Genomic DNA, 140535 nt, shown 5'->3' on the forward strand with positions numbered 1-140535 from the left:
AGAGTCAAGGATGAGATCCATAATCTGGCAGGCTAATTCTAGTCCTGGTCATGTGGGCTTGTGGAGTGACTCTGACGGCAACCAAGGGGACTTAAACCTCAGATCAAACCAGGAGTTAGCCCTTGGAGAAATGGTATGGCCTCCATTATGCCCCTACTCCCAATTCATATGTTGAAAACCCTTAGGACCTCAAAGGGCATTGTGCTGTGTATTTAAGGTGGTAACTAATGTAAAATGAAGCCATTAAGGTAGGCCCTATTCCAATCTAACAGCTGTCCTTTAAAAAGAAATCAGAGTATACTAAGAGACACAGCCAGAGGGCATCTGATAGTTGACAGAAGGAACCAAACCTTTTCACAGCTTGATCCTGTGTTCCTGGACTTGTAGCCTCCAGAACTTAGAAACAAATTTCTGTTGTTGGGATTTCTTGTTTGGATGGTCTTTTGAAAGGGTTTCTCTGTGTAGCCCTGGCTGTCCTAGAACTCCCTCTGTAGATCAGGCTAGCCTGGAACTTGGGGATCCACCTGCCTTTGCCTCCCAAGTGCTGGGATTAAAGGTGCGCGGCACCACAGCCCAGCATATTTCTGTTGTTTGATCCATGTACTCTGTAGTTAGGTTTAGGCAACACTAGCAAACTATGAGAAGAGGCAGTGGTGGACATTATCGCAGGACAGACTGCAGGGTTAGAAGAAAAGACTGGTGAGAGAATAAAAACTCATTCCTAGAGGAATAAAGGGCACAAGCAGAAAGCCAGAGCATGCCTGTTTTAATCACGGTTTTCCAGAGGAACAGAGCCAATAAGGCGAATATGTATTATACATGGTCATTTTGTAGACTGCCTTACACAGTAAGGGCTGGCTAGTCCAACAGAGCCCAGAGCACTGTGGCTGCTCAATCCATAAACCTGGGTGTCTCAGCCGTCTTAATCTGAAGCTGAAGGCCCGGAGGACTCCTTGGAGAGCCCATAGTTTCAGTCCACTTTGGAAGGCTGAATAAGCTGGGTTCCAATGGCGGTGGCAGCAGCAGCAACAACAATGGTATACATGCATTCGCCAGCAAGAAACCAGGGCAGAGGTGCCGGGCGTGGTGGCGCATACCTTTAATCCCAGCACTCGGGAGGCAGAGGCAGGCAGATTTCTGAGTTCGAGGCCAGCCTGGTCTACAAAGTGAGTTCCAGGACAGCCAGGACTATAAAGAGAAACCCTGTCTCGAAAAATCAAAAAAAAAAAAAAAAAAAAAAAAAGAAAGAAACCAGGGCAGGCAAATGAAGCAGTACGGCTTGCCTCCTCCTATGTATATCCTGGGCCACTACAGGGGAAGACGCTATCCACTCTGAGGGTCTCTTCTCTTTGTTTAATCCTTCCTGTAAATGACCTCACGAACCATCCCAGAGGCATGTCTCTTAGTTGGTTCCAGAGGCAATTAAGTCGACAATCCAGATTAAGCTGTCAGGATATATAATATATAGCAAGTTGTAAACTGCTTTGTGTTTTGGTTTCTATGTCTTTTAAGACGTAGGGAATAACAGATCTCTGGACAGTATTTAACAAAAATAGGATTCTAGCTCTATAAAACCAGTAGACGGCAACTTTACTAAGGCCTGAACATAATAAATCACTTATTTAAGACAGTAATTCTTTTTTTTTTTTTTTTTTTTGGTTTTTTGAGACAGGGTTTCTCTGTAGCCCTGGCTGTCCTGGAACTCACTTTGTAGACCAGGCTGGCCTGGAACTCAGAAATCCGCCTGCCTCTGCCTCCTGAGTGCTGGGATTAAAGGCGTGTGCCACCACGCCCAGCTAAGACAGTAATTCTTTTAAAGATTTATTTATTATATGTAAGTGCACTGTAGCTGTCTTTTTTTTTTTTTTTTTTTACAAAAACAGAATTTTCTTCTTTTTTTTAAAGATTTATTTTTATTTATATGAGTACACGGTAGCTGTCTTCAGACACACACCAGAAGTGTGCATTGGACCCCATTACAGATGGTTGTGAGCCACCATGTGGTTGCTGGGATTTGAACTCAGGACCTCTGGAAGAGCAGACAGTGCTCTTAACCACTGAGCCATCTCTCCAGCCCTTAAGACAGTAATTTTGAACCATTTTAGAGTCCTATCAAAAAGAGTACACATTTTAAACAATCATACCATATAACCTCTCTCAATTCCCATCTTAGTCACCATAGTAGTGAGAATTACATTACTGAAGTGTGTCACATGCCTAAAACATCCTCAGAAAAGGGCTCAGGTTAAACATTTCACTTATACCAGATTCTACTAGAAGTTTTTTATTTATTTTTTAATTTTTTTTTTAGAAGTTTTTTAGAAAGTAGAAGACATAAGTTCCTCTCTCTAAACAACCTTTTTTCTTTTTTTTTTCAGTGCAGCTAGTTCCAAAATACACTTAGGTGGTAAACAGGAGACCTCTGTTCTCACATCCTCTGATTACCTAAAGCTAAGACTACTCCCCAAAGCATTAACTCTAGAATGCTTCGCATAGACACTTATCAGATTCCTGTTGGTGAGTGTGCTGAAGTTTGAGTGTCCAGAGTGCTGGAGATGGGGCTCACACCTGCGACACACCTCTGGCTTGCTTCTCTTCAACTCGCAGAATTTCAACTGATTCTGCCTCTTTTCATAGTTCTGATGCACATGGTATACTGGCTGGTTTTGTGTGTCAACCTGACACAAGCTGGAGTTTTCACAGGGAAAGGAGCCTCCTTTGAGGAAACGGCTTCACGAGATCCAGCTGTAAGGCATTTTCTCAATTATTGATCAAAGGGGGAGGGCTGTTGGGTGGTTTGGGTTCTACAAGAAGAAAAGCTGAGCAAGCCAGGGAAAGCAATCCAGTAAGCAGCACCCCACTATGGCCTCTGCATCAGCTCCTGCCTCCAGATTCCTGCCCTGTGTGAGGTCCAGTCCTGACTTCCTTTGGTGAAGAACAGCAATGTGAAAGTGTAAGCTGAATAAACCCTTTCCTCCCCAACTTGCTTCTTGGTCATGGTGTTTTGTTCAGGCATACAAACTCTGACTGAGATACATCCTCCCTTTGCCCCACCTAGAGGATCATCTTTTCAAGGCTTATTAATTCTAAAATGAAAATTTACCTAAACTGTTTCCTATATACAATCAAAGAAAACACTTGTTGACAAGACTCAACATAAACTTATATTTATTTTCAATGACAAAAACAACACAGCAAAGTAGACCAAGACCACTCAATTTTAAGTCTAGCATAATTTTCAGCAGAAAACTTATGTTCCACATAATTTTAAAATTGACATATCACAATTAACAGTATCCAACCAACAGTGTCCGAGGCTATCCACAAGGGCGAAACACTGAATCACAGACCTCTAGAACAGAGTTTTAAGATTGTGTGTGTGTAACTTGATTTTTCCCTTTGATTCTTTTTTTTTTTAATTTATTTTATTATATGTAAGTACACTGTAGCTGTCTTCAGACACTCCAGAAGAGGGCGTCAGATCTTGTTACAGATGGTTGTGAGCCACCATGTGGTTGCTGGGATTTGAACTTGGGACCTTAGGAAGAACAGTCAGTGCTCTTAACCACTGAGCCATCTCACCAGCCCCTCCTTTGATTCTTGACTGTGAAGTTCGTACATGACATCTTTTATAATGTACAAAGGATGGAAGCTCCTTCAAGCCTAGGGCTTCATGTACACAAAACTGAGTGGTAAGTAAGCAAGTTTGTTCTATAGAGACTTGACTCAGAGTCAAAAAGCAACAGCCAAGGAAGGAGAAGAGATTTCAAAGACTTATAGCAAGATGACTATGGGGTTTTTCAACACAGTCAACACAGAATCCAGAGCTCCCTGGGGGATGGGATAGTTTGGGACAGTCCAGGTACAAGCTCTGCAACTAAATCTTTTTTCTAGACTCTTGGTTTGGGACCCTCCAGCTAAAGCAACTTCTATCAAAAGACAAGAGTTATTCCCTCACCAAGTCAAATGCCCTTTCATTTCCAACCTTGACTTTGTCACTTGGCTCCTGTCACCTGTACAACGGGGGACACAGTCCATCCCAGGATGACCAATATACAGACCAACCTCGCTGGCTTAGATTTGCCTATCATAAACAGGGGATACTTGCCATGGATGGCTCTGATTCCAGTTTCTTTTTTTTTTTTTTTTTGGTTTTTCGAGACAGGGTTTCTCTGTGTAGCCCTGGCTGTCCTGGCACTCACTTTGTAGACCAGGCTGGCCTCGAACTCAGAAATCCGCCTGCCTCTGCCTCCCGAGTGCTGGGATTAAAGGCGTGCGCCACCACGCCCGGCTTGATTCCAGTTTCTTTTGTTTTATCCTGCTACTTACACTGCTTGGCTACAGCAGCACCGGCGGGGTCACTGGTCACTGGTGCTGACATGATCGCCTGCTGGTCGGTGTCAATGATCACAGGTGCTTACATCATCACCTATCTTTTCCATCCTCTTGTCCGTTTATTTCTTTCGGAATTCAATCCTCCGAGCAACATTCTGAGCTCCAAACTTTTTGACCAGTGCATTTTTCCTGTCGTCATCGTCCTTCTGCAAATCTAAGTCATCTTGTCTACACCAAATCGGATAACCGTCGGGTCTCCGTCCTGACTCTAAGAAGGAGGATGTGGCCTCTAGCTCACCACTGTTCTTCAGCAAGGCCTGTGTAACTGTTGACAGATCCAAGTTAAACTTCTCCATTAGCTGCCGGATCACCTTAATGGCAGCTCCCACTTCTTGTGTAGAAACTTTCGGTTCTTCTTCCTCCTCGTCTGGCTGTGTTTCTGAGTCTTCCTCGGGTGTGGGTGGATCACCATCACACATCGTTATATGTATTTCAAAGTCAGGGCTCTCATCCACCTGGAAAGAACAAGGAGAGAAACCAGTTCCTATCTGTTAAGCCTTGAGCTCTTGGAACACACATCTATCTCCCCGACTATTGCTCCCTGGCTCTTCACAAAGCCATCGCCATCGCCATCACCATCACCCCAGGCTCCCTTCAGTCCCTCTCCTTTGTATTTATCCATGCTGACATGTGTACAGACATGCATGTGGAAAATATGTGGAAGGGCAGCATGTCGTGCACATCTACACATATATATATATTTAACTGGTTAAAATACGGAATGTGGGCTGCAGAGATGGCTCAGTGGTTAAGAGGACTGACTGCTCTTCCAGAGGTCCTGAGTTCAATTCCCAGCAACCACATGCTGGCTCACAGCCATCCATAATAGGATCTGATGCCCTATTCTGGGGTGTCTTCAGACAGCTACGGTGCACTCATATATATATAATATAGTAAATAATTCTTGCCGGGCGTGGTGGCGCACGCCTTTAATCCCAGCACTCGGGAGGCAGAGGCAGGCGGATTTCTGAGTTCGAGGCCAGCCTGGTCTATAAAGTGAGTTCCAGGACAGCCAGGGCTATACAGAAAAACCCTGTCTCAAAAAACCAAAAAAAAAAAAAAAAAAAAAAAAAAATTCTTAAAAAATAAAATACAGAATGCATGGTATGTGTGTGAGAGAAAGAACATGTGTAACCTGTATGCCATTAGATCACTTATTAAATGCACTTGCAGATGTGAAGTTCTATAAAAACAGGAACCAGGCATGCTGTGTTCATCAATGAAGCCTGGAACTAAGTCCTCAATATTGCTGTATGAGTCTACTAGGGTTTCCAAGCTATAGGACATTTAGGCACATCACAAAGCATGTTATATGAGAGCTGTGTCTAAGAACTACTGAGTTTGACAGTTGATGGGAAATGAACAAATCATCAAATAACAAAACAACATGCAAACTACAAAACGCAGAAATTCTTTAGTTCTGGCCATCAGTAATAGTCACTTACCATTTATACAAACTTAATTTTCTTTTATACTAAATACTAGATGGGTGTGGTGATACATCCCCATAATTCCAGCATTCCCATAAACTCAGGGCCGTTCTGGCTGTACAGGGAGACGATGTTTCAGGTAGCCCAGCTGGCCTTGAATTTGCTTTGTAGCAAAGAATGATCCCCTTTTTGAATTAATTTAAACATTTTTTTAGAATTATTATTTTATGTGTTTGAGTATTTTGCCTGGTTGTATGTGTACAAGTGCATGCCTGATACCCACAAAAGTCAGAAGAGGGAGATAGGTCCCTGAATCTGGAGACAGACAGTTGGTTATAAGTGGCCTTATGGGTGCTGGGAATCAAATCTGGGCCCTCTGTAGGAGCAACAAGTGCTCTAACCCTCTAAGGCCCCTTTCCAGCCCTCACCTTTAACTTCTGAGTCCCTCCTCAGTTAACTCCCAAGTGCTGTAATTATAGGCATGAACCACTACACTCACTGGAGTAGGTTTTTTGTTTTGTTTTCTTAATTTTAGACAAAGTAGCTCAGGATAGCTTCAGAGATAATACAGCCACGGATGACCCTAAACTCCTGTTCCTCCTGTCTTCATCTCTGAAGTGCTGGGGTCACAGACAAATACCACTGTGACAGGCTGGCCAGTAACTTTAAGAGGAAAGGACAGAATGAGGCTTGGAGTATCGTTCACTCGCAGAGCATTTGCCTACCATGTGTACAGCTCTGGATTCAGGCAGGCCTCAGTTCTAGGGGAAAATGCATTTAAGCAGGGCAGGAAGGCCAGCCTGGAAGGGAAGTAAGGAAGGCAGGAGGGAACAGAAAACTGAATCATAACCTCTCTCTTTTCTTTTCTTTTCTTTTCTTTTCTTTTCTTTTCTTTTCTCTTCTCTTCTCTTCTCTTCTCTTCTCTTCTCTTCTCTTCTCTTCTCTTCTCTTCTCTTTCTTTCTTTTTTTCCAAAACAGGATCTTACTATGTATCTCTGGCTGTCCTGGAACTCATGTAGACCAGGCTAGCCTGGAACTCAGAGATCCACCTGCCTCTCCCACACACTAGGATAAAAGCACATGGCACTATGGCTCCATAACCACGTTCTCTTGTGTTAATTCAGGGCCAGCAAGATGGCTGCGCAGGTAAAAGCAGCTGCCACCCGGCCTGACACTTGAGCTTATTCTCCGGACTCTACATGGTAGACAAAGAGGATGGACTTATTATCCAATAAATAAAATTGTAATAAAAATCTTAAATGTTTTTTTTTTTTTTTTTTAAATTCACAAGATCTGGGCTGGAGAGATGGCTCAGTGGTTAAGAGTACTAACTGTTCTTCCGAAGGTCCTGAGTTCAAATCCCAACCATCCATAATGAGATCTGACGTCCTCTTCTGGTGCATCTGAAGACAGCTACAGTGTACTTAGATATAATAATAAATAAATCTTTAAAAATAGGATTCACAAGATCTTTAGTCTTGGAGAAGATACATAAATATAATTTGGATTAAAAAAGTCAGCAGCGGGGCTGGTGAGATGGCTCAGTGGGTAAGAGCACCCAACTGCTCTTCCGAAGGTCCAGAGTTCAAATCCCAGCAACCACATGGTGGCTCACAACCACCCGAAATGAGATCTGATGCCCTCTTCTGGTGTGTCTGAAGACAGCTACAGTGTACTTACATATAGTAAATAAATAAATCTTAAAAAAAAAAAAAAAAAAGTCAGCAGCATCATTTGCATGGCGGCTTTTCTCAAAGGCTAACACTGTGGGTTCCAGCAGCACCTTCACAGGAGGACAGCCTGAATATAAGAGATCAAGAATATTTTCTAGCCGGCCGGTGGTGGCTCATGCCTTTGATCCCAGCACTTGAGAGGCAGGGGCAGGTGGTTTCTGAGTTCGAGGCCAGCCTGGTCTACAGAGTGAGTTCCAGGACAGCCAAGGCTACACAGAAAAACCCTGACTCGAAAAACCAAAAAAAATTAAAAAATTAAAAAAATATATTTCCTAAGTCCTAAGCACACAGAAACTTTAAAAATTAGATTTATGCTTCTGAGAAGCATAAGCATATTCTAAAAAAAAAACAAATATAAACAGTTCTTTGAAAGCACGCATGTGTTCAAAGCAGGATACTTTAAACTGTTAAAATACAACTGTCCCATGCCACACATCTTTAATCTCAGCACTCTCAGAAAGCTGAGGCAGGCAGACCTGTCAGTTCGAGGTCAGCCTAAACTACATATCAAATTCCAACCCACCCATGGCTACAGGGCCACACAGTGAGACTTGTCTCAGGGCAAAAACTAAAATAAAATTGTCCCTATTCGGTGTGATGATTTTTCTCCCTCAGCCACTTATCCTATCCTGCCAAATACTAAAGGCTTTGTAAAGCCTAAAGCCAGGTCACATCTATTTCTCTCCTCTTCTGTCTTGTACGTTCCTGGCCTCGGGTGGATGGAAAGCCCAGGTTAATAAGCAAATGAGAACGAGGCAGGGGAAGGAAATAAGTAAACTAAGTTCAGATACCACGGCTTCTCCAAACTCCGGAGTGGCTTCCTCAAACTGCTTGTTGCCTGCCTCTCCATTCTCCTTGGTCTCTCCCTTCACACACTCCTCCTCAGGCAAGTCTGGCGTTCTCTTGTTCTGTGGCTCTATTAAAGAAAAGAACATGGGGCTGAGAGATGGCTCAGTGGTTAAGAGCACCGACTGCTCTTCCAAAGGTCCTGAGTTCAAATCCCAGCAACCACATGGTGGCTCACAACCATCCGTAATGAGATCTGGTGCATCTGAAGACAGCTACAGTGTACTTAGATATAATAATAAATAAATCTTTAAAAAAGAAAAGAAAAGAACAGCAGAGCAACAAAGCTCATCCACATAGACCATCCGCATCAGTTCTGTGCACGCAGATGTTTTCCTTTTAGAAAATTCCTGTTTATTATTCAGAAAAGTACAAAGAGCGTAAGAGATGCATACTCAATAATTCTCACACTTGTTTCCAAAAATAACCACTACTCCCAGGACCCGGGAGCATGACGAAAGGAAGGTTTTGAGTTAAGAGGCTAGTCTGGGGCTCTAAGTGAGTTCTAGGCCTAGAACTCCTAAATGAGGACACGAGGATTTTAAGTATGGTGGAGGTTTATTGTAGATATGAGGGAGAGTGTAGCCAGAGGCATCTGGAAGGGTCCAGACTAAACTGGGCCATGAGAGGAGAGAGGGAGGGAAGGAGGGAGAAGAAAAGAGGGAGGAGGGAAGGGGGTATAAGCAAAGAGAATACCTGGGAACCTGGAGAGCAAGAGACTGGCAGAGGCGAAACAGCACACTGTAGCTGTCTTCAGACACACCAGGAGAGGGCATCGGCTCCCACTAAGGATGGCTGTGAGCTAGGAAGTGAACTCAGACCTCTGGAAGACAGTGCTCTTTAAGCATGCTGAACTAGAGAAATAGATTTTACCTTCCCAGACACACACACACACACACACTAAATGGAGAAAGGATGCCTTAAAATCAAAAATGTCTGCCATTTAAGTTGTCAATACTGGTTACAGAAAAGGCAGATATGTTAGCCAGGCATGGTGGCTCAACTGTGTGATTCCAGCACTCTAGAGACTGAGGTAAGAGGATTGCCTAGACTTGGGAGGCTAGCCTGGCTGTCTCAAAAAACAAACTTACAACACGACCTAAATAAAAAAAGCGACACCTTTGTACTATACACTAATCACGGCCAGATTGTAACCTCAAGTGCTTAGAAATTCACCTCACCTAAGGAAGCCCACAAAGCAACCTTCCTCCCTATATAGAAGTACATTCAGTTAAGCCAAAATACGGAAAATAAACTGACCTGCCATGCCATTCACATAGTTTATATTGAGTAAGACCAGAATATAGGCAACATCTTAAAATGAACAGCCCCCTAGGGGCCCTTTCTCAAATAAAAAAGATGGAGGAGGAGAAGAAGAGGAGGAGGCACAAGAAGAGGTTGAGGAAAAGGAGAAAAGGAGAGGAGGAAGGAAGGAAGGAAAAGGGGGGGGGAGGGAAAATATCTTTGAAATTTCTGAAGACAGAAACAGGTTACCCTGTTACCTCCTGGAGAAAAACTGGGTATGGTGGGTAGGAAGGGTGGAAGATTTCCATATATACTGGACTGTGTTCCTTTTGAACACAGAGCCGTTTTTGAAAACTAGTTACTGTTCCGTAGTCTCAGTCACTCCGAAGGCTGAGCCAGGAGAACATTTCAGGCATAGAGTTTGGGGACAGCCTGGGCGACACAGCGGAAGAGACTCAAGTTCCCCGCCCTCCCAAACCCAAATCCATCAACGAACAAACATCCAGTCAACGGGAAGGAAAAGTTAAATGAAAAGACAAATTAAAACCAGAGAACAAGGGATAAGAGGAAACGGTGCACTTTCGCTTCGGACCTCAACAGAGAAGAGGGGCTGAGCTATGCCACCCACGGCGCCCCGAAAAGACGCTCGCTGACGGGCAGGCAGCCCCGCCCCCCGGAGCCCCGAAGGTGCCAGCCTCACCTCCGCTATCCGCCGCCTCGGGGTCCTGCTCCGCCTTCCGTTTGAGCTTCTGGGAGGACGGGCTGACCGGGGCGTTCCCGAGCAGGTACTTGTGCTCCTGGCCCCGTAGGTGCTTGAGGTAGCGGTCCTTGAGCGACTGCCAGGAGTGCTGCGTGAGCGAGCTTTTCTCCATCGCTTTCCACAAGGCATTGCCTGTGACCGAGCTGGGCGAACGGGCGTTCTCCTTCACGTAGGTCAGGATGGCCACATCTTCCGCGTCGGTGTAGGCGATGCGCCCGGTCAGGGGCTGCGGCTCCGGTTCCGTGGAGCCATCGGTGGAAGCCCCGGGCTTCGGATCGGACGCCTGCTCCGTCAGGCCCAGCCGATAGGCCTCCAGGTCCAGCTTCTCGTTGCGATCCACGCAGTCTAGGATGTACTGCGTGGAGATGAAGTCTCCCGAAGCCTCGGCCAGCGCCTCCCCGGGCTGGGCGAGAAGCACGGCTCCGGGTTCCTGCACCCGACACACGGTGCCGCCGCCGTGCAGGATGAGCGTCGACAGCCGGCGCTTGGCCGAGCTGGGCCGCACGTAAAACGACATGGCGCTGCCGTCGTCTCTCACGAACAGAGTGGAGGAGTGAGTGGGCCCATTGGGGTCTTTACCCAGATCCATCGCCTCCGCCATACCTGTCGCCCCGCTGTACAAGTAAAGCGCAGAAATGACACCACGGAGACTAACTCTCCGCCCGAGGAGCCCAGCACTGCGCCTGCGCAGCGAGAGTCCGGCCGAGGGCCCGCCCTCTTTCCCGGAAGAGGCAGGACTTAGAGCCACGACCTGGAAGTTCTAGTTCTACGCTAGTCACAATTTTTTTTTCTGGGTCGGGCCAGTGGGGAAGATGGCCACGCTGCAGGAGAGTGAAGTCAGAGTGGATGGCGAGCAGAAACTAAGCAAGAAGTAAGTGTGGTTGAAGATCTCTAAGTGTCTCTTGTTGCAGTGTTCGGATGGGAAGTGCCTGGAGTTTTCCCGCCAAGGCGACTGTGCCTGGGGTCCTTCTTGTCTTTTCCGGTGGGTGAGCACATGCTGGGACAGAGATGCAGTGCCGTAGAACCTACAGCCTCCCGGATGACCCAGGAGGATCAACTGCGTGGCTGATGGGTTCTCTGGTCCTAGCCGTAGGGACAAGCATACCTAGGGAAAGCCAGCACAGAAACCGGGAATGGTAGCAAAGAAAAGTGAAACTAACTTTCCCCTACCTTCTAAGAAATGCTCTTTTAATTGAGCCACTCCCCCCAACGGATAGACTGGAAAATGGTTAAATATCTTTGTTCTTCAAAGAAGAACCTTTACATTATCCTTGGCCTATCCAAGGTTATTCTGCACCTTGGGTGTTAAAAGGGGGTACGTTCGGAAACTACAGTGCAACTACCCATATGCGTCACCCAAAGGATCTGTGACACGGGAGCAAATGGCCTTATTTAGCGGGATACACCAGGCTCCCTTTGCACTGCTGGGGGTATCTTTGTAAAACACTCCAAATCTGAGAATTGAGTAGGCAGATAAGATTACCCTCCCTTTAACTGCTTGCTTTAACTAATTTGCTTTTAGGACTTACACTCTAGTCCAGGGTTTACCCCAATTGACCCACAGAACACTAGCAATGACTTGAATGTCTTCCTAGTGCCTGGAACTACATAGTACCCTCCAAAGCTGTAGGAAATAACTAATTTAAGCTGTCACATACCATGGCTGCTTTCCTTTGTACCCTAGCAATAAATAAATCCCCTTATTGATCCCCCAGGGAAATACCAGAAACCTTCTAGATAAGAACTGGGTTTCCTTTTTATGGCTGTGTTTCTGCTTTGTGTGTTTTAGAAGGATTTTAAAGAAAATGTTTAAATGTATGGGTTGCAAGCTCCATGGTTGGTTGTCCTTTGTGCAAGCAGTTTAGTGGATTCCTAACTTCTAGTGAGTTTATTAAACCAGTAGTTGGAATTTTGAGTCACAAGCAAAAGTACCTCAGTTTTCAGGTAAATTAAGGAAGCCTTACTGCTGCTTTCAAGTCACTTTTCTTTTTCTTTTGGTTTTTCAAGACAGGGTTTCTCTGTATAGCCATGGCTGTCCTGGAACTCACTTTGTAGACCAGGCTGGCCTCCAACTCAGAAATCCGCCTGCCTCTGCCTCCCGAGTGCTGGGATTAAAGGCGTGCACCACCACGCCCGGCCCTCAAGTCACATTTCTTAAATATACCTTTGACTTTAAAAAAAAAAAGGAACATTTACCCCTTAAACACCATGCTGGCACTATGCAAACTTTGTCTAATCTCAGTAGTAATCTTGCAAAAGAAATGTTAATGTCCACATTTCCAAGTCAGAAACTACAGCCCTAGGTTTATGAGAAAATGGGAGCAGTTGTGAGTGTGGCTTAGTGGCTGCTTCCATGCACAAGGCTCTTGATTTCCGGGGTACTACTAATGAAAATATATGTTCCTCGTGTGCTTCCTAGCACTGCTCTGAAGCACTGGAACAGACATCTGAAGGGAAGTCTATACCTAATCTGTGATCCTCAGTTGCCTAATGAAATCAGGTAGTTTTGTTTGTTTTTTGTTTTGTTTTGTTTTTTTGTTTTTGTTTTTTTTTAATTAATTTATTTATTTATTATATGTAAGTACACTGTAGCTGACTTTAGACACTCCAGAAGAGGGCGTCAGATCTCATTACGGATGGTTGTGAGCCACCATGTGGTTGCTGGGATTTGAACTCTGGACCTTCGGAAGAGCAGTCGGGTGCTCTTACCCACTGAGCCATCTCATCAGCCCCCTGTTTTTTGTTTTTATAAGACAGGGTTTCCCTGTGTAGAACTCACAGGCTGCCCTAGACCAGGCTAGCCTCAAACTAAGAGATCTAGATCTACTTGCCTCCAAAGTGTTTGTACCACCACGAGCTGGCTTTAAAATGAACCAGTTTTGACGTACGTTCCTGGCTAAAGTAATTTTTTGTGCATGTGAATAATAGATATTCCCTTCTTTTGCCTAATTGTCCTTGGCATTCCTTGAAGTTTTTTCTGAGGACCATTTTATTCCAGAAAGTCCCCCAAAGTTAAAAAACGATGGTCTGTCTTCCCAAATCACTTATTCTCAAATGAAAGATTCCTCAAATTACTGAAACACAGTAGCGTGTGATCCTGGTAGCTCTGAGGCCATCGTGTTGATAACAAGCAAACATGGTGTCCGAGGACCTGTCCTTCCCTCAGTGCTGGTCCTTTCTTTGACTCAGAGAGTCTTTCCTGTAGCTGGCTTCTGTGTGCTTTATTTATTTATTTTCTGAGACGGGGTCTCAGTGTCCCTCAGGCTGTTCCCAAACTCCTAGGCTCACATGATCCTTCCCAAGCTCCCGAGTAGCTGGGACTGTCTAAAATCTGCATTTGGTATTTTCATTATCATCCTGTTGCCAGGATTCCATCCTCATGGAAGAGACCACACTTGAGAGCCCCACATGTTGAAGTCCATACTGTAGGAAGTTGTGAGCATTTCTGCAGATAGGCTATTGACTTGCATTTGGGGTTTTTTGTTTTTTGTTTTTGTTTTTGTTTTTTTTTTTTTTGGTTTTTTAAAAGATTTATTTATTATATGTGAGTACACTGTAGCTGTCATCAGACACCCCATAAGAGGGCCTCAAATCTCATTACAGATGGTTGTGAGCCACCATGTGATTGCTGGGATTTGAACTTAGAACCTTCAGAAGAGCAGTCAGTGCTCTTAACCACCGAGCCATCTCTCCAGCCCGGATTTGGGTTTCGAATCCCAGATATGAAACGTTTTGTTTCTTCTATAACAGGACTAAGAACATTGCAGATGTTAGTCAGGAGGGACTGAAGTTCAGAGGGACATTGCACGTTAGTACAAACCATGGCTCCCCTCCCCAGGAGTGCGGGATGAGCGGGTGTATGCTATTGGTCCCCTCTGACTACATGTCTCTGTTTCCTGCTAGGTGGTGGTAATCAGTAGTTCCAGGGTGTTCCGCCATGTTGATGCAAGCCGCTGTCAGGCTTGTTAGGGGGGCCCTGCGCCAAACCTCATGGGCAGAATGGGGTCAGAGGGAACTTCGACTGGGCCACCTTGCTCCTTTCACAACGCTCCACAAGGACCAGCCACTTTCTGATAGAAGAAGGTTGGTGCCCATTACCTTCTTTATCGCTCCAGGGGCAGAATCTTTCCTTCAGCGTCTTTTAGCTGGCTAAGTCTCTGGACGTGCTAAAGAAACAGAGCTCTCTTGCCCAAGCCAAGACTCCCCTCTTACTCTATGAGTTCAGAGTCCTTCTCCCTGTAATCCCTTTTCTGTTCTCTTTCTTTTTCTCCCCTTTGACTAATTTTGTTTTGTTTTGTTTTTTGTTTGTTTATTGAGACAGGATCTTGCTCTATAGACTAGGCTGTCCTCAAATTTACTATGTAATGAAGGCTGGCCCTAAACTAGAGGTCGTTCTGTTTCAGCTTCCCACACTAGATTACAGGCATGTGCTACTCCACCCTGCCTGAAATGAGAAATTTCAAATGCTAGTTATTTTCCCCTTCTTTGTCTTTCTGGGGTTTGTTTATCAACTTTGTCCTAGTTTTAGTGCTAACTTTAGGGTCTCTTTTAGACTGGCCTTATAATCTACAAGAGCAAATCCTGAATGAAGCGGAAAAGAGACTTTATCTTAATATTGGGGTAGGGATGGGGGAGGACCAGCTGGCCTTAAAAGCTTGCTCACTGGATTACAGAATGACTAGACCACCGGACTGTTAGAAAGATGAATGTGAAATAGATTGTATTTATTAGAAAGACTACATTTCTGCCTGTTTTGAAGCTTTCACAAATATTTTTTACTTAAAAGATAATCGCCGGGCGTGGTGGCGCACGCCTTTAATCCCAGCACTCGGGAGGCAGAGGCAGGAAGATTTCTGAGTTCGAGGCCAGCCTGGTCTACAGAGTGAGTTCCAGGACAGCCAGGGCTACACAGAGAAACCCTGTCTCGAAAAATCAAAAAAAAAAAAAAAAATATATATATATATATATATATATATATAATTAAGTTCTTTCTTTAAATTTTGCTAAATTCATATGGAAAAACAAAGATAGAGCAAAGAGCAGTCAGTGGTTCAGATCTGTAATCCCAAGCGCTTGGGAAGCCAAGGGAAGAGGGTCGCAAGTTCAGGGGCAGATGGAACAATTTAGCAGTCCCATTACAAAATAAAAAAGGAGCTTGGGGGTACTTCAGGGTTAGACCTCTTGCTTAGCATACTTGGACCCCTGGGTTCAAGCTCCATTTGTGCAAAACAAGCAAACAAAGTGTAGGGTGTATTCTAAAGCCAGACAATATACAATGACTTAGAATCTTTTGCCATGATTCACTGTTGAAGACTGATCAGTTGTAAAGAATGATCCATCCATAGATTCTCTTTGAATAACGAAAATATTCTCGTCTAAGTGAGTTTATTTTTCCTGGATTCAGATAGCAAGCTCAGGCCAAGGGCCCCAGAGTTGCCCCCGTTGTTTTGAGTCTCAGGTAACATGTGTGAAGTTTGGACCATGAGAGACTTGATTAGAGATGGATCCAGCTTTGTCTGGGTTCTGTCCTGGAGGCAGAATGTGAAGAGTTAGGTAGTGAGAGGCATAGAACCCACTTTTGAGCCCTAATTACACTCTGGGACCCGATCATTTCTTATTAAGATCTCAGTCCTCACAACTGGTGAGAGGGTGGCTTCTTTCCTTTTTCTAGATGATGATAAGTCATTTGCTCAATGCCGTTCAAGTGCTTAGTGTTTTAGAACTTAGTGCTAGGCAGTTTGACTACAAACATAGCATGATATTACCTGTATCCTGCTGCTTCAGATAGCAGTCCATCCTGGCTAGTGTCGGACCAGTTTTGTTCTGAGCTGGGTCTCAGGCTGGCCTCAAATCCACTGCGTAGCTGTAGATGACCTTACACCTGTGGTCTCCTACCTGCACCTCCCAAGTACTGGGTTTACAGATGTGCAGTATCACATCAGCAGTGCTAGAGATCAAACCCAGAGCTTTGTGCATGCCGGGCAAGCACTCTACCAACCAGGCCACATCCCCAATCCCCACACCAGTCTTTGACAGTTGTTCTGGAATTATCTCTTGAAGAGATTGTGTCTTCAAGCTCTGAAGACCAGTTCTCCACAGTCTAGCCCACTTCTCTAGGAGAGCCAGAAAGCTGACAGAGCCAGAGGTATTATCTTATTACACCTTCAAGTGGGACTTCGTCTTCTAGGGATACCAAACTACCAGGATGCAATATCTAGTGTCAGGGGGCTTAAAAGTTTATCCTGCAGGTTTTCTGGGAAATCTCTGTTCAGGGCTCGCATAAACTGGTAAATGTGGATTTCTACACCTTTGAGTATCTTGATTCCAGTTGGTTTCTGGTGCCAAGTGGAGACTGGAAATGACCTGCTGCGTCTTTGTTCAAAGCTTAGGTTTTCTTTTTGTCTTGTTCCCATAAATAGCTTAGTGACTAACAGGTTAGAGCTGAGGAGTAAGATCACTTGTGGGTGTGGCACGCAGCAGGAACATTCTCCGGGGCTGTTCATGCCTTTGGAAAGTGGCAGAGGGTTCTTGAGGCAGCTGTCACACTGGGTGCTGTCATCTTCCCAACAGTGAGCTGAAGAGGCGTCTGAAAGCTGAGAAGAAACTGGCAGAGAAGGAGGCCAAGCAGAAAGAGCTGAGTGAGAAACAGCTAAACCAGACTGCTTCCGCTCCCAACCACACGGCTGACAATGGCGTGGGCGCTGAGGAGGAGACTCTGGACCCAAATGTGAGTCCCCTGGGCCCCTGGGATGACTGGACACAGAGCTTCTGAGAGGCTGTGGCTGACAGCAGGAGAGACCAAGTGACTAACAAGATAAATAAGAACTTGAACCAGCAAGAGAATTGGGAGGGCCGTGCATGCCATTTGTCAATGGCATAGAGCCTGAGTAGTTTCTTGTTTGTTGTGGGGTTTTTTTGGTTGTTTTTTGTTTTGTTTTTTGGGTTTTTTTGTTTGTTTGTTTGTTTTCTTTTTGAGACAGGGTTTCTCTGTGTAGCCCTGGCTGACCTGGAACTCACTCTGTAGACCAGGCTGGCCTCAAACTCAGAAATCCGCCTGCCTCTGTTTCCCTAGTGCTGGGATAAAGGCGTGCACCACCACACCCGGCCCTGAGTGGTTTTTTGAGATAGGGTTTCTCTAGCTTTCTTGGAACTCACTCTGTAGACCAGGCTGGCCTCAAACTCAGAAATTCACCTGCCTCTGCCTACCAAGTGCTGGGATTAACCCTGAGTTTCAAGCCCAAGTAGGCAATTTCGAGATGCTAGTTGCCCTAAGTAACTACTTCCGTGGAGGTAGCTGAGCCTGTAACAATGACAGCAGGGGTGTCTTCCCTCAAGATAGACTAGAGCTTCTCTTAGTTGGCAAAATACATTCCTCATGCCAAATGCACCTCTCCTCCCCCACTTCCTGGTTTTGTACATAAGCACAGCCACGCCTTCCCAGCACTCGGGAGGCAGAGGCAGGCGGATTTCTGAGTTCGAGGCCAGCCGGGTCTACAAAGTGAATGCCAGGACAGCCAGGGCTACACAGAGAAACCCTGTCTCGAAAAACCAAAAAAAAAAAAAGCACAGCCACGCCCTTTGTATCACTCCAAGGCTAATTTGCCACTGCTAACAGTAGAAAAGGAAACGGGCTGGAGAGATGCCGCAGTGGTTAATTGTATACTGCTATTCCAGAGGATACCCACATCAGGTTGCTAACAACCACCTGTTACTCCAGCTTCCTCTTCTGGCCTCCACAGGCACTCACATGCATACACACACACCTCCACACAGACACACATGCATACATATGATTTTTTAAAAGTTGCCAAGCTGTCTTAATTAGGGTTTTACTTCTGGGAACAGACACCATGACCAATGCAAGTCTTATAAAGGACAACCTTTTTTTTTTTTTTTTTTTTTTAATGAAAACATTTAATTGGAACTGGCTTATAGGTCAGAGCATGGCAGCATCCATGCAGGCATGGTGTTGCAGAGCTGAGAGTTCTATATCTTCGTATGAAGGCTGCTGGCAGAGTACTCCCAGGCAGCTAGGGCTAGGGTATTAAAGCTTATACCCACAGAGACACACCTACCCCAACAAGGCCACACCTCCTGGTAGTGCCACTCTCTGGCCCAAGCTTATACAAACCATCGCACAACCCCTGTGGTAAACTACTTCATATCTGCACTTTATAGGTTTGCTGAGCATGCCCAAGGGAAGAGTCTAATGTGTAGCCAGAAGAATAATTAAGAAAGTCACTTCACCCCGCAAGTGCAGTCCACAAAAGAGACTGTCTACAGCAATTAAGTTTTGTTATTTTGGGTGAACCTCTTTTTTTTTTTTTTTTTTTTAATTCTGTTGAACCTTGTATTTTAAATTCATTCTTGTGAATCTACATTTTTTTAAAGATTTATTTTATTTATTTCATGTATGAGTACACTGTAGCTGTCTTCAGATGCACCAGAAGAGGGCGTCAGATCTCATTACGGGTGGTTGTGAGCCACCATGTGGTTGCTGAAATTCAAACTCAGGACCTTTGGAAGAGCAGTCAGTGCTCTGAGCCATCTCTCCAGCCGCCAATCTCACCAGCCCCCTGCTGGCGAGTCTTAACGGGTTTGCTGTTCAGCTTCATTCTTCCCAACACGTGTGTGTGTCTTGCATGATCTGCAGAGATGACGTTCATAAACCTCTGAAGGCCTGGACAAGCCCCTGTGCTGTCTTGCTTTCCCTGCTGTAACCATATCCCCTTAAACTAGAATACTCCTGCGAGGTATTCTGTCATTGCGACGAGGAACGTAATCAATGTGATACTGTGCTGAAGAAGCCACACCTGACAGGGTTCCACCTCAGAAGGACTAGCTCTTTTTTCTTTTTTTAACAGCAATACTACAAGATCCGAAGTCAAGCCGTCCAGCAGCTGAAGGTCACTGGGGAGGACCCGTACCCACACAAGTTCCACGTGGACATCTCACTCACTCAGTTCATCCAAGAATATAGTCACCTGCAGCCTGGGGACCACCTGACTGATGTCACCCTCAAAGTGGCAGGTAGGCAGGTCCCTGACAGTTCACTCGCCTCTCAGCTCACAAGGGCAGGCTTCTATGCTAACACAGAGGAGGGCCTGGGCTGGTCTTGCTCCCTCTGCCCCTTTTGGTTTTTTTGAGTCCAGATATTGCTGTATACCCTAGGCTGGCCTCAAACTTGAGATCTCATGCTGCACTGTCCCAGCTGGTGGGGATAGATGGTGCCTTTCTATCTACTCACAGAGAATAGAGCAGCCCTGGGGCATGGGTGGAATTCTAGATGAGGAGACGCTTCTGGGGAAGGGATGTTCTCTGAGGGACCTCCTGGCTGGAAACCGCTCTGCCTCCCAAGTGTCGGGAGGAAAGAAGTTGTTACTGTGCCTGGCCTTTCCCTGCATGACGGTTACTAATGGATAGGCTTGGCTTAGCCTATCTAGTCCCTAGCTACTGAATTTTTATGTAATGATTCAGGAAGACCTGAAACCCGTGTTGTCAATGCCACTGCCATCATCCAAGAATCCACTGACCGTCTTTAGAGAGGTCTTCCTGTACAGCCTTGACTGGTTTAGTGAAAATGACTGACATGAAGAAGAGGGCAGGCTGCAGACCCCGAGCCACACCCAGATTATTGTGATCCGTGTTGCACAAAGAGCTCAAGAGGTTTCTCCTCCTTTCAGTGTCTTCAGTGTTTTCTCTCTAGGCCGCATCCATGCCAAGAGGGCCTCTGGAGGGAAGCTCATCTTCTATGACCTGCGAGGAGAGGGGGTCAAGTTACAAGTCATGGCCAACTCCAGGTACACAGAAATACACAATTACAGACCTTGTATTGCTGGTGGTGGTGGCATAGGCCTTTAATCTCCACACTCAGGAGGCAGGTGGATCTCTTGAGTTCGAGGCCAGCTTGTTCTATAGAGCAAGCTCTAGGACAGACAGGGCTACAGAGAAACCATCTCAAAAAAAAAAAAACCAAAACAAGAACCAAACAAACTAAAAAACGACTTGTGTCACACCCCAGCGTAACGGACAGGCAGGTGAAGACACAGGCCAGTGCGGTCCTATTTCCCCACTGTCGTTTAGAGTTAGGATATCGAGGAGTGGGACATGGTTGGGTACAGTTGAGTGGCAGGTTGTGGAAAGACCTAGCAATGAGTGTCGGTTCTTCCTTAAGATACAGTAAACATAAAGGAGTCCCTCCAGCGGTTGTCCCCGAAGCAGGGACTCTGAGCGAAGGTTTCCTGAGTAAAGCAGGGGTCTGGCTCTGCAGGAAGGTTTCCTGAGTGAGGCAGGGGTCTGTATTCATTTGCAGAACTATGCATTAAGTTATTTTTCCTTTCACCCAGGAATTATAAATCAGAGGAAGAATTTGTTCATATCAATAACAAACTGCGCCGGGGAGACATAATTGGAGTTGAGGGCAATCCCGGGAAAACCAAGAAGGGCGAGCTGAGCATCATCCCCCAGGAGATCACACTGCTGTCCCCCTGCTTGCACATGCTGCCTCATCTTCACTTTGGCCTCAAAGACAAGGTAAGCCCCGCAGCTGATCTCGGATGCGCGCCTCCTCCTGTAGCCATCACAGAAAGCCCTGGTTTCTAACCGCTCGCTGCTTTTGCTTTAGGAAACACGGTATCGTCAGAGATACTTGGACTTGATCCTGAACGACTTTGTGAGGCAGAAATTTATCGTCCGCTCTAAGATCATCACATACATAAGAAGTTTCCTGGATGAGCTGGGCTTCCTAGAGGTGACGAGGGCGAAGGGGTCTTTACCTGGAACGGTGCCGTTTTTGCTGTGCTTGTCTCTCACAGTCCCATCTTTCCTTTACACAGCATACCCTGCCAGGGTCCGTCATGCCTGAGCAGTGTCTCTTCTACCTGTTTAGTGCTCATGGGGCAGGCTTTCAAAAGAATGCACCATCCCTGTGCTAATGATGCCACTTTCAGTAACACTGGAGGGTCTGTAGCATTAAAAATATCTTTAGAAGCCAGGTAGCGTGGCACCCTTTAGTCCAAGCACTTAGGAGGGAGGTATAGACAGGCAGATATATGCACACACGGATACTCTAAATACATATGTATTCTCTCTACATATGGAGTACACATGTAAATGTTTCAGCGGAGTTTTATTTTTTGGTTTAAATACAAATTGTAGTCATGCTATGTGCACTCTAACAAACCTGCTCTTTTTTATGTGCACATTGCATGCTGGTGCATGTGTCTGTGTGCACGTGCAAAGGATGGGGAGGATGCCCAGTGTCTTCTATAACTCTTAGCCTCTTTCTTCTTTACGACAGGTATGTATGTGTAGGTTTGTACATGGGAATGCCAGTGCCTTTCGAGGCCAGAGCACTTGGGTCCTCTGCAAGAGCAGTAGGTGCTTTTAACAGCTGAGTATCTCCAACCCTCTGATGTGTAGATAGTAAATACTGTAAATGCCTCAGATACTGTTCTGTTGCTGTGAAGAGACACTATGACCAAGACAATTCTTATAAAGGAAAGTGTTTACTTGGTGGCTGGCTTATAGCTTCAGAGGGTTGGTCCAGAATCATCATGGCAGGAAGTATGCCAGCAGACAAGCAGGCGGGCCTGGGGCTGAGAGCTTAAATCCTGGTCCACAGGTTGTAGGCAGAAAGACTGAGAAAGAAAAGACAGTCACACAGACACTGGGCCTGGCACAGGCTTTTGAAACCTCGAGACCTCATGCCCAGTGACACGTCTCCTCCAAAAAGGCCACACCTTCTCCTGATCCTTCCCAAGCAGATTCACCAACTAGAAACCAAACATTTAATGGGGACCATTCTCTTTCAAACCACCACAGTAAATGAAACCTAAAAGCTGCAGCATTCATTTATAGTTCTTCTTACAGCCTGTCAGCATTTACAGTACTGTGTTATTAATAGGAATGGAGATGCGGTTCTAATGAGTCAGATAGTCTGTTCATGTTCTTTGTTATGTGACAGGCCTAGTCTATGTTACATGCAAAGAATGCACTGTCCTCAAGGCCTCTGGTTATCTAAGAACTGTTTGTTTCTGTCTGTTTTAGATCGAAACTCCCATGATGAACATCATTCCCGGGGGAGCTGTGGCCAAGCCTTTCATCACCTATCACAATGAGCTGGACATGAACTTGTATATGAGAATTGCTCCAGAACTCTACCACAAGGTAGTCAATAGCCACACACCCTGTCTCCTTCCAGTAGAAGGAGGCTGGAAAAATGACTGGCCAGACCAGTCCAGTCTGCAGTAAGGAGCAGTGAAGTTAGATAAAGCAGCCAGGAGGAGGCTCCAGTTCTGTAGTTTGGGGATTGTGATGTCCTTGGGAGCAGCTGAGGATTGTAGGCATCGTGTTGTACAAGTGTACACACAACCCTGTTCCGGTTAAAGCTTTAACTCAATCCCAAAGCTTTAGCTGCAGTCTTCCTGGGGTTAGATCTCAGTTCTGTCTGCCTACCTGCCTGCCTGCCTTCTTCAAAAACTCTCTACAACTGCCATGGTGGCAAACACCTTTAATGCCTCACTCAGGAGGCAGAGGCAAGCAGATCCTTTCTTTTACCTATACAATGAGTTCAAGGCCAGTGAAGGCCATACAGGGAGACCCTAGCTCAAAAGAAAAGAAAAGAAATCTACCTCTGAACTACATCCCAGTCCTTCTCTGTTTAGTCTTTCATAAAAGAACTTTTGCTGGTCTTAAATTCTTTCTAGAAAATTAAACGAAATCTCTTCATATTATCAGTATAAATACCAGAGACTGTCATCCAGGACTCTTAGTTGCAGCTACGTAACAAGTTAAAGCAAGATTTATTCACCTGTGTAAGAAAGCCACAATAGGGGCTGGTGAGATGGCTCAGTGGGTAAGAGCACCCGACTGCTCTTCCGAAGGTCCTGAGTTCAAATCCCAGCAACCACATGGTGGCTCACAACCATCCGTAATGAGATCTGACGCCCTCTTCTGGTGCATCTGAAGACAGCTACAGTGTATTTAGATATAATAATAAATAAATCTTAAAAAAAAAAAAAAAAAAAAAAAAAGAAAGCCACAATAGCCTTAAAGGCCAAGGAGTCCTGCCTGGAAATGATGCTGGATCATATCACTCTGTCACCTACTGGGCACAGGTCACTGCACTAGAATTTCAGTAGCCTGTTTGAAGATGGCTGCCTCTGGTTCCCTTCACCACAGTGAGTTCTGTGTAACACCTACACCTTCCTTTGGTAGCTTCCATGCTGACGTGTCACTAGTGTGTCTGGCAGGTGGAGAGGCTTTGGAGAAACTCAGACCCAACAAATAAGAAATAGCAAAGATGCAGGAAGAGACTCGGGAGTCCGGCACAGCCAAATAAAATCAGAAGCAAGTTGATGTCTAAAGACAGCAGGGCACTGGGCATCTTGAATGGAGAGCGTACCTAAGCTATGAAAAGCAGTTAGTTCCTAGGAGCCTGTAGGGCTGTTAACACATGACTGTGGCCGTGTGGTTTTGGTAGATGCTGGTGGTTGGTGGCATTGACCGGGTTTATGAAATTGGGCGCCAGTTCCGGAACGAAGGGATTGATTTGACTCACAATCCTGAGTTCACCACCTGTGAGTTCTACATGGCCTATGCAGACTATCATGACCTCATGGAGATCACAGAGAAGATGCTGTCAGGTGAGTCCTGCTGCCTTCAGCTCATACTCGTGTGGAAGACGGCCGTGCTGCCTGTAGAGGAGAGCTTCTGTTCTCCGTCCTTGAGAGGGCTGCTTTCTTTCCCAGGGATGGTGAAGAGCATTACAGGCAGTTACAAGATCACCTACCACCCAGATGGGCCGGAAGGCCAAGCCTACGAGGTCGACTTCACCCCACCCTTTCGAAGAATCAGCATGGTAGAAGAGCTTGAGAAAGCCCTAGGTGTGAAGCTGCCAGAAACCAGTCTCTTTGAAACTGAAGGTAAAATATTATACTCCACCATGTGGCCTGCCTTCTTGGTCAGCTCCAGATTTATTTGGGTTAAAGCTAAAATGTCCCACCTGTTGTATTTATAGACATTTTACACAGTGATGTTTGTTCCCTGTCCTAACTTACACATTTCTGTCACAGAAACTCGAAAAATTCTTGATGATATTTGTGTTGCAAAAGCTGTTGAATGCCCCCCACCTCGGACCACAGCCAGGCTCCTTGATAAGGCAAGAGACCATACTTGTGCTCGTCCAGTGCTTACCAGCACCCTGATCCCTAGGGCATGGGTCCCCCGGGAGAATCCTTCCCTGCAGCTTCTCGGGGAAGCCTTACAGAGGATGAATTGGATTGGGAAATGTAGCTCAGTGGTAGAGTACTAACTTAGCAAGCCAAGGCCAGGGAAGGGCTGGCTCAATCCCCATCCCCAGATCCCATTCGCCTAACTGGGCCGCCTCGTCCAGCCGCAGTGGGAGAGGATGCACCTAGCCCTGCAGAGACAGACGTGATGTGCCAAGGTTGGGGTGATCCCCAGGGGACTTCCACCCTCTCAGAGGAGAAGGGGAGGGGCACTGCGGAGGAGACCAGGAGTGGGGAGACACTGATCAGGATGAAAAGTGAATAAAATAAATTAATGAGGGAAAAAGAAATATAAGCAAAAAGGAGCTTTGAAATGTAATATTTCTCTTCTGCCAAATAGTGTATATTATCTTACTCAAAACTCTGTCCTTTGAGAAAGCTACAAGGTGAACTCATCTGTATGGAGTTAAAACCTTCCCTTGGGCTGGACTGTCGCGGTGTTGAGAAGCCACGTCTAACTCTGCTCTGTTTTCTCATTAAGCTCGTTGGCGAGTTCCTCGAAGTGACATGCATCAGTCCCACCTTCATCTGTGATCACCCACAGATCATGAGTCCTTTGGCCAAATGGTAAGACAGCTTGTTACTGCATAAAAACCCTTAAGTAGGACTTGGGCCTCTGTGGCTGTACCTACGCAGCAGAACATTTACTTAACGTGAATCTAGGCCTAGGCTCAGTCTTCACTACTGCTTTCTAATAAGTATTTATTTATTATATGTAAGCACACTGTTGCTCTCTTCAGACACACCAGAAGAGGACATCGGATCCTCATTACAGATGGTTGTGAGCCACCATGTGGTTGCTGGGAATTGAACTTAGGACTTCTGGAAGAGCATCAGTGCTCTTAACCACTGAGCCATCTCTCTGGCCCTTCAGTAGTGTTTTTAAAAAACAAAAAACAGAAGTTTAGTGGTATAAAGTGATAGAGTTTTTTTGATGTCCTGTGTTGACTTGGTGGTGGTCTTTCCGTGACATGCATTGATATAATATCTAAGATGGAAATCCTGTCAGGGCCTCTTCACATGATCTCTCTGGCAGTAGTCTGTTGTCAGCATGGTGGTTCGGTTCTCAAGGCAGGCATCCCAAAAGAACAAGCCTCAGCAAGCAAATATATGCTAGACGTTTGCCAATACCTCCTTGACCAAAACAAGTGGGAGCCCAGAGTATGAGAGCAAAGCAGAAGGGCCTGCCTGGGTTCAGTCCATCCCCGTGCCTGTCAGGAGTGTAGTCAAGTCTCTTGTCTCTCTCACCTTTACTCTGGTACCAGAGATCAGTGCTGAAAGTTGATGAGGCTTCCAGTTTTGACTTTTGGGTCAGACATTGCATTATGAGAGCTCTGAAAATTCATCCTCTGTGGTCTTGCGTCCCCAGGCACCGCTCCAAAGAGGGTCTCACGGAGCGCTTTGAGCTGTTTGTCATGAAGAAGGAGATATGCAATGCCTACACTGAGCTGAATGACCCTGTGCGGCAGCGGCAGCTGTTTGAGGAGCAGGCCAAGGTGAGTGAGTGAGACTGGCATCTGTTTACCCCCACCCCCACCCCCACCCCAGCTCACACCAGGAAGCACCACCCTTAACCCTGTGTTGCTGGACACTTTCTTGGTGTTTTACCTAAGCCAGGGAGGCTTCCCAACTTTTGTATTGTAGTGTGTGTGTGCGCGCGTGTGTGTGTGTGTGTGTGTGTGCGTGTGCACTTGCAATCAAACTTGAAGCCTTTGGAAGAGCATCTCTTACCACTGAGCCAACTCTCCAGCTCCATAAAGAGGCTTTGCAGGAGGAAGTCCCATTCAAATAGAGCTGCTCTTTTTGTTTTTGAGACAGTCTGGGGTAGCCAAGGCCACATTGAACCCTTGACCCTCTTGTCTCTGCCTCTGAGGGCTGGGGTTACAAGGCTGTATACCACACCCACTCACACTGGCTTTTATTATACAACACATATAGTTAGTTGAAGATTGCCTATATTTCGACACTCATCTCAAAAGTACATTTAACAAGGACATACTTTTATTTTTTTTATTTATTTATTTATTTATTTTGGTTTTTCGAGACAAGGTTTCTCTGTGTGGCCCTGGCTGTCCTGGAACTCACTCTGTAGACCAGGCTGGCCTTGAACTCAGAAATCCGCCTGCCTCTGCCTCCCAAGTGCTGGGATTAAAGGCGTGCGCCACTACTGCCTGGCTGGGCATACCTTTTCTTAAACTATACCTTTCCCCCCCTTTTTTGAAAGGGGGCAGGTATTGTTGTTTTGTTTCACTTTGTGTCTTGAAACAGAATCTCTATGTTGTAGTCCCGGCTACCTCTGCCATGGTGGCTGATTTCAGGAACTAGAGAAACATGCTTTAGTTTCATACTGTAGTAGCTGAGAACTAGTCCATTTGGAGTCCCAAATCCCCAACCAGATTTAAGAAGACAGATTCTGTCTTTTTAAAAATTGCTGTATATTATTTGTATAAAATAATGAGGGCTGTCTGGCTCCCTTAACTTTTGTGACAAGATCTCACTGTTCAGGCTTGGCTGGCCTAGAGTTATTTATTTAAACCAGGCTATCCTCCAGCCCTTGGCAATCCTTTGTCTCAGCCTTCCTAGTAATTTGAACTACAGATATGTACCGTTACATTCTACTTAAAATAGGTTTCATCTCTGAAGTCTCTGGAAGTCATTTTCCAGCAAGTTAATCAGAAATTGTCCTGGGCACCTCTGGTGCCCCTTCTGAAAGTTAGAGTCTGTTCATATGGACACTGAGATTGCCTAGAACTGTGGGTTGAGCCCTTTTTGGTCTCATATCAGACATTTACATTATGATTCATAACATCCAAATAATAGTTATGAAGAAACGCTGGAACCATTTTGTGGTTGGGTCATGGCATTAGGAAGGGTGAGGACGCTGACTAGATCCCAGACTAGCTGACTTGGATCCTTTTGAACATTTGACTCTTATTTTCTCTAGGCCAAGGCTGCCGGTGATGACGAGGCCATGTTCATAGACGAGAACTTCTGCACTGCCCTGGAATACGGGTTGCCCCCCACAGCCGGCTGGGGCATGGGCATCGATCGGCTCACCATGTTTCTCACCGATTCCAACAATATCAAGGTATGTATGCAGGGGCCTCCCAGCTCCTGCTTCGACAGAACTCCACTGCGCTGGAGACAGCGTAGAGGGCCTGGTAAAGAAAGCAGAGGCTCAAGAGGTTCTATTCTACGGGAGGAGACTAGTAAGCGTGTGGCTCTGCAGGATTTTAGTCTTTCCTGCTTGAGACAGGAGGAGGGTACTAATGGTTTGCTTTTCTTCAGTGTCCAGGGAAACGCCAAACCCTCGCTACATGTTTGGCCTTAAATCAGTCCTTTCTGTGAGGTGTGAAGATGGGTTTTGCTGGTGTTGTTACTCGTTGTGAGACAGGATCTCATGTAGCCTGGGCTCTCTTGGAACTCCATCAGTAGTTTACAGTGACCTTGATATGCCTGGTATTCCTGCCTCTACCTCCAGAACACAGGGATTATGTTGGTGGAGGCCTAGGAGGAAATTCACTTTTGGTTTGCTTTGTTTTGTTTTTGTTTGTTTGTTTTTCTACATAGGGTTTCTCTTTGTAGTCCTGGCTGCTCTGGAATTTACTCTGTAGACCAAGCTGATTTCGAAATGAGAGATTCCTCTGCTTCTGCCTTCTGAGTGCTGGAATTAAAGGCATATGCCATCACCACTCAGCTGAGGTTCACTTGTAAAGCAAAAAAATACATTTGGCTCATTTACACCAAAAGCATCCCTTGTGCTTGCAGAGGCCAGAAGAGATGTCAGATCCCCTAAAACAAGTTACACGTGGCTATGAGCCACCAAGTATCTGCTGGGAACCACATCTCGGTCCTCTGCAAGAACAAGTGCTCTTAATGGCTGAGCCATCTCTCTAGCCCCAGGAACTCAATTTTACTTTCTTTTGGCATGGGACCCTAGCAGGTTCTGTGCCCTTGGCTGGGTTCGTACTTCTAGATTTCGTAACAACAGGCAACAGCAAAAGTAGGATAGCGGGGAGAAAAATCCATAGTGCCCTGTTATTGAAAGATGGGGTCTTACTACATAGTCTGGTTGTCCCGGAACTTAACCATATGTAGACCAGGCTGGCCTTGAAGTCGGGTCACAGAGTTCTGCTTGCCCCTGCCTCCTGAGTTCCACTGTGCCCAGCTCCCAGTGCTTCTGAACCTCAGCGGATGCTCTGCTCTTCTCAGGGAGTAAGTGTTTTCTCTTTCCTCTTCTCTAGGAAGTACTTCTCTTTCCTGCCATGAAGCCGGAGGACAAGAAGGAAACTGCCGCGACCACTGAAACCCCAGAGAGCACAGAGGCCAGCCCCTCTGTCTAGAAGGCATATGCAACTATGGCGTCTGCATCTCAGCAGATCTGGTCTGAGGGAGCCATTCCTGTGTGGCGCCGTCTATCTGCCCACTGCAGCCCAACCTCCACAAGAGAGAAGAATTAAAGAATTTCTTTTTATTCCTTGTTACCAAATAAACCATTTCTCTCTTTACCCATGCAGTGGTACTTTTTCAACCCCCAGACTGCTGGTCTGATGAGTGGCCTAACTAGAGCTCTGTCATTGTATTCTTTTTAAGATTTATTTTTATTATCAATTATGTGTGTGTGTGCATTTAGAGTGCAGGTGCCCTGAGGCCAGAGATGTTGGGTCCCTTAGAGCCAGAGTTATAGACATTGTAAACTGCCCAGCACGGAGGCTGAGAAACGAGGGTCAGCCCCATGGGAGCAGGGTGTGCTCTTAACTCCTAAGCCAACTTCTCGGCCCCGCCTGCAGTCAGAGTCTCTAACAAATGTATATTAATGTCTGTTCAGTATGAGCCATTGTGCTGAAATACAGGAAACAACCAGAGAACAAAAATCAAGTCACTCCTTCCATTAAATTTACTTTTATTTTCTTTAGGGCTTGAGTGGGGAGTTGAGGGGGAACCAGACCAGATCCAGTGCAGGTTCCTTTCTGTTGGAGGCAGACTTAGACTGCAGTACAGGAGACTTGGCTCAGTGCTGCAAGGGATTGATGCTCTTACAGAGGACCAGGCTTCAGTACCCAGCACCCGTGTGTCAGGCAGCTTGCAACCGTGATCCAGTTCCCAATACCCTTTTCTAGCTGCCTTGGGCATTTGCATGCACATATGTGCACAAATTGACAATTGATACAGGCACATGCACATAAATCTTTTTAAAAATATATGCATGCATATATGTCCATAAGACTGTATTGGGGGCTGGAGAGATGGCTCAGCGGTTAAGAGCACTGACTGCTCTTCCAAAGGTCCTGAGTTCAAATCCCAGCAACCACATGGTGGCTCACAACCATCCATAATGAAATCTGATGCCCTTCTGGAGTGTCTGAAGACAGCTACAGTGTACTTACATATAAAAAATAAATATTTAAAAAAAAGAAGAAGAAAGGAAAAAGGAATAGGTTTAAAAAAAAAAAAAAAAGACTATTTGAAGAGCCGGGCGGTGGTGGCGCACGCCTTTTAATCCCAGCACTCGGGAGGCAGAGGCAGGCAGATTTCTGAGTTCGAGGCTTCCTGGTCTACAGAGTAAATTCCAGGACAGCCAGGGCTATACAGAGAAACCCTGTCTCGGAGAAAAAAAAAAAAAAAACGATTTGAAGAATAACAATGGGTTATGAGAGAAATGAGTGAGGGACAGGTCATCCAAGCCCATGACTGAGGTGAGAAACTGTCAGAGGATCTGCTTATAGTTCTGTTCAAAATTTTGATGAGATGTGAGCTAAGTCGGTCTTCGGTCTTCGTTGCTGCGGAGGCAGCTTCCTCCACATCTTGACAGTAAAACTGTCCCACAGACTACAAAGACCAGCGTGCTTTGCGGGCGGAGCTTGACCGGAGCGGTCCTTTAGGGCGTCACTTCCGCTGCGCAACCGGGTTAAACGAGCGTGGCGGTAGAGCGGCATCGCGTGGAGGAAGCGGTGGAGGGTGCGGCGCGTGGATAATAGGGTGTGAGGGACTCCGGCTCGGCGTCTCGGGGTTAGCTCTACACAGTTGGCCTTGTGTGGGGGAGAGGAGACTGTGAGGACCTGTGTCCACTGCCCCCGCGGGGAGGGGTCTCAGCCCTGCTAGGTGCTCCAACCCTGCGGTAGGAAGGGTGGAAAAAGAAGTGGGTTGTTTTTTTTTTTTCAACCTTTGCACTGTTATTTTTAGCCAAAGCAATACCTGTTGTGAGCTGCTTCGTATGAAGGAGCCCTGGAGTTGTAGAGATGAATTACAGCGGACCCAAAATATCGAAACGTTCAACAACTGCGTGAATGACGTGATGTAGTTTGGACCGCTTCGTCCCCTTGTTTTGTAGTTCGTAATGTGTACCTCGAATTTAATGGCAGGTGTCTACCTTCATAAAATAAACTTCTGTGATGCCTACCAGGAACTAACAGGATTCTGGGATTCCTCCTAGAAATACAAGACTTCTCTGCATTAGACTTGAAAGTTACAATCTGTCAGCCCCTGCCAGAATAGTCATTACCATTTACTGCAAAATGTTCCTGCATTTTGCAGAAGTCTTAGAAATACCTTGCCAAAACATCGAATCAGAGCTCAGAAAAAAACAAACAAAAAAAACCAATTCTGTTGTTTATTCTACAAATGCTCTGCCATCTCTAGCCATCGCGTGATCCCATTTACGGAGCTTTTTATATAATCAACTGAAGTCGAGCTATATCCAGTGAGCGCTAACAGCCAAGAGTGGGAGAATTTCTTCTGCCAACCGTCATAGGCCTCTTTCAGATCTGATCTGCTTAATGTTCTGTTAGGTTGTATGGAAGTAGCTTCGTGTGCCCATTATGTTGCTTCTCTTCCGCCACCAATACAAATTTCCCAGATCACCAAATGTTGTATCTTTTTAATGCTAATCACAGTATATAGACATTTGCCTTTTTAAATATTTATAAGAGATGTTAAATACTAGCTAGGTGGCACATGCCTTTAATCCTAGCACAAAGGAGGCAGAGGCAGGTGATCTCTGTGAGTTCCAGGGCACCCAGGTCTACAGAAAACAAGTCCTAGGACAGCCAGGACTGTTACACAGAAAAACCCTGTCTAGAAAAAAAATGTTAAATACTATTAGTCATGTTTTAACAGATGTGAAAACGAATTACCCAGGAATCACACAGTTAATCTATTAAAACTGAAATTGAAACCTAGAAAGTATAGCTCCATGCCCACACCCTTAAGCACTACTGTTGTAAGAGCTTTCAGTGAGAGACTTTGGAAACTTGCCAGAGTGAGGTAGATTCACTCTTCTGTTTGGAAAACGGAGGAAAAGAACATTTGTCTCAAATGAAACCTTGTAAGGTGCTAACATGCCCAAAGCAAGCTGAAATCTGAGAGGACAGTGTAAAACATAGAATAGCCACATTCATTAACTTATCATTTGTGTTGATCTTGAAGAAATAGCTTGTCTTCTGGGCTTCACTCTTTTCTTTATTAAAGATGGGAGGGGAGGGAGGTTAATACGAAAAAAACCAACAACCTTAGTCTGAGCACTGTGGGGCTTCATTAGAGATGGCTGGAGCGCTGGAGTGAGGTTCTATCTTATTATGCCGTTTCTCCTTTCTGTTCTGAAGGATTTGGCTTTCTATTGTGGCCTCAGCTCCAGCTCCACCTATGTGGACCGCAGATGAGATTGCTCAGCTGTGCTATGCACACTATAACGTCAGACTGCCCAAGCAGGGGAAGCCTGAGCCAAATCGTGAGTGGACCTTGTTGGCAGCTGTGGTGAAGATTCAGTTTTCAGCTAACCAAGCTTGTGACATCCCTGAGAAGGAAGTTCGAGGTGAGAGCCCCTTTCTCCCTGTCAGCAACCATGCAACTTACTGGGTGGGATGCAAACTATGTTAGGTGTTTTCCCCCATTTTGCCCACCAGGTGGCGCAGTACTTCTGGTGGCGACAAACCACCCCAAGGGAACTGCAGTCCCGTTGAATCCATCTGTGAGAATCCTCCAGAGAACGGAGGAATGTGGACTTATTAAACCGAAACACTAGGAAGTGTTCAGCCTCTGAGAGTTCACTCGCTTAATTAATGATTTGTTTTGTTTTGTTTTTTCCTCTCAGTGACAAAGGAAGTTGTCTCAATGGGAACAGGAACAAAATGCATAGGCCAGTCCAAGATGAGAGAGAGCGGTAAGCAAAGATTGGGCTCTAAACTGTTGTCTCTGTGCTAAGTCCATACTGCCCTTGTCAAGGAAATGGGGCCAACCTGGTTAGAGTGACTGACCCTTCATTTACCACTGACTGTCCCCAGAATTCGAAGACTGTTCTTTGGTTTTGTTTTGTTGTTGTTGTTGTTTTTCGCGACAGGGATTCTTTGTGTAGCCCTGGCTGTCCTGGAACTCTATAGACCAGGCTGGCCTCGAACTCACAGAGATCATCCACCTGCCTCTGCTTCCCAAGCGCTGGAATTAAAGGTATGCACTACCACCCAGCTGACCATTCATTTTTTTAAAAAATGAGAATCCAGAGCTGAACATGGTGGTACGTCCCTGTCAACCCCACACTAGATGCTGTGGCAAAGACGTTCAAGACCAGCATAGTAAATTCTCTGCCTCAAGAGAAAAGAAGGAAAAGAAATCCAAATCGGAGCAGAAATCCCCAGGCATGTGCTTCTGAAAGGCAGTCAGCGCTCTCAGGTTTGAACCAAAGGTTCCTGAGTTCAGTCATCCCACACTACATCTGGAAGGCAGTCAGGCTCAATAGGGAGAAGGAGCAGCCTCAGAGTTTCTGCAGCCCGGGAAGCAATCTTTTTTTTTTTTTTAATTGGGTATTTATTTCATTTACATTTCCAATGCTATCCCAAAAGTCCCCCACATGCTCCCCCACCCACTCCCACTTCTTGGCTCTGTCGTTCCCTTGTACTGAGGCATATAAAGTTTGCATGACCAATGGGCCTCTCTTTCCACTGATGGCCGACTAGGCCATTTTCTGATTCATATGCAGCTAGAGACACGAGCTCCGGGGGGTACTGGTTAGTTCATATTGTTGTTCCACCTATAGGATTGCAGATCCCTTTAGCTCCTTGGGTACTTTCTCTAGCTCCTCCATTGGGAGCCCTGTGATCCATCCAATAGCTGACTGTGAGCATCCCCTTCTGTGTTTGCTAGGCCCCGGCATAGTCTCACAAGAGACAGCTCTATCTGGGTCCTTTCAGCAAAATCTTGCTAGTGTATGCAATGGTGTCAGCGTTTGGAAGCTGATTATGGGATGGATCCCTGGATATGGCAGTCTCTAGATGTTCCATCCTTTTGTCACAGCTCCAAATTTTGTCTCTGTAACTCCTTCCATGGGTGTTTTGTTCCCAATTCTGAGGAGGGGCACAGTGTCCACACTTTGGTCTTCATTCTTCTTGAGTTTCATGCGTTTAGCAAATTGTATCTTATATCTTGGGTATCCTAAGTTTCTGGGCTAATATCCACTTATCAGTGAGTACATATTGTGCGAGTTCCTTTGTGATTGGGTTACCTCACTCAGGATGATGCCCTCCAGGTCTATCCATTTGCCTAGGAATTTCATAAATTCATTCTTTTTAATAGCTGAGTAGTAGTACTCCATTGTGTAAATGTACCATATTTTCTGTATCCATTCCTCTGTTGAGGGGCATCTGGGTTCTTTCTAGCTTCTGGCTATTATAAATAAGGCTGCTATGCCGGGAAGCAATCTTGAACAGACCTTCGGCATCAGCAAGAATGCTGAAGTCTCTTCCGTCCTCCTAGCCATGACTCCTGTATTCGAGGACAGTGTCACGTCCGCTATGGAAATGTGTCACCATGAGCATGAATATGATGCCGTGGTATAAGAGATCTCCATCCCTGAGTTACAGACGCAAGATTTCTGTAACCGGGTGGCACGAGCCTGTCATCTCAGTGGCTTAGGAAGCTGAGGCAGGGGGAGGATCTAAATTTCAAGGCCTGTTTGGGCCACAGGTGGAGTTGAAGAAGAAGTTAACCAGCTCAGTGAACCCCATGTCACACACACAAATAAAAATAAAATAAAATAGAGTAAGTGCAAGTGTCAGGGCTGGTGGTGCATGGTTGTAAGCCCAGCACTTGGGAAGCCAAGACTGGTGGATTTCTATGGCGTTCTAATGAGCCCCAGGCCAGCCAGAGCTTCAAGGTGAGACCCTGCCTGTCACCAAGCCTCAAGGTAAGCTTGATTCCCTGAGCCCACATGGTAGAAGAAGGAGGCTTTGAATTGTCCGCTGACCTCACCATGCATCTTGTGTCACATGCACACACATCATGGCACATATATACAAAATAAATAAAAGTACAATAAGATAGATATCTTTTAAAGATTGAGAGAATCTGGGGCAGTAGCTCAGGGGCAGTGCACTTGCCTGGCTGCGTAAGACCCTAGATTCCATCTTGAAGCACTTAAAAAAAAGTTTCTCTAAATCAGTGGTTCTCAACTAGAGGTACTTTGTTTTGCTTGTACTTAGTATTTTGAGATAAGATCTTACTATATAGGCCAGGCTTATCTATAAAATGCTCTGCTGTTCAGACTGGCCTGGAACTCATGGAGTTCCTGCCTAAACCTTGGGTTACATATACTACTGTGGACCTGGCAGTCACTGGCAGTTTTGTACTCAAGGCGTCTTTGGCATTGTCCAGAGTATTTTGGTCATGGGCAGGGGGATTCTTGACATCTTGTGGCTAAACGATGTTGTATATTTTTGCTGGTTTGTTTGTTTGTTTGACACAAAGTTGCTTTGTGTCACTCTGGCAGGCCTAGAACTCCCTGTATAAACCAGGCTGACCTCAGACTCACAGAGATCCACCAGCCTCTGCCTCTCAAATGCTAGGATTAAAGACATGCCCCACCACGCCCACTTCTTCCTCTATCCTGTAGGCTTTCCCCCCGTCCAAAGTGTCTTATGGTCCCATATATTGAGAAGCACAAGCTCGGCGCCCTCCAAGGGTAACATGGTCATCCTGAGTGCTGGCGTGGGAGCCTGCTGGATGTTCTTCCAGGCTCTCGATGCCATGTCTTCATTACAATATATGTCCTGTCTTTGCCACAGGGGACATCCTCAATGACAGCCATGCTGAGATCATAGCCAGAAGGAGTTTTCAGAGGTAAAGCCACACTCCCCACATAGTCTCGGTTGCCATGTCTTGGAACGGGGTTTGCATTTCTAGTAAGCTTGTGCTAATGCAGATCATGTCTCACAGAACTACCAGGGTATAAGTTAGTGGTTCTCTAACCTGGGTAAGCCTCAGAATCACCTGCTAAAACCCAGGTTTCTGGGCCTGGGGTATAAGCTTAGTGATGGGGCGCTTGCCTGGCACTGGGTTCAAACCCAGCACAGGGATGGGAGTGGAGAAAATGACCAGCCTCCCTGCAGAGATTCTGACCTCAGCAGATCAGGGTGAAGCCTGAGATCTTCCTAACCTTTACAAAGGTCTCATTTCTATCATTCCCATAATGCCAGATCACGACCAGTCTCATTCTATTGTAGCCCTCTCCTGCAGTTATCCAACCAGAGAGCTCTCTTTACCACAGAAGTGTGCTGTTTATTCTTTTTCTCCATTTAACTGATTTTCCAGTGCAAGGGGATCAAGCCAAGGGGTATCTGTCGCATTCGCCAGGCCCTCAGCATGTAAGGTACCCTGAGCTATGTCACCAGCCTTCCGGTTCATTCTGGTATCTTGTGCCCCTCAGATACCTTCTCCATCAGCTCCATTTGGCAGCCGTCCTGAAAGAGGATAGCATCTTTGTTCCAGGGACCCAAAGAGGACTGTGGAGGCTCAGACCTGACCTGTCGTTTGTGTTTTTCTCTAGCCACACACCCTGTAAGTATACTCAAACCTTGGAGTAATGTTCTGTTGCTGCCTGCTTCCCAGTGCTTGTCTCGCTCACAGAGATGTTTCTCCAAAGGTAATTCTAGCTAAGAACAGCGAAAACTAATGGCAGCCACTATTTATATACACAGTCACATTGCTTCTGGGGAAAGCGAAGGGCAGATGTAGGGCAGTGTAGAGTCTTACACTGTTAGTCAGGAGTGGACATCTTCAAACTTAACCCCTACAAAGTACAGTAGAATTATTAGGGGCTCAAAAGCACAAAGTCTTACTGCAGTAACTAATCTTCAAGCCTATTTCATTCATTCATCTATTCACTGAACAAGTATTTATTTATTTATTTATTGTTTTTCGAGACAGGGTTTCTCTGTGTAGCCCTGGCTGTCCTGGAACTCACTTTGTAGACCAGGCTGGCCTCGAACTCAGAAATCCACCTGCCTCTGTCTCCCAAGTGCTGGGATTAAAGGCGTGTGCCACCACCACCTGGCATTTTTTGAGACTTTTAAAATTACATATTTAGAGAGAAAGAGAGACTGTGAATGTATGTGTGCTGCTGTATATACACAGAGATAGAAAGACAACTTGTAGTTACTCGTTCTCTGCTCCCACCAGGTGGGTTCTGGAGATGGAACTCAGTTCATTAGGCTTGGCAGCAACGAGCAACCCTTACATACTGAGCCCTCTCACTTACATACTTACATACTCACACACATACTTACATACTGAGCCCTCTCACACACTCACACACATACTTACACACTTACAAACTGAGCTCTCTCACTGGCGTGACACAGGTTTTTGCTAAGTTGTCCTAGCTGGCATTGAAGTTCAGCCATCTTTCTGCCTCAGTCTCCCAAGTGTAGGGAATTTAGGCATGTTCCACACACTGGGGGTGTTTGTATTTGTAGCACAGTCCTGCTTTTAGACCGCCTTGCCTTGACCTCCCGAGGATACAGAAGTGAGCCACCCATCCTGTCATGAACTGGTATTCTCTAATACTGGACACAATAGGGACACTGAGTATAAAGCGATAAATGAGAATCTAGGAAGAAGACTCAGTGCTTGCTTAGCATGAGTAAAGACCTGGGGGATTTATCCAGGATGTCAGCCTGCTGAGGGACTTCCCAGACCAGGGGGCTCAGGCCATGCTGCTCTGTCTGCAAAACAAGAAAACTCAGGAGTGTGTAGTAGTGTGGTAGGTAATTCAAGTGTAAAGGTTCTCAGAATCTTTTTTTAAGGTGAGAGTGTGGTGATTTGGGGGAGGGCAGAGGTCACTAATGAGATGGAGACGGTTGGATAAATGTAAGCAGGCTTCAGGACAGTGGACTGACTTCCTGGTTGCTTAGGAAGGATGAAGGCAGAGATGACTTCCAGGTTTCTCCTCAGGGCTCTGGAGGAATGATGACTGTGTGTTGAGAAGTGGGAGGAAGAACAGCTGGGGGATGGTTGCGGGGGTGGGGGGGCTAGGTTCTTTCTTCCTTTTGTTAATTGTGATAATTGGATTTTGTTTTGCTTTTTAAGATCTTAAAATAAGAAGTTGGCAGTCCTCTGTTGATCTTAAGGCCTCTGGGAATTGTTTTGCTGGAAAAAATTCTTCAACCACTGACACAACTCCCTCCGTTCATGAGTAACCTTACAATGTGGTGGGCCTTGTACAGTGTGGCACTCCCTCCCCCGCCCGTGGCTTATCTGTAGGAAGGGAGCACGCTGCCTCGCAAGTGGGACTCTAGCCCCCCTGACATTTACTTCTCATCACTAGGGAGTACCGTGGGTCTCAGTGAGCTACTTTCCACGCTTGCCTTTGTGTTTTATTGGTGTGAGTCAGCCTCTGTCGAGATCACATCTCTGAGCCTACAGAGTAGGAGGTGGGCCCCAGTAGATTCTCCAAAGTTTCTGTCACCTTGTAAGGTCTCTGGAAGTCGGCCAGCCAGGCAGCCTGTCCTGCGACACTTCTCCTTCTCTGTCCCTCTGTCCTTTGCCGCTCTCTGGTTATAAAGACTACAAGTACACTTTGCACACTGGGAAAGCAGCACACATTGGGCTGGTGTTTGAAGAAAGAGCTTCCTTCTCAAGGGAGTGCTGCGCTTTCCCCTGACCTCAGGTTTTTGTTGGTTTCTGTGGGCACAGAAGAGATGAGGACTCTGTAAAGCAGCACAGGGAGACACCAGCACTTTCAGAAACACTGGTGTGGACTGGACCTTGTAGCTTTGGGTCTTTCCTGTGAGACTATACATCATAAAATCCCCAAGATGAGGATATTTTGATTAATGTTTGTCGAATTTACTCAGCCATGAAATAAGCCATTACTGTTTTCCAAGGCATCTTACAGGCTCTCAGGCCACAAGTGCCCTTGGGAAACCTTGCTCATTGTAAATCAGTAGTTGTCAGGCTAGGGGCTGTAACTCGGTGGTAAAGTGCTTACCAGTTTGAGGCAGAGTTACAGAAGGCCTTATCTCAAAAGAGAAAACAAACAAAGATCTCATGAGTGTGGAGACTGAGAGACTCTGGTCTAAAGCAGGGTTTCTAAACTTCCTTGTGGTAGAAATTCCTTGCAATGTTTCTTTCAGTGGTCAGTTTTCCAGTTCTCTCATGAGAAGTTGTAACCTGCGGGGTCTAGGAAGGAGCTTCCTGCAGACCTGAGAGTTGATGTGGGCTTGATCGCCTGCACCTTGCTGTCCCGACACGTGTTTGTTTATCTGTCATATACTGTTGACTTTTACAGATACATTTCCTTATTGTTACTTACGTTATGATTATGTGGGTGTTTATGTGTACCACCTACATACAAGTACCAGCAGACCCTCTGACACTGGAATTACAGATTATGAACTGCCTGATGTGGGTGCTAGGAACCGAACCTTGGCCCATGGAAGAATAGCAAGCACTCTTAACCACTGAGCCCCCTCTCCAGCCCTAGTGTTACTGAGGAAAGAAGAATGTCTGTGGAGGTCTCTGTTTGCCATCAGCCATTCCATCCGAGTTTAAATCTCTAGAACCTGCATAAAGCCAGACACACTAGGTCATGCCTATAATCCCAGCACTCCTATGACAAAATGGATATCTGGCGTATGCAGCAGGGAACAGGATCCTGTCTCAAACAAAGAGGAGGGTAGGGACTGGCACCGGCAGTTGTCCTTTGATCTCCACACATGTGCCATGCCATGTGCACACCTGCATATGAGCATGTGGTTTGGGGGTTTGTATTTATTTTTTTCCTTTTTTTTTTATGGTGGTTGCAATCAAGACCTGGCCATTATGCCCCTTAGGCCTATGCTTTACCAAGGCTTATTGCCTATCCCCCTCTTAATTCATCTGGGTTCAGCAGGGAAAGTACATTGTCTTGTTTTAAGGCCATGAGTCTTTAAGCTTGCATCAGAATGGCCTACTCAGTTTATTAAACAGACTTCTGGGTCCCACCTTCAGAGTTTCTGGTTCAGCATGTATATTAGGTCCCAAGGTCCCAATAATCTGTTCTACACACACACACACACACACACACACACACACACACACACACACACACAGGGAGAAAGACAGACAGAATACGAACGAATACACACATACACAGGGAGAGAGACAGGCAGAACACGAATGAACTTGGGATCTCCAGTATGCCAGGCGATCACTCTGCCACTGAGCTGTCTCTCCAGCCTCACAGTTTGCATTTCTAACTCATAAGGCACATTGCTGTCACTGGTCAGGGGGACTCATTCTGAGAATTACTGGTTCAGGGGCTCCTTCTTGTGCAGGTGGGGATGCCTCCATCATCCCGATGCTCGAGTTTGAAGAACAGCCTTGCTGTCCTGTCATCAGAAATTGGGCCAACAATTCGCCTGTACAAGGGACTGAGAATCTAGAGGATTCTAAAGATAAAAGGAACTGTGAAGACCCCACCAGTCCTGTAGCCAAGAAGATCAGGCTGGGAACACCTGCCAGGTCACTCTCCAATTGTGTAGCTCACCATGGGACCCAGGAAAGTGGTCCAGTCAAACCAGATGTCAGCAGCTCTGATCTCACCAAGGAGGAACCGGATGCTGCCAATGGAATAGCTTCAGGTAGCTTCAAAGTGGTGGATGTGTACAGGACGGGAGCCAAGTGTGTTCCTGGAGAAACTGGAGACTTGAGAGAGCCAGGTGCTGCCTACCACCAGGTGGGGCTACTTCGTGTAAAGCCTGGCAGGGGAGACAGGACATGTTCCATGTCCTGCAGTGACAAGATGGCAAGGTGGAATGTCCTCGGATGCCAGGGCGCACTGCTGATGCACTTCCTGGAGAAACCCATCTACCTGTCAGCCGTGGTCATCGGGAAGTGCCCGTACAGCCAGGAAGCCATGAGGAGAGCATTGACTGGCAGGTGAGAGGAGTGGGGGAGGGCAGCAGAAGAGGAGCAAGAAGCCAGCAGAGTCTGCACCCATAGACTCTTCAGTTTCCCATCTTGTCACTTTTTGTAAAGAAATAATTAAGACTGTGTAAGTCGTAGGTTTGTGTTATATTCACATTAACTTAAAGGGAAAGAAAAGAAAAAAGAAATGTTCTACAGTTGAAAATTAAGTGAGGGTTTTTTTTTTTTGGTTAAAAATAGTATTGATAAATATTTAATGCAAAAGATGTTTGTGAGGCCTAAAGAGCAATTTAGAAGATGAAGTAAGCTCTGTCTTGTCCTAAAATATGCCTGTGTACGGAAAGCTGTAGGAGGCTGCTCGTCGGTAATCACCTCTGAGTCACGGCGCTCTCTCCTTTGTCAAGGCTGTACATTATCATCTTTCTTCTGTGTACTCCCGCAGTAAGCAGAATAATGGCCGGGGCTGGGGCATGCATCTCAGTTGGAAGAGCGCTTGCCTAATTTCAGTGAGGAAGCTCTAGGTTGGATCTCAGCACAACATAAAACTGGGCATGATGACAGTGGAGACATAGACTTCTAGCCTTAGCATTTGCAGGGGGGAGGGGGGAGACAGGAAGATCAGAAGTTCAAAGTTACCCTTAGCTATATAGGGAGTTTGAGGCCAGCCTAGGCTACATGAGATCCAGTCTCAAAAAGAAAGGGAAAAAAAGCATGCAAACAAACAAGAAACAGTTTTTAAAAACTAAATATTAGTTTTAATCCCTACAGTGACAATGTTGGGATTTTGGGTTCTTTTTTTTTTTTTTTTTTTGGGGGGTTTTCGAGACAGAGTTTCTCTGTGTATCCCTGGCTGTCCTGGAACTCACTTTGTAGACCAGGCTGGCCTCGAACTCAGAAATCCGCCTGCCTCTGCCTCCCGAGTTAAAGGTGTGCGCCACCACACCCGGCTTTGGGTTCTTTTTTTTTTTTTTTTTTTTTTTTTGGTTTTTCGAGACATGGTTTCTCTGTGTAGCTCTGGCTGTCCTGGAACTCACTTTGTAGACCAGACTGGCCTCGAACTCAGAAATCCGCCTGTCTCTGCCTCCCGAGTGCTGGGATTAAAGGCGTGCGCCACCACGCCCGGCTTTGGGTTCTTTTTAAACTCAGAAAAAACACATTGTAAGACTGTGCTTTCATTTAATCCCAGGTGTGGGGTATGGAGCTGCTTAGGACTGTCTGCATCGCGCTCTAGCAGGGACATGGTTTTGCCAGCTGCAGATAGTTTCTTCCATTGTGTGGTATTTGGAATTCTGGGAACTTTTCAGAGAGCATATAAAGGCTAGGGCCTCAAGAGGCAAGGTTGGTGGTTGGTGGTCATCTAGGGGGTTGGTTGCAGTTTGCTAGTGTGCTCAAAGAAGAAACAAAAGAAAAAAAATTAGATTCAAAGATCTCTCTCCCCCTCTATTCTTCTTTCCCTCCTATCCAGTGATAGCATTTAGGCGTGGTGACATACGTCTTTAGTTCCAGTGCTCAAGGAGGCAGAGGCATTTGGACCTTTGTGAGCTTCGAGGCCAGCCTGGTTTATGTAGTGAGTTCCAGGACAGCCAGTATACATGTGAGACCCTGTCTTAAAAAGCATACAAACAGGGCTTGGAGAGATGGCTCATCAGTTAAGAGCACTGAATGCTTTTCCAGAGGTCCTGGATTCAATTCCCAGCAACCACAGGTGGCTCGTAACCATCTGTAATGGGATCTGATGCCCTCTTCTGGTGTGACTGAGGACAGCGACAGTGTACTCATATAAATAAAATAAATAAATAAATTTTTAAGAAAGTAAGCAAACAAAAAGCATAGTGCAGGGCTGGTGAGATGGCTCAGCAGGTAAGAGCACCCGACTGCTCTTCCAAAGGTCCAGAGTTCAAATCCCAGCAACCACATGGTGGCTCACAACCATCCGTAATGAGATCTGGCGCCCTCTTCTGGAGTGTCTGAAGACAGCTACAGTGTACTTACATATAATAAATAAATAAATCTTTTAAAAAAAAAAAAGCATAGTGCATTTAAACAAGCAGCACTGTTCTCTGTTAGAAAGGACATGAAGTTACATTAAGTTCAAGGCTAACCTGGCTATGTGAGATCCAGTCTCAAAAAAAAAAAAAAAATTACTAGTTAGTGTTCAGATACATGCTACAGCATCCATGTGAGTGAGCCATTAAGTATCAAGCTAAGTGAAGTAACACACACATTTGACTCCGTTGCTGTGAAATAAACACAAAAGGCGAGTCTTTCCCGGCACTGGAAAGGGCATGGAGTGTGGTGTTGACTGCTAACGGTTGTAAAGTTTCTGAGATCTGAAGTTCCCATCTGCGCACTGGATTTGCATCATGTGAGCACCTGGCTTGTTCAGAAGAGGAAAAATACAACTTTTATAGTGTAGGGTTATTTTAGTTTGGGTTGTTTGCAGGATTTCCTAGAAAGCCTGTGTGAACAAGGTGTAGTTTAAGTTTCTCAAAATGAGAGTGAAATTTTAGATTTCTGACCCCCACCGATGGGCATTAACTTCGTTTGTAGCTATGCCTCAGACCGGTAGGATGGGATCTTTTAAGCCATAAAATTCTTGCTGGGGGTGGGGGTATGTTGCTCAGTTGGTAAACTGCTTGCTGGCAGGCATAAGTAAGGCTCTGGTTGATCCTCAGCACCTCATAAAACAGGGTAAGCTATAGTGCACACCTGTAACCCCCGCACTCAGGAGGCAGAGGCAGGAGGATCAGAATTTCAAGGTCATCCTCTGCCGTAATTCAGGTTCATGACCATCCTAGGCCACCCGGGAGCCTGTCTCCAATAAATAAATAATACATTTAAAAGCTTCTTTTGTTGTTATTGTTTTGGTTTTTGTGTTTTGCTTTTGGTTTGCTTGCTTGCTTGCTTTTTGTTTTTGTTTGTTTGTTTGTTTGTTTGTTTATTTATTTATTTATTTATTTATTTTGAGACCAGATCTCTCTACAGCCCTGGCTGTCCTGGAACTTGCTCTGGAGACCAGGCTGGCCTCCAGCTCACAGAGATCCACCTGCCTCCTGAGTGCTGGAATTAAACGTGTGTGCCACCACCTCATTTATTTTAAAGTTCTCACTGTGGAAAATCTGACATGGCTCACTTGTCCCTCCTCAGCAAGTAAAACAAACTCACCCAGCTCATGGGCCCTGTGGCTCTCGGAAGGCTTGGACACTGAGCTCTGAGAGCCTTTTCTCTAGGTCCAGCTAAACTGAGTGCATTTCCCTTTGAACTTAGGTGTCAGGAAACCTTGGTTTTACCCAGAGGCTTTGGAGTTCAAGAACTGGAAATACAGCAGTCGGGTTTACTGTTCGAACAGAGCCGCTGTGCGGTGCACAGGAAAAGAGGTGACAGTCCAGGCCGACTCGTCCCCTGTGGGGCAGGTAAGGGATCCAGGCTGGCTTGTTTGCCCTGGAGCATCACAGACTGCCCTAGACGGGGCAGCATCATGAACTTAGCCTAGGAGGACAGTGGGAACCCCAGTGTGTTCCTTGGAATATGCCCTGTGAGGTCCTGAGCAGGTCACTTACCCTGTCTTGGCCTACTTTATTTTTAGATTATAATATTGCTTATCATGGCTATTATGAGAATTATGAAATTCTGTTTAAGTCGGGCGTGGTGGCGCTTGCCTTTAATCCCAGCACTCGGGAGGCAGAGGCAGGTGGATTTCTGAGTTTGAGGCCAGCGTGGTCTACGTGAGTTACAGGACAGCCAGGGCTATACAGAGAAACCCTATCTTGAAAAAAATCAAAAAGAAAAAAAAAAGAAAAAAAGAAATTCTGTTTAAATACTATAAATATGCATATATATATTATAATTTATAATTCTGTACCTAGCATATAGTAAATTTTCAAAGAAATTGTAAGCTAGGAGCTTACAAGGGTAGTAAAGAACCCACCTCCACTCAGCATGGCCTCTGACCGACCGTTACGTGTGCACCATGACCTGTGTATGCCTCTCCCCCAATAAATAAGTATAGTAAACTGTAAGCTATAGCAATAATCGTGAACCATTGGATGTCACTGAACCCTGAAGAGCCAAGCATCACACCCAACTTGATTTTGATGGCATAGCCAGCTTTCAGGCTGCTGTAGAATCACAGAAATGTTTTTGTGAACTATTTGACAACCGGTTTGTTTGCTTTGCTTTTGGCTTGGGGTTTGCTTGCGCTTTTTGTAGCCCTGGACTCCATCCAGTTAGTGCTGCTGAAGAAAGGTTGACTCAGCTTGGCCGGATATTTTGCAGATAGCCATGGCTACACTGTCGAGGCAGCCATAAACTGTCCAGAGAACATTTCCCAGCGTGTCCCCCTCCCCCCAGCTCTGTCGTTCGTTCTTCCTCTGCTGTGCGCCCTGAGCCTTGGGAGTGGGGATTGATGCAGTTGTCCCATTTGGGGCTACACTGAGTGGACATTAACTCTGCACTTTGACCAGTTCTAGCTCTGTCTTACCTGCTGCCCACTGCCGAGAGAAGCCTCTGGCCAAGACTGAGGGCAGCACTGATGTATGCGTAGAGGATGATTTAACCCCAGGATTCCTCTCTTCCTAGCTATCAGCTGGAGTGCTGTCCCTCAGCAGCCCTTGGATGTTACAGCCAATGGTTTTCCACAGGGAACAACAAAGAAAGAAATTGGAAGCCCTCGGGCCAGGTACAGCTTTCTGGGGCTGGGGAGAGGGTAGCTATGAATTCAACCCTTCCTATCCAATTCTGAGACTTTTTCATTTTCCCCAAAAGGAAACTAATTACTACTATTCCTCCTCCTCCTCCTCCCCCTCCTCCTCCTCCTCTTCCTCCCCCTCCTCCCCCTCCTCTTCCTCCTCTTCCTCCCCCCCTCCTCCCCCCTCTTCCTCCTCTTCCTCCCCCTCCTCCTCCTCCTCCTCCTCTTCCTCTTCTTCCTCCCCCTCCTCCTCCTCCTCCTCCTCCTCCTCCTCCTCCTCCTCCTCCTCCTCCTCCTCCCCCTCCTCCTTCTCCTCTTCCTCCCCCTCCTCTTCCTCCTCTTCCTCCCCCTCCTCCTCCTCCTCTTCCTCCCCCTCCGTCACCTCCTTCTTCTCCTTGGCTCTTGGAAATCCCTCCTTTGCTACACTTACTTTCTCTCTGTTTCTGTCTTCTGGATACTTCCTAGAATTGCAGCCCTTTCCCGTGTTTTCCCCGTGGTCCTCTGTGTCTGCCTCATCTACCCAGCATGTCTCACATGCGCACTCGCGGTGTGCACTGGCGCTCACTGCATGGCTGAGCAGCCCTTACTCCTCATTGGCCTCTCCTCTCTTCAGTGAGGCCTTGGGGACATTCTGCTCCAGGCTGCTATTCCAAATGGCGCTGGTGTGAACAACCGGGTACCTGTTTTGTATGCTGTAATTCCTCTTAGGGAGCACACACACGAGTGGAATAGCTGGGCCATGTGGTTACCGCATGGCCAGCTTTTTAGGATGAGTGAACCATCTTCCTGGCAGCAGCTGTGCCATGGCCGTTCCCACGAACCCTGGAGAGGAGCCCCAGCTGCCTTGCATCCTGCCCCACGCTTGTGATTGCTGTCAGGTCTGAAGGGCTGCTCCTTCTTTCGCTCTGCATGTCCCAGTCACTGATACTACGGGCATCTTTTATGTGCTGGGTGCTTGCTAACCATTTATAGTCTTCTTTGGAGAAATATCTGTTCTCGTTCCTTGCCCATTCTGTAACTGGTTTGTCTTTATTTTTAATTTTTAAATTACATCCATGTATTTTGGGGGACCATGCGGAGGTCAGAATACATTTTGTGGGATTCAGTTCTCCTCTTCCACTTTGTGGATCCCAAGGACCAAACTCAGGTCTCTATGGACCAGGCTGGCCTTGAACTCACAGAGATCCTCCCACCTAGGCATGTGCCTCCAGACCCAGCCCTTTTTACTTTTTTAAAAAGGATTTTGTTCATTTTACTTTATGTGTGTAGGTCTTTTTCCTCCATATATGTCTGGGCACTATGTGTGTGCAGTGCTCACAGAGGCCAGAAACCGGTGTCAGAGTCCCTGGAACTAGAGTTACAGTCTTGAGAGCCATCTTGAGAGTGTTGGGAATTGAACCAGGATCTGGCAGAGCAGCCAGTGCTCTTAACCACTGAGTCTTCTCTGCTGCTCCCAGTTTTGATAGCGCCTTTTACTGCACAAAAGTTTTGAATTTTAATGAGGTCAAATTTATGTACTTTCTCTTTTGCTTGGTTGTACCTTTGATTGCTTATCTAAGGAATCAGGGCTACAAAGGTCTATGCTTTGTTTCTTTTGTTTCCTGTGGTAGAGGGGCGGGTTTCCTGCTGTGCTCTGCATCTGTTTGGGACTGACTCAGTCTCCTCTTTGGCCCCCACTCCGCTGACTGTGGCTTCTCTTAGAGTCTTTACCCTCACACTTCTAGAGGCCAACTCAGCTACCGCTACCTCCTGAGTCAGGAGGATCACCTCTCAGCCTGTCACCGCATGTCAATGTTCCCTGTGTGACCTGGAGTGTGTCACCTTCTAACCCTATTGTCTGTATGAGCTGGGGGCAAGGCCAGCTGCTCTGTGGGCTGCAATGTTCTTTTATCTGTTTTATCTGAGAGTTCGTGGGTAGACCACTTGTCTTAATTACTTTTCTCCTGCTGTGACCAAGCACCATGGCCAGGGCAACCCACAGGAGGAAGCTTTTAATGGCGGCTTAGTTCTCAGAGGGTGAGTCCAAGACCATCATAGTGGGAGCATGGCAGTAGGCAGGCTGAAAGCTTAATCCTTATCTGCAAGCAGGAGGTAGAGACAGACAGACAGATGGACAGACAGAATATGAATTAGAAGGAAGACTCTGCAGGGCAGCAAAAACTTGGGGACTGAAGGGGCCAGTATCAGACCCTGGTACCATTTCTCCCAGGGGTACCTAGGCAAAGCACTCAGCCTCTCCCAGCTTACTTGCCAACTGTAAAGCAAGGTTAAGCACTGTAAGAACTGAGCGAAATGGCATTTTACAAAATTGATTTCCCTTGTAGCCACCTAATGACCTTTGAACATTACTGGGTACAGGGATCCCAGCTCACTATCCTAAGACCAGCAGCTGCTAGAAGAAGCAGGCCCCTCACCGCTCATCCCTAAGTGAATGCATTGTGAGGCCCCCTCTGGAATCTCTGGGGACCTCAGATGGCATTGTTAGACTCAAGAAGGGAGTGCGTACAAACAATGGGAAATGCCAATAACCTCATAAAAGATGCTCACTCACGCTAAGAAGCTCGGTTTTTACTCTGCATAGTAGAGGCTAATTCTCTTTATCCCGAAGAAAAACAGCCTCTGTGTCCATTGAGATCCTAGAATATCCTGGAAAGATCATGAAACTGCTCACTGAAAAAGAAAAGGATGAGCAGGGGCTTTTGTTTGTTTGTTTTTACTTGTGTGTGTGTTTATGTAAACCTACACTTGGGTGAAGATGACCACAGAGGCCAGAGGGGTGCTGAATGAGGAGGTGGAGCCACCAGACTCTGGACTGAGAACCGAGTTTAGGTCCTCTGTAAAGCCAATATGCACTCTTGACTGCTGAGCCATCTCACCAACCCGGGCTGAGAGATTTTAACTACATTCATACATTGTTTGTTTGTTTGTGCACCTATGCATGCACTCACATATCCCATAGCATATGAATGTGCACACATTTACACATGCCACAGTACATGTACAGAGGCCAGAAATCCAACCTGGACAGGTCGTCACTCTGAGCAGCCAGCACCTTCCTCCTGAGCCGCCTCACCAGCCCAGCTGAGAGAGAGGTTTTATTTTCAAGCTACTTATTTTTTTTTTGATGTCTTTGTTTTTTGTTTGTTTGTGGAGACAGAATTTCTTGGAACTCGCTCTGTAGTCCAAGGTGGCCTCCTACTCCAGAGATCCACCTTCCTCTGCAGCCCGGCGCCAACGCTGCCCAGCCTGTTTTGGCTTTTTTTTTTTTTTTTTTTTTTTTTTGGTTTTTCAAGACAGGGTTTCTCTGTATAGCCTGTATAGCCCTGGCTGTCCTGGAACTCACTCTGTAGACCAGGCTGGCCTCGAACTCAGAAATCCGCCTGCCTCTGCCTCCCAAGTGCTGGGATTAAAGGCGTGCGCCACCACGCCCGGCTCTGTTTTGGCTTTTTGGAGACAGGGTTTCTCTATGTAGCCCTGGCTCTCCTAGAACTTGCTCTGTAGACCAGGTTAGCCTCCCCAGTGCTGGAATTGAAGGCATGAACCACCACCACCACTATGCATTGACATTTTTAAGTAGTAGTGTTTTTATTAATTCTTTGGGAATTTCATACAGTATATTTTAATCAAATTAAATCCCTCTCCCCCAACTCCCAGATGAAATATTAAAAAAAAAAAGAAAAGAAAAGAGAGAAAGAAAGATAAATGAAATAAAATAATCTAAAAGCCCCTGTGCTTTCTTTTGCAATAATCAGCAGTGTTAACTCACAGGAAAAGGCTTCCTGTCCTTGCATGTGGTCCTCTCTGCTAAAAGGACCCAGGTCTCTTAGAAAGCAGCAGCCAGAAGCAGCCACTTAGAAAAAGTCTTCCTTCGGGTCCTCAGGTAATTCAGTAGTTCCTACTGAGCATAGCTCTCCTGAAACAGCATTACTCGTGTGGTTACTGTGTCTGAAAGAACCTAATGGGGAAACCCCCTCTCAATTCCCAATTTCGGCGTGCACCCAAAGAATCATGAACAGACTGTCTTGATGTAAATACACGAGGTACTTTAATGGTGGAGCTCCAGGTCGAAATGTATCTCACGCAGGAGACACAGGAGACATTGAATTCGACCACGTGGCTCGAAAGCTAGGGGTTTTTATAGAAAAGGGGCTGGGGTTGGGGGAGGAATTGGCGAGGTTTCACATGATTGGTCCATTTAAACATCAGCAGACTGTACATGCAGATCAAGGTAACAGCAGAGCATCTGGTTAACATTTAACTTGGGTCAGAAGGGAGGCGCCAGGCCAGTCCGGACATTCTTGTATGTCTTCCCTATCTTTATGGCTAGTTGGTTCCTTTGTTCTTTGCTCTAAGCCCAGTAAGCCCTCCTAACTAGCAAGCCACATGAGTCATGGACCTTGAATAAACTTTCTGGCTAGGGCTTTGAAGTCTTGAATTTAGTTTTCTTTCTTTCATGTCCTGCTGTGGAATAAAACCTAAGGAAAGGCTTGCTTTCCTGGAGCAAGTTTCCAAATAGAGAACAGGTTTCTAGCCACCTACCCTATCCAAGCCAGGCCCATGTGCAGGCTAGCAGTCATCCATCATGAGCTATGCTCCCAGACTAATTTGCCTTATAAGCATACCTCTTGGAGTGGGGAATGAGCTGCTGACAGCATAACCCAGAAAGGCTCTGGTCTGGATCCGGCCTTAGCCCGAGTGCCGAGTATGTGCGGGCAACATCTTACCGTTACCAATGAGATGACTTCAGCAGGAAAACCCTTCAGAGTTCCTCTTGGTTCTCCAGGGAACGGATTGTCGAGAACCTTCCCAGGTGTGCTCCCAAGAGGGCATTAGACTCTGCACGCGCCTTTGCACTGTGTTGTCATGACAGTGCTAAACAGATCCCCATAGGCCTCTGTCTAGTCAGCTGGGTGGCCTGTTGAGCCTTGACGTGGATCTCCAGGACATAGAGTGTGACATGGAGTGTGACATGGTAGAAGTTTCTTGTGCATGAAATGTTCCTCTATGCTTCCATGACACTCAGTCATACACCAGGTTTGGTAGTACACACTTTCAGTCCCAACACTCAGGAAATGTTCCCCTATGCTTCCATGATACTCAGTCATACACCAGGTTTGGTAGTACACACTTTCAGTCCCAACACTCAGGAGGCAGAAACAAGCAAATATTTTTCAATCTGAAGGCTTGACTGAGATTAATTATTTTATTAGTCAATACATATAGCCAACTGATAAAATTATATTCATAGTAAAATTGCTAGGTATATGAAAAGTGAACATTTTGTTGCCTTTGGTAACCATTGAATATGTTCTCTTTAATGTTTAATAGGTGAATTTGTTCTTTTTTAATTTATTATTTTATTTATATTTTTTTCTTTTTAAAGCATTTATTTATTTTATGTATATGAGTACATTGTAGCTGTCTTCAGACATGCCAGAAGAGGGCATCAGATCCCATTATAGATGGCTGTGAGCCACCATGTGGTTGCTGGGAATTGAACTCAGGACCTTCGGAAGAGCAGTCAGTGCTCTTAACCACTGAGCCATCTCTCTAGCCCTTTAATTTCTTCTTATTATTTACATCCTGACTGCAGTTTCCCCTCCCTCCTCTCTTCCCTGTCTCCTTTCCCAACCTCCTTCCCCCCTACCCCCATCCACCCCTCAGTTTCTCTTCAGAAAAGGGCAGGGCTCCCGTGGATATCAACCAAACATGGCATATCAAGTTGCAGTAAGACTGGGCACCTTCCCTCATATTAAGACTGGACAAGGCAACCCAGTATGAGAGAAAGGTCCCAAAAGCTGACCAAAGTGTCAGAAACAGCCCCTGCTCCTACTGTTAGGAGTCCAAGAAGACCAAGTTAAACAACTGTAACATATAATGCAGAAAGAAGGCCTAGGGGTGACTTTGTTCGTGTAATAATTTTCTGAGTAGTAATTAATTAACTGGGGCCTTACGAACATGTGCCTAGTATTTAGTTATAGTAATTCGGCCCCAGGAGACTGCGTCTCAGCTGTAGGGTCTCAGCAGAAGTTTTTTGTTTGTTTGGTTTGGTTTTTTGAGACAGGGTTTCTCTGTATAGCCCTGGTTAATTGTTGGTGTGTAGATTCTGCTAGGCCACTTTATTCAGGTGAGCGCTGTGATGAGTCCTGGTTCGTGGTCACCTGGAAGTGATCTTTCCTCCTTTTTCTGAACAGATCCCGAATCAGCAAGGTGGAACTCTTTAGATCATTCCAGAAGCTGCTGAGCAGCATAGCAGAAGACGAGCAGCCGGACTCCGTCAGGTGATATTGTCTGTCCCTCTGTCCTCCTGTCTGTAAAGACTTCTCCTCTGGTTCTAGCTTATGTTTGGTGAGCTTATTAGGCTCAGTGAGCCAGTGGGCGCTTACTGCTTACCCAGAGAGAATGGGAAGTTGTCGGATTTGTGTCAGGGTCAGTTAGAGGAGAGGCCGTTCATGCAGGAAGGGGAAGGGGAAGGTTTTCATCTTACACATTTATTTACTTAATTTGAGATAGGATCTCATTGCCCAGGTTGGCCTGAAATGAAAACTCACAGTATACGCCAGCTTAAGCTTAAACCCACAGCAATTTGCCTGCTTCTGCCTCCCACATGCCAGGATGACAGCACTGGTTTTGTTGTTGGTGGTGGTGGTTTTTTTTGTTTTTGTTTTTTTCCTCATTTTATCATTTGCCTGATTGATTGCTGGGATGGGACCCAAGACCTCTGTGATGAGCTATAGGAGCACAGTCTGAAATTATCAAATTCATGGCTCCCTCCTCTTCACTAACAAAAAATTACTAAAATAATTCGAGGCCAGCCTGGTCTACAGAGTGAGTTCCAGGACAGCCAGGGCTACACAGAGAAACCCTGTCTCGAAAAACAACAACAAAAAAAAAATTACTAAAATAAAACTGAAATCAGTATTTACTGCAAGAAGCATAGTCTCTGTCCACCTGGGGTCTCCTCCCCAGGTGTCTGTATCCTCCACCACACTCCTGTGCCATCATGTGAGCATGCACACATACACACATACACACGTACATGCATACACACACAATTAAACATAATAAAATAGGGGAGATGGCTCAGAAGCTAAGAAGAGCACTGGCTACTCTTGCAGAGGACCCAGGTTCACCTCCCAGCACCCACGTCGTGGCTCACAACCGTCTGTAACCTCAGTCCCAGGGAGTCTGACACCATTTTCAGGCCTCCCCAGACACTGCACACCATGGTACTCAGGTAGGAAAAACGACCTTACACGTAATATAATTAATAATCAATAATAAGAGTAAAGAACAGGAGTGAAAGCCGGGCATGGTGGCATACGCCTTTAATCCCAGCACTTGGGAGGCAGAGGCAGGCAGATTTCTGAGTTTGAGGCCAGCCTGGTCTACAGAGTGAGTTCCAGGACAGCCAGGGCTACACAGAGAAACCCTGTCTCAAAAAACAAAACAAAACAAAACAAAACAAAGAACAGGAGTGAAACAGGATAAAATTGCATTAGTAAGGCAAGCCTCTGTATGTTATCTTTGTTGTTGTAATAAAAAAGGACCTGGTAAACACCACTTAAGGGTGACTTCTTTGGTTCACAGTTGGACGGGACAGTCCACAGTGGCAGGAAGGTGAGGTGGCAGCTTATACTGCATCCAGAATTAGGAAGCAGAGGAGCATGGGTGGTCAGCTCCACTTTTCCTTTTGTTGTCTGGGACCCCAGCCCACGTGTGGCACTGCCCGCATCCAGGGTGGGCCTTCCCCCTTGAGTCAGACCTTCCCAGAAAGCAGCACCCTCACGGACATGCCCAGAGGTTAGTTTCCATGGTGATTCAATCCAATCTAGTTGACAATGAAGATTGATTATCAGAGTCTTGGTTATTCGATGGTAAGAAGATTAATAATAATTAGCCATGTCACAGGATCGCTGAGAAGAATGTAAGTGAAAATACTGCATGTAAAGTGCTTGGCCCAGGCCTGGCTAATAGTTTAGTTGGTTTTAACAACCAGTAACAAATTTTATTTATAAAACTCTCCGGGGAGTCTGGCTGAAGACATGATGACTCAGACTCAGTAGTTAAGATCATTGGCTCCTCCTCCAGAGTTCAAGTCCCAGGACTCAGGTCTGGTGGCTCACTGCAGATCTAGGGGATCCAACGCCCTCTTCTGCACACCATGAGCATGGGGCACAAGCGTGCTGCACAGACATACACGCAGGCAAAACGCTCACAGGCATGAAATAAAATTTTTAATTAAAAAAATATCTTCTGTGAATGAGATGAATGTGCTGCAGAAGTATTAAAGAAAGATTTCTTCAGATGTCTGGAGAGATGGTAAGGAAGACTATTCAGGAGCTGTGGGGAAAGAAACTGGGCTCAGCTCCCAAGTACATGAACAAGTGGAGACTTTGAGCCAGGAGCAGAATGGAAAAAAAAATTCTAAGCTTTTTTTTTTTTGGTTTTTTGAGACAGGGTTTCTCTGTGTAGCCCTGGCTGTCCTGGAACTCACTTTGTAGACCAGGCTAGCCTCGAACCCAGAAATCCGCCTGCCTCTGCCTTCTAAGCTAATTTCAAAGCTAGGCTAGAGTAGTTCTTAGTCGATGTATACTAAATAGGATTCTTGCTAAAGGCAGGCAGGGTAATGAGCTAGAAAGTAAAAATAATAATAATAATTCCCCCTTTGAGTTAGTGTCTCATGAGGCCAAGGAGCCTCAAACTTGCTACATAGCCAAAGATGACCTTGGCAGTTCCTTCCTCCTGTCTCTGCCTTCCAAGTGCTGGGATTAGGTGTATGCTCCACACCTGGCTTACTCAGTTCTGAGGATCAAAGGCAGAGAGCTTCGTGCTGATCAGCAAGCACTCTGCCGGCTGAGCTACCCGCCCAGCCCAAAGTGATGAACTGGCTCCAGTACTGAAGGGGATGAAAGAGTGAGAGCCAGAAATGCTGTTAAACAGACACCAGAGAGTTCCAGATCACACCAGAAAGCCAGGGCAGAACTCAAGGCCAAGACAAGGACTCAGAGGACTCCCACCCACATTTTGGTCCTGGTCCAAATCTAAAGAAAATCTCCTCAGAATTACAGCTACTCAGAGTACCACCTGAGAGGCTAACAGATGTCAGCTGCAGCACACAGCAGGAGAGTGTAGATGACATGTCATGTCCTTAGGATATAAAACAGCCAAGGTTTTCGTCTCTAGGTCCTCTGGTAGAAACCCTAAGTCAGGGCTGGGGTAGACAGCTCAATTACAGGAGGAGGAGACCGCCCAGTGTACACGAACTCTGTGATCATCAGCACCACAGAGAAAAGAATGCTTTTATCTGGTTGTACAAGGGCCGTACAAAGCCTGTGTTGTGTGATTCTAACCTGCTTAAGCCTGTGTTGCTTTAACATGCACTCCCTGTGGAGTGGAGGGACAGAGTGCTCCCTCTGCTCCTCCCCTGCTGCTCCGTCGTCGCTCTGAGGGTGGGCGAGCACTCAGTCAGAGCTGTGCTTGATGGCATGTGTGCATTAGGGTAATGAAGAAGCTGGACACCTATCAGGAGTACAAGGATGCTGCGTCTGCCTACCAGGAAGCCTGGGGTGCCCTCCGCAGGATACAGCCGTTTGCATCCTGGATCAGAAACCCACCCGACTACCACCAATTTAAATGAACTCTTGCTGGTATCAGGACCCTTCGTATCGGTCTGCCTCTCCCTTCATGCTGAACAAACCTCTGCTTTTCTGGTGGTTAAATCCAAGGAGAAAGAGCTGCCTTCTCCCAGAGCGCTGCACCTCTCTGGTGTCATAAATGGATCCCAGAACCTCAGCAATCTATACTTGACTGGAGCAGCTCTGTGCTAAAATAGCCTATCAGTAATGCTCTTGGTGTCTGCCTTCAATTGTGTTTTATTGGTTCTTTAAAATACAGCATCAGATGCTTTTAAAGTAACGTGCAGCGGCTCTGGTGTATATCTTCTTACATTGATTCAGCAAGTACGCATTGGCCTGAAATCATCTTAGGATGCTGGAAGCTTTATAGCCTCTCCCGGACTCATGAAAAACATGTATTTCCTGTTTCCAGCCTTCCTTTGAGAACCATCATTTCCCAGTCCTCAGCAACTAGACATGGTTGGAGTTAGCTTTACCATCAGGCTCAGCACAGGACTAGCCTTGGAAAGCTCTGTTCTCAAACTTAACAAGAAAGGTTGGTTGGTTGGTTGGTTGGTTTGGGTTTGGGTTTTGAGAGAGAGTCTCACTTTGAAGCCACCATCATTCCCCACCCCTCTTTCTCTTTCTCTCCTCTCCCTTTCTCCCTCCCCCCCCCCCCCGCCCCCTTCTACCTTTTGCTTGAGACAGGATCCCTCTCTATAACCCAGGCTGGCCTTGAACTCAACGTGAAGCCAAGGGTGACCTTGAACTCTGATCTTCCCACCTCTGCCTCTAAGTGTCACCACATACTTTGCTTCCAGGATTCTCTTCTGAGCAATGTCATGAGGGCCACTATAGTCTTGTAACTGCCAGTAGCCACCATCTTTTCCTACCACACAGAGACAGCCAGCCAAGAAGGAAGGCTCCAGCCTGCACAAAACCACATGAGGCAAATGCCTGGTTTGATTGTCTTTAGTGTCTTTATCTGATGAGTGGGCCACACTGCCACAGTGTATGTGTGGCAGTAAGCAGCTGTATCAGCTGAGCAATCTTACCAGGTTCCTGTTCGAACTAAATTGTTTTCTTTTGAACTCAGTTCCCAAATGCTTTAATTTCCTACAACAAATCAGCAAAGGACGTAGCAGCTAACCTGTTTAACTGTCACCTAGGAGAGAGCACTCCGCTTATTCCCACCTGGAAGCAGAAGCTCTGCTTGCTACTCAACGTCGCTGTGGTTTATAGTGTTTTGTTTTGTTTTGTTTTGTTTTGCTTTGCTTTGCTTTGTTTTTCCACACAGGGTTTCTCTGTGTAGCCCTGGCTGTCCTGGAACTCACTTTGTAGACCAGGCTGGCCTCAAATGCAGAGATCTGCCTGCCTCTGCCTCCTGGGTGCTGAGATTAAAGTTGTGTGCCACCATGCAGTGTTCTTTTATGAGATTTTTATATTATAAAGACTTGAATTAAATGTGAAGTAGTAACATTTTTTAATTATTTCACGTCCTGACTGCACTTTCCCCTCCCCTCTCCTCCTAGTCCTTCCTCCCCAACCTCACCTTCCCCCAACCCCATCCACTCCTCCATTTCTCTTCAGAAAAGGGCAGGCCTCCAATGGATATCAACCAACCATGGCATATCAAGTTGCAGTAAGACTAGACAAGGCAACCCAAACCCAGTAGGAAGAAAGGTTCTCAAAGAGTAATATATTTTTACTCCTGAAGTTATAATCTGTCAAGTTTACTCACACCCTTAGACACTGGCATCTGGGTAGAAAACACTGAAGGCTAACCACTAAAGGCAACTTCACCTTGAGCTTCACTTATTGTCTCAAGGGCTAAAGGTGGTATTTAAACATCCAACAGCCTGCATCCTAGTTTTATGCTCTTAAAACCCAAGTTTACACTGGGGGGTTGGAGTGCACGCCTTTAATCCCAGCACTTGGAGTTCCATGTCAGCCAGAGCTGTCTGTCAGAGACAGAGAAACCCTGTCTCATAAACAACCCCCCCAAAAAAGAAAAGTTTAGAATTGTATGTATGCCTTAACATCACATCTCTGTAATCCTGGCACGTGCTTGCTTGCTTGCTTGCTTGCTTGGTCTCAGACTGTGTCTTCTGAAACCTAGGCTGCCCTGGAACTCCTTATCTTCCTAAAATCCCAAGCCCGAAAGCAGCCCTCTCCATAAGTTATCCCACGTATCCTGTCTATCCTCAGTCAGGCAGCATTATCCAGTCTGAGCCTTGGGCCAAACCCATGAAGACCTCTAGAGCCAAGGTGGCTCTGATTATCATTTGACTTGTGTCCCTCCTGTGTCCTCTCTGGGCCCTGGCTGCAGCAAACCTGGTTTCTTTGGTAAAATCAAAGAATATGAGGACATTCATGCGTATCCCCACTCCCCATCCATCCACTCCACTGGTGCCCATGGACCACCACCAGGAACAGGACGGCCAGCAGGACCCTTTGCCCCATCTCATCAGAAAAACTAGGAAGGGCCTTCCATATGGTAGGCAAATGCTCTAGCCCAACCACCAGCTCTACCCCACCCAGGGGTCTTTTTTAATTAATGTGAAGGATTTTATATTTTAAACTGTAGAAAAACTAGAAGCCCCTCAGAAATGAAGCTGCACAGGAATTGGAATAGCAACTCTACCCATACGTAATTCCACAAAATTGTGTCTTCAACTAAAAAAAAAAGCCAAATTTGGCTCTGGAGGAAAGAGTACATTTACCTGTGTGCCTAAATAGGGTCTAATGTTATGACTCTGTGTGTGCGTGTGTGTGAGAGAGAGTTTTCTTTTACTCAGAATTTTTAGAACCTAATTTGATTTAATCGTGTCTGTACAACACCTGTGTACGCACTCTTCCTTCAGGATGGAGCGATGCCACGTCAAATGCCATGTTTTATGGATTCCCCAGTGCCAGGCATGAGCTCACTGAGGAAATGAAGTTGCTGTGGAGAAGACGGGGCTGCACTGGCGGCCAGTGCCTCGCTGGCGAGGTGCAGGCCCCCTGTCTGACCCGCTTGTGTCTGTGGCTGCTGGAAAGCTGCCTCCACCCAGACCTTGACATTTTTGGCCTAAGAACAAGGTTCCTAAGCCAGAGTTTCTAAACAACAGCCGTCCTGCCACCAATAAAACCAGAACTTGTGTTTTGTGTGTGTGTGTGCTCAGGAGCCCAAGCAAACCTTCCCAAAGGAACTGAGCTGGTTAACCAAAGGGAGTGGCTAGATAGAGAAGGAGCCAGGCAGGCTCCGTATGTACAGCCACACCATCCTGACTGCTGAGCTCAGCCAGGGAGGCCGAGGTCATGGAGAGAAAGTGTTTTCGGAGCAGAATAGTTCATTGTGTGCCTCATTTTGCAGAATCATAGTTGCCTTGACTTCTTTACACACAAATCTTTTTAAAAACATTTACAAAAAAAAAAAGCAGTGTTGGTGCGTGCCTTCAATTCCAGCTGATAAAAGTTGAAGGCCAGCCTGGTCCACAGAGCTAGTTCCAGGACATTCAGGGCTACTTTCTATCTTGAGAAACAAAAGCAAAACCAAAAAACCGAAACTAAAACTAGCTGTGTCTGTAACTGAACCAGCCTGTTTCCCTGTAAACCATCCAAGCAGATCCCAAATGATTTTCAGGTGGTCCTGTAGCCCAAAGGACAGAGAGAAATGAGTCAGAGACGCTTCGGAGCTGGAGTAAGCACCCTCTGAAGTCAGGATTTATTTCTTTAGACTGGGGACAGTGGTGGGAGGCAGCACTTTACTTTCAATCTCCTGCCTAGAAAAAAACAAAACCACACGTTTGTTTGTTTGTTTGGTGATGTTTTGGGCGGAGGCCCCGGCTGGCCTCTATCTCTGTGATGTTCCCATCCTAGTTTCCCCAAACTGCTGTTACAGATGGGTGCTACCATGCCTGGCCAACAGCCAGGGTTTTATTTAGGGTATTGATAGAGGAATGCAGATCTTGTGGAAGTTTATGAAGGTCTACAGTTTGCTGTGCTCCTTTTTTTTTTTTTTTAATGTAATTATACCTCAATTTAGAATGTGTTAGAAAAATGTCCTTATTACTTGGGATCAGAGTAAACTTGAGTACAGCCATGGATGCAAATGGCATGATAGTACCAACATCATCTGCCACCAACAACCAGCTGTATGCAGGGAATGGACTTGTGACCTCCATTCTTTTCTACAAAAGCAAGTACCAGCAATTAGGATGTGCAAGTGCTTTCAAGTGTAGGGTAGGCTTTCTCATTTTTTTAAAAAATTGTGTGCTGTGAATCAAAGTCAGCATCTTTCTGCATGCTAAGCAAGCACTCTGCTCAGAGCTTTCCCCAGCTCTACTTTTTAGCAACTCTTAATTGGGTGGGGTGTGGCAGTACGTACCTTAGATTCACACTTGGGAGGCAGAGGCAGGCATACCTCTGAGTTCAAGGCCAGCGTGGTCTACGGAGTTCAGTCCAGCCAGAGCTAAGGAGTAATAAATACCCTGGCTCAAAAACAGAGGCAGAAGAAACCTCTTAATTGCCTAAGTAAAGCACTGGGGAATTTTCCTCAGTGTAAAGGCCTGATGTTGAACGGAAGACACTGATGCCGTGACCCTCTGACCTGCCTATGGCCTCAGTTATACTAGTGATGGGGGGAGGGGAGGGGACTTTTGTGTTAATCTAGCAACGTGGGGACTCTGGTGTGGATTTGCTGTTTTGCCCTTACCCGGATGAGTCAGCAAGGGTTAGGAACCAACCTTTCAAATCAAGTCTGTTTGGCACTGTTTTCCGGTGTCCAAGTGTGGCAGAGCCTGGGGGGCGGGGGGTGGGGGGTGGGAGGTGTGTGTGTGGAGGCAGAGGCGGAAAGTCACTCCCAGGAACCCAAACTGCCAGACATTGGTCTCAAGTACACATCCCTTGAAACTGGCCGCATTCCCAAGGAAAGAGCTCACAATGGAAACAGTGGTGGGCATCTGTCCAGGCAGCCAGGAGAATGAGATGCGCTTTGAACCCAGAGGCATCTCGAAGGGAGGCACGGTGGGCCACTCAGCAGTGAAACCAACCTGGCCACTAGCGTGATCACAGAGCCCTTTCCCAGCTCTGTCTTCCGTTCAGCAGCAGGCCTTGACAGTGAGCCTGTGGGGAACTGCTGAGGAAATGTACCAGGACGGACGGACTCCCGAGTCTCCAGACAGCAGATGAATGCTTAGCCTGGGGTGCCTGCCGTCTGCCTCGAGTTGGGTTCGTTGAGAAGTCTTAGGACCCTGTGTGTTTCTTTAAGTCTTAGGACCCTGCTCCTTCCAGATATTTATATTCATTCCTCCTATACATAGGTTCAGCACCTTCCTGGTTTGGGTTTTATTTTTGCCTCTTGTGAGAAATGCCCTTCCCACTGGTATTTTCCTGCAGTAATAATGTTGTTCAGCTAACTCAGTGCTGTCAGAAATGTCTTTCTATAGAAGTTTATCAGTAACTCCTGTATTGGGAGACTGGCCAGGCAGAGGAGGGAGGGAGAGAAAAGAGCTCTGTTGGGAACATTCATATTACCTTCTAAACTCTACTTGAAAGCCCAGCTCTGCCTTGATGTCTGTCTCCTTCTGCAGTTCTTAGGTCGTGATCCTAACTCCCCATATGACAGTGGTAGCACATGACAGAATCTTTGAGGGTGATCAGGCAGAGCCCTCAGGAATGGGATTGGTGTGATGGCATAATGGCACCTTCCCTGTCCAAGGGCAGCCTGGGTCATACAAGACTGTGCCTCAATAAAATCAATAAATACCTCAGAAAGATCCCCACCAATTATAACGTAGTTAGAAGATGGCCATCGAGAAACAGGGATTGTGTCTCACTAATTAATCTGTTAATTAACCCACATATTAACTAACCCACATATTTAATCTGTTCTTCTGGGCTTCCAGACATATGAGGGATCAATCTGTTGTTACCATAGTTTAAATAACAACTACCCAGATTACAATAAGGGCCATAGCTGGGGGTGGTGGCTCACACCTTTAACACCAGCACTTAGGAGGCAGGAACAGGCAGATCTCTGATTTAAAGGCCAGCCTGGTCTACAGAGCAAGTTCCAGGACAGCCAGGGCTACACAGAGAAACACTGTCTCAAAAAATTAGGTAGGTAGGTAGGTAGATAGCCAGCCACAGGAGTTTAGTTTTTTGCTTGAAATACTTCAGAATTCTAAAACAATGGAGTATAAAATTGGTGCAAGGCTCACAAACCCAATTTTCAAAAAACCAAAACTCACGTTAAACTGGAGTGTACTTCATGCCCAAAGCAGACCCATTCTGTCCCGGCTGACTCCATGCTAGATCTAAGAAGCATATGCACATTCCTGTGGAATATATACAAGGGCAGGCCTCCTCCCCATCTGACCTAGCAGAACCCCAGTGAGTCTGGCACTGGGTTAGAGTCCAATGTGGCCCTAGGATGTACTGGTTTAGGATCCTAGGAAGGTAATGGATCATTCTCAGTGTCAGAATCCTCGCGCATTGGCATCGGGGCTGTGAGGGTGAAATGCGGTCATATACAGCACAGGTTTGAGAGGAGAGCTGTCTCCTGCACCAACGGTGATTTGTGCTTGGGAGCTTTCAGTCTGGGTCTGCCCTTCAGCTTAGAAGCAACTGTGTCGAACCTGCTGTCTAGACTTACAGAGCTTTCCTCATCAAACCTAAAAGCTTACCCTCAGTGGAAGCCTACTGGACAAACCTGGTGGTGGAGGCAGGTGCCTGTATGCTGGTGGGCACTGCTCTGCCCACATCTGCTTCACTCTAGGACCCAGCGAGAAGTACTGAAGCCGCTGATGACAGACCTACATGTATCCTCCTACTTAACTCTGTGGCTTTGTCACCCAGCCACCCACAAGGATTTTGTTTTGTCAGTTTCTTTCTCCTTGAGAAGGAGAAATGGCTGCACTTTTTAAACTTTTCCATGACCCGGTCCAGTGTAGAAATTTTTTAGAATAGGAGAATTTTTTTTTCATTGATTATTCACTTTAAGGACAGATCACAGGCCCCTCCATTCTCCCAGCCCCACCCTCAAACCTCCTCCCCCAAGAGGAGCATTTCTATTGGCTGCCTCCAAATGCTGCTCAAAAGAAATCCTCAGAAGGCAGGGATGAGGGAAAGGAGAGGGATGTGGGTAGAGCTCTGCATCTGAGGTTTGGGAGAATGAGGGTCTGGGAAGATGCACTCTCTCCCCATGATGCTCCTTAGCTCTAGATGACCGTTGACTTCGCAGGGAGCACAGCCCAGTGGGAGGCGACTGTGATGGAAGCCAGTGCCCAGCGGAGGGGAGGACACAGTAACCTTGGGTTGTGTGTTCTAGGGTACCTGCCTTCCCGGAAGGCTCAGGGACTAGCAAGTGGCACATATGGGAGCAGTTCTGAGGGGAAGCATGTGAGGTAGAGGGCATCATATAAGGGTAGAGATGCGGACAGAACATGACAGAGCCCAGGGGAGTTTGGGAGGATGCTGACTGTGCATCTGAGTCATCCTGCAAGGGACAATGGCTTTAGCCTGCCAGCTCAGCGCTCTGGAGACTTGGGGAGAGGTCATGGGATAGACATTACTCCTCGGGAGCTCCTTGTCCTCTATACCGAAGATACAGGACAGAGACGACAGCCAGGAGGCCATGATTTTATGGCGGTAGCAGGGGGCATAGAGCAGTAATTGGAAGATAACTGGTGAGGTGCAGACAGTGGTGGCTTGAGGGAACTGACAAGTTCACTGAGGAAGACTCCAGGTCAGCGTCTCAGAGGTACTTGCTCATCAGTGTTTAGTACAGGTTGGTGTGTCAGAGGTACTTGCTCATCAGTGTTTAGTACAGGTTGGTGTGTCAGAGGTACTTGCTCATCAGTGTTTAGTACAGGTTGGTGTGTCAGAGGTACTTGCAGATCAGTGTTTAGTACAGGTCGGTGTGTCAGAGGTACTTGCTCATCAGTGTTTAGTACAGGTTGGTGTGTCAGAGGTACTTGCTCATCAGTGTTTAGTACAGGTTGGTGTGTCAGAGGTACTTGCTCATCAGTGTTTAGTACAGGTCGGTGTGTCAGAGGTACTTGCAGATCAGTGTTTAGTACAGGTCGGTGTGTCAGAGGTACTTGCTCATCAGTGTTTAGTACAGGTTGGTGTGTCAGAGGTACTTGCTCATCAGTGTTTAGTACAGGTTAGTGTGTCAGAGGTACTTGCAGATCAGTGTTTAGTACAGTAGTGGCCACAAGAGCAGAGTGATAAACCAACCTCAGTGTCCATTATTTTCAGCCATTAAAAAACAACAAAAGGGGGCTGGTGAGATGGCTCAGTGGGTAAGAGCACCCGACTGCTCTTCCGAAGGTCCAGAGTTCAAATCCCAGCAACCACATGGTGGCTCACAACCATCCGTAACAAGATCTGGCGCCCTCTTCTGGAGTGTCTGAAGACAGCTACAGTGTACTTACATATAATAAATAAATCTTTAAAAAAAAAAACAACAACAACAACAAAAACTTAGACCTTGTGCAGGATGGTGGGTACAACTGGGAATAATAATAAAAAATTAGTTCAGGCTTTTCTCTCATTTGTGGGGCCTGGGTAGTATAGATGCACAAAATCACACACATATGTGTAGAAGCAAAAGTGGGAGAACAAAGAGACTATGGTAGGGGGCAAGAGAGGACAAGGGGGTACACTCAAACTACTTTACATACTTGCATAATAAAATGACCTTTTTTTTTTTTTTTTTTTTTTTTTTTTAGTTTTTTGAGACAGGGTTTCTCTGTGTAGCCCTGGCTGTCCTGGAACTCACTCTGTAGACCAGGCTGGCCTCAAACTCAGAAATTCACCTACCTCTGCCTCCCAAGTGCTGAGATTAAAGGCGTACGCTACCATGCCCGGCTAAAATGACCTTATTTAACCCAATGAAATGAAACATGTAAGTGTTGGGTTTATGGCCCAAGCCCATAGGGTACTCACCACACAAACAGGAAGACCTGAGTTCAGTCTCCAGAACCCACATAAAGCCAAACATGATAAAACTAGGTGCGACTGTGCGTGCCAGTAACCACAGCAACTAGGAAAACAGGAGGGCCACCGGGCTCACTGGCCAGTAGGCAAAGCCTAAAGGGCCAGTCTAGGTCCCAGTGAAACACCTGTCTCAAAAAAAAAGAGGTAAGCAGGGCTTGGTGGCGTACGCCTTTAATCCCAACACTCGGGAGGCAGAGGCAGGCGGATTTCTGAGTTCAAGGCCAGCCTGGTCTACAAAGTGAGTTCCAGGACAGCCAGGGCTATACAGAGAAACCCTGTCTCGGAAAAACAAAACAAACAAACAAACAAACAAAAACAAACAAAAAAAGAGGTGGATAGCTCCTAAGGAACTGAGGTGGCTGACCCATGGCTGCAATATGTACATGAGTACACACACACACCTGCATGTACATATACAAATTCAGAGTAACACATTTACCAAGCGAGGCAAGGTAGCAGCAGTGATGGAGGAGACTGTATGGATGACTAGATTTTCAGGCATGTACCATGTACACGCAGCTTCTGTCAACACGGTGGGCGTCTCTCGTGTTCTACTCTGCATCTCACCACAGCTTTGGGTTGTTCTGTTCTCAAGAGCCCACCAGACTGACCTCAGATTCATTCCCCTGCCTCAGCCTTGGAGAGCTGGATTACAGTTCTTCATTACTGCCACTACTGATGATGTCCTGTGTCTACTGGGCCTGGTCTCTCCCGCTATTCCTTGTTGTTCTGGGCTTTCTGGGGGACCTTTATTGAAGTGGCATTAATGACGCATGTCTGATGTGGCTGCATCTTCACTCAGACGCACCTATGCGGCATCCTTTACTCCAGATCCGTTTGTGCCTTCTTGCACTACTGTTTGCTTATTTTTCTCCTCAAATGTTTTGGGAGTCTGTGTTGAATTTATTTCTAAATGTTTCTAGGTTTTGCTCCTGGCAGCAATTAAACTTTTTTTTTCTTTAAGATTTATTTATTTTATATGTGTATACACTGTCACTCTCTTCAGACACACCAGAAGAGGGCATCGGAACCCATTACAGATGGCTGTGGGCCACCATGTGGTTGCTGGGATTTGAACTCAGGACCTCTGGAAGAGCAGTCAGTGCTCTTAACCACTGACCCATCTCCCCAGCCCCCGACATTTTTTTTTCTTTCTTTTTTTTTTTCTATTCTGTCCTCTAGTTGGCTATAGCTGGTATAGGACATCAGAATCTGTAACAGGGCTGTGATTGCCACATGGCAGCCTGTGAAGCAAGTTTGAGGCCCAGGGTTTGCTTCCAGCACCACACACATAACCAAGTTGCTGTTCAGCAGTCATGTTCCACTGGGTTCCAATTTTCATAGCTTCTTTTGATATTCAAAATCTTAAAAAAGCAGTTATGCATACAGTTAAGGTTTGCTCCTTACTTAGGCTTTACTTTTGTTTATCGTTTATTCTATAAAGTGAGGACTGCCTGCTTCCCAGACTTCTTGGCATAGGCACGGTGAGCTGTTTTTCTAGCTGCGTCTCATTGGCCATCTTCCTTTTTGCCATTGGGCATTTGTCTTCTTTAAAAAACAACTCTGTATATCAAGCTCGCCTCAACTCATGACACTTCTCCAGCCTCAGTGCTGGGAGGTTTACTGTCAATGTTTTGGTTTGTTTTGGTTTTTGAGACAGGGTTTCTCTTTGTAGCCCTTGCTGTCCTGGAACTCTGTAGACCAGTCTGGCCTCGAACTCAGAAATCCACCTGCCTCTGCCTCCCGAGTGCTGGGATTAAAGGCTTGTGCCACCACGGCTGGCTTCCATCTTTCTTTTTAAAAACTTTTTGAGCTTCTGACCCTCTGCCCCAAGTAGCTGGAATTATAAACCCTAGGCTGTAAGCACAGCCTAGATTTTTGTTTGTTTTTGTTGTTTTGTTTTTGAGACAGGGTTAGATTTTTTAAATTTCAAAATTTTACAAATGTCTGTGTACCTTGTATGTACATTTTGGAGCCTCTGAAACAGGAATTACAGATAATTTGTGAGCCACCACATGGAAGCAAGCCCAGGTCCTCAGCCAGAACAGCCAATGCTCTTACCTGCAGAGCTATCTCTCCTATCCCTAAAGATTTTATTTTTTCATGGACATTGAGGAGAGGGTTTGTTAGAGGCCAAAAGTGGGCCCTGGGTCCCCTGGGTTAGTTACAGCAGTTGTGAGCTGCCCTGTGTGGGTGCTAGGAACCAAACTAGGATCATCTGGTAGGGTAGTGCGTTCTCCAACCCGAACCTCGGTGGGTTTTGCAGCTGATGTTTTCTCCTGCTGTTTCAACCCCTTCTTTAGAGTTTGATTTTTGCCTTTAATTATGTATGTGTGTGCATATAAATGCTGGTAAGTTTGTGAGCCGCCATAAGCCACCTACTGGTGACCAAACCTGGGTCCGCTGAAGTACACTGAGCCCCTTTCAATACTTCCCACCGTGGCACTGACAAGCGTCCCTGTACGCTCAGACAGGCTGGGATGACCCTTACTCAGATTGTGCCCCACGTCCTGCACAGTATAATCCTGTTCACATGGTTAAACAGCTCACTACTGCACAGATGGGGCTGTTAGGTAGTCTAAACAGGGCCAAGTCCTCTTGGGGACATTGTAATAGGAACAAGCAGGAGAGGATTGAACAGTTATTCTTCCTAAATCTCATTTGGTGTCTCAGTTCTGTCACCTCTACAATGTCTGAAAACTAAACTCTTACCTTACAGGTGTTTTGGAAAAAAACATGGTCACGTCTATCAATCAGCTGGTATCCAATAGAAAAAAAAAAAACTCTGGGCATCTGGGCATGGTGATACACACCTTTAATCCCAGCACTGGGGGGGGGAGTGGGGCGGGGGGGGGGTGGCACAGAGGCAGGCGGATTTCTGAGTTCGAGGCCAGCCTGGTCTATAGAGTGAGTTCCAGGACAGCCAGGGTTACAGAGAAACCGTCTTGAAACCACCACCCCCCAAAAAAAACAGGGTTAAGGATGTAGGTAAGTTGGAAGAGTGCTTGCCCAATGTGCAAGCCCTGGGCTCCATTCCCTGCAAATCACACACCAGATGTGATGGTACATGCTTGTAACCCTAGCACTCAGGTGGGACAGGAGGATCAGAATTCAGGGTAGTCCTTGGCTACTTAGTAAGCTAGAGACCAACCTGGGATATGAGACTGCCTTTAAGAAATCAGCTGGGCAGTGGTGGTGCATGCCTTTAATCCCAGCACTTGGGAAGCAGAGGCAGGCAGATTTCTGAGTTCGAGGCCAGCCTGGTCTACAATGTGAGCTCCAGGACAGCCAGGGCTATACAGAGAAACCCTGTCTTGAAAAACAAAACAAAAAAACAGAAAAAGAAAGAAATCTAGTCAGCTTCGGTGACACTTGCCTTTGGAGATTTGTCGTGCTGTTTCTTCCCAGGTACATTTGTGGGTTTGTGGTTAGAACAGAAATAGATGAAAAGGAAAGCTGCCTCTCCCTTCTGCTGTTCTCTTCCGAAGGAGACTTGCCATCCTAAGCAGGACTGCTTGTGGCCCAAGGCCAGAGTCCTTCAAGGGACTTTTGAGAAATGGTCTGTCGATCCAACTTGGCCTCAATGATACCCCTGCCTCAGCCTTCCAAGAACAACACACACACACACACACACACACACACACACACACACACACACACAATGGTTCTTCTATATAACTCTGGGCGTGGTAGCACACAACTTTAATCCCAGCACTCGGGAGGCAGAGGCAGGCGGATTTCTGAGTTCCAGGCCAGCCTGGTCTACAAAGTGAGTTCCAGGATATCCAGGGCTACACAGAGAAACCCTGTCTCGGGGGAAAAAAAAAAGATCTTGTTCTATATAACTCTCAATGCTCCAGATCCTGGCTGGCCTTGAACTCAGGTATCTGTCTCTCTGCTTCCAGAATTAAAGGTATATGCCACCACACCCAGTCCAAGGAACTTTGGTTTGTACTAGAAGGGCAGTAGTGGTATATTCCCGGGAAGACCAGCCAGGTCTACAGAGGGGATACCAGGACAGAAAAACTGTCAAAACACAAGTGTTCTTCCCTCACTGGAGGTGCAGAGCAAGTAAAGCATCACTTGTCTGAGAATGAAATCAACACACAGGAAAGGAGGTTTAATCTTACTTATCATGTAATGCTTACAGCCAGTGAACCAACCAACCTATGCTACTCAAACAATAAAGTGCCTTTTTACAGCCTAGGCCAGTCTCAGAAAGTTGCTGCACGTTGCAGGATTTGGTCACATTGTGAACCCCTGAGAATGTGAACTGTAAAAATCTGTTTCTTGTTCTGGTGTGGCTCAGCCCTAAGACACACCCTTAAACTCAAGAGCTTTCTGTAAGAACTAAACAAAGTAAAGAGGCAGAGGAAGCAGCCAGTTGACGGGAGTGAAGGTAAGAAAACCCAGGCAAGAGAAAGGAGGGTCTGGGAGCTGACTGACAGCGTGGAGGAGCTTTTCATCTTCTGGGATGTGGGAGGAGGAGGAAGCTCAGCCGGGTGTGCTCTGCCTCTCTGAGCCTGTGGCTTTCACCACAGCATCTGACTCCAGAGTCTTCATTTGGTACATCCAATCAATGTTTGGGGATTTTGTTTTGAAAATAGGTGCATGTGACCACAAACAAGAAGCCCCATAACAAGGGCCTGAGTTTCCCTTTCGCATTGGTCACCGGAGACCAGGGTCTACTTGCTTCTAGCTTCACACTACCAGCAAAGACAAACATACATCTTTCTTTTTCTTTCTTTTTTGAGTCAAGTTGGGGAAAAAAAAAAACAAAAAAAAAACACTACAAGATCTTTGTGATAAGAATGTTTCTTCCAATTCCAGTTGAGAGACATCAGAGAGCTGTGTTAGCCTGCTAATATATCCTGGTGACAGTGAAATTAAAGGTCTTGGCAGGTATTGGTGACACTCAGAGGCAGAGAGGCAAGTGATCCCTTCAGCCCCAGGCCAGCTGGGGCTACAAGTGAGACATCAAAAAAACAAGAGCAGGAGCTGGAGAGATAACTTAGCAGCTAAGAGCATGGTCTCTAGAGGACGCACATGACAACTCACAACCATTTGTAACTCCAGTTAGCTCTAAGGAATCTGATGCCCTCTCTGTCTACCATGGGCACCATGCATACAAGTGGTGCACAGACATACATGCAGGCAAAACAGCATGCACATCAAATAAAATAAATTTCTTAAGTTCATGATTCTTGGGCTGGAGAGATGGCTCAGTAGTTAAGGACTCTGGCTGCTCTTCCAGAGGTCCTGAGTTCAATTCCCAGCAACCACATGGTGGCTCGAAACGATTTCTAATGGGATCTGATGCCCTCTTCTGGTGTGTCTGAAGACAACTACAATGTACTCATATACATTAATAAATAAATAAATCTTTTAAAAAATTAAGTTTATGATTCTCATTTTCCCTACAGGCCCTTACTTAGATCCCTCACTGGGTTCTATTGGTTTCCTTATCCTGATTACTGATGTAGGGCTACAGTCACCAGTCACCAGCACAGTCCATCTGTGGAAGGTGTAGATCCACTTTCTTGAAGTAGTTTTTGTGTCCTAACAAGCTTTTCTCTACTAAATTGTCATGAGAGATGTAAGGGGCTGGCAAGAACCTTAAAGAACAAGGGTTTGTACCAGGAATGGTGGTGCCTACCTTTGATTCCAGCACTCAGGAGGCAGAGGCAGGAGGATCTCTGAGTTCAAGGCCAGCCTGATTCATTACAAGCTCCAGGACAGCTAGGACTACATAGAGACCCTGTCTCAAACAAAAGAACACAGCACATATAAAGGACTTGTGGATGTCAGGCTAGAATGTAAGTAAGGACTTAATGAAAGCCAGGTGTCATGGCCCACAGTGATCCAGTGCCCAGCCTGAACTATACAGTGAAACCCTGTCTCAAAACACAATCCAGTGTGTAAGTACATGTTTTATTTTGTTAAAGAAAGATTTATTTTTATATGTATGAATGCTCTATCTGCATATACACCTGCACACAGGGAAAGGGCATCAGATCACATTATATACAGTTGTGAGCCACCATGTGGTTGCTGGGAATTAAGCTCAGGACCCATTGCCCTTAACTGCTGAGCCATCTCTTCAGCCCCCTCTATTTTACTAACATACACACATATGTTACTTACATATGTAAACAAGTATGTATACATGGAGCTAGAAAGATAGCTCTTCAATTACTAGCACTGGCTGCTTTTCCAGAGGACCTGGGTTCAATTCCCAGCACCCACATAGCAGTTCACAACTGTCTAGCTCCAAATCCAGACCGCACCCACAGACACACGTGCAGGCAAGACACCAATAAATAATTTTTTAAAAGTATATTCATACTTAAAATTTTGCTACTCAAATACTGTAAAGAAACCCATACAATTTTCCATAAGCAGCAAAGATCAGAAAAAGTGGTAAAAGCAAGACTTTGCAGTATACACCTTTTTACACAGTCCTGAAATCTGAACCTGTGACTGTATTGACCACTGAAAAACCAATCCCTTTTTGATATCAGCACTTCCCATCCTAGGCTAGGCCTCTCTCCCCTGCAAGCCCTCCTCCAAGCCTGACAGGCAGGAGCCACTCCTGACTCGTGGAGGTGAATGACGGACATGGTCACACCGTGATGCCTTTATAAGGAGGCTTTATTGTTAATTATTTACCTTAATAGTCTCAGAAAGAAGAACAGATTAGCTCAGTCCAACATGATTTGCAGTTGGCAAAATCTAGTGAAGCAAGTGTTCTGATTGCTAAGGATTTAATCTGGGTGCTTTTAATACTTAGCCATCTAACACTTTCAACATAATCCAGAACTATGCATCAGCCCCTCCTTTTCCCTTTACCACCACACCTACCGCCCTTCATTACGGAAATATCTTCATTAAATATGATTCCCAGAGGACAGGTTCCCTGGAGCATATAGCCATGAGGACAGTGCACAAAAAGAACACTGAAAATAAAACTCTGTATGATAATTTACTAATCTAAGGAAACAAAACCTTCCAATATATTAAGAAATAAATCCAGTTACAAATGCACTAGTAGGTCTGTGGAGGCTCTGGCAGAGTAACTGAGAACAGCCAGTTATTTACAAGAGACACAAGCAGGAAGGGCGCACCTAGCCCAGCAAGGGCCTCAGAAGCCAAAAGTGTTCTCTCCGCTGTAGGCCACATACAAGAATCCATCTTCATCTTTTTCCTTCTCGTAAAGCTGTCCCATAGTTAGGCTTGAAAGAGAAAAAAAAAACAAGAGTGAGAATTGAGTCCTGGTATCAAGAGGAAAAATGAGGCCTAAGGATCAGACACTTTGTGGTTGGTGGCTGGGAGGTAAAAATAATTCCGGTACCTGCTGTGACCTGCAATCTGCTCTAAGGAAAGAAAACAGAGGCATGGAAAACTAAAGATGGGCTGAGGGGTGGCAGTGGCTCACTGACAACATTAACCTAGCAGGGCAGGGCCCACAGAAAGAGGGCAGAGAGCACAACAAATTAGGATCCAGGCACAGCACATGCCTAGAATCCCCGCACTCATGTTGAAACCTGTAAGGAAGCCAACACCTGGGAGATGGAAAGGATCATCCCACACTGTCACAGGGAACATGTCAGGTTCTTAGTATTTATTTAAATATATACAACTCAGATTCAAAGATACATGTGGATCCTTGTTATGAACACACTCAGGCCATAATCTCGAGTCCCCAGAGATCTTATACACTATGATCCTTATGTACAATGCAAAGCTCCCACGGTATCTGGGACCCAAAGAAACCTTCCCTAGCTAGGCCAAGGATGTACTTCAGTGGTAGAGTGCTTGCCCAACAGGGGTGAAGGCCTAGGCTGGATCCCCACTATTTCCAAAGAATAAAATGTAATAAGACTGCTCAAGCTTCCAAAGAGCCTCCAAAAACAGGATTCCTTCAACTAAGCCTGTGGGTGGAGACCCAGCTTGCCTTAGCTGAGAAACAGACTGCCGGAAAGAGCTGAGCTAGTTCTCTGCCAGAAAACTGAGTTGTCTCAATGAGAGTAGTAACACCTACTGCAACCAGACAAGCGCTGGCCACGTGACCATGCTGAGGAAGTATGAGCACAAGTGGTAGGTCAACCAGGACCAGCAGGAAGATTCTGACCCAAGACCAAGTCGCTGTGCCACAAGTTGTTTAAATATGGACACAGCAGAGATATAGCTCAGTTGATAGGGTTCTTGAATAGTATAGCTACAACATGGGTTCAGACCAGACACCAGTCCATCCCACACTACATAAAAAAGCCTAGGAATGGTGGCTCAAACCTATAATCCCAACACTGACAGGAGGATTGTAAATTCAAGGTCACCTGTGGCTCCATATCAAATTCTAGGCCAGCCTTGCTGCATAAGACCTTGTCTCCAAAACAACTAAATACATTGCATACCAAGGACCAATGGGGAAAATAAATAAAGAGGGATTCAGGGTCTCAATTCACCCCTGGCCATTGTTGCTGGTGTGTAACTGAGACTAGTATGTAAACAAGGGACACGGCCCATTAATCAAGGGGGACTTTTTGCTTTCCCTTTTCACTTCCCACCCCATTTACAAGCTTAGCACGAATGGCTGTGTGAGTAGATTAGTAAGTAATAATTTGGGGGATAAATATGGATCTGTTGTCATGCCAGGCGGTGGTGGCCCACGCCTTTAATCCCAGCACTTGGGAGGCAGAGGCAGGCAGATCTCTGAGTTCGAGGCCAGCCTGGTCTACAGAGTGAGTTCCAGGACAGACAGGGCTACACAGAGAAACCCTGTCTGGAAAAACCTAAAAAAAAAAAAAAAAAGAAAGAAAGAAAGAAAGAAAGAAAGAAAGAAAGAAAGAAAGAAAGAAAGAAAGAAAGAAAGAAAGAAAGAAAGAAAGCAAGCAAGCAAGCAAGCAAGCCTGTTGTCTCTATGTGGGATTTGTGAACTAACTCACTGCTGGAGACGGCTCAGCAGTTAAGAGCACTCTTACAGAACACCCAGGTTCCCAGCACTCACAGGGCAGTTCACAACCATCTGTAACTCCAGTTCCAGGGAATCTGATATCCTTTTATAACCTCTGTGGACAGCAGACATACAAGTATACATATATACATTTGAGTAATTCTCATGCACATAAATTAAAATCTAAAAAACAAAAAGAGGACAAACATGTCTGAACAGCATTGTCTAATCAAAATTCCTACAGTTAAGGGAAGAAAACCCTATCTGGCTACTTCTAAAACAGAAATCACCAGCTTTATTCAGCAACTGAAATGTAGCATCTGAACGGAGGTTTAAAGCAAGTGAGGTTACATGCTGAAATGACAACTCATGGAGCCCAGGCTGGTCTTGAACTCAGAGACCCAGTCTCTGCCTGCTGCTGAGATTAAGGATGTGCATTACCACACCTGGCACGTTCACCCATGTTTAACTTGCTGAGGATTAAGGAGCTTCCAGAATTGTTAAAGCCCACATGAGGTTTGCCTGCCATTCCCATGGAAGCCCAGTCCTGGGCTAGAGGAAGCTGGTTCATGAGAACCCTCATGTGTTGATTTTCACGGCAACCTGAGCTGCCTTTGGGATCTCTAGAGCGCTTTGTAAGCATCTCCATGAATGACATGAAATAAATCAGCTATCTCGTGGTGGGACTCAGGTGTGTGTCCCCCCCCCCCCCAACCCCATCTGTAGCCTGGCTATTCTGGAAATTGAACTCTAAACAGATCTGGCTTTGAACTTGGTTCCATCTGGCTCTGCCTCCCAAGTGCTGGGACTAAAGGTGTGCCCCACCACCTAGCTAGAAAACATTTATCACCAGCCTGCACTGTGAACACCCAGTGAATACCCAGGTAGGCCAATCCCAATGACCTAACATCAGATCCTTGTACCTTTGGCAAGGATCTTCCTCGGAACAGTGCGCCTCATACAGACTAACAAATGTCCCATCAATAAAAGTTCACTCAAATGAAGCAGATACAGGCAATACTGACCCTGTGTGGGAGATAGTTTATAGCAGAGGCAGCATATGTTAGCCTAGGACATGTTCTATAAAGCTCAGGGCAGATGGCCTTCCCTGTCAGAGACAAGACCTGAGCACTTGCACTGAGCTGGCTATCAGAATGGTAGGAGTCCTAAAGCTGAGGCAGCTCTAACATACCTGCCAGGCAGGCTACGCAGACCCGCTGGACAGTTAGATCAAGTAAGCCAAACCACAATTCCAAGGCTTCCTACCTAAGGTACTGGGGCGTGTATGTAGAAGACACCCAAAGCCTTCAGTACAATGCACTCTCGTGCTGAGCATCTAGAAAGAATGCTGAGGATGGGGGGGCACTGCTACCTTCTAACTCTTGATTCTCATGAATTAAGAAATGGAAAATGCAGGGCTGGAGAAATGGCTCAGCAGCTAAGAGCACTGACTGCTCTTCCAGAGGTCCTGAGTTCAAATCCCAGCAACCACATGGTGGCTCACAACCATCTGTAATGGGATCTGATGCCTTCTTCTGGTGTGTCTGAAGACAGCTGCAGTATACAAATGTACATACAATAAATAATTCTTTAAAAAAAAGAAGAAGAAGAAATGGAAAATGCCAATGGCAAATGTAAACCATGGGGTTAATCTATGGTGAGATGATGTCTCAAGTGCTAAGTATAAAGAATCCCAGTTATTCCCCGAAAATCTGCTCCCTGTGCCTCCATTCAAGTCACAAAGATCCAGGCAACACCGTTTCTCCAGTGGTTACCGATAGTAACGCCAAGTCTCAGTAAGAACCAGGTGCGGGACTCACTATGGCATTAGTTTTAGCTTCTCCATCGTCCTGTGAACTGGGGAAAGCTGACCTAGGGCTCATGTGAGCACCACTCACAGTGGAATTGCCTTCAACTCTCAACCAAAGGCAGGCCATGGAGACACTGAGTCATAAATAGGCTGGCGGTGTGATGACCACCTGGCCAGCCATCTGCTGTGCAGCTCATGTGTTTTGCTGTCTTTCAGCAAGGGAGGACAGTGGGGTAAGGCAGGTAATCTTTGACCACCACAGTAAAGGCACTGGTTGTGAAGTGAACAGGACCCAAACCAAAATACCCAGAGCTGAGGACTGCTTGACAGATGTTTCTCTGACATCTGCCACTCCTAAAACACACCTTTCTTTTCTTTTAAAACAATTGTTTTTATGTGTGTGTACAGGTCAGGACAATCTGTAGGATCCAGTTCTCTCTTTCCACAATGTGTGTTCCAGAGATCAAACTCAGGCCACCAAGCTCGAAGGCAGGCACCTTTACCTGCCGGGTACCTCACCAGACCAACAGCCATTTCTGAGAGAAGCGCTTACCCAGAATGGATCACAACTGTCAAGTTTAAGCACACTTCTCAACAAAAGATGGTCCCTAAGACATATTACCAGACTTGAAGACCGAGAACCAACCAGCTGCCACCTCCAGCAGCACTGGTCTCTCCAGGCCAAGCTGGCAACAAGCTGGGGATGCATATTCAATAAAACGCTCCTGTTTTTAGTTTTTGTTGTTTTATTTTTGAGACAGTCTCTATGTAGCTCTGCCATCTGGAATCCACTATGTAGACCAGGCTGGCCTTGAACTCAGAGCTCTGCCTCCCTGAGTGTACTGGGACTAAATACGTGCACCATAACACTCAGCTTCCTGTCTCTACTTTAAACTTCTCTAAACAAAGAGCAGACCTGGGTTTCCCCTCTACTACCATGACTGGGAAACTCGTAGACCAATGGCGATCTCAGTTCTGCCTGCATAAAAGCATAGTTCCTCTTCTGTGCTCAGCCAGATTCTTGATATAAGCACTCAGGTAGAATTCAACTTTCAATACTACACGAAACAGACAGTTGAGGCACGGCCTGGCCTTTATGTTGGGTTCTAGGACAACTAAAAGGTATGTAGAGTCTCAAAAACAGGAGAGAAAGAAAAGGCAGCTGAGATCTCATTTTTTTTTTTTTGTTTCTTTTCTTTTTTTTTTTTTGGTTTTTTTTTTGAGACAGGGTTTCTTTGTATTGCCCTGGCTGTCCTGGAACTCAGAAATCCACCTGCCTCTGCCTCCCAAGTGCTGGGATTAAAGGCATGCGCCACCACCTGGCTTTTTTGCTTTTTTTTTTTCTTTTGAGATCTCACTTTAAAAAAAAACAACAACAACAACAACAGGAACTCAAAAAACAAAGGACAACCCCTTCAGGCTTGCCTCTGTGTGTATACAGCAACTGTATTTAAAACTAAAATACTAAGCCGAGACTCCATGCTTAGCCCAGGGTTCAGGCCTACCCATAACCAATGCACTCTATCTATTCAACCTCAAGCCCCACTGCTCCTCTGCAGCCTGTCAATCATGGCAGGAAGGACCAGGGCTCCTGCACGCCTAGATTCCTTTTCTTTCTCTGCTCATCTCCCCAGCCACTGTGCAGGATGCAAGCAGGGCATGAGTGTTGGAGGCTTCCCTAAGGAAACTGCCAGACTTTGAGGAGATGGTGAAGCTGAGTCACCACAGCTTTAGGCAAGAGACCCTGCTGTACTTCCCTTTGGGCTCTGATGGATGTTGACATTTGCAAGGGTCTGGAATGCCACATGCCTCTTTTGATTAGTCTACAATTTGGGTTTGGGATTTGATTTTTGGTGGAGGTCTCACTATATTCTCCAAGGCAGTATGCTCCTGCCTTAGCCTACTAAGAAGTGGAACTACAAGTGTCTGCTACCCCAAACCTGGCCAACAAATACATTTTGTTTTGATTTGTTTGGTTTTTCTAAGACAGGATTTCTCGGTGTAGACTTAGTTGTCCTAAAATTCACCAGGCTGGCCTTGAACTCAGAGCACCTGCCTATGGTGCCCCAAAGTGCTTGGATTAAAGGCATGCAGTCAGCACCGCCCTGGCTCTAAAACTTTTTCTTTGTCTAATAAAAGGTCTTTCTACGTAGCCTGGCTATCCTGGAATTCACTAGGCTGTATGGGACTTACAGAGACCCACTTGCATGCACCACTACAGCCCAGCAACAAATGTTTTTTAAAACTCCCAAAGAAATACAGATTAGCCTGAAGGGCAGGAAGTCAGCAACTGGGACCGTAAGTACTAAAGGCCTTCATGTTCTCTGTCCTGAAGAACCAGAATTTGGTTTCTGGGGTTCTGATCACTAGGTCCTAGATCACTTCAGTCAAATGTAACCAGCTTTAGGGTAGACTCAGCAGACTAGAAAGGCAAATAGAAGAAATAAAAATGGTCGTGTTTTTCTAGAAAGAACCTGAAGTGAAAAAATGGCTCTAATGCGACCTCTGTTGCACTTCACTTCCAATCGATTTATACTTCAGGGACAACAGGGGAACGGTGAGGAGACACATAAGCCATTTCCATCACTAGACATTATGGGTCCATTAGAGAAACCTTCATTTCTTCAGAAGCCTGAGCCATTTCCATCTAGAGCTGAGTACATGACTTTAGTAGAACACTTGCCTGGCAAGACAAGGCCCTGAACTGGATCCCCACTGCTGACCACTGTGCCAGAGGACAGGCACTAAGGACACTAAACCAGTGCCGCTGCTGCTAGTGTCCTACTTCCTCTCCAGAGGTAGGAAAACAGAATGATCAAGGTGCCATGCAAGGTCTAGAAGCGATCAAGAATTTACTGCCTTCTACCTTAAGGGGAGCAGAGGATCCCGCAGGTGCCCCAGCTTCCTCCTGGTAAATAAAGTGCACAGCCATCAACACTGCCCAAGAGCCTCTGAATGAAGGGTGAGAGAGGCTGAGGGATAACAAGACCTCCAGAGCTATAGGTGGCACAAAAAGGTAGCACCCAGTGGCTCAGGCTCTGAGTCTTCAGGCTCTGGCTTTCCTCCTATCCCCTCAGGAAAAGTATTTATTGGCTTGACTGAAGCTTCTGCTATTCTCCTGAACTTCCTCTCTACCAGAGACCAGAAATAGTACAGAGACTTACAAAGAAACAGTACCAAGACAATAGCCAGTCTTTCACCTTCATTAGAAATAAGATGTAAAATTTGACTTAGCTCTCTTATGGAACTTTTTCTTTTCTTTCTATCTTTTCTTTTCTTTCTTTCTTTTTTTTTTCTTTTCTTTTTCTTTCTTTTTTTTTCTTTGACAGAGTCACTGTATAGCCCAGGGTCACTATATAAGAATTCTTTAATTCCCAATCAAACTAAGAACTGTGTGTGTGTGTGTGTGTGTGTGTGTGTGTGTGTGTATGCGTGTGCATGTGGGCCAGTATGCCACCACATCTGGCATCTTTTGTAGTTTTCAGTGAACCATGTTCCTACAAACTAGGCTAGCCCCCTAGCTGGTTTAGGTCATTAAAATAAGTTGTAACAAGGAATTCCCACTGAGGAGACACATGAAGGCTGAAATATGACTCAGGGTTTTAAATGCCCAGTCAATGGGAAAGGAATAACCAAGTGTCAGCCAAGCTAGTCAATTTTCCTTTCCCAGGGGAGCTAAAACCAGGCTGTGAGCTACATGGCCCCTGCCTAAATTCTGGTCCCTGGTAGAGAAAAGGGACCAGTTTTAATAAATCAATGAGACCTGGGGCTGGAGAGATGGCTCAGCGGTAAAGAACACCGATTGCTCTTCTAGAGGTCCTGAGTTCAATTCCCAGCAATCACATGGTGGCTCACAACCATCTGTAATGAGATCTAATGCCCTCTTATGGTGTGTCTGAAGACAGCTACAGTGTACTCATACACATAAAATAAATAAATCTGTAAAAAAAAAAATAGATGAGACCCTCACCGCAGGCCTCAGTTCTACCTATGGCTTAAGGCCAAGAAAGTTGTGAAGGATTTGAGTAATTTGTTGAGGTCATGGGGTTTGCACATGCGTGTGTGGAGGCTAGGTCAACACAGGGTATCTTAGTCAACTTCTGGGTGCATGTTAAAGTCCAGATCTGGGTCTGGGGAGATGACTTGCTGTGTGAGCAAGTGGACCTGTGTTTAGATCAGTAAGCTCAAGGTTCAGTGAGAGACCCTGACTCCAGATGTATGCCAGAAGGCTTCAAGTAAAAGCTCTAGTCAGCAAGCCTTACAACCTGAGTGCTAATGTGGAAGAGAATCAACTCCAGATGTTGTCCTCTGACCATTACACAGATACAAGCACACACCCATATACACCAAATAAGACCAGATACTCTTAAAACTGCATGCAAACATACATGCCCTTGGACATCCTCTAAAACTATTGATATGCAAATTAAGAGTTGGGTGTGATAGCTCAAGCCTTCAATTCCAGGGAGGGAGCAGGAAGAGTTCAAGGTCAGCCTGGTTTAAAAACTTCAAGGGCTACAAAAAGAAACTGTCCACAAAAGTCACTTGATAAGCACTCAGTGATAAGTGGATATTAGCCCAGAAACTTAGAATACCCAAGATACAATTTGCAAAACACAAGAAAATCAAGAAGGAAGACCAATGTGTGGATACTTCATTCCTCCTTAGAATAGGTAACAAAACACCCATGGAAGGAGTTACAGAGACAAAGTTTGGAGCAAAGACAAAAGGATGAACTATCCAGAGACTACCCCACCCAGGGATCCATCCCATAATCAGTGACCAAACCCAGACACTATTGCATATGCCAGAAAGATTTTGCTGAAAGGACCCTGATATAGCTGTCTCCAGGGAGGCTATGCCAGTGCCTGGCAAATACACAGGTGGATGCTCACAGTCATCTATAGGATGGAACACAGGGCCCCCAATGGAGGAGCTAGAGAAAGCACCCAAGGAGCTGAAGGGGGTCTGCAACCCTATAGGTAGAACAACAATATGAACTAACCAGTACCCCAAGAGCTTGTGTCTCCAGCTGCATATGTACCAGAAGATGGCCTAGTCGGCCATCATTGGAAAGAGAGGCCCCTTGGTCTTGCAAACTTTATATGCCTCAGTACAGGGGAACACCAGTGCCAAGAAGTATGAGTGGATGGGTAGGGGAGCAGGGCAGAGGGGGGTGGGTATAGGGAACTTTCGGCATAGCATTTGAAATGTAAATAAAGAAAACATCTAATTAAAAAAAGAAAAAGTAAGAAAGAAAAGAAAGAAAGAAAAAAGAAAGAAAGAAAGAAAGAAAGAAAGAAAGAAAGAAAGAAAGAAAGGAAGGAAAAGGAAAGGAAGAAGTTGTACTAAGAACACCTCCCAAGGTTTGAGTTTTATAAGGGGCAAATGGATTTCTAAGCCACAGGCCCAGCTAGCAAACACTTCTTACCTGGACTGTGGGACTGTCTTGTCCACAAACAGGAAGATGGCCTTCTCGGAGGGAAGCTGGATCCTTTTCCTGATGATCCACATGAACTGAGCCACAGTGATGTCAGACGGGACCAAGTACTTCCTCTTGTCAATGTCAACAATCTGAGAGCCGGAGACTTTTTCCACGATCACCTGGGAAAGTCAAGACAGATCAGAAGCTCAGGCATTCCTCAGCAGAGCAACATTTGCCTGGAAAACACAAAGGCTAGTGCCTGGTTCCCAGCACTGTGAGAGGGGAGGGGAGAGGGATGGGGAAGGAGAGTGAGCTCCAGCACTTACCCACAGGGCTGGATTGCTCCAGTCTGACGAGCAGAGTGTGGGAAAAGGCACAGATGAGTAAATAAATATGCCCACAGCTCAAGAAGCCCCACTCTGGAGGTCCAGAGCTGACTGATATCCCTCGCGTTTGTCAGAGAAACACAGCTACAAAGCTTTCTATCTTCTTCCAGAGACAGGGTCTCTCTGTGTAGTCCCAGATGTCCTGGAACTTAACTCTGTAGACCAGGCTGTCCCCAAACTCTGAGATCAGCCTGCCTCTGCCACCTGAATGTTGAGACTGAAGGCATGTGCCACCCCACTGCAAGGGTAGCTTTCTAACATTTTTATCTAGGCAGATGGAAAGATTGATCTGGATAGGGTTTCATCTGTTGTCTTTTGATCCATAGATAGACACTGTTAGAGCATAGAGGAAAAAAATGGATGAACTAAGGGCAAAGCTATACAACTGCAGCCACCCAAGAGCTGACATTTTCTTTTTCTTTTTTTTTTTTTTTGTTTTTTTGAGACAGGGATTTTCTGTGTAGCCCTGACTGTCCTGGAACTTACTTTGTAGACCAGGCTGGCCTCGAACTCAGAAATCGGCCTGCCTCTGCCTCCCAAGTGCTGGGATTAAAGGCCTGCGCCACCACGCACGGCTAAGAGACATTTTCACTTGGCCTGTTGCTTCTCTCTGAACAGTTAACATTTATCCTCCTACTTCTCAAAGGGACTGTTTAGCAAAGCACTACAATAATAAGACTTTATGTCCTTCAAAAATCAATAGCGATATCAGAAACCATCGCCCCAACTAGGGCAGAAAGCAGAAATAAACCAACATACTTATTGATTAGAGGCAAAACGATAGCATTTCAGATTTGTTAGTCAAACAAGGATGGCAGAATCAGGGTAAAGAGAAACTAGAAGTTAAAGGTCCAACGTTAAAGATGACTACCCTGAAACGATGCTACCATATCCAACCCCAAATGCCAGTCTCCCTCCACCATCATTCCCCAAAGTGACAGTGACCTGTTGCCCTGTCCTAGAACACGGTTCCTTACATAATTGGCGAGGGAGCCTAGAGGCTGCAAGCAGCTTGCTGCCCTAGATCGGGAGATTCAGCACTGGTGCCCCTGAACAGCACCAGCCCCTTAAGCCCCAAGCTTGGGCAGGCGGAAGCCCAGGCTGTCCGCGGTCTCCGGGCTTACACCTTGAGACCTTAAGTTCTCAACTGTTGCTTGGCCTAGCGCGCTCGCCGGACACCTCTCCTAGACGCTAAGGGTGACAGCGGGGTGAGGGGGCGGGGAGTCCACACTCACCGGAACTCGGTCGGGGTACTTCGCTCTGATCTTCGCGGATTCCACGCATCTGTGTTCTGGGGAAGAAGGAAACCAGACTGACATTCGCACCGGCCAGACAGCAGGGCCCCCCGCTGCCGGAACCCCATCTTCCTGCCGCCCTTCGCCGCCCGCAACCTGCCGGTGTGCGTACGCCCCGAGTCCTAGCCCCGGAGTCCCCTGCCGCAGATCCCCTCAGAAACTCCCAGCGAGATCCGCGGAGGGCGACACAGGTCCGTGGGAGGCGCCAGGCTGCCGGGGCCTTGGCGACCCAGCGGGCCTGGCAGGGCGGCGGGAGTGGGGGAGGGGCCGCGATCTGGGGCCCCGCAGGCCGACCGCTCTTACCCAGCGAGTGGTCTTCCTTAAACATCCACTTCATGGCGACGGGAAGCGACGGAGCCGGCTCTTCGAGCCGCGGACTTCGGCGAAGCGACCACAACAACAACGGAGGCGGCGGCGGCAGCGAAGACTACTCGGCAGGCGGGACTTCCGGCTGCCGGAGCCTAGCAACCGCCCGGGGCGGGGCTTCCGGCGAGCCTGGTAAGAGCATCAGTAGGCTGCGATTACGTGAGGGGGCGGATCCTAAACGGAGACCTAGGAGCGCTCCAGGGAATGGAGACTGACGTAGGTGGCTGGGAAGTCTGTGAGTGACAGTAGAGACTTGAGGAATTAGTTACTGGAATGGAGTTTCAGGATTGTGCGTGACAGTCAGGTTATGGCTCATAGCTTGGAACGCTTGTAAAGGGCTCTGGTTGGGGAAGTCTGAGGCTTAAGGAGAAATGAATATTAATTTTTGGCTGGGTGACAAGGAGGGAGCTCAGCATGGAGGGATAACCCCTTCCAAGTGCTGTGTGGCAACGAGTACTGGTGACCACCTAGAGGTCTAGTATAGGAGTTGTCGCACCTAAAATCTGATTTAAACAAATCTCACTTCCCACTCACGTATACATATTTTAAGCATTTATAAACATTTATGAACAAGTACCACACATACGCATGGAATATCCTCGATCACAGAGATTCTTTATCAGAAACTGTCAGAGGCGAAGTGCGACTGTCAGGCAGGGAGGATTGCTGGGAGAGCGGTCATAAGACACCCTAGGAGAAGGAGCCGGCAGTGGGAGTGGCTCGGCACTCACCCTGAGATGTGGGTGTCACCTGCCCTAGGCACAAGCCTCGAGGTTCCGCCCTTATCCAAGTCGTAGCAGAGTCATCCAGGAAGTCGGCTCTGGGTCACCATCTGTTTACACTGGTGAACACAGAACATGAATATGCAGTTAATCGCCACCTGACCACGTGCTTATATGATCTGCTGCATCTGTAGAGCCAGTGTTTGAACCTTGTCATCCTTCATTCCCTACAGTTGAAATTCCTGATAGATGCTGTGGCTATAGCTTCATTCTGAAAGTATTTGTTATTTTCCACTGTGAGGAGGGGAGAGACTCAGGTCTCAGCAGGTAAAAACGCTTGGTGCCAAGCCTGCCAGACTGAGTTCAATCCTGAGGACCCAAGTGAAGGAGAACCTATTTACAAAGGTTATCTTATGGCCTCAAGGCATTCAATGTGGCAAGCCTCCATACGCGTACACACCCAGATGCTGGCAAGATAATGAAAATCTTAAGTAAAAATTTTAACTTAAAAAACTTTAAAGACTGTGTCTCTGAGCAGTGAGGTGTTTGTCTTCTGGGAAACGAAAAAATCCATTGAGTGTTATGTTGCAGATGTAACACAGTGCCACTCTGGAGACTGGGAGAAATCCATGGAGCATAACAGACAACACCCATGCTGTAGCAGAGCTTTCGTTCCTTGGTAAAAGACCAGAAACTGAATGTCAGGTGATGACAGGTGACATTTAGAAAAGTAAGACAGTGGGTGACGAGAACTTAGAACACTGCTGGGGTGGACGGTTACTACAGGAATTGTCAACCACCAGGAACACAGAGGACCCCATGTGGCTAAATAAATGAGGAGGAGTGGGTCGAGATACAGGTCAGAAAGATCTGGAACAAACTGGTGTTTTGAATTGCATGCTGACAACTGTGACTTTTACCATCAGGTAACAAGAGCTTTTAAGATCTGTAATGCATTTAAACATTTTTTTTCAAGATAGGACTTCTCTATTTAGTCCTGGCTGTCCAGGAAATCACTCTGCAGGGCAAGGTGACCTAGAACTCAGAGATCTGCCTGCCTCTGCCTCCTGAGTGCCCAGAACTAAAGGCCTTTGCCTCCCTCATTCAGACATTTTGTTTTGTTTTGTTTTGTTTGTTTTGTTTTGTTTCTGAGACAGGGTTTCTTTGTATAGCCCTGGCAGTCCTGGAACTCCCTTTGTAGACCAGGCTGGCCTTGAACTCGGAAATCCACCTGCCTCTGCCTCCCAAGTGCTGGGATTAAAGGCATACGCCACCACGCCCCAGCTCAGACATTTTTTTAAATGATCTGGTTAACCTGGGAGTGTAGTTCAGAGATGGAGCACACCCAGGCCTGAATTTAATCCCCAATGTAAGAAAGAGAGAGACAGGAAAGAAATCACTAGCTGGAGACTTAGCTTAGCCAGTAGAGGACATCATGCCTGAAGCCTTGGGTTCAAGCCCTAGAAACACATAGAAGCAGCCTGGTGGTTTATACCTGAACTCTCCTTTGTTTGTTTGTTTTGTTTTGTTTTTCGAGACAGGGTTTCTCTGTATAGTCCTGGCAGTCCTGGAACTCCCTTTGTAGACCAGGCTGGCCTTGGACTCAGAAATCACCTGCCTCTGTCTAGGGTTAAAAGTGTGTAAGACCAGGCTGGCCTTGGACTCAGAAATCACCTGCCTCTGTCTAGGGTTAAAAGTGTGTACCTCTATGCCCTGGTCACCTGCAAAGTCAATCAATACACGGGATGTGGAGGCAGGAGAATTGGAAATTGAAGGTCATCCTCTGGTACCCATTGGGTTGAGAACCATCCTGTTTCAAATCTATTTCTCAGAGGCTGGTGAGATGACTCAGATAATAATATCTGCTGCCAAGACTGAGGACCCTTGAGTTTTGTCCCTAGGACCCTTGTAATGAAAGAAAAAGAGGTGAACCGGGCAGTGATAGGGCTCACCTTTAACCCCAGCTCTCAGGAGACAGAGGTAGGCAGATCCTATCTCTCTGAGTTCCAGGACAGCCTGGTCTAAGAAATGAGTTCCAGGACAGCCAGGACTACACAAACAAATCTTGCCTTAAAAACAAAAACAAAAACCAGGCTTAAGAGGCTGAAGTTTAGCTCAGTTGTAGAGTACTTTCCTATTATACACAAAACCCCTAGTTTGAATCTCCAACTGCAGAAAGGGAGTGAGGGAGAAATTAAACTTAAAACCTCCACTTTTCAAAGCTGGTCATTATTGTGGAGAGCTTTTGGGGTCACTTGGCACACACTGGTGGGCGGGGGGCACTTTGACATTGGACCAGGACAAGGAAGTGTGCTAAAGGGAGCCTGAATCTGATTTGGGGCTAGAACAAAGAAGTAGGCCTAGCTGGGCATGGTGGCGCACGCCTTTAATCCCAGCACTTGGGAGGCAGAGGCCTGCAGATTTCTGAGTTCGAGGCCAGCCTGATCTACAGAGTGAGTTCCAGGACAGCCAGGGCTATACAGAGAAACCCTATCTCAAAAAACCAAGAAAAAAAAAAAAAGAAGTAGGCCTCAGGCATGAATATGATTTTGGGTTAGGACAGGGAAGTAGGCTTTGCTATCTTGGTCACCCTGATTAGCCCTTAGAAACATTGATCTTGGGACATTGTTTATTGCCTTGCTCATTCCCTGACTATTTGTGTTTATTGTCTTGTTTGTCCTTAACCTAGAACTGACCTTATTACTTGCATGTAATTAAAATGGTAAAAAAGCAGATTGGAAAAAAATAAAGGCATCTCAGCCTCTGAACTGGCTGGGGTCATGCTACAATGTATTTGCTACAGCTAATTGTCTTTTTTTTTTTTTTTTTATCCTCATTCCTGCCCTGGAGAAACTGGTGACTGTCTGAGCTGGTTTGATTACACTATCCTAGTCCAAGACCTCTGTGTGTGTGTGTGTGTGTGTGTGTGTGTATCCCTTAAAAGCATGTAAGAGGTAAGTACACTTCCGGGGGGACCTACTGTTCATCACCCAGTAGACGGGCACGTCCCACGACAATTATGAGGAGCAATGTCTTTCTGTCTTATTTGTTCAGATGGTACCTTTTTTCTTTTAGTTCATCCTTCATTAAAGCATTCATGTGTTGGCCATTGCATTTAGCTTTCTAAAATATTCTAAGGCACTGGATGCCTTCTACATGGGGGCAGCAAACGGAGGAGGTGAGTGGAGCAGTAGGAGGTCGATCAACCATCAGGGCAGGCCAATCAGTCAGGCAGGATGGACTTAGGATGATGGAGACAGAGGCAGACATTGATAGTGTAAGGCAGCCAGGGGCCAGCACAAAGCCAAGGAGAGAAAATACAGGCTTCCCTGATGAGGCTCAAGGAAAGAACTAGAAAGTGACTAGGCAAAAGAAAAGTTGGCCAGCCTCGAGGTAGGAGTGCTAACCTGATCCAAGACTCCAAGGAGGAGCTCCTGTGATGGATAGAAAAAGAACTAAGGGTTCCATTCCGTTTTGTTTGTTTTTTGTTTGTTTGTTTGTTTGTTTTTACTGTTGGTGGTGATGCTGGTTTGGATGTTTTCTTTAATTTTGTTTATGACCAAGGCCTCGTGGATCCTAGGACAATGTAGCCAAGACTGGACTTGAATTCCTATGCATGTGGTTTATGCATTCATGTATGTGGATGCGTGTGTCCATGTGTGTGCATGTGATGGTCACAGTAGGATATCAGGGGTCTTTCCCTACCACACGTCATTTATTCCTATGAGACGGGGTTTCTTTTTGAATCTGGAGCTAGGCTAGCAGCCACCAAAAACCCCAGCCATCCTGAAATTAGAGGCACACACATCCTGATCTGGCTTTTTCCTGAGCTCCTGTTTATGCTGTGAGTGTTCTTTCCTACTGAACCAGCCTGGCTTGGATGGTTGAGCTAGTTCCATGTAGCCCAGGCTGGCCTCAGGCTTGCTTTGTAGCCAAGCTTGGCCTTAAACACCTGATCCTCCTGCCTCAGCCGTCTAAACACTAGGATTTCAGGTATGAGCCCCTACTCCCATCTGAAATACGTAGTTGGAAGGAAATGACTTTATCATCTTTTGAGGCAAACTTCAGGGACAGGAGAACACAATGTAGATTGGGCTGGTCTGGGACTCACAGAAATCCACCTGCCTCTGTCTCTGCTTCTGCCTCCCCAGTTCTGGGAATAAAGGTATATACCACCACGCCCAGATAAGGCCAAACCATTTTATACTTCTAAATTCCTAACAGTCACCTCCCTGTCTCACTGGTGACTTAGCGACAGTGTATGTTTTCTTCTTTTAAATCTTTGGAGGCAAATATTCTCTTACTCACAGAACAACCACTCCAAGGATTCTACATTACATCCAGCCATTCCAAAACGGTTATTTTAGCACAGTTTTTTTAATTTAAAGATACATTTATATTTCCTATTATTATTATTTGTTTTTGGTTTTTTGTTTGTTTGTTTGTTTTTTCCTTTTTTTTTTTAAGATTTTTTTTTTTTTTTCCAGACAGGGTTTCTCTGTATAGCCCTGGCTGTCCTGGAACTCACTCTGTAGACCAGGCTGGCCTCGAACTCAGAAATCCGCCTGCCTCTGCCTTCCAAGTGCTGGGATTAAAGGCGTGTGCCACCACACCGGGCTTATTATTTGGTTTTTTTTTTTTTTTTTTTTTTTTTTGAGACAAGGTCTTTCTTTGTAGCCTTGGCTGTCCTGGAAGTCAGTCACTCTGTAGACCAGGCTGGCCTGGAACTCAGAGATCTGACTGCCTCTGTCTCCTAAACACTGGGATCAAAGCTGTGTGCCAACACCTTTATTTTAACTTTATGTGTTTGGGTGTTTTGCCTGCATGTGTGTGTCTATGGACCATGTGTCTGCAGTGCCCACAGAGGCTGTTGGATCCCCTAGGACTGGAGTTACAGTTGGCTGTGAGTCGCCGTGTGGGTGCTGAAAGTCAAACCTTGGTCCTCTGGAAAACCGGCCTCTCCAGCTTACTTACATGTTACACTACATTTATTTATTTATTTAATTAATTTATTTATTTATTTATTTATTATTTGTGTATAGATGCAGATGAGCACCATGACAGGCATGTAGAGGTCAGAGGACAGCCTTTCCAGAATTAAGATAGATGGTGGGAGCTGGAGAGATGACCCAATGGTTAAGAGCACTGATTGTTCTTGCAGAGGACCTGGAGAAAGGAGAATTGAGGGCCAGCACAGGCTACATAGTAAGACCCTACTTCCAAACAGGTAAAAATCTGTCTTCCATGTTAAGATATTGGTGTTAGTATTCACCTAAGTGATCAGCTAATGCTAACTTTGGGGAAGACAGTATCAGTGTTTATACCTAACAAAGTACAACAGAAGGAGCCATTTAGCAAAGTACCCTCTAACCTTTTTTTTCTCGAGACAGGGTTTCTCTGTATAGCCCTGGCTGTTCTGGAACTCACTCTGTAGACCAGGCTGGCCTCCAACTCAGAAATCCGCCTGCCTCTGCCGCCCGAGTGCCGGGATTAAAAGCATGCACCACCACACCCGGCCTTTTTTGTTGTTGTTGTTGTTTTTGTTCTAACCTTTAAATGACCAGGGGATTTGTTTCCTATTTTCTATCTTTCCTGCTATGGGGCATAGTGAAAGCATTAACCTTGAAGGCAAAAGTACCTGGTTCTAGGACTGTGGCCTTGTTATAGGAATGGCCCGACTTCAGTATGAACCACATTGGAGTTTTTGCATTGAAACAAAGTCTCCAGTATCTCCGGCTGATCTCAAACTCACAATGTAGCTAAAGATGACCTTGGACTTCTGATCTTCCTGTCTTCACCGGAAGAGTTGTTAGTGTTACCGATGTGGGCCAAGGTGCCTGGTTTAATGAAGTGCTGGAAGCCGGGCATGGTGGCACATGCCTTTAATCCCAGCACTCGGGAGGCAGAGGCAGGCGGATTTCTGAGTTGGAGACCAGCCTGGTATACAAAGTGAGTTCCAGGACAGCCAGAGCTATACAGAGAAACCCTGTCTCGAAAAAAAAACCCATTAAAAAAAAAAATGAAGTGCATAGTAGGCTAGCCCTCTACCAACTAAGCTGTATCAACCATCCTTATGTTGTGAGTTAATAGATGACCTATGGGATGGTGTCAACATCTATGCACATCTGATTTTGTACAATTAACACAGACTTTGGTGAGTGGAAATATCGTTACAGTTGCTTTCTTGAAGAGACGCGCAGGCACCGCACGAAATGCGTCTAACACAGGACACTCCTCCCGCTAGCTCCACCCCCTGCATGCCTGCTATTGGTTCCTCTGCCTGCGGTCGGTTGCCGTGGAGACTCGGCGCTGTGGCCCTGAGCTCATGGCGCTGTACCATCTCTTCTCTCACCCAATCGAGCGCGCTTACCGCGCGGGGCTCTGCTCCAAGGCCGCGCTCTTCCTGCTGTTGACCACCGCGCTCACCTACATCCCCCCGCTGCTGGTGGCCTTCCGGAGCCACGGTGAGCCTGCCCGGGCCTGGAGGGCCACACGGCGGGGCCAGCGGGCCCAGGCCGGCAATCCTAACCTGGCTCCCCCCAACCCGCCTTGTCTCTCGCAGGGTTTTGGCTGAAGCGGAGCAGCTACGAGGAGCAGCCGAATGTGCGCTTCCAGCACCAAGTGCTGCTCGTGGCTCTCTTGGGGCCCGAGCCTGAAGCCTTCCTCGCCTGGAGCACGTTCCCCACCTTCAACCGGCTGCAGGGGGCTCACCTGCGCGTCCCGCTTGTGTCGGTGCGTGGTTCCCGCCCGGATCCTGGGGGTGATAGGATGGGGTGAGATCCCAGTTTGGGTCATTTGACAGGGTGTGAAGGCAGAGTCTCGTGTATCCCAGGCTTGCCTTAAACTATATAGCCAAAGTCGTCCTTCAACAACTGATCCTCCGGCCTTCACCTTCCCAGTGCCAGGGATTTGTTATTCAACGCCCTGTTGGGGTATATGGGGTGCTAGGAATCAAACCCAAGGCTTTGTGCTTGCATTCGAGGACTTTACTCTGAGCCACTCTCAGTCCCACAGCTTGGATCTTAAGGAGCCACGAGGATTGGAAACAAAAGTCCCTTTGGCCTGCGCATGCTTAACTTTCTAGATAGTTTTACTCAGTTTCTCCAGGTGTCCCTAGAAAGTCAGCCATGCAGGCACTGTGTTTGCCGGACAACAAGAGTCCAGAGCCTGTTTCTGGTGCTAGTCATTTTCATTTTCTGAATGGAAAGGTGGCTGAAAAAAAAAAAAAACAAACAAACAAACAAAAAAAAAAAACCTTTTGATGCCTTGAAGGCGGAGTTCTGTACACCCCAGTACGTCGCTGAGTTCGAACATCACCACGCTGTAAAGACAGAAAGTACCAGTGTTTTTATGCAGACTAGATGCGGGGTAGGGCGGGGCAAGCGGTGATTGGTTGAATTCTCAGGTCCTGTTCTGGCCAAGCCACGCCTGTCTGGGTTAGGCTCCTAAACTCTGTGCCACACTGCAGCTGTCCCCTGTGAAAGGGAAACATTTTATTGTCTGCAGTGTACTGTTTACTTTCGCATAAATCAAGTGCTTCCTTACGGTCATCCCTTGCCGTTCATATAATGACATGGGCAGAGTGATGACTTTAACTAGGTGTTTGTTAGTAAATATTTTGTTTGTTTCTAACCTACACGTGCTATCTCAGCTGAGGCAGGACTGCCCCCCCCCCCCGACCTATACAGCAAGCTCAAGGCTATTCAGTCTCAAAAGCGTAGGGCTGGCATGTGAAGTCAGAAGTCAACTTGGAGGGGTCAGTTCCCTCCTGTCACTGTCCCGGGAATCCAGCTTGGATTCCCAGGGTTGGCTGCACCAGTCTTTACCTGCTGAGCTATCTCATTACCCATCCTTGATTTTTTTTTTCTTAATTTGCTCCAATCTTTTTACTATTAAAGTTAGTAAGTGAATAAACAAAGCTTTAACTAAATCTTACAGCTTTTTTATTCTTTTTGAGATAGGTTATTGCTATGTTGCCTGTCCAAGCTGTAAGCCCAGTTCAGCCCGCTACAAAGCTGGGACTACCGTCGTGAGGCCCAGGCATAAGTCATACACGTCTGAATGCCAGTGGAAGCGTTTTGTTGAAATTTCATGCACTTAGAGAAAACAAAGCAAGCAAGTAAAGTAATTGTTAACTGCAAGGAAATAAGCCACGAGAAGAAGCAAGGAAGGATGTGCAGTCAGGGTTGTGAACCGGACTTGCGGACTTGGACTTTCACAGTCTTAGTTACGACATGGAAGGCTGACTAAGCAAAATGCGGACCTAGGGAAACTGAAGGGTTGAGAGAGGGGGATGTGCGATGGGGCCTGGTGGGAGTGGGAGGGGAACTCAGGCTCCAGCTTTCCCCTTGGAATGGCATGAAAGAGGTGGAGACTCAGCAAATCTTATTTAAACATCTGGAAAGCGTTTCTTTCTTTTTGTTAGAACAGGGTTTCTCTGTGTAGCGCTGGCTGTCCAGTAACTTGCTCTGTTGACCAGGTTGGCCTCGAACTCAGAGATTTGTCTATCTCTCCCTCCCCTCTGCTACTACTGCCAGCCACCCAGCCTGGGGAGGACTTCTAACACACTCTCATTAAGTAACTAATGCAAAAGTTTTTGCTTTGGAAGTTTTTTGCTTTGTTTTGTTTTAACATCATTGAACTCTTTTATTCTTCAGATGGTCAAGACTCTTCCCCCAGGCCACCAACATATACCCCTTTAGTTTCTTGAGACTGCATGTCATGTCATCCAGGATGGCTTGGTTTTGTAGCCTAGGATGACCTTAAAGACTTTGTGCTGAGGAGACTGCAGTTGTGAGCCACCATGCCTGCTGTTTACTTATTTATGTGCTGGTTTGCTTATTTTATTTTCTGTGTGTGGGTACTTTGCCTATATGCACGTATAAGTGCACTGTGTGCATGCCTGGTGCCTCGGATCCCCTGGAACTGGAGTTAGAGACAGTTGTACACTGCCTTATGGGTCCTGGGAATGAAACCAGGGTCCTCTAGAGGAACCACCAGTGCTCTGAACTGCTAAGCCAGCTCTCAAGCTCCATTTATTAATTTATTTATCCCTAAGACAGGGCTTTGTAATGAAGTCCAGCTATGGGCCAGGTTGCCCATGAACTGGTGATCCTTCTCTTGCTAACTACTAAGATTACAAGCAAGGCCGGCCACACCTGGCCCCAGTTTTATTCTCAAGCCTCTAATGCAATAGAGCCTTCCTAATGCTTCCATCCTTTAACACAGTTCCTTATGCTGTTGTGACCCCAACTAAAAAAAATTATTTCATTGCTACTTCATAACTATAATTTTGCTACTTTTATGAATTGTAATGTAACTATCTGATATGCAGGATATCTGATATGCAACCTCTGTGAAAGGGTCCTTCAGCCCCCTACCTCCCCAAAGAACTTGAGATCCATAGGTTGAGAAATTCCGCTCTAATGCCTCTAGAGAAGAGTGATTGGGTGAGGGGCCAGGGTAGAGGTGGACCTGCCCTTCCCTGTGTACTCACTCACTGGACTTCTTAAGATCCACACTTCATGTGTTTTCTTTCCAAAGGTGAAAACAAAGTCTTTTTAGGCTGTAAGAGAATCTCACTGGAAAACACTTGCATACTATCTGTGAGGCCCTGGATTCAATCCAAACATTAAAAACAAACAACAAAAACCTATTGCTTCTCGGCCTTTTGGCTAAGATCAAATGTAAAAAAACAAAAAAAAATAACCTTAAACAAAATTAGTTCTAGTTTTGCCGGGCAGTGGTGGTGCACTCCTTTAATTCCAGCACTTGGGAGGTAGAAGGAGGCAGATTTCTGAGTTAGAGACCAGCATGGTAGACAAATAGAGTTCCAGGACAGCCAGGGCTACACAGAGAAACCCTGTCTCGAAAACAACAACAGCAAAAAAATTAGTTCTAGTTTTACTTTAAGACAGTTGTTTGTTTGTTTGTTTGTTTGTTTTTGGTTGGCTGATTGGTTGCTATTTATTTTTGAGACAGGGTCTCTCTACATAGTCCAGACCAAACTCCAACTCACTATGCAAGCCTAGGCTGGCTTCAAACTGGCTGTCCTCTTGCCACCACCTCCCAAGCATTGGGTTGGCTGGCAAGTGCCACCACGCCTGGCAAACATGGTGTGTTTATGTGTGGGGTTTTGGTGGGAGGTTTTCTCCTTATTTTCCCCCTTTACATTCCCATTGCTCTCATACACACTTCTGGACATTTGAGTCTAAGAAGTAAGGGAAAGTTGAGGTATTCATCAAAGCAAGAATAAACATTAGGCTGCCCTTTCGTCCCTCTTAACTTGCTCATTCGCTACCACTGCCTGGTAGCTTAGCAGGCTGCAGTCAGCTGCTTATCTCTGGAACCAGAAGCCCCTCCCTTGAGAGGGCTGCTCATCTTCTTCCTCTGCTCCTGCTAGGTGGTTCCCCTTTCAAATTTAAGAAGCTGCAAACTAGTTCTCTTTAATCCTGGATAGGTGTGCTGTGTTTCCTTTCATTTCTTTTTGTTTCCAACGGTGGGGCCCTACCCCACCGCCTGAAAGGTGCCAGGCAAGCACTCTACCTGTAAGCAACAGCCTGGATAATTGCACAGCTTGGAAAATGGGCCCTAGCTAGGATATTGTTCAGGGTAGAATGCTGTCTAGAATGTGTGAGCCTCTGAGATCAATCCCTATTGTACTTGAGAGTGTGCATGTGTGTGTGTGCACATGTGTGTGTGTATATGTGTGTATATGTAGACTCTTGTGTGCACGTGTACACACACACACACATATATACATGTATACACACATAGCACACACACACACTCCAAACTTGGTGGGCTAAAGTATGACAGTCATCATGAGTTTAAGGCTAGCCTGGGCTACACAGTGAGTTACAATTCTGGTAGGGCTAAAGTGAGACCCTGCCTTAAAAGAAGTAAAACAAAACTCCTTTTCCTAAATATCTCCTTTAGAACAATCTTCAAAACTTAATTTATTAGCCGGGCGTGGTGGCGCACGCCTTTAATCCCAGCACTTGGGAGGCAGAGACAAGCAGATTTCTGAGTTCCAGGTCAGCCTGGTCTACAGAGTGAGTTCCAGGACAGCCAGGGCTACACAGAGAAACCCTGTCTCGAAAAAACCCACAAAACAAACAAACTTAATTTATTATTTTTTTGTGTATGAGCGTTTTATTTTGCCTGCATTTATGGCTGTGTACCACGTGAATGCAGTGCCCATGGAGGCTAAAAGAAGAAGGTGTTTAATCCCTGGAACGGTAGTTTATGGACGGTAGTAGGCCATCATCACCTGTGTGCCGGGAATCAAATCTTGGTCCTCTGGAAGAGCAGCTCGTGTTAATCACTGGGACTGGAGGGACGGCTCAGTGGTTCTAGTGCTTCTCAGTTCCCAGTTCCATCCCAGGCAGGGAGCAGCCACCCAGGGGCTCTCATGCGCTCTTTTGGCCTCTGTAGGACTCAACACACATGTGTAAACACATAGACATACACAGAAAGAAATAAAAGATTTTTTTATGAATTGATGACTCAATACCACAAAAAAAAGAAAAGAGAGAGAGAGAGAAGACACTGTATAAAAAGGGCTGGAGAGATGGCTCAGTGGGTAAGAGCACTGACTGCTCTTTCAGAGGTCCTGAGTTCAAATCCCAGCAACCACATGGTGGCTCACAACCATCTGAAATGGGATCTGATGCCCTCTTGTGGGGTGTCTGAAGGCAGCTACAGTGTACTCATCGTGTGTGTGTGTGTGTGTGTGTGTGTGTGTGTGTGTGTGTGTGTAAGAAAGAAAGTTTTTAAAGAAAAAAATCTGGACTATCAATAAGCAAAACAAAATCCAAAGAAACCATAGATGTAAAAATACAGGTAAATATATTAAATGATAGTCACTTTGGAAAACAGTTTAGCAAGTCTTCAAAAGTTAAGCTTTTGAAGTACCTTATAACCCAACATTTAATAGATAACTAAAACCTACTCATATATGTAAAATTTATACGTGCATGCATGTGAGTGTGAAGTGTATAGTCTATGCACATATATGTATACAGGTGTGCACGTGTACAGTGACCAGAGGAAGATGCTGGGTGTCGGGCTGTATCTCTCTACCTTACTCCCCTGAGACAGGGTGTTTTGTTTTGTTTTTTAAGATTTATTTATTTTATTTTATGTATGGTAGCACACTATCGCTGTTGCTGTCTTCAGATCTCACTACAGATTGTTTTGAGCCACCAGATGCTTGCTGGGATTTGAACTCAGGACCTCTGGAAAAGCAGTGCTCTTAACCGCTGAGCCATCTCTCTAGCCCCTGAGACAGGGACTCTTTCTGAACCTAGATAAAGGCAGTGGTCAGAAAACCCTGAGATCCTCTGAACTTGTGGCCCCTCCTGTCCCAGCTTCATTAATAGCTGTCATTACAGGCACATACCACTGTGCCTTGCTGGACACCTTCACATGGTATATATTTTAGTATTATCATCGTCGTCATCATTATTGTTTTTAGACAGTCCTTATATAGCCCCCAGACTGCCTTGAACTTCTGATTCTCTGCCTCTACTTCCTGTATGCTGGGATTCAAAGCACTGACCACACACTCGGTTTATATGGTGCTAAGGATTGAACCCAGGGGGCTGGAGATTTTGATTAGATGCTAGGGTATTTGATAAGCCCACTGGTTATCATTTTTTCAAAGAGTAGGTTTTATGATATGTAAATTGTGTCTCCAATACTCATAAAAGCAGACAGGCAGGAGAGTAGTGTGTGATACAAGCAATGGTAGTAAAAATCCCTGTTGACCTACTATGTCTTCTCTATATTCCCCTATCTACTTGGACACACAAGAAGTACTTTATTGTCAGGTAGCATAGTTAAAGTCCTTTCTACAGTATTTGGCCTGTGACAAACAGCAAATATTAGCTACTAATTTTGAAAACATCATATAACTTCATTTATTCTCACAGTGACCCTGTGAGGTGAATTGAGAGAACACTGTCCACCATTTTACCTATGAAGCCATAGACTCACCGAAGGACTAATTTGCTCTGGTTCTTTGTTGTTGTTTGTTTGTTTGTTTGTTTGTTTATTTATTATGTGTACACTGTAGCTGTCTTCAGACACTCCAGAAGAGGATATCAGATTTTTTTTTGGTACGGGTGGTTGTGAGGCACCATGTGGTTGCTGGGATTTGAACTCAGGACCTTTGGAAGAGCAGTTGGTGCTCTTAACCATTGAGCCATCTCACCAGCCCTGCTCTGGGTTTTATGTGAACAGTTCTAGCTGGGCATAGCGGTGCATGGCTGTACCATCTGCTCCTCACAGAGCTGAGACAGGACGATCACAAGCTCAACAAGTAAGCCTAGATATCAAAATATAACAATACACAATGGGAAAAATGCATATTTTATTTTATATGCTTAATCATAGTCCATGAAATACTTTTAGCTCTGAATATATGCACCCAGCCTGGCTTCACCATGTCTAGGAAACTGTCCAAGGAGTCAAGGAAGCCATGGTTTTTATGCCAAGGTTTGACCAACACGGGGAGGTGGCTGTAAAGTTGCTAATTTTGGAAAATGCTCCAGAGTCACAGACAGTAGCCTTGCTTCTGCTCTGGTCAGCTCACCTATATCAGTGTCTCCAAGACCCCCCATGTTGTTGGGGGTTGTTTGTTTGTTAGTAGCCTTGCTTCTGCTCTGGTCAGCTCACCTATATCAGTGTCTCCAAGACCCCCCATGTTGTTGGGGGTTGTTTGTTTGTTAGTAGCCTTGCTTCTGCTCTGGTCAGCTCACCTATATCAGTGTCTCCAAGACCCCCCATGTTGTTGGGGGTTGTTTGTTTGTTAGTTTGTTTTAATGGGTTTTTTTTGTTGTGTTTTTGGTTTGGTTTGGTTTGGTGGTTTGTTTTTGTTTGTTTGTTTTGGTTTTTATTTTTCGAGACAGGGTTTCTCTGTGTAGCCCTGGCTGTCCTGGAACTCACTTTGTAGACCAGGCTGGCCTCGAACTCAAAAATCCGCCTGCCTCTACCTCCTAAGTGCTGGGATTAAAGGCGTGCACCACCATGCCCAGCTTGTTTTAATGTTTTACAGTCTAGTTTTTATTATTTGTAAGTGGCCTTCTCAGTGACATGGCTCTGTTAAGGAAACAGGGCTGGAGATTAGAGATGGATGTCACAGTCTATAGAGAGGCCATGTGTCTAAGGACTCATTTTCCCATCTCTACCTCCGGGGTATGTCTTGCTGTCCTTGGCACCTGACAGTCTCTGGTGGCCTGCTTTAGTTCTCATTACCCATCTGTGTGCCGACATCCAAAGAGCCATCGTGGCAGGATGTGGTGGTTACAAGTCCAGAATCTCTGAGGAACTACACTTCTAGTCCACCCAAGACTTTGTAGCAAAACACGATCTGAAAACAACAGCAAAGGGCTGGTTGACGAGGGTTTGTAAACCTCAGCCCCTCGGAGAAGAGGGCATCGGATCTCCTAGAGCTGGAGTCACCGATGGTTGTGAGCCATGCAGTGGGTGCTGGGAGCTGAACCTGCGTGTCTGCGAGAGCATCCAGAGCTCTTAACCATGGGGCCATCATCCTAACTCCAACTAAACAAAAAAAGAAAGGTGATAACCCAGTAATGACAAGAATACAGTGAGGTGGACAGTGGTATACACTTGAACGTTCACATTGGAAATTACAGAGAAAAACGCCAGGGATAAAACAGGAACCAAACAAAACCCCAACAAGCCACAAGCCACCGTAGACGCCCTGGGAAACAGTTTTAAGTCGTGACATTCTGGCAACGGTGGAACTCCTTAGGTCAGCAGCCACCCTGGCTGGGAATGCAGTTTAGTGGTATAGCCCCAGCCTGGCAAACACAAGACCCCAGGTTCAATCCTCAGTAACAGGAAAATTAGCAGTAGCTCTGGCTGGCTGTCAGTCACCATCTCAGCTATAACCCCATCTCGCAATGATCTTGAGATGCCAAGTTGTGTCCCCTTTGCCTTCTGGTCCCTGTTCCCTTCTGCTAATGGAGCTCGAAGCTTACCGAGCCTTGCCTGAGGGCTGGTTGCTCCCTGCTAGAGTGAAGAACCACTACTGCTGTGGCCCAGATAAGGACTGCCCGCAAACAATCAAGTCAGGTATTTTTTCCATTTTCCTTCAGCCTTCCTGGTTCCTCTCTATATGACCTTCCTCCGAGCTCTGAGGTGTGGAGGGCTCTAGGATGGGACACTAAGAGATAAGCTATGCCCTAGGGGGAATCAGGAATGCTGACTATGCAGTATTGTCTTCAATAGAGCAGATATATATCTGGTTCCCACTGGGAAATCTGGGAATGGGTGATCTCTGCTATCTGTAGGGCCAGGCCACACCCGGATTCTCCACCACCACCACCACCATTGTTTATCCCAGACTCTTCCTCCCTAGACCCTGCAGCATTGTTTCTGGTCAACAGAACCTATTTTTTTTGTTTGTTTGTTTTGTTTTGTTTTGTTTTTGTTTTTTGTGACTAGGTTTCTCTGTATAGCCCTTGCTGTCCTGGAACTGACTCTGTAGACCAAGCACTTCTTGCTTTTGGGTTTTGGTTTTCAACACCCACATGTGGCGACTCACAGCCATCTGTAACTCCAGTTCCAAGGAATCCAACGCCCTTTTCTGACCTCCATGAAATTGTTGTGGTTTTGTTTTCTTTCTTTTTTGTTTTTGTTTTGTCTTTTTTTTTTTAGATATTTAGTTTTATTTATTATATGTGTATGAGTGTTTTTAAAAGTCACAGAGGGGGTTGGAGAGATGGCTCAGTGGTTAAGAACACTGACTGCTCTTCTGAAGGTCATGAGTTCAAATCCCAGCAACCACGTGGTGGCTCACAACCATCTGTAATGAGATCTCATGCCCTCTTCTGGTGTCTGAAGACAGCTACAGTGTACTTATATATAATAAATAAATAAATCTTTAAAAAAAAAATCACAGCTCTTTAGCTGATTCAGTAGACAAAGGCGTTGGCCACCAAGCCAGACAACTGCGCTTCAACCCCAGAATCCACATGGGAGGAGAGGACCTATTTCCTGTAAGCTGTCTTCTGACCGCTACTCATGGGCCATACGCACATAGACACACACAAATAAGTAAGTAAATGTCATTTTTAAGTTCCAAAATACACATATATTTTCATACAAATGAAGTGATGTGATTTACACATTTTCTTAGCCAGGTATCAATTAGAAACTGAGCTAGAACTAGTGTTGAGGTGTTAGCTCTCTGAATGCCTCCTTTTTTAAAAAACAAAACAAAACATTGTATTTAGTTTATGTGTGGGGGTGTTTTACCTGGGTGTATGTCCATGTACCGTAAGTGTGCAGTGTACTCAGAAGCCAGGATGGATCTCTGGGACTAGTTTTGAGCCACCACGTGATTGCTGGAAATTAAATTTGAGTCCTCTGGAAGAGCAGCCAGTGCTTTTAACAGCTGAGCCATCTCTCCAGCCCACCGTCCACCGGCTCACCCTGGAACTACTATCATCACAGTTTGTATAGTCACCGGGTTTGAACTCGATCCGACCTCCTTAGGCTCATGTGGGAACACTTGGTCGCCAGTTGGTGGCGCTGTTTGGAAAGGTTGTGGAACATTTAAAGATGAAGCCTTGCTGGAGGAAGTATGTCATTGTTAGCTAGCCTTGACTCATGTGTATGAAAGGAGCCTCCTCCTCAGCCTTCTCACTGTCCAGGTGACCTGCTGTCACCCACACTTGGCACACAGACCCTTGCTTAGCCTGGATCGCCCTCCACCCATTCCCCCGCTTATAATGTCAGGGTGCCAGCAAGTTAGATCATCCCAAACACTTGCCGTCAAAGTCTCAGTTAATTTCCACCCTCTCCACCTTAGCCTGCTTCAGCTCTCTGTGTCACTTGAGAGTTACCTGGTGCTGTCCTGGGTTAGTTTGTCACTCTTGCCGGCAGAATACTACCTTTGTACAGAATGATGCTTCTTGCCCTCGTCTTTGGTTTTGGTTTTTTGGGGGGTGGATGTCAAGATGCGTGTTCCTTTGAGGTTATTGATGTATGTATTTATTTCATTTTAGGATTTGTGGAAATATTTTTGTTTGTTATTTTTGTTTTGGATTTTTTTGAGATAAAGTCTTACTATGTAGCCCTCCCTTGCCTGGAACTTACTATGTAGACCAGGCTAACCTCAAACTTTGCCCAAATAATATATATATTATTTGGCCCTATTGTTGTTGTTGTTATTTTATTGGTTTAAGATTAGTTCTAGTATTTTGATTTATGTGTGTTGTGTATATATTTCTATGTGTATGTACACCTATGTGGATATGTGTACACTTAAGTTTCTGTGGGGAGCAGGCCACTGGGATTCCCTGGACCTAGAGTGTCAGCTGGTTGTAAGGCAGCCATTATGAGTACTGAGAACCGAACTCTGGTCCCCTGGAAGTGCAGCACACAGTGCTCTTAACCGATGAACTAGCTCTCCACCTCCTGTAAGACTAAAACAGGAATGATATACTGCTAACTTTCAGGTTAAGGTTACTGTTTGCAGTAAAGACCCTTAAGAATAAGTTCCTGTGCACATTAAGGTTTCTGTTTGTAGTTAAAGAATAAGTTCCTGTTTGTCCTGTGCAAGTTAATGTTTCTATGCATAATTAAAAATAAGTTCCTGGTCAGGCAGTGGTAGCGCACGCCTTTAATCCCAGCACTTGGGAGGCAGAGGCAGATGGATTTCTGAGTTCGAGGCCAGCCTGGTCTACAAAGTGAGTTCCAGGACAGCCAGGGCTACACAGAGAAACCCTGTCTCGAAAAAACAAACAACAACAACAATAATAATAATTTCCCATTTCTTAGATCTGATGTAAACTCTAAGACATGTTTTTCACCCTACATTAAGTGTGTGACCTCATTTGCATGATGAACCTATCCTTGCCTTACTTCCCTTTCACTGTTTATTTGATTGATTGATTAGTTGATTGGTTGATTTCCGCCCGCCCCCCCCCCCAGACGGGGGTTTTTCTGTGTACCTTCCTTGGCTGTCCTAGAACTCCCTCTGTAGACCAGGCTGGCCTTGAACTCAGAGATCTGCCTGCCTCTGCTTGCTAATTGCTGGGATTGAGGGCGAGTGACACCCCATCCATTCATAATTTTCTGAGACTGTATAACAGCCAATCCCCTGCCTCTCACACTTTATCACGCACATAAAAGTGACCTCAAGAGGCCAAAGGGGGTGGCTCTCCAAAACCCCAGCTTAGGGAGAGGCAGTTGGTCACAGGTGCACCCCAAAATACAGCTTGCTTTACTCAATGGTGGCCTTGTTTTTCTTCTTGAAACAGGTAACATCCCCTCATTATTAGTTTTTTAAGATGGTATAGCCCAGGCTGGCCTCAAACTTGGAATGTAGCTGAGGATGACTTAAACTCCTGTCCTCTGTCTCCTCCTTCCGTGTCCAGTTCTTATTTTTTTATTTCTTTATTTTTTTGAGACAGGGTTTCGCTCTGTAGTCTGGGCAGGCCGTTTATTCTACGTAGCCCAGGCTGGCCCCGATTTTGTAACGTTCCTTCTGCCTCGGCCTCTTAAATGTTGAGATTTTGGTGTGTCCCACCATTCTTGGCTACTGTCTGTCTGTTTGCTTTATTTCTATTTTTTAGTCTTTTTTTCTTTTATCTGAACAGTTTAGTTAATACTAAAAGGAATTGAAGGTAAAACCACCTAATCTCCACTTGATTAGCCAAAAAGCTGAAACACAGTAAAATACCCGATCTTAAACTCTGACTTCCTGTGTCTAGATTTTTCTCTTCTGTCCTGTGTGGATAGCACTTGATCTGTCTGAGGCTTGACGCAAATTGTAAAAATCGAGTGAGCGAAATGAGTTCCCCTCCCTATCACATCCCTTTGGGGGGTGGGGGTGTCCCTGTCCTCCTAGCAATTCTCTCCTGGCCCCTCCCCTCTTGTCGACAGAGAATCTTCCTCTTTATTTTCCTGACTGGCCGTAAGGTCCAGAAGGTAGCTGTGGTAGTCTGAATATCAATGGTACCTGCAGGCCCATAGGAAGTAGCACTGTTAGGAGGTGTGGCCTCACTGGAGTGGGTGTGGCCTCACCGGAGGACATGGGTCCCCTTGAGGGTGGGCTTGGAGATCTCAGAAACTCAAGCCAGATCCAGGGTTTCATCTCTGTCTGCTGCCTGACAATCTGGACATGGAACCCTCCAGCACCAGCTCTGAGTCCTTGCTGCCCTGCTTCCCACCATGATACTGAACTAAACCACTGAACAGCAGTGGCCATGGTGCCTCTTCACAGCAACAGAGCAGTCTTCCTTATAGCAACGGACGCTAACTCACAGAAGGCCAGGCAGCCGCTTTCCCATCCCATTCATACCGACGGGTACATAAGTGGCTCTGTGACTCTATCAGCCACCCTGCTAACAGAGTTCCCTCCTCCCCCAGAAAGCTGATAATCAAGGACGAGGAGAGAAGTAGCCAGTGGAGGAAGGACAGTAGATGACAAGGAGTCTAAGACAAGGACATTGCTGTCTGGAAGGAAAGAAATCACTTAAAGGCTCCAAAGGCACCTATCTTGGCTCCAACCTTGCTCATTTGAGAAACAAAAACTCTTGGCTGCAGAGAGGTGTATATGGGTGGGCAACGTGAGTGAGCCGAGGAGGAATGCTTGCGGGACGAGCTTAACATAGAGGCATTGATGTGTGTCAAGGCCTGGCAGAGGGGTTACATTTCAGTTCCGTCCCTCCTGCTGGCCACTGTCAAGTCACTGTGTCACAGCTGAGACTGTGGGGACCACCTACTGATCTACTTTTAACCGCCCACATACGATTTTTGACTTTTCTTATGCCCTTCTCTGATTTTTGTCAAATATTTGTGCTCTTGGTATCTTGTTGATCTGAGTTTCCTTTTTGTATTTTATTGATTGATGCTTCGACATGAGTAATGAGACAGATAGTCCAACCAACCAACCTTAAGTATCTGTAGCAAAGTCACTCGAGATTTAGGATGTGCAGATAGGGGCTACACATAACGGCTCAGTGGTTCAGAGCACTGGCTGATCTTGCTTCTGCAGAGGACCTGAGTGTAGTTTCCAGCACCCACATGACAGCTCACAGCCATCTGTAACAACACTTTGAGGGCCTCTTCCACAACCCTTCTGACCTCTGTGTATAGCAGGCATGCATTCAGTGCACAGACATATGTGCATGCAAACGTTTATACACATAACAATAAATCTTAATAAATAGCGCTTGGTGGATTAGAATAGCACTTGCTTGGTAAACACATGATGATTAGAGTTAGACTTTGGGCTTTTTTCTTTTTTTCTTTTTTTTTTTTTTAAGGTTTACTTATTTATGTGTGAGGGCTCCATCTGCATGTACACTTGTGTGCCAGAAGAGGGCATCAGATCCCATTACAGATTACTGATGGGATCTTAATGGCCGAGCCAGCTCTCTAGCCCTGCTCTTTCCATTTGGACAGACTGCCTCAGGGATGGAGCTAGCACACAGGGGTCAGCGCTAGTCTAGTGTGTAGGAGACCCTAGCCAATCCCTAGCTCCCTAAACAAAGAACAACAGGAATGAGAGCTAGGAGGGAGAGGAGAAAGAAACTCCTCTCTAGGGGCTGGAGACAGGGCTCAAGTCTGTCCTTGCAGAGGACCCAAAGTTTGCACCTTCCTCAGGCAGCTCATAGTCACCTATACCTTGAGCCCCAGGGTGTCCAACAGTGTCTTCTGGCTTGCATAGTCCCCACCCACCCACCACCCACACATATAACTAAAATAAATAACAATGCTTTTGTTTGTTTTTTGTTTTGGGTTGTATGTAGGTGTTTGGTTTTGTTTGTTTGTTTTTATTTATTTCATGTATATGAGTACACTGTAGCTCTCTTCAGACATACCAGAAGAGGGCATCAGATTTCATTACAGTTGGTTGTGGGCCACCTGAATTGGACTCAGGACCTCCAGAAGAGCAGTCAGTACTCTTAACCACTGAGACATCTCTCTAGCCCTTCTTTTTCTTTTTCTTTCTTTCTTTCTTTCTTTCTTTCTTTCTTTCTTTCTTTCTTTCTTTCTTTCTTTCTTTTGTTCTTTTTGTTTTGTTTTGTTTTGGGTTTTTGGTTTTCCAAGACAGGGTTTCTCTGTATAGCCCTGGGCTCACTTTGTAAATCAAGCTGGCCTCGAACTCAGATCTGCCTGTCTCTGCCTCCCAAGTGCTGGGATTAAAGAGGCATGTGTCACCACTGTCCAGCTATAACAATTCTCTAAGAAAGTAAATCTCTTCCTTTGTAGTCCAGAGAAGAAGACCGGAACCAGGATGGAAAAATGGATGTGCTGTACTTTAAACTTGAACTTCCCCTGCAACCCACAGAGCATGTCCTCGGTGTGCAGCTAATCCTGACCTTCTCCTACCAACTGCACGTGAGTCTATCCTCTCTGTGCCCTCTTCTCCTCCTCCTCCTCCCTAGGGAGAGCCACACTGCAGATGGCTCTTCTATGGAAAGTGATTGGGAACTTAACATAGACAAATTGAGTATTCAAAGTAATAGGCCTTTCTGGGCAGAAGGTTCCTGAGTGGGCTATCACACGCATGCTGGGCCTATCATCTTCAGCTGCTGACAAGTGAGTTGTGGACCCCCCAGGCTCTTCAGACCTGACAATGGCATCATCTCTCTCCCTAATGATTTCAGAGAATGTCAACATTCGAGATGCAGAGCATGGCCTTTCTCCAGTCCTCCTTTGCTGTCCCTGGGTCACAGTTACACGTGAATGGCGACCTGAGGCTGCAACAGAAGCAGCCACTGAGCTACCGTGGCCTGGACATCAGATACAACGTAAGGATGCCCTTGTTGTCCAGCACCTTCAGGCCTAGGATTGTCACAGCCTTCGAAGGACAAGAGATTTAAGCTTAGAAATAGCATTTAGTTCTTCTTGAAGTGTACGAGTGTTCTGCCTGGATGGATGTTGGGCACCATAAATGTGCAGTGCTGGACCCAAGCCCACGTCCTTAGAAGAGTAGTCAGTGCTCTAAACCACAAACCATCTCTCCAGCCCCATCATGAATCCTTTCTTTCTTTCTTTGTATAAAGATTTATTTATTATATACACAGCATATATAGTTCTGCATAGATATATCTGCATGTCAGAAGAGGGCACCAGATCTCATTATAGATGGATGTGAGCCACCATGTGGTTGCTGGGAATTCAACTCAGGACCTCTGCAAGAACAGTCAGTCAGTGCTCTTAACCTCTGAGTCATCGCTCCAGCCTAAATGGAGTTGGAGGGCTGGCTCAGTGGTTGAGAGCACTGGCTATTCTTCCAGAGGACCCAAGTCTGATTTCCAGCATTGAGGTAGCGGCCTACAACTGCTTGTAGTTCCACTTCCAATGGCTCCAACATCCTCTTCTGGGCTCCTCAGGCACTGTGCACACATGGTGCACAGAAACACATACAGACAAAACACACATACACATAAAAAATAATAATTTTTTAAAGATTTTTTTATTTATTTTATGTATATGAGTACACTGTAGTTGTCTTAAGACACACCAGAACAGGGTGTCAGATCATATTGCAGATGGTATGAGCCACCATGTGGTTGCTGAGAATTGAACTCAGGGCTTTTGGAAGAGCAGTCCATGCTCTTAACAACTGAACCATCTCTCTAGCCCCTAAATTTTTTGTAGAAGTAAAAAAGGCACACCTTGGTTTATACCCAGAGAGAGAGGGGAAGCATTCTTACCAAAGAACCAAACTGTCTATTGCTTTCAGGTACACACATTCCAAATCTATTCTGTGTTAGTTTTTGTTGCTGTTTGTTTGTCTTGTTTTGTTTCTTTAAAACAGGGTTTCTCTGTAGCCCTGGCAGTCCAGGAACTCGCCCTGTAAACCAGGCTGGCCTCAGACTCAGGGATCCACCTGCCCTGCTGTGATTAAAGGCATGCATCATCACCAGGCCACCTTCTGCTAGTTTATTGCTTGCTATGACCATTCCTGACAGAATAACCTGAAGGGGGAGAGATCTATTTTGCTCACATTTCATAGGTTTTAGGCTGTCCCTGTAGGAGGGAGGGGAATAAAGAGCTCCTCGTGCTGTAGCCTGAAGGAAGGAGAGTGAAGCACGTTGGGACCAGAGCAAGATGCAGCCTGGAAGGACAAGTTCCCATGCCTTGCTTCCTCCAACCAGATCCCACCTTCCACAGTTTCACACCCCCTTAGCATCCCCCCAACCATCCAATATTGCTCACATTTTGAACCCATCAGTAGGTCAAACCACTGATTAGCTCTGAGCCCTCACTTGCTAAACTTCTCTGGAGATGCTCTGTACCCAGTGGTATGCTCTACTAACTTTCCGAGTGTTGCTCAAGCCAGGCAATGACAGTCAATATTGACTGTCACACCTTCCAAATGATCTCATAAAATGCCAGTGTAAATATATTTTTAAAAAATACTAGTCACCATTCATTGAACAGGTGACATACGCCAGCCCAGAGTGAAAGAGTTTGCCGGTGGGTGTGGTGGCATGCCTGACTTGGCAGCCCCTGCTTGGGAAACCGAGGCAGGAAGATGACTTGAAGCCAGGAAGTGAAGACTAGCCTGGCTAACTGAAATAAGAAAGAACCTTGCTCGTGTGTCACGCTTTTCAGTCATCGCCTTGTAAATGAGCAACACCTCGTCTCAAACAGAAATGAAAAGGAGGTTTATAAATGTCACGTTTTCCCGCCAGGACAGTGACTTCCTGAGGCACCGACTGGCTCAGGGCCAGCATTGTTTGTTTGAGAGCCCCATGGCCATGGCACATGCCAACAGGACCAGGGGTGGAGGGAATGTGCGGACAACCACAGGGTTAGCATAGCCTGTTTTCCTAGAACAGGAATTGGAGGGAAACTGCTGTTTTTACATAAAAGCCAACATGGACACATGTGGGGGAGGGGGCATCTCCCAGCTCTGTAGCCTCCTGTGCTTTCCTCATGCCCTTAAACCCACAAGGCAGCCCCTATCTTTTTCTGTGTGTGTGAAAGAGGCCAGCCTGGTCTACAGAGGGAGTTCCAGGATATCCAGGGCTACACAGAGAAACCCTGTCTCAAAAAAAAAAAAAAAGAGAGAGAGAGAGACAGACAGACAGGTGAAACCTGTGGTAGATGGACATTCGCCCTTATTTCTATCGATATAAAAGGTAAACTTGAGAGCAAAATGATTTAAATTACTATAAAGAGTTTACTCATCCTCAAAGAAATGATTGCTGAAACAGGGCTGGTGAGATGTTCAGTTCCCAGCATCCACACCAGATGGCTCACAACCACCTGTAACTCTAACTCCAGGGGCATCTGACGCCTCTGGCCTCCATGGGCATGCGTGCTCACATGTATGTGTTTATCCCTACCCTCTGACACGCTCACATACACACATAACTGTGATCAATAAAAATAAAGCACTATAAAAGTGATTACTGAAACAGGGCTGGGTCACAAGAATAAGTGTGGTCTCTGGGCCAGGGTGGCCTCCAGGACTGAGCCTGGGTGAGAGGCTGGGTGAGGGGAGGAGCAGAGTGCTCACAGCTGTCCTCCTGCCCCACCCCAGGTGTCCGTGATCAATGGGACAAGTCCTTTTGCCCAGGACTACGACCTCACCCACATTGTTGCCGCCTATCAGGAAAGGAATGGTGAGTTGTGGACCCCGGCTGGCAGACTTCCCTGGCTGCGGGGACCATGAGGACAAACCAAGGGGACGCAGTTCATGATGAAATCACAAACTCAGTGGAGGCTCCGGGATGGTGGGTGGATGGGCTTGCGGGAACTTGTTCTCTGCACACTGCCTTCAGAGCCACATTCTCTCCCACACACCACCTCTCCCGGAGCCCAGCATATTAGCGATCACTCGCCTTTCTTATCCCATCACAGGGCTGTCTGCTTTCCTCTCATTAGTGTGTAGTTAAGCCTAACTGAGTTATCTCTCATAATACACCTGTAAAAGAAGTCAGGGACAACTTCCTGTCCTCTCTTTCCAGACAGCAACGGATGGTGTGTCAGGCAGTCCACTTTTGTAGGCTGGTAGAAGAGAGGCACCCTCAGATCTGACTATAGATAGTGTTTGTTCCCTAAAGGAGCATCCCTAGGCTTGAGTCATCACACCAGGCTGGCTGGCGGTCTGACATTTTCCCTAAAGGCATCATAACTGTTTCTGGCAGCAAGACATTATAGATGATAGACACAAACGTTTCACGAGTGGGGGAGGGAGGGGTGCAATTCCAGTATTTCTTCTTAATTTTATGCAGTACAATAGCAGCAACAGGCTAGCAATACAATTCCTGAAACTAAATCTGACAACTGCTGGCCTGAAAATCAATTCTTTCCCTCTTTCTTTCTTTTTTTTTTTTTTTTTTTTTAAGATTTATTTATTTATTATATGTAAGTACACTGTAGCTGTCTTCAGACACTCCAGAAGAGGGCGCCAGATCTCATTGCGGATGGTTGTGAGCCACCATGTGGTTGCTGGGATTTGAACTCTGGACCTTCGGAAGAGCAGTCGGGTGCTCTTAACCACTGAGCCATCTCACCAGCCCTCCCTCTTTATTTCATTCACTCTTTGTCTGTATATAAATAGTTTCATACAACCTTCATTCTCTGGAGCGGTACATTTTTCATTAAGCCTGATGACATGAGTTCTATCCCTGGGATTCACATGGTAGAGGGAGAGAGCTGGTACGCCTACACACACACACACACACACACACACACACACACACACGTAAGCACACAATAAATCTTAAAAACAGAAGAAACACTTTGGGATCTGTATTCAAAAACATTTTGGGTTAATGACTGTTTGTGTTGCAGTTACCACTGTCCTCAGTGACCCCAACCCGATCTGGCTGGTGGGCAGAGCCGCTGAAGCTCCGTTTGTGATCCATGCTGTCATCCGCTATCCAATGACTGTTTGTGTTGCAGTTACCACTGTCCTCAGTGACCCCAACCCGATCTGGCTGGTGGGCAGAGCCGCTGAAGCTCCGTTTGTGATCCATGCTGTCATCCGCTATCCCGCCGAAGTCATTTCATATCCTTTCCGTTAGCCGCCCCGTGGTCGCTCGTTTCCACTAGCAAAGGAGAGCTTCCTTAGCTACCCCAAGTAGGAACAGATGTGGGCCTCACAAGATAGGAAATTGCTGCAGCCCAACACAAATGACTGCCATTCCCACAGCAAAGAGAAATCAATTTCCTGTGCCTATTTCTTTCTAAACAATTCTTCTGAGGCAGAAATTACCATATTTATATCTTAATAATCCCTGGTCATCCATTTTATCTGAAGAGTATTTGAAATATTCTTTCTATTTCCCATCTGACCTGAGCTTCGGGGTAACGGCGTCTTACATGTGTAGCTGTTATCTCCTTAGCGCCTTGTACTTACCAGCCAGGGTTCTGGGAGATGATCAAGTTCGCCTGGATCCAGTATGTCAGCATCCTGCTGATCTTCCTCTGGGTGTTTGAAAGAATCAAAATCTTCGTGTTTCAGAACCAAGTAGTGACCTCTATCCCTGTAGCCATGCCCCAGGGAGAGATACGGAAAGAGCACTTATCCTGAGAAGATACCCGGTCAGGAGCCCAAGGGACCGCGGCTACCTCATTCCTGTCTTCTGAGACCTGCCATCTTACAACATTTCTGCGAAGAGCCCACCGGACACTTTCAAGCCTGCATGTTTCACTTCAGAGACAAAGAACGGGTTTTCCAGGGCTGGACTGCACAAAATCCACGCCTTCAAAGCACCGAGGGAACCCACAAACACTAGTTTGTGGAAAGGTCTCAGGGTGGCCGGGGCCTGTGATTTTTGTTTTGTTTTGTTTCTGCTTTTGCTTTGCTTTGGCCTTGGATTTCAGGGAGAAAATTACTGTGAGTTCATACATCTTTGAAAGAGCCCCACCTCTGGTCAAGCGAAGAGTCTTTTGAACTGGGATGCCCTGCGCACTCCTCTCTCCTCCGGGGCTCTCACAAGAGGCACGCAAGCCCCTAGTACATTCTACTCCTAGTTATCTACACAGTGCCCATTTAGAACTTTGATTTCCAGAACTGAAGCCTCTTAACTGGAGACCGGAAGGGGGCAGGTCAGGACCTAAATACCAGCGGCTCAAAAACCACGTGCTTGCTGGCGGGTAACTTAAGGGCGGGAGGACCAGACACCTGCCCTCAGGCTAATAGATGGGGGTCTATCATCAGTTCAGCTGAACGGCCCTCTGTGCCTGCCCTGCTGCGGCTGGCTCTGTGCCCTGTTTCTTGCCCTCTGTCTGTGCCCCTGGGATGGCGGCTGGAGTCAGAAGCGCCTGCTTCATTCAGTCCGTCTCCCTATCCCCTCCCTGCACCAGGGGAGGATGGCGGGCTTCTAACAACTGGTTCTTTCTCCCTGGCTCTCACCCAACAGCCTGGCCACTCCTCCTTGATGGCCTTCCCCCTTTCTGAAAGGATGTGGGTGACAGAGGGGTTGTTGTTGGCATTGGCATCCACTGCCTGACAACCGCAGGGTTGATTTGGAGGCTGAGCTGAAAACTCAGTTGTTTTGCAGTTCCCTTGATTAAGGACCAGAGTACCTACCAGAGGGGAGGCATGAGGAGAGTGAGGAAAGAGGCTGAGCAGAGCATCTAAGCCAACCTGGCCCTTAACGGAGTGAGAAGGAGCCTAGCCAGATAGCCCTGTAATCTATAGAGGTACGAACCTACAAAGACATCTATCTACTCTGCATCCAAAACTGTTATTTGGCCCCGTTCCTTCCCCGAGCAAGTGTGTTCTCCTAAAGACCTCCCTCCCTCCGCTACATCATTAGCCCCGCCCTGGAAGGATGTTCCTACCCCATCCCCATGCCTCCAGGTCTAACCACAAGCACTCCTCACCACGTGCCTCAGTTTACCTTGGAGACATCCTTCTGTCAGGCTGAGCAAAGTAAGAATTTTGAAAAAAAAAAAAAAAAAGCTATTTTGAGTATTCAAGGAGAAAAACTCTCTACTAATTTCTCTGACTTAACACAGCCGATTATATGCCTGAGTGGGCTTATTTTTTTTTTCCTGAAGATATACATGAAAAAATGGTCTCTGATTTCAATTTCAAAAAGGTTATGAGATGTGGCTCAGTTGGAAGAGCGCTTGCCTGGCACACTTGGAGCCCTGGGTTCCATCCCCAGCTACACATAAACCTTTATGGTGGTGCAAGCCTATAACCCCAGCACATTGCAGGTGGAGGCAGGAGCAGAAATTCAGGATCATCCTTGAGTTAGAGCCCAGCCGGGGACACTTGAGACCCTGTCTCAGTAAAATAAGGAAATGGGTTTGGGGCCTGATCAGAAGTATGTTGTATGGAAAAAAGATAGCAAGATACAGAAAGATGACCAAAGATACAAGCTCCTTTGCATTAAGTTAAACTATCCTGTGCAAAAATTGTACTGAGAACTCAATGATGTTTTATAACTTTCTAATTAAAATATTCCAAAAGAAAGTTTCCCTTGGCTTCTGAGCGGCAGGGACCCTGGGTGTGTGGGGGAGGGGGCGGGGGGGGCGGTGGAGACTAGGGAGGGAAGAGCTTCCACATGGTTCTGACTGACTGACTGACTGACTTTAACAGCCGTCCTCTGCCAGTACCCTGCCTAAAGATGCTGGCACTTTCGTTAGATCTTTGGCAAAAGTCCCCTAGTAACAGAGGATTTTTTTCATTGGAATCCATATGGCAAGTGGGAAGCTCAGGCTGGAAAATTACAACTGTGTTTGGTGAGTATCAGGTTTTCAGATCAGATGTTGGGTAGTTAGTTCCAAGCCTACATAGCACAGAATGACAGAAGGTATAGTGAAAAATATACAGAACTGCAGCTGAGCTCTAACCCAGAGTCTGAGTTGATTCCTCATCCCGGGAAGGTGGATGGGAAAAAGGTCTGATTCTGTTACTTGATCGGTTCAGATTCTGTTTGAATGAGGTGAGGCCTGAGTCATCCCCCTACTCTCTCTTCATACCCCCCCCCCCTTCTTCAAGTTCATGCATTTCAAAGTAAGCTTTGTACATTTTTGGCCAGGTAACTTCTAAAAGTGTCTCCTGGAGAAAATATGTAAATCTCGCGAGCCTTGATTAAACTTATTTAATTTTATGGAAACAGGGTCGTGGAATGTAACCCAGGGTGGTCTTCAGGTAATCCTTCTGCCTCAGTTTCTCAAGTGCTGGGATTAATTACAGGAATGATTCACCAAACCTGACTTTAAATTTTTGTGTTACTTTTCAAAACAGGGTTTCTCTGTGTAGCCCTGGCTGTCCTGGCACTCACTCTGTAGACCAGGCTGAACCTCGAACACAGAGAGTCACTTCCACATCCTGAGTGCTGGAATTAAAGGCGTGTGCCCATACCACCCAGCTCTGGAGAAAGTAACAGCCGTCTAAATACTTTACCCAGAAGTTAGTAGACTGGCATTCTCTTAGAACGCAGCTATTTATTTATTTATTTATTTATTTATTTATTTATTTATTTATTTTTGTGCTCATTGTAGCTTCCCCGCCCCCTGTGGTAAATACCACTTCTTAGAAAGTTATATATAAATCTTCATTGTTGGTTTATTTCCTTAAGATAGATTCAGAAAGAAGTTACTAGCTCAGAAAACTCACGGCGCCATGGTTAAGGATCCTAATTTTATCTTGCCAAGCCGCAGCCCGGAAAGGCTCCCAGAAGGGACTTGGACCCCACCACGGATTTACAAATCTCCCACAAAGCCCTGCCTTCTGCATACACTTGGGCTCTGCCCTACTACTTGTTAAGAAGAGAAATCTACTTTATTGTTGTGATGTGTCCAGTGTTTATCTGGACCTGCACCTTTAGGTAGAGGCGTGTACCCGAAGGGGATGGCAGCTGCTCCTGCTGCAAAAGCTACCTGTTCCCTCGGCCCCTCCCCACTCCGGTGTTGCTCAGGAGGCATCCGGGTCCCCCTGGCATCAAGGTGTCTGTTTGGATAGTTGCAAAGATGCCACCCTCAGAGGAGGGGGCAAGATAAAGATTCAATTTCCTGCACAAGGGCCTTTTGTCCTCTGGAAGCTTCTTCCCTCGGGACAGATTTTTTCAGTCCATTAGTGGGGCCGAGCGGTGGCTCTGCCAGCAGGCTTGATGATCCATCCTCCCCACCCCACCCCCTGGGGGGCGGTCAGTGTTCTGGGAGCCCACCTGTGTCCTCCACCTTCCTGCCCTCGCCCCCCTCCCCCGCCCCCGGGCGTGGCCCGCCACGTTCACGCCTGGGAAGGATAGAGGAGCCTTAGGCCGACTGGCTGCCTCCTTGCTCCAATCCCGCCCTGGCTCCCGCCGGCAGCCCCAGGCAAAGAGCCACCACGGACTGAGCGGCTCATTGTGTGCGCCTCGGGTGCGCAGCGCAGAGCAGCGCAGAAGCGCGGCGGGCAGCGCAGGTAGAGCGGGGCCGGGACGGGGAACGAGATGGGGGTGCCTGCTCCAGGGTGGGGGGCCCGGGTCTTCGTGATAACTAAGGTTAAGGATAACTAAGGACTCCTGCACCCCAACATCTCGTTCTTACTGCTCTTCCGGGATTCCTATCTGGTTTTCTCCAAGTGTTTCTTACATGTTAGTACCCCATCGGTGCCCTCTAGATTCCCGGGCCGATGTCACTGGATGTCCTTTCTTCGCTGTGGGATCGTAAGAACTGAGTCCGTCCCGTGGATTCCCAGGGAAGAAGAAGGACTGCTTGTGGGGTAGAACTCGGAAGGGACCAGTTCTAGGAGTCTTTGTTGAGCCTGGGGAGAGAGCAGTCCTCCTCCGGGCGGCAGGGCCAGTTCGTGGGCAAACTCCAAGCTTTCGGGTATAGATGAGTAATCAGGTCTCCAGGTGGGATGTTCCATTTCAAGGAGGGATTTGGACTGAACTGGAGACGCAGCTCTCGTAGCTCACCGGTCTGACAGCTTAGTCAGGGTTGGAGGCGAGAGTGAATTGTGTATAATGTGTGTCACAGAGACAAGTTACGGTTCGCAGGGCTCTTGGAAATGGTCAGTCCTCCAGGGGCTTCACCCCTCCTTTCCCTCTCCCATCCACTAGTAGTGCATCATTTTAAGCTTGCTCAAGAGCTTTGTCACAGAATGCTGAAGAAAAAATTAGTTTGCAACCCGATCTAGAATTTGGGTCTAGTGGCTTGGCTTCTCGATGTGATGTTCAGCCTTGGACACAGCAGTGGGTTCTCTTGACCCTCAGTATGTGCTGTGCGCACCCCCAAAAATGCTCCTTTCTCTTTCTTCCTAATACGTAGCAGAAAGGGGAAACAAATTCAATTTCCCCCACACTTCGGAAGGAGGGCTTAAGGTTTCTGGGATTTGAGGCCTGATTTCTCGGTACAGTCCAGGCTGTCACTGTAGCCCAGGGTGGCCTGGCCTCCAACTTATACATTCTGGGATTACAGGACTGTGCTGCCATGCTCTTAGCTAAATACATCAAATGCTGTCTTTTTAAAGATGAGGGAATTGAGGCTCGAACGGGGGGGGGGTGGGGGGTGGGGGGGCGGGCTGGGCTGACTGGAAGCCCGGGGTGCAGAAAGAGCTACGTACAGGGAGAGAAGACAGTGGGTGGGTTGACTCATTCTAGTCTCGTTTTACCAAGGAATCTGACATAGGCTATGAACCCAGTTTGACTTCAAAAGCCATTCTTTCTCATAGTCTTCTGTGTTGTATGCACGTGTGTCTCCTCTGCCTGTGCTCGATGCCTTTTGTTAGAGTCAGAGGGTCATCAAAGTCTGTCTGGACTGCTGTGCTGGGGTTTTTCATATGCGAGGAATTTCTCTTAGGTTCATAGAATAATATAATTATGACTCAGATCACAAGATCAACTAGTGGTTTTGTGTTTTTGTTTTTTTGTTTTGGTTTGTTTGGTTTTTTTGTTTGTTTGTTTTGGTTTTTCGAGGCAAGGTTTCTCTGTGTAGCCCTGGCTGTCCTGGAACTCACTCTGTAGACCAGGCTGGCCTTGAACTCATAAATCCACTTGCGTCTGCCTCCCAAGTGCTGGGATTAAAGGCATGTGCCACCACTGCCCGGCTATGACTAGTGTTATTTTAAGTGCTTTAGAAATATGAGCATCCCCGTCTTGAGACCCAGCCCATAAGTTAGGGATACTATGTCCTCTGTTTTATCGATTTAAAGTAATAAACAGGCACAGAGAGATTAAGTAACCTGGACCCTTCGATGCAACAGGGTCCAGCCTCTAGCCTCACTGGAGGACACACGCCATGTAGATTTGCACAGACAGGAGTATACTGGATGGTACTGACAGCATTCAACATCACCTAAGACAAGTCCATATTGAAATTTCTCCCATTATTTCTAAGATAGCTTCTAGAGATCGTTTTGTTTTGTTTTGTTTCAAATTGGAGTATGACCTATGACACCGGTTGACTGTTTCGACTTCCTTTCTTCTCTACTAATCCTTTTTAGTGACGTCATTGACTTGGGCAAATACTTTGCTCGTTTAAACGTAAAGTCATTAAAAAGTTAATCGGAAGGCTGTAGCTGATCTTTTGCTACTTTGGGGGTTCTTTTTCCCACCCTTCATCCTCCCCACCCTCCCCAGTTTCAGCCTGAATCACTCAATAGGAGAGAAAGAGAGAGATCCTTGAATCTAATTTCTTTCTTCGTTCTTTCCTCATAGCTGGTCTTTACTACTTTGTCCCACCCTGTATCCCCCACCCCCCAGTTTCACTCACTATTGCTAGACAGAAAAGTGTGTGTGTGTGTGTGTGTGAGAGAGAGAGAGAGAGAGAGAGAGAGATCTTTGAATCTAATTTCTTTTTGTTTCTGCTTGGGCATGACTATTAACAAACCACAACCAACCCACCTTGAATGACCGCAACCCCCACCTAGTGGAGCTCTAGTGTTTATAGACCCTCTGAAAAGTTCCCAGAATTCCAAACATCACACAATCACAGAAACTATTTGCAGCTGGTTAAACCATGCCCCTGCTAGAGCAGGAGGCAAATCAGAGACAGCCACTGGGAAGCAGGTCCACAGCCCCACACGTGATAGTAAAGCAAAAAACATATTCTGGTAGTCTTTCTGTGGTGTTTTTTTGTTTTGTTTTGTTTTGTTTTCCAAGACAGGATTTCTCCAAATAGCCCTGGCTGTCCTGGAACTCACTCTGTAGACCAGGCTGGCCTAGAACTCAGAAATCCGCCTGCCTCTGCCTCCCAAGTGCTGGGATTAAAGCTCTGCGCCACCACTGCCCGGCTCTTTCTGTGTTTTTTAAAGAGCCTAAAATTCCAGAATTCTCACTACAGAGGGTTGTGCCTGGCACAGGTCTTTAATCTCAGAGACACGAGCAAGATGATCTGAGTTTGAAGACAGACCACTCCACAGCATAGCACATTCCAGGCTAGACAGGGCTACTGAGTGTGACGCTGTCTCTAAGTGAATAAACAAATGAACAAACAAACAAATATTAAAAAATAAATCAGAGAACATTCTAGATGCGCTCTATAAGGGCTCTGCCTCGGAAGCATGGGGTTATGTTAAATGTACATGCCCTACATAATATCCTGTGTTGCTATGGGAAGGAGTTTCACAGTTCAGGATCCCTCTATATGATTCTATGATTTTTTTTTAAATATTTATTATTTATATGTAAGTACACTGTAGGTGTCTTCAGACACACCAGTAGAGGGTGTCAGATCTCATTACAGATGGTTGTAAACCACCATGTGGTTGCTGGGATTTGAACTCAGGACCTTTGGAAGAACAGTCAGTGCTCTTAATCGCTGAGCCATCTCTCCAGCCCCGATTCTATGATTTTTAATAATTCTTTTTTTCTCAAAGATTTATTTATTATTATATGTAAGTACACTGTAGCTGTCTTCAGACACAGCAGAAGAGGGCGTCATCTCATTATGGATGGTTGTGAGCCACCATTTGGTTGCTGAGATTTGAACTCAGGACCTTTGGAAGAGCAGTCAGTGCTCTTAACTGCTGAGCCATCTCTCCAGCCCCTAATAATTCTTAAAGATATTTATTTTATGTGTATTCATGCATTCCTGAGTGTATCTATAGGCACCAAGTGCATGTAGGAGCCAGGAGATTAAAAAAGGCATCTGATTCCTTAGAACTAAGGTTAGTTCTTTTTTTTTTTTTCTGTGTGTAGTCCTGGCTTCCCGGAACTCTGTAGACCAAGCTGGCCTCGAACTCAGATCTGCCTGCCTCTGCCTCCTGAGTGCTCTGACATACACCACCACTGCCTAAGAGATTTTGCTTTCATTGACAATTCCTGACTCAGAACAGCCTCTCTAAGGCAGATCAAACAGATCATATAAACTAGAATTTCTCTTTTCTCCTCCCAAGTCAGGTCATAGAAACTCAAACTCACCTTCCCCACCCTCTCCCCTCTCCTCCTCCCCCCTCCCCCTCCCGCAGTGCACCTTGGAGCTTCTGGTTGTCCAGGAATTGTCTGAGTGCCTTGTCTAAAGTAGACAGAGTATCTTGAGGGGTCTTGCTCCATACCCCATGCCCTGGAGAAAGGAATGCTGCACAGAAAAGTCAAGAATCTAGACTGACGGGCTCTGCTGGGTTCTGCACACCGTGTAGCAGAAGACATACAGGGGAGGGAGTGTTTCTAAAAGCAGGAAAGGATAGAGTTTAGAGAGATTACTTGAGGTCTGTGCACCTGGAGAGGACCATGAAGTCACTTCTCCTTTCCCACCCGAGATGTATGTTTTTATTTGTATCCTTTGTATGAAAATAAGTCTCCCCCTGAATTCTGTGAGCCAGTCAAATAAATTAACTGAATTCCGGGAAGGAGTGAGTCATGGGAACTCCAGTCTTTAGCTGGTGGGCCAGTCAAGCAAGCTGGAGCTTGTTAACTCACACCTAAAGAAGAAAGAAGGGTCTCAGAACTCGGTCCTCGAACTTGTGTCTCTAGAAGTCTGAGTCAGAACTGAATTGACTTATAAGAGGCACAGCCACTGCAGGATTGGTCACTGCAGGATTGTATGGTAATAGAATTCCCCACCATTCTGGGGGTCGCAGTGGTAATTGTGATATGAGAATAGGAAAAACAAAAATCAAAATCCAATATTTTTTTCTCCACAATCCCCCCCACACTTTTTTCTTTTTTACTGCTGAGAATGGAACCTAGAGTCCCATGCATGCTAGCCAACTGTTCTAAAACTACTGAGCAACATTCCCAGTTCCAGAAAACTGTTTCTCCAAAGCAGAATTCCAGAAGCTCAGAACTAAGGAAAGCAGCGCGTGCGTGCGTGCGTACGTGCGTGGGTGCATGTGTGTTCGCGCATGTGTTTGGGGTTGTCTGTTTTGGTATCTGCTCAGAAATGCCTCAGGGTCTTGAGGAGTTTTTCAGTGATTGGAACTGAACCTAGGGGTACTCACGTGCATGGGCTCTATCACGGATCAATATCCCCGGCTATATCCTAAACTTTGAGGTCTGTCCTGGAATTTGTGATCCGCTTGCCTCAGCCTCTAAAACTGCTAGGAAAAGGCTGTGTTACCAGCCCTGGCTTTCCAGACTGATGCGTGCACGCGTGATGTGTCCGAGCTGAGGCTTATGCATATACCATGACCCACATATAGAGATCAGAGGACAACTCTGGGGAGGCGCCTCTCTCCCTCCACAGTGGATTCTGAGGACGGAACCCAGGCTATCAGGGTTACACAGTAGCCAGTGCTCACATCTGCTGAGCCATCTCCTTGGCTCTTGGCGGAGAATTTTCTGTTGTGAGGTATACAATCGTTTTGCTTATCAGTTGATAGATATTTGAGGCGTTTCTGCTTTGAGTTTATCTCGCATGACGCCGTTATGAAAGTTCCTGAGCAGGTTTTCCGTAGACATATGTTTTCACCATTACTGGGTCTATAGCCTGGACGGGAGGAACAGTATCATGTGCTGACTCCATTCAGCCCTCTGAGGAACTGCCAGACTTTTCCGCGGCACCATTTTTTTCCATTCTCCTCAGCACTGGATCAGGGCCCGATTCCTCTTATTTCCAGTAACACCTGTAATTTTAAAAACTCCTGGCTCAGCCTTGTAATATCAGAACTAGGGGAATGGACCATGCTCTCATAGTCAGCCTTGGCTACACAGCAAGTTTCTAGGCCAGCCTGGCTACATGAGACCCTGTCTCAAAAAAAAATTCCTAAAAATCCTCCCAGCCCCTCTCCTTGCCTCTCCTTCTCTCCCTCCCTGCTTCCCTCCTTTTTTCTCTCTCCCCATCTGGTTTACTACCACAGTCTACTGATCACTCTACTGTGTCCCTCCCTAGCTTGCACTATCTATCTCTTTCAATATATATATATATATATATATATATATTTTTTTTTTTAACATGGTCTCACTATGTAGCCTTGGCTAGCCTGAAATCAGGTATGTAGACCAGGCTGGCTTCAAACTCATAGAGCTCCACCTTCCTCTGTTTGCAGGTGTATGCACCATGGAAGTTGGGTCCTGGGGCTGGAGAGACGGGTTAGCAGTTAAAAGCATTGGTTGCTTTTTCCAGAGGACCCGGGATTCAATTCCTAGCACCCACATGGTTGCTCACAACTGTTTCTAACTCCAGTTCTAGGGCTTCTGACACCCTCACACAGACATATTTGAAAACAAAATACCAATGAACATAACATAAAAATCATTTTTTTTTTTTTTTTTTTGAAACAGGGTTTCTCTGTGCAGCCCTGGCTGTCCTGGAACTCACTCTGTAAACCAGGCTGGCCTCGAACTCAGAAATCCGCCTGCCTCTGCCTCCCAAGTGCTGGGATTAAAGGCGTGAGCCACCACTGCCCGGCTATATATATATATATATATATATATATATATATATAATATATATTATATATATATGTAAAACATATTATTATATAATTATATATATATTCTTTTTTATTTCTTTAAAGGAGGAGGTTGGTTCTCTTCTACTGTAGAGATCTCAAGGATCAAACTAAGGTTGTCAGGCTGGGCAGTGAGCACCCTAACCCACTGGGCGATCCTGCTGGGGCTTCCCCTGCTCCTTTACCTTAGCAGCTGCCCTACTGGGTGATTTGCATTTCCTTGGTGCTTAGGATTTAGTACTTGTCAGTCATTTGTGTAGCTTCTCTGGAGGGGGCAGGAGGTCTTCTTAGTCCTTCACAGGAACTCTTTACCAGGCTAGGTGTTAAGACTCTTTCTAGATATGTTATTTGTAGCTGTCTCTCCTTCCATCTGTTTTTGCAGCCCCACCCCCACCCCTGCACCTCCTGTATCTGTGCATTTTTAACACAATTGGGATTACCTGGGGGTAAGTTTAATGTACACAGCAGCAGGAAGTGTGGGCTAAGCAGTCTATGAATCAATCAATCAATCCCCTTTGAGCCTCTGCAGGAAGGGTTTCTAGAGTCCAGATTCTGACTCAGCTGCTGTGTGGATCCTTAAGGCGAGTCTTAATCTTCCTAAACTTCAGTTGCCTCCTCTGTAAAATAGGGGCAATAATTGAACCCGCTTCTTTTTTTTTTTTTTTTTTAAAGATTTATTTATTTATTATATGTAAGTACACTGTAGCTGTCTTCAGACACTCCAGAAGAGGGCGCCAGATCTCGTTACGGATGGTTGTGAGCCACCATGTGGTTGCTGGGATTTGAACTCTGGACCTTCGGAAGAGCAGTTGGGTGCTCTTACCCACTGAGCCATCTCACCAGCCCGAACCCGCTTCTTCATTTCAAGGATCATATCAGAAAACAGACAGGGCTTGGCCTGCAGGAATCCCTCAATAAGTGGTATTTACTATGCTGCCTCTTTTTAATATCTATCTATCTATCTATCTATCTATCTATCTATTTTGAGGCAGAGTCTAGTTCTGACCCCTCTTTCTTTCATCTCTTAGTTTCCCTTTCTCCTCCGTACTCTTTCCCACCCATCCTTCTCCCTGAGGGACATGCTGGCTCTATCACAGCAGTTCGGCATTGTTGGACATCCTTGAGGAGTGATGTTCCCTGATCTCCTTGCCTAGAACCCGATGTGCCCAACCACTGGGATGCCTGAGCAGGGCTGGCCTCCAGCTGACACCAAACTGAGAGAAATCTGAGCCTGCCAGTATCATGTGTCACTCTCTTAGATTCCACGCCAGGACTGGGACAGGCTGGTGACAGGAGCAGCTGTCCGGTGGAGCTTGACTGGAAGCTCCTGGGCTCCAGCTCAGCGCCTGCGATGGCAGACACTCCTTGTCTTGTATCTCAGGTTTCCCATCTGTAAACCAGGCAGAAAACAGCCACCCCAGGCCATGAAATAGCCAAGGATGCTTAGGAAACTCCACTGGAAAAAAAGGGAGGGGGCATGGCTAAATAATTACTCCTAATTAATTAGACTTGGCATGTGGTCTGATTTCAATTCACTAAACATTCATTTATGCCATGGACTCATTTGGACTATCATTGACTATCATAGACTGATGAACTCTCATTGGTACATCCCTGTATTTAGCTCCCATATGGAAACATAGTATGACCAGCACCCAGAAGCTCTGTGTACCGGCCAGCACCTGCTATCTAACCAGAACTCCTGGTTGTCCCAGAAACTCAACATGTACTGGTTTAAGCGGACATGGAACGCTTTCTCCAGTGGAGAATCTGCACCTCTGGCTGCAGAGATTTAGATGATGCTGTCAGCTTGCTTGGGGCCTTCATTACTTCTCTGGTCAGTCCTCTTCTTTTGGCATTTCTCCCCCACCCCCTTGGAGATTGACAGGTGTTTTGTTCCTTTTTAATTTTATTTTTTAGGTTTACTTATTTCATTTTATGTATATGAATGTTTTGCCTATGTGTATGTCTGTGCCTGGTTCCAGCAGAGGTCAGGAGGGGCGGGGTCAGACCCCCCTGAACTGTAGTCATGATGGTTATGAGCCTCCAAGTGGATGCTGGGAACTGAACCCAGGTCCTCTGCAAGAACAACAAGTGATCTTGACTTTTGAGCCATCTCTACAGCCCAGGCGTTCAATTCTTAAGGTATTTCTACATGATGCCAGAAGTTGGAAAGGTAAGTATATAGACAAGCCAATCTTGAACTACATGCCCCCTTAGCAACCAAGGAGCGCCGGGCATGGTGGCGCATGCCTTTAATCCCAGCACTCGGGAGGCAGAGGCAGGCGGATTTCTGAGTTTGAGGCCAGCCTTGTCTACAAAGTTAGTTCCAGGACAAACAGGGCTATACAGAGAAACCCTGCCTCGAAAACAAACAAACAAACAAAAACAAAAAAAACAAGCAACCAAGGAGTACTGGATCAACTGCTTCCATACTGGTTATGGATATTCACCAGTTAAGACTGCCTGAGCATGGGTTTAAGCCAATAGAAAGTCTTTATTAGCTGGCTGGCAACTAAACTCTGGGTGTTGAGGGTCCCAGCGTAGCCCCAATCCTCTCTCAGGGTGAGTATTTAAGCATTAAAAACTGTGTCCTAAGTTGACATACTTCAGTTAACAAGAACAGTTAGCCAGGAGTAGAACTACAGAAGCCAAAAAGCAAGCTTAGTGCATTGAGAGATGTTCCTAGAACTATAATCCCAGCATTTGGGAGGCCAAGGCAGGCAGATCTCTATGAGTTTGAGGCCCTCTGGTCTGCAGAGAGTTCCAGGACAGCCAGGGCTACACAGAGAGGACCTGTCTTGAAGAACAAACAAAAACATCTTGACTCCAACATTAACTTGTTAGCTTTCTTTCATTAAACGAGCAGTAACCGCCACAGATCTTAGACTGGTGAGCCATCCTATGGCTACAGGACCAAATCATTTAGACAGGTATGTCACAGGGCATTTTTATGCCCCAAACTTTGGGTAAAGACCCCTTTTATCTTTTGTCTCATGGACAAACAGATGAAAAGATTTTAAGACATCTGGAAATTCCAGGGCTGGAGCCAAAGTCAGAGCTGTTTTTAAAGCCTCAAGCACATTTTGTTTAGTCTCAGTCCAGATGAGGTGCTCAGTGCCCCGCTTTGTGCTGATGTATAGAGGCCTTGCTATTTCCACAAACTGGTATCCATAGGCAACAATATCTAGCCATACCTGGGAACTCTTGAATCCATCTCTTAGTCTTTGGAGTCCAGATCTGAAGGAATGTAGCAATCTTACTCTGAGACAGACTCCTCCACTACCTCTGTTTATCTGGTAGCCAAGATAAGTAGCTTTCTACAAAGTTGGCCTTTCTTTTTTTTTTTTTTTTTTTTTTTTGGTTTTTTGAGACAGGGTTTCTCTGTATAGCCCTGGCTGTCCTGGAACTCACTTTGTAGACCAGGCTGTCCTCGAACTCAGAAATCCGCCTGCTTCTGCCTCCCGAGTGCTGGGATCAAAGGCGTGCGCCACCACTGCCCGGCAGTTGGCCTTTCTTAACTGACATTTTGTAGCCCAATGTCTGTAATTCTAGCTGCAATCCCTTAGTGGCCCTTTTATGATCTGTTTTTCCAGGAAACCTTTGATGGAAGGACAGGGAGTCTGCATTTAGTGTCTTTAAATCCTGGGGCAACCTGGTCCAGGTCGATTGCCTGCTTCAATCTCCCACTGGGTCTGTCTATTTTTTTTTTTTTTTTTTAAGATTTATTTATTTATTATATGTAAGTACACTGTAGCTGTCTTCAGACACTCCAGAAGAGGGCGCCAGATCTCATTACGGATGGTTGTGAGCCACCATGTGGTTGCTGGGATTTGAACTCTGGACCTTTGGAAGAGCAGTCGGGTGCTCTTACCCACTGAGCCATCTCACCAGCCCTGGGTCTGTCTATTTAAAAAGCAAAGATGGGTTAACTCACCTCTGCCAATGGGTGTCTGAGGAACACATTTTATAGGTCTAAGAGGGTATATATGCCGGACGTGGTGGTGCATGCCTTTAATCCCAGCACTTGGGAGGCAGAGGCAGGCGGATTTCTGAGTTCGAGGCCAGCCTGTTCTACAAAGTGAGTTCCAGGACAGCCAGGGCTACACAGAGAAACCCTGTCTCAAAAAAAAAAAAAGAGGATATATATATATATATATATATATATATATATATATATATATGTTTCTCTGGAAGAAACAGACTCATGAGAATCAGAGGTTCCAGGTACCTTCATAGGTAGAAGAGGCCTGTTCTGTGGTGACTGGCAGGGCATGGGGATGCCTGTCTCTTTAAGCCGGGCAATATGGACTGCAATTTCCCATTTTTGTTTTTTGTTTTTTTGTTGTTGTTGTTTTGTTTTGTTTGTTTGTTTGTTTTTCTGAGACAGGGTTTCTCTGTATAGCCCTGGCTGTCCTGGAACTCACTTTGTAGACCAGGCTGGCCTCAAACTCAGAAATCCACCTGCCTCTGCCTCCCAAGTGCTGGGATTAAAGGTGTGCGCCACCACTGCCCGGCTTTTTTGTTTGTTTGTTTGTTTGTTTGTTTTTAGAACTGGGAACTTCCTTGATGGCTAGAGTGACTGGCCAGCATGCCCCAGGGATCTGTCTATGTATACCCCTCATTGTTGTGGTTTAGAACATGCCCCTCCACTGGCTTTTATGACGGTTCTAGGGATGTGAATTTAGGTCCTCATGCTTGCTCAGCAGGCATTTTTATTAAAATAATAATAATAATAATAATAATAATAATAAGCCCTGGACTTATTTTTTATTTTATTCAAGTGGAAGAGGGCTGCTGGGGATTGAATTCACTTTCTCTACCACCCACATCAGCACCAGGCTCAGCTGAGCACTCCATGCTCAGCTACAGTCCTTTGCTCGTCTGGGCATTCCTGTGTCTGAACTCTAGTTGCCTCAGTGAAAACTGATAGGGAGAATTAGCTCCACCTTCTAGGAACATTGAGAAGGTAACACTTGACCATAAAGATAAAAACAGGTACCACTGCCTCCAACCTCTTGCAGTTAACCTGCGTTGGAACAATGGAGTCCCTAGTCCCTAGGAGATAAGCCCTGGTAGGACTTGGGCTCTGAGAGACCCTGGGTGGCTGTTAGAAGTTCTTCCTCGTTCTTGAATTTCAGTAGTAGGGTCAGATGGCACTGATTCTAGGACATGAGCCACTTAAGAACTCTGGCTTTCCTAGAACACGGATGACCAACACCTTGGCTTGGGTCAAGACGAAGTCCTGGCCAGGCATCTATCTGCCTTTGGTTTGGGAGAAAGCAAGAGAATAATCTGAAATGGAGTAAACCTTCAGACTGCCATCAGAAGTTCCAGGAACTTCTAAACTGGAGTCCGGAGCTAATCCTGCCTGCCTCTCCCTTCTAAGCCTCGAATCCTCCAAGTAAATCTCAGAGATCATAAAGTCTGCTGCAGAGGCAGTTATGTTAAATCACTGGCTGAGCATAAAGCAACCAGTGCTTGCTGGCAAATCTGGTGCCTGTGGGTGGGGATGCTGCAGAAACAAGGAGAGATGTTCCACTCTCTCCCTTTCAAAGAAAGGAAGCCCAGCATCATTTGCAGAAGCAAAAGATGCACAGAAGGGAAACGAGGACCTCGGACATTAGAGGTAAATCTATCTCAGAAGATATGTAAGTGACCTCTGGATGGCTCATTGTCCCAGAGACCTTCCATGCCAAGCCCTCTCCCCTCACAGGTGTTTATGTCACACCAACCCTGAGAAGTTAAATGTCTTCGCTGCTAGTCGTGGTAACAGGTGCCTGTAATCCTAGCACTTGGGAGGCTGAAGCAAGAGGGTAGAGTTCAAAGCCATGGGGATGGGGTCTGGGGAAGATAGTGCTTGTGTAGCATGCAGGAAGCCTGGGGTCTGATCCCCCTTCACCCCCCCCCCCCCCCGTACCTCATACACCAGGCATGGAGATGCATGTCTGACATCACATTTGGAAGGAGGATCAAAAGGTCACACAGTCAAGGACATTCTCAATACATAGTAAATTTGAGGCCAAAGATCTACAGAAGGAATTAGAAGCTTAGAGAGATCAAATCAAGTGCTCCAGACTTTATTGGTCCCACATGGCAATTTGGGGACTGAAAGTCCTCTTCCACCAGGAAAGCCTTCCTTCTCATTTGGAAAACTACCAATGGTAAGGCTCAGCCCCCATCCTGGAGAGCTTTCTGTGAGCAGGGCTATCTCCCCTCTGGGGCTCTGACTAGTCTTCCTCCTGTGTTCTCAGGCTCAAGGAACCTCCAGGTACCTCCCATGGATTTGTGAGCAACACAGGCAGCTCTCCTGGCCCTAGACAGAAGTGAGTACTCTCGGCGGGGGAAGGGCCAGCAGCCTGCCATGGGCACACCTCTACTCTGTCTCTCTGCTTCTCTACCTCCATGCTGCCTTCCACTTCGATGGGCTCTTCTGAAACTCATGGCTTCCAGAGAACACCCTCGGGCTAGAGTCCAACCGTCCTAGCTTCAGCACCTTCTCCTCAGAGGTGACGGCAATGAGATTACCTATTTTATTTCACTCTTTGTCTCTCTCTGTCTCTCTCTCTCTCTGGTGTGTGTGTGTGTGTGTGTGTGTGTGTGTGTGTTTTGAACCTTGGGCTCTGGGCATAGCAGATAAGAGCTCTACCCCTGAACTATGTCTCCAGCCTTTGTGCTTGCTTCTTTTCTTGACTGAACTTTTGACCCTTCCCCCTTGTTTACCATGTGTTAGGGTACCTGGTGTGCAATGTCATCCTTGGCTTATGCTGTGCCTGAGATGCACGGCTTACTAAGATACTCCATTCCTGGTCCCTTCCCCCCTGTTCTTTGTGTGTATGGGAAGTGTGGGTGTGAGTATATAGGAGGCCAAAGGACAAGGACAATTTGGGGGAATGGTTTCTGTCCTTCCACCATGTGCATTCCAGGAATTTAACCTCAGCTCATTAGGCTTCAGAGCAAACACCTTTACCTGCTGAGCCATTTCACCCGGCCCTGTTATTTTTTTTGTTTTTGTTTTTAGATTTATTTATTTTATGTATATGAGTACACTGTAGCTGTACAGATGGTTGTGAGCCATCATGTGGTTGCTGGGAATTGAACTCAGGACCTCTGCTTGCTCTGGTCCCGCTGGCTCCAGCCCAAAGATGTATTTATTATTCTATGTGTACATTGTAAGAATGCACATGGTGGAAGGACAGAACCCATTCCCAAAAATTGTCCCCATCCTTTGACCTCCTATACACTCACACCTACACCCACACTTCCCCATACACACAAAGAACAGAGGGGAAGGGACCAGAGACCGTGTATCTTAGTAAGCTGTGCATCTCAGGCACAGCACAGCATCTTCAGACCCACCAGAAGAGGACATCAGATCTCATTACAGATGATTGGGAGCCACCATGTGGTTGCTGGGATTTGAACTCAGGTCCTTCCGAAGGACAGTCAGTTCTCTTAACTGCTGAGCCATCTCTCCAGCCACCCTGTTTATTTATTTATTTATTTACTTACTTACTTACTTACTTATTTTGGTTTTTCTTTTTTTTTTCTTTGTTTTTTTGTTTTGGTTTTTTGAGACAGGGTTTCTCCGTATAGCCCTGGCTGTCCTGGCACTCACTTTGTAGACCAGGCTGGCCTCAAACTCAGAAATCCGCCTGCCTCTGCCTCCGGAGTGCTGGGATTAAAGGCGTGCTCCACCACACCCGGCTTCACCCTGTTTATTTTTAATAACAAAAATAGTGCTGCTTGTTCATAAAAAAAAAAAAATCATACAACAAGGAAGCACATTGTGTTCCAGTCTTAAACCACTGGTACACTCTCCTTCGCCTAAGCTTCATTGAGTCATCCCCCACAAATCTTGGAAGCTAGATGCTTGTATTATCCCCTTTTAACAGATAAGTGAATAGAAGTTTAGTGAGATTGCCTAGTTCTACGATCACAGAGCAGGAAGGAAGCAAAGAGGCAGGACTCTGAAAAGCCCGGGCAGCTCAGACATGGCCAATCGCCTAACAGTGACTCGGTAAGAGGGATTCTTAAGCAAAAGGCAGGAACTTTGAAAAACTAGTATTTGCTAAACCAGGTGTGGTAACACATACCTGAAATACCGGCACTTAGGAGCCACTTAGGGTCCTCCTGCAGATCACTGGGCAGGAGAAGTTCAGGCCACAGTTAACCTTACCCCTCCTTTTTTTTAGGCCCTAGCCAGAGGTATGCGGCTACCCCGCTTCTCCAGCACTGTCATGCTTTCGCTCCTGATGGTACAGACTGGCATCCTGGTCTTCCTGGTCTCCCGGCAACTGCCATCGTCCCCAGCAGGCCGTGGGGAGCATGTGCACGTGCTGGTACTGTCCTCGTGGCGCTCGGGCTCGTCCTTCGTGGGCCAGATCTTCAGCCAACACCCCGATGTTTTCTACCTGATGGAGCCGGCTTGGCATGTCTGGGATGCGTTGTCGCAGGGCAGTGCCCCCGCGCTCCACATGGCCGTGCGCGACCTGATCCGCTCAGTGTTCCTATGCGACATGGACGTGTTTGATGCCTACCTGCCCTGGCGCCGCAACATCTCGGATCTCTTCCAGTGGGCGGTGAGCCGCGCGTTGTGCTCACCTCCGGTCTGCGACGCCTTCGCTCGTGGCAACATCAGCAGCGAGGAGGTGTGTAAGCCTCTGTGCGCAACGCGGCCCTTCGGCCTGGTTCAGGAAGCCTGCAGCTCCTATAGTCACGTCGTGCTCAAGGAGGTGCGCTTCTTTAACCTACAGGTGCTCTACCCGCTGCTCAAAGACCCTGCGCTTAACCTGCGCATCGTGCACCTAGTGCGCGACCCGCGGGCCGTGCTGCGCTCCCGAGAGCAGACAGCCAAGGCACTGGCACGGGACAATGGCATCGTCCTGGGTACCAACGGCACGTGGGTGGAAGCCGACCCCCGGCTGCGCGTGGTCAGCGAGGTGTGCCGCAGCCATGTTCGCATCGCAGAGGCAGCCTTGCACAAGCCGCCTCCCTTCTTGCAGGATCGCTACCGCCTGGTGCGCTACGAGGATCTGGCCCGGGACCCGCTCACCGTAATCCGTGAACTCTATGCCTTTACCGGCCTAGGTCTCACTCCGCAACTCCAGACTTGGATCCACAACATCACGCATGGTTCAGGGCCAGGCGCTCGCCGTGAAGCCTTCAAGACCACATCCAGGGATGCGCTCAGTGTATCCCAGGCCTGGCGCCACACGCTGCCCTTTGCCAAAATTCGCCGGGTCCAGGAACTGTGCGGGGGTGCGCTGCAGCTGCTGGGTTACCGGTCTGTGCATTCGGAGCTTGAGCAAAGGGACCTCTCTCTGGACCTCTTGCTGCCAAGAGGCATGGACAGTTTCAAGTGGGCGTCGTCCACGGATAAGCAACCGGAATCTTAGAATTTTAGTGGAGAGACCCAGCTATAACATTAGGGTCTGTTGGAGTATGATAAAGAAAGGGCTTGGAGAACCCATAAGCAAGTGGCTGGGAGTGTGAGTGATCTTGTCCTGTACTAGGAAAGGATGGAGTCCAAATCCCACATGTCTTTCTGTCCAGATTGTAGTTTTCCGGTGGGTCTTTTAGGATTTGGATTCCCATCAAGAACTGTTGAATGGAAAGCAAAAGCTGTGCCCACTTCCTTCACAGAGGCAGCCAGCCTCCTCCTAAAGCACTTCCTTTCTCGTTGACTTTCTCCCCTCTTTGATCATACCATGCAATCACAGAGAATGGGGTCCCAGGCCTGCTCAGGAGTGGGGGAAAGGCACGGCTGTGGGCTGGCTCCTAAAATCTGTGCACTTGCCTCTCGTTGGCTCACCCAGACCTCTGCTCACTGCCACACCCTAGTATCTCAGTCCATCATAGACTTGGACAGTTATGGGCATGGTCAAGGAGGAATTAGAGACGATGCCTCCCTCTGTGGTTCCCCTTAGATTCTCTGCCTGACCTTCTAGGAGGGAACCTGGGCACACACACACCCATGCCTGAGGAGAATGGCTTTTTAATGAATCTTTGATTTGTCCTAAGATGAAAGATCCTAATTTATGGAAATAAACATAAATATGCTGTGTGATTCAGATTAGAGCCTATTGTGTTTGAAAAACATCTTAAGAAGTAAGAGGAAGCCGGGTGTGGTGGCGCACGCCTTTAATCCCAGCACTCCAGCACTCGGGAGGCAGAGGCAGGTGGATTTCTGAGTTCGAGGCCAGCCTGAGTTCCAGGACAGCCAGGGCTATACAGAGAAACCCTGTCTCGAAGAAGAAGAACAAGAACAAGAAGAAGAACAAGAAGAACAAGAACAAGAACAAGAAGAACAAGAAGAAAGAGGACTTGTTCAAGGAGAAATAAAGGAAGGAGATGAATAGCTCTTTGTCCTGGGGCTGCAGTGGGTAATTCAGATTTTCATAGATCTGTGTCCTATCAGCAATAATCCCTAGCTATACTTTCCCCCTAGAAATACAGCTAGAGGAAACAAGAAATGCTAAGATTCTGGGTCCAGAGCCAAGAATCCAAAGCATAACCTGGAGCAGCCTAGAAGAAGACACAAAAAGGAGAGAGCTGGGGAGGTCTAGGCAGCAAGCCAAACACAGCCAATAGTGTCTGGGAGGCGCGTGTGGGCAGGTTGTGGGGTGCCTGGAACACAGGCTTACTAGGAGCTTAGAAGAAAAGATGGCTTAAGGGTGGTTCTGCCATGCCTTCATCCTTCCAAGCAGAGTTCGATTACTTCCTGCAAACCACACCCAGCTCTGACAGCAAAGGGCTCATTTAAGGGATGCTGGGCGTGCTGAAAGCTTAGAACCAGGCTCAGGAAATGAGAGCCAGAGAGTGTAGAGTAAATGTTTAAAAGAAGAGCGGGCTTCCTTCCTCAGGGGAGGGCAAGGGAGTGAGTGAGTTTGAGTCCACATACCAAGCACTCACTGTAAATCACATGGGGGCACACACGGATCCAGGAACTCTATAATGTTGTTGCCACAACATTGCCACCATCCAGGGTGCTGGTTCCTGATTCTCAGCATAGGTGTAGCCTTCAGTAAGTGGTGGAATTTGGGACAAAGAATAGGACAGATGATCTGAAGACTTCAGACTTTTTGGGGGAGTTGGAGACAATCATGTTCCCCAGGCTTTCTTGAAACTCATTATTTATCTAAGAATGACCTGGAACATGTGTGTGCGTGTGTGTGTCTGCATATGTGTGTGTGTGTGCGAGCGCGCACAAGTACATGCATCCACTTGTGCATACATTCATGTGTTAGTTACTTCCCTATTACCATGATAAGACAACATGGCCAGGGCAACTTATATAAGAAAGCATTTAGTTTAGGGCTTATGGTTCCAAAGGGTTAAAGTCCACGGCCTTCATGGCAGGAAGCATGGCAGCAGACATGGCTCTGGAGCAGTAGCTAAGAACTCACATCTGGAGAAAGAGAGAGCAAACCAGGAAACAGCTAGGACTTTTAGAACCTCAAGACCCAACCCTCCTCCAGCAAGGCTACATCTTATCTTTCCCAAATAGTTCCGCCAAGTATTTAAATATATGAGCCTCTGGGAGCATTCTCATCAAACCACAATTCGTGTGTATGACTATGGGTGTGTGTGTGTGTGCCAGAGCAGGCATGTAGAGGTCAAAGCACAACCTTGGGTGTTCTCTCTTTCTACATTTTTAAAATGTATGATCTCTGTGTGGGAGCTCACAGGTGGAGGTCATAAATCAACTTTGTAGGTTGCAGGGATCAAACTCAGGTCACAAGCCTTTTGTGTCAAATGCTTTTACTCCATGGACATTTGGGGTGTGTGTGTGTGTGTGTGTGTGTGTGTGTGTGTGTGTGTACTTGTTAGTGTAGGTGAGTACATGTGTTGTGAACCAGCATGTAGGTACTGGGGATTGAACCCAGGTCCTCTGGAAGAGCAGACGGTGCTCTTAACCTCAGAGCCATCTCTCTACTTCTTTAAAGCAGAGTATTAGTTTTTCCATGGAGCTCATCAGACTAAGCTGGTCTGTGAGGTTCTGGTGACTCTCCTGACTCCACCTCATATTTCACTGTAGCTTTTATGTGGGTGCTAGAGATTTGAACTCAGGTCCTCAGCACGGGCAAATACTAAAAATAGTAAAAATCACTGAGCCATCACCACAGCATGGTCTAGAACTCACGATCCTCCTATTGTGAGGTGGAGACCCAGAGACCACTCAGCATGACCAAAGTTCGAATTGAGAGTCTGTGTTAAGCTGGCTAGTGACTGCCTGGAGACTAGCGATGTATGTATGCATTTACAGAGCAAGCTGGAATGCATACATATTACAGGGAGCTCTTAAAGATGAGGTACACAGAAAAACTACATCCTGGTCAGCAGGTGCAGGGGGAAGCAGGGAAACGGCTTAAGGAGAACCAAGAACAAGAAGTTACCTGGGACATTTCAACCCTGGGCTTCTAGAACAGGGTTGTGTGCTTTCCCAGGGGACTTTGAGGGCAGGAGGCAGAAGCCAAAGATGGCTTCAGCTGAGACAAGATGGGAGAAACCTTTGCCCTGTTACACTGCCTCCACCTCCTGAGTGCTATGATGAAGGGCTCTGTGCCTCCACATCTGGTTTATGTGGTAGTAGGGTTTCAGACTGGCTGGGCAATTATGCTACCAACTGAGATGTACATACATACACCCCTTCATCTTCCAAGCTACAGGTCAGTTCACATAGAAATCTGTTTCTGCCCCTGTTGACAATATGAACATATTTAAAGCCCTAATTTTATCTACCAACAAATCAATCTATCTATTACCTATCTATCAATCTATCTATCTACGTTTGAGGTGGGGTCTCTCTACACAGCCTTGGCTGCCCTGGGTCTCACTAAGTAGACCAAGTTGGCTTTAGACTCAGAGGTCTGCCTGCCTTTGTTTCCAGAGTACTGGGATTAAAGACGACTAAATTCTAATTTTATTAACGAGCAGCTCAGAGAGTGACCTTCACCTACTTAGGCAAAAGTAACAAAAACGCCTCAGACTGTACCTGTGTCACTTTTCTCACAGCCTTTCAGAAAGAACGACTTAAAAGGGAAAGGACTAGGGCTGGAGAGATGGCTCAGAGCTTCTGAGATGCCGTTTCGTTGTGACAGATAAGTTATGGTGGAGCAGAGCAGTTCACATCATGATGACCAGGAAACAGAAAGGGTCTGACCTACCTTATGGGTCAGACAAAGGAACAACCCCGTGAAGTGTTTGTATGTTTCTTCCAGCTAGCTCCTACGTTTTGACGACTTTCTAGTAATTCCATCATATTGGGAGTCATTAAAGCCATTCATTAAGTCAGAGCCGTCATGGTCTAATGGTCTCAGGTAAAGCCCTCACAGATGTACCAGTACCAGGGGTGTATAGACACACCCAGAGGCATGCTTTACTAATCTTCTACATAATGCCCAACCCAGTCAAGTTGACCATGAAGATCAGTCAGCACAGACAATGTAACTTATAAGCAATAGGAGAAGAGCCTGGAGGGATGACTCGGTGGTTAAGAGCAACTGTTGCTCTTCCAAAAGACCAGAGTTCAATTCCAGCACCCAGGTTAGGTAGCCATCTGTAACTCTGGCAATGAGGGATCTGGCTTCTCTGGGCATCCAGAGAGTGGTGTGTATACATATAACTAAAAGCAATATAAATAGAAGCCGGGCGTGGTGGTGCACTTGGGAGGCAGAGGCAGGTGGATTTCTGAGTTCAAAGCCAGCCTGGTCTACAGAGTGAGTTCCAGGACAGCCAGGGCTACGCAGAGAACCCCTGTCTTGAAAAACCAAAAAACGCTAGCTAGAGTGTTTAAATAGAATAGTGAGGGCCAGGGTATGGCATCATGGTACAACACTTATAGTCTACACAAGGTTCTAGGATCTCTCCCCAGTACTCCCTTCCCACAGAAGAGCACATTTGTAGGCTCAGCAAGGTAGGCTCCGTGGGCAAAAGGACTTGCCACACAAAAGCCTGATGACCTAAGTCCCATCTCTGGACCCTACAGTGGAAGGGGAGAACCAATTCTGGAAGGTTGTCCTCCGGCCTCCACGTGCTCCCTGTGACATGTGGACAGCCACACGCATACACACTACCACTAATAATAAATATATGATAGAGATCAGAAACAGCACTTGGGAGGCAGAGGCAGGCGGATTTCTGAGTTCGAGGCCAGCCTGGTCTACAGAGTGAGTTCCAGGACAGCCAGGCTTATAGAGAGAAACCCTGTCTTGAAAAAACAAAACAAAACAAAAAAACCCCCAGAACTAAGAAAAACAGTTTCAGGCTCACAAGGGTGGGGTTCCGTGAAAGACAAATCTGTGACAGGAAATGAATGGTGTAGTGTTTGTTCGCGGATCTCCATGGTTCCACCGTGGTTCATGCCTGTGAGGCCAGCCATCTCAACTTCAAGACCTAGTGAGGTCCAGGCAAGCCTGAGCTACCTACAGAGTCAGACCTTGTCTATTGACAGAAAAGGCTGGGTAAAGAAAGTTTTTTTGGCATTTACTATTTTTTATTATTGCATTTATTTGTTTGTTTTTATTTATTTACTTGTGGGGCACAGACTGTTGGGGAGACAAATTTTTTTGGGGGGGGTACCAGGATTGAATTCAGGTTGTTGGGCTTGCACGGCAAGCACCTTTGCCCCCTGAGCCACTTTTCTGGCCCAATGGCACTTACTAGTTCTTTTCAGTGTTTACTCAAGGTCTTAACTATGTAACCTAGGAGCCCTGCAACTCCTGTGGAGACCAGACTCACCGGGCTTTGCCTCCCAAGGACTGGGATTAAGGGCCTGCCACTGCACCTGGTGGTATTTCCTAATTCTTAATTGCCTTCAGCTCAAATTTAATGTTTGCATAAGAAACCTCTTTTTATTTTATTTCATGGGTATGTGTGAGTGCCTACATGTATGTATGCGCACCACCTGGTGACAGGTATGGAAAATCCTTTTGTTCAAACCTCATTTTATTATAGACCAGCTTGCAAACAGGTGACAATGACTGATATCCCTACATCAATGAGCGGTACCCTGTTCCCAGAGCCCCTTGTGCAAAGGCTGCCTTCCTTCACCTGGAATCATGCTAATATTATCCTTGTTCGTGTCTAGGATAGTGATTCTGGACCTTGGGTCTCCACCCCTTTGGGGGTTGCCTAAGGCCATCAGAAAACACATATATTTACGGTACGATTTGTAACAGGAGCAAAAACCACAGTTATGAAGTAGCAACAAAATAATTTTATGGTTGGGGGGGCAACATAACGTGAGGAACTGGATGAAAGTATTACAGCCATAGGAAGGGTGAGACTCACTGATCTAGGAGTTTGGCTAGTGAACAACTCTAAATTACCTAGTAGGTGACTGAAGAGAGCACTGGCTGCTCTTGCAGAGGACCTGGGTTCAACTCCCAGCTCACGACCATCTGTCACTCTAGTTTCAGGGGAACCGATGTCCTCTTCTAGGCTCCATAGGAACTCCACACACATAGTACTCATTCATGCAGGCAAAACACACACAGATAAAGTAAGAAATAAACACATCTTTGGGGGTAAAAATGCAGGTCAGATGGCTCAGTAACTAAACCCACTTGCTGTCAAGTTTGGTGAACTGAGTTTAGTCTTTAGCACCCAGGTTGTGGAAGAAGATAACTAGTTCTTGAAAGTTGCCCTCTTAGGGGCTGGAGAGATGGCTCAGTGGTTAAGAGCACTGACTGCTCTTCCGAAGGTCCTGAGTTCAAATCCCAGAAAACACATAGTGACTCACTCTTGCGTGCGTCCAACTCGACCAGCAAGAACGATGCTGCAACAGGATCCTTCTGCACACGTTTATTGGGAGAGCTTGATTGTAGAGGCGAATAGACCCCGAGCCCAGCACTGGTGCTGCTTTATATAGGCCTAGGAGAGGCGTGTCTCACACCCGGATTGGTTGTGCTTGGTTGATGCTTACCACCTCATTTGCGTGCTTACATCTGATTGGTTAATTTCTCTCTCATCTGATTGGTTAATTTCTCTCTCATCTGATTGGTCAACTTCTCTCTCATCTGATTGGTCAATTTTGGTTAATTCTCAAAACCTCATCTTGGCAAAAAAACTTTCCTGCCTATGTATGCGTGGTGGCCAGCAGAAGCCTGTGCCACTCTGCAACGGCACATGTGGCTTCCCACAACTCACAACCATCTGTAATGCGATCTGATGCCCTTTTCTGGGGTGGCTAAAGACAGCTATAGTGTATTTAAATAAATAAATCTTTGGATCGGAGTGAGCGGGGCCGGAGAGAGAGGAAAAAGTGTCTGAAGACAGCTACAGTATACTTACATATAATAAATAAAGAAATAAATCTTTAAAAAGAATAAATAAGGGGCTGGTGAGATGGCTCAGCGGTTAAGAGCACTGACTGCTCTTCTGGAGGTCCTGAGTTCAAATCCCAGCAACCACATGGTGGCTCACAACCACCCGTAACGAGATCTGAAGACAGCTACAGTGTACTTTAATATACTAAATAAATAAAATCTTTAAAAATAAATAAATAAATAAAAAAGTTGTCCTCTGACAGTCCTCCTAATGCTGGTGACATGCACATGCATAAAGCGTACACACACACACACACACACACACACACACACACACAGAGTAAATTAAAAACAACCAAAACCCAAAGCAACACTTCAAACACTCTATTGTGATACAACTGATATACAGCAGCTGCGCGTTTTAACAAAAACAAAACAAAACAGAACCCAAAGTACCTCACTGGGCTGTGCATTTGAGTATAGGAAGTCAAGCCACCACATTCAGACTCCATTATGAGTTACATGTGAGCTCTTTCCCTATGGCTTCTGGATTTGGTGGTTTTCTCTGAAGTCTTTATCCTGTTCAAGATTATAAGCATGTCCTCATGCTTGCTTCCAGGGGGTTTTAATTTAGCGTTTCCCACCAGCAGTCATAATGATATAGAAACATTCCTGGCCAGAATCAAGTGAGAGGCAGGGTTCCCCCACTCTTCCCAGGCAGGCCTCTGTCACACTGCCCTCTACTGACTGATCTGGCCCTTAGAGTTAGCTTGAACTGGACTCTTCCTGGCCCACACTTCTACCCCACAGAAGTGAATTAACAGGATCGTTTGTTTGTTTGTTTGTTTGTTTGTTTGTTTGAGACAAGGTTTCTCCATTTAGCCTTGGCTATCCTGGCACTAGCTCCTTAGACCAGGCTGGCCTCCAACTCATAGGTCCACCTGCCTTCACCTTCTGAGTGCTGGAATTAAAGGTGTGCACCACCACCTCCAGGCCCTAACAATATTTTCTTTTTAAACACAGCCTCATTGTATATCCTCACTGACTATCCTGGAACTCAGCTGTGGATGAAATTGGCTTTGAACTCACAGAGATCTTTGATCTTCCAAAGATCCTTATTTGGTCTTCCTAGTGCTGGGATTAAAGGCATGTGCCATCAAGCCTCACAAAATACATAGCACAGGCTGACATCCAACTTCTAATCCTTCTGCCTGTTCCTTCAGCATATCCTATGAGTGTGTGTCACCACAGCTGACTCTTTATGATCTATGCCCAAATCAGATGGGCTGTCCTCACCCTTATAAGCTACTTGATTTAGCTTTAGGTACTACTTTCTCCCCATGGGAGCTCTCTCTCTCTCTCTCTCTCTCTCTCTCTCTTATTTTTTTTAAAGATTTATTTACTTATTCTATGAATATGAGTACAGTGTTGCTGTCTTCAGACACACCAGAAGAGGGCATCAGATTTCATTACAGATGGTTGTGAGCCACCATGTGGTTGCTGGGAATTGAACTCAGGACCTCTGGAAGAGCAGTCAGTGCTCTTAACTCTCTCTCTCTCTCCTTCCTTCCTTCCTTCCTTTCATTTTCTCTCTTCCAACTTTATCTTTGGGATGTGGGATGCAGAGATGACGACTCAGTGGTTAACAGTACAGACTACTTTTGCAGAGGAACTGAGTTTGATACCCAGCACCCACATGGTGGCTCATAGCTGTCCGTAACTCCAGTTCCAAGGGATCTGACAAAATTCTAATGAACTAGATCACTGAAGTCCTTGAAAAAAATGCTGTGTGTTTTGCACATGGTTCCTTATTTATTTATTAGATTTATTTATTACTATACATAAGTACACTGTAGCTGACTTCAGACACACCAGAAGAGGGCATCAGCTCTCATTACGGATGGTTGTGAGCCCCCATGTGGTTGCTGGGATTTGAACTCAGGACCTTCGGAAGAGCAGTCAGTGCTCTTACCTGCTGAACCATCTCACCAGCCCCACTTCCTAATTTAAAGTAAGTCAGGCTTTCTGCATAAGTACTGAACCAGTATATGATTTTACCATATTAAGAAGGACCAAGGTTTTGTTGTTGTTGTTGTTCTTGTTTTGGTTTGGTTTTTTTTTTTTTTTTTTTTTTTTTTTTTTTTTTTGGTTTTTTCCAGACAGGGTTTCTCTGTATAGTCCTGGCTGTCCTGGAACTCACTTTGTAGACCAGGCTGGCCTCGAACTCAGAAATCCACCTGCCTCTGCCTCCCAAGTGCTGGGATTAAAGGCGTGCGCCACCACGCCCTGCTTGTTTTGGTTTTTTTTTTTTTTTTTTTAAAGATTTATTTATTTATTATATGTAAGTACACTGTAGCTGTCTTCAGACACTCCAGAAGAGGGCGCCAAATCTCGCTGCGGATGGTTGTGAGCCACCATGTGGTTGCTGGGATTTGAACTCTGGACCTTCGGAAGAGCAGTCCGGTGCTCTTACCCACTGAGCCATCTCACCAGCCCTTGTTTTGGTTTTTTGTTTTACCAGACAGGGGTTTTTGTTTTGTGTGTGTGTGTACGCGTGCGTACATGCTTGGCTAGTATTTTTCACAGTGTATTTTTTTTTAAGTTTATTTATTTATTTATTTATTTATTTATTTATTTATTTTGGTTTTTCGAGACAGGGTTTCTCTGTGTAGCCCTGGCTGTCCTGGCACTCACTTTGTAGACCAGGCTGGCCTCGAACTCAGAAATCCGCCTGCCTCTGCCTCCCGAGTGCTGGGATTAAAGGCGTGCGCCACCACGCCCGGCAAGTTTATTTTATATATAGGTGTACACTGTTGTTGCGGCCTGCCTGCAGTCTACAACACGAACGGTTCAACTGAGAATGGCAGTTCAGGCTGAAAAGAGAGGAATCTAGACAGGGCGGAAGAAACAATGGAGCCAAGACAAATCCTGATCAAAGCTCAATTTTACTAATTCCAGACACTCAGTTATAAAGGAAGGGGGAGGGAACCCAATATCCCGCCAAGTAACTCAGGGTCCAGTAGCAGGACGAACACGTGTGTGCCTCCAGGCAGCAAAGGCAGGTTCCAGCAGTAGGTAGGCGTGGCAGGACGAATGAGCCGGTAGCTCCACCCTTGAGCAGGCAGGTTCCAGGCTGGGGGAAGGGAGGCCACATTTCCTCCCATTAGATAACAAAACAAAAATAAAAAAGGGGGTGGCCTGAGGCAGAAAAATTATCTATGTTCAATAGTTCTGCCTGAGTTTTTTAGGGCTAAAGAAAAAACCTGTTTCCGTGGGATTCCCTAACTTTTCTAATGGTAAACTGTATCTGGCTAAGACTGTCTTTAAAGCACTGACAGAATAGCAGCGCTGGGCTGTAGGCTCTGACTTTATAATGCTAATTAGTGCTGAATAGGTAGCTACCTGTTTGCATTTTAAGTAGGGCGTTGGAACCCTGGCTGAGTTTAACTAAACAATTTTAGAATAACACTGAGCTGATAATTATCCACAATTTTGGGTGAAAGGCAGGGGAACAGGGAGAAGGGGGTAAGACTGGCTGGCTCCTAGTACAAGGCCAGTTGGCTTTTTTATGTTTTTGGGTGGGAGGCAGTGAAGGGCTTGCCCTTACGACAGCAAGGTCTCCAACCTCTCTCCCCCCTATTAATTAAGTTTAAATAGGCAATGCTTAACAGAGGTGATCAAATGATTTTTTTCATCCATAGATGAGTGGGCCTTTAACCTTGACTTGGGTGGACATTGACCTGATTCCTCCCGTGAGCATTATAACAACTCACATCTGTGGCTCTTGGTATCTTTTGGGGAGGGGAGGCAGAGCCTTAAGTATTTTTGGTTTTTAGCTGGAGTCAGATACCAACCTCTTACAAATCAGGTGTGTCGCACAGGGAACTCAGAAACGGTCAAGCTGGACCTTCCCTCCGCAGTAATCTCCTGCGCCAAGCGGTACCCATACTGTATTCATATGATTATGAATCAGTATCGCAGTTCTGAGTTTATGCGCGGTCTCTATATGAGACTTGTCAACCTCAGATTTAGCAAGGCCTAGACAAGAATTATGTTAGTATTAACACCATTAATTTTGGTTAAACTAGGAGCTGAAAGTCTTTCCTCTTCATCTCTGTTATTCCCAGTAGCCTGAGGAACTAAGGACACCTTGCAGTAACAGCAAGGGTGAAAAGCCAGAGGCCAGCTAAGGGACTAAGCCCATCTCTATCAAAATAAGAACTAATCTCTGTAAATATATATGAAATTTCTACTTCCCTAGCTCTCCTGGTAAATCTAAATCTTATCTTAGACTGAAAAGCCACATGCTGGGATGTCCTTGGAAGGGAGATTAGCAGTACCACCTGTTTGCTCTTAGGGGC

The 140535-nt window shown here is 46.3% G+C and overlaps 6 protein-coding genes across 13 annotated transcripts; 4 read left to right on the forward strand and 2 right to left on the reverse strand.

The window, feature by feature from the left end:
* Window positions 1-3151: 3151 nt before the first annotated feature.
* On the reverse strand, window positions 3152-11120 carry Terf2ip (TERF2 interacting protein). Its single transcript, XM_021170459.3, has 3 exons — window positions 10350-11120; window positions 8350-8474; window positions 3152-4850 (listed from the first exon to the last, which is right to left on the reverse strand). Exons 1-3 carry the CDS (start codon window positions 11008-11010, stop codon window positions 4455-4457), a joined length of 1182 nt encoding a protein of 393 aa, XP_021026118.1. The 5' UTR covers window positions 11011-11120; the 3' UTR covers window positions 3152-4454.
* Window positions 11121-11154: 34 nt separating this feature from the next.
* On the forward strand, window positions 11155-29211 carry Kars1 (lysyl-tRNA synthetase 1). Of its 3 annotated transcripts, XM_085843556.1 has the most exons (16): window positions 11204-11280; window positions 14160-14217; window positions 14313-14492; window positions 16980-17136; window positions 19274-19439; window positions 20116-20209; window positions 20756-20942; window positions 21034-21159; window positions 22458-22577; window positions 23893-24055; window positions 24161-24334; window positions 24485-24570; window positions 25182-25267; window positions 26070-26196; window positions 27645-27788; window positions 28945-29211. In XM_085843556.1, the coding sequence occupies exons 3-16, from the start codon at window positions 14347-14349 to the stop codon at window positions 29041-29043; spliced, it is 1875 nt and encodes a 624-aa protein (XP_085699682.1). In that variant the 5' UTR covers window positions 11204-11280; window positions 14160-14217; window positions 14313-14346; the 3' UTR covers window positions 29044-29211. The 3 variants fall into 3 exon arrangements, with proteins under 3 accessions (XP_085699681.1, XP_085699683.1, XP_085699682.1); XM_085843555.1 differs by lacking the exon at window positions 14160-14217 and having other exon boundaries at window positions 11155-11280; XM_085843557.1 differs by lacking the exons at window positions 14160-14217; window positions 14313-14492 and having other exon boundaries at window positions 11159-11280.
* Window positions 29212-30619: 1408 nt separating this feature from the next.
* Adat1 (adenosine deaminase tRNA specific 1) lies at window positions 30620-75631 on the forward strand. Of its 6 annotated transcripts, none has more exons than XM_085843558.1 (10): window positions 30620-30709; window positions 32302-32510; window positions 32790-32858; window positions 35752-35806; window positions 36393-36523; window positions 40282-40885; window positions 44141-44286; window positions 45452-45551; window positions 51755-51841; window positions 75334-75630. In XM_085843558.1, exons 2-10 carry the CDS (start codon window positions 32342-32344, stop codon window positions 75554-75556), a joined length of 1584 nt encoding a protein of 527 aa, XP_085699684.1. In that variant the 5' UTR covers window positions 30620-30709; window positions 32302-32341; the 3' UTR covers window positions 75557-75630. The 6 variants fall into 6 exon arrangements, with proteins under 6 accessions (XP_085699684.1, XP_021025807.1, XP_021025802.1 ...); XM_021170148.3 differs by lacking the exon at window positions 75334-75630 and adding an exon at window positions 58042-58326; XM_021170143.3 differs by lacking the exon at window positions 75334-75630 and adding an exon at window positions 55062-55836.
* Window positions 71126-82504, reverse strand: Gabarapl2 (GABA type A receptor associated protein like 2). The gene is made up of 4 exons (XM_021170544.3): window positions 82335-82504; window positions 81972-82027; window positions 80357-80529; window positions 71126-71394 (listed from the first exon to the last, which is right to left on the reverse strand). The coding sequence occupies exons 1-4, from the start codon at window positions 82366-82368 to the stop codon at window positions 71304-71306; spliced, it is 354 nt and encodes a 117-aa protein (XP_021026203.1). The 5' UTR covers window positions 82369-82504; the 3' UTR covers window positions 71126-71303.
* A 6815-nt stretch (window positions 82505-89319) lies between these two features.
* On the forward strand, window positions 89320-111544 carry Tmem231 (transmembrane protein 231). The gene is made up of 7 exons (XM_085843562.1): window positions 89320-89583; window positions 89682-89851; window positions 104375-104503; window positions 104773-104916; window positions 107664-107745; window positions 108920-109135; window positions 109483-111544. Exons 1-7 carry the CDS (start codon window positions 89445-89447, stop codon window positions 109659-109661), a joined length of 1059 nt encoding a protein of 352 aa, XP_085699688.1. The 5' UTR covers window positions 89320-89444; the 3' UTR covers window positions 109662-111544.
* Window positions 111545-128104: 16560 nt separating this feature from the next.
* Chst6 (carbohydrate sulfotransferase 6) lies at window positions 128105-129914 on the forward strand. The gene has a single exon (XM_021171062.2). It carries the CDS (start codon window positions 128114-128116, stop codon window positions 129299-129301), a length of 1188 nt encoding a protein of 395 aa, XP_021026721.1. The 5' UTR covers window positions 128105-128113; the 3' UTR covers window positions 129302-129914.
* The last annotated feature ends 10621 nt before the right edge of the window (window positions 129915-140535 follow it).

Source organism: Mus caroli, unplaced genomic scaffold (assembly GCF_978045245.1).
Source record: "Mus caroli unplaced genomic scaffold, Mus_caroli_1 scaffold_10, whole genome shotgun sequence".
Classification (NCBI taxonomy): Eukaryota; Metazoa; Chordata; class Mammalia; order Rodentia; family Muridae; genus Mus; species Mus caroli.

Excerpts from the sequence above, each read along its gene's own strand:
- Terf2ip (XM_021170459.3), bottom strand. The coding sequence starts at position 11,010 with ATGGCGGAGGCGATGGATCTGGGTAAAGACCCCAATGGGCCCACTCAC. Across the intron at positions 8,475-10,349 it reads CGAGGCGGCGGATAGCGGAG|AGCCACAGAACAAGAGAACG; the intron begins GTGAGGCTGGCA and ends TTTCTTTAATAG. Across the intron at positions 4,851-8,349 it reads CGGAGTTTGGAGAAGCCGTG|GTGGATGAGAGCCCTGACTT; the intron begins GTATCTGAACTT and ends TGTTCTTTCCAG.
- Kars1 (XM_085843555.1), top strand. The coding sequence starts at position 14,347 with ATGTTGATGCAAGCCGCTGTCAGGCTTGTTAGGGGGGCCCTGCGCCAA. Across the intron at positions 24,335-24,484 it reads CAGTCTCTTTGAAACTGAAG|AAACTCGAAAAATTCTTGAT; the intron begins GTAAAATATTAT and ends TTTCTGTCACAG. Across the intron at positions 26,197-27,644 it reads TGTTTGAGGAGCAGGCCAAG|GCCAAGGCTGCCGGTGATGA; the intron begins GTGAGTGAGTGA and ends TATTTTCTCTAG.
- Adat1 (XM_085843558.1), top strand. The coding sequence starts at position 32,342 with ATGTGGACCGCAGATGAGATTGCTCAGCTGTGCTATGCACACTATAAC. Across the intron at positions 32,511-32,789 it reads CCCTGAGAAGGAAGTTCGAG|TGACAAAGGAAGTTGTCTCA; the intron begins GTGAGAGCCCCT and ends TTTTCCTCTCAG. Across the intron at positions 32,859-35,751 it reads GTCCAAGATGAGAGAGAGCG|GGGACATCCTCAATGACAGC; the intron begins GTAAGCAAAGAT and ends TCTTTGCCACAG.
- Gabarapl2 (XM_021170544.3), bottom strand. The coding sequence starts at position 82,368 with ATGAAGTGGATGTTTAAGGAAGACCACTCGCTGG. Across the intron at positions 80,530-81,971 it reads AGTACCCCGACCGAGTTCCG|GTGATCGTGGAAAAAGTCTC; the intron begins GTGAGTGTGGAC and ends TGACTTTCCCAG. Across the intron at positions 71,395-80,356 it reads AAGACAGTCCCACAGTCCAG|CCTAACTATGGGACAGCTTT; the intron begins GTAAGAAGTGTT and ends TTCTCTTTCAAG.
- Tmem231 (XM_085843562.1), top strand. The coding sequence starts at position 89,445 with ATGGCGCTGTACCATCTCTTCTCTCACCCAATCGAGCGCGCTTACCGC. Across the intron at positions 104,504-104,772 it reads CCTTCTCCTACCAACTGCAC|AGAATGTCAACATTCGAGAT; the intron begins GTGAGTCTATCC and ends TAATGATTTCAG. Across the intron at positions 104,917-107,663 it reads GCCTGGACATCAGATACAAC|GTGTCCGTGATCAATGGGAC; the intron begins GTAAGGATGCCC and ends GCCCCACCCCAG.
- Chst6 (XM_021171062.2), top strand. The coding sequence starts at position 128,114 with ATGCGGCTACCCCGCTTCTCCAGCACTGTCATGCTTTCGCTCCTGATG.